Genomic DNA, 141,855 nt, shown 5'->3' on the forward strand with positions numbered 1-141,855 from the left:
GGCCCTTTTGCTGACTATCTACCTCAGTTTGCCGAGAGGTGAACTCTGAACGACGACTGCTTTACCTCATTTGTGTTCTAGTTGGTTTCAGCTATGGAACTGATGATACTTCCTAGTAGTGTTGTTTTATTTTGGGGTTTTTTGTTTTCATTTCCCCACCCCAAGTGGTGTGTAGAGAGAAGAGAGTGTGTGTGTGTGTATGTGTGTGATTGTACTCAGTGATCAGGGAGTTGTATAGGTTGGTGGACAAGATTGTTTAGCTGAAGCTCTGTCTTTAAAAAGAAGGAAACCTCAGAGTATAAAATGTTATGATTTCATGTGGTTGACACAGAGTATGTAAAAACTCGGAGAACTGGGACTTCCACATGAAATCTTATGTACCTCTTGATTTCTTAGACCCTCAGTAAGCCTAGGACAGTGCCTTTCCTCAGAACCCTGTGCCAGCAGCTGCTGACAGCATATATGCTGTATCCCTGGGGCTCTGGGACATGCTGGATTCCCCAGTGTGACAAATACTGCCCCTGTATTCACAGTTAAGGCTAAAAATAATAGCAAAATGAAGAAGTACTCAGCATTTTCAAACAGCTTGGCTTTGCCTGAGAGTTATGGAATAGATAACAACATTGAGTATTCCAATATCACAGTACTTCTTAGCAGTGGTGCCTTGCATTATATATTATGAAATTACTGATTTGCCTTATTCCTTTTTAGCATTCATAAAGTTCCTTTGGAGTACAGAAAGATGCCTTAAATGCTTCTTAGATATTTTGAATAAGCTGTAACATGAGTTTATAGTTCATTTTTGCCCATCTTTGAGTGCTGATAAGCAGTGCTAGCATTGTAGTATGTCTCAGAACTGTTGTTAGGATGCAAACCTGCTCCTTGCCTTCACCTAGTGTGCTATTAGCCAGGAATTTTAGCTCAGGGAGTGACTTTACCTACATGCCAATCTAAAACTCTGATTAGGCTACCATGAGAAATAAAAAAGCCAGAGCTTTAGTTGAAGAGTCTGTTGAAAGAGGTGAGTACTGCTACTGCCTCGAACCCATGCAATTCCTGTTTTATACTACCTCCTTTAAAAATGATTCTAGTGTTTTTTTGGATTTTGTTGTTGTTGTTTTTTCCTGTACTCAGGGAACAGTTTGTTACTTTTAAGCTGCCTCATGGAAACGTGAAGCAAACTGACAGGGTATCATTTTGTGTTTTAATAGGAGAGAGCGAGAGACAGGGGGGAGGCTGGAATCATCCAATGTTATAAACTTGCCTGTATCTATATCCAGTCCTCTTCTCACTCCTCCTCTTTCCCTATTCTACTTTAAAAAAAGTAAGAAAGAAAGGAAAAGAAAAAAAAATTAGGCATATGTTTTTACTTAAAAAATTGTTTAAAATATAATGTTGTGAGACATCAACCATCGGAACTCCTGGCTCTATTTAAGTCTGTCAGAACTCCCACTGACGTTACTGGGGCTGAGATGTCACCTCCAGGTGTGCCAGGCTGATGTCACCTCCTGTGTTGCTCCTCAGTATCAGCAGGTGGTCAGAAGTTGTGGGTAAGCCCTACTCTCATGGTTGGATTGTGCTGAGGGATTGGGCTCTGGTTCCTGGAGTTCTTTGCCCTGGAGCTGTTGCCAGTCCTGAAGCACACAGTACACACTCACCAGTGGCCATTCAAATGCTTGAAGAATGGTCTTGTACCAAAGACTTTTCTGTGGAGGAGAAGGAAGCCACATATTATCCAAAAGGAAATGAACTAGTTAAAAAGCTATAAGTTTGAAGAGCTGAATACATTTTATTGTATAAGTAGTTACTAACAAAAACCAATAGGACTTCTTGATTGTAGTAGCCAATTGCATAGGTGAGTTGTATTCAACAATTTTAACTACCTTGTTGTTACAAGAGCCTTTAAAGAAAGTTAAAATGCCAGCAGATATCTCCAAAGAATTCCAAGTGTAATTTTTTTCTCCAGCTTGTAGTTGATGAACAGTACAGTATTAAGAAAAATATTTTTAAACAGTTTTTTTACTACTTGCTGAAGAAAAAGAAAACTTTTCACCAAAGATTTATTTTCGGTCTTGTCAGGCAGAATGTGTAGTGTACAGCAGAGTACTGTTTTTAGTTAGGTAGAGTGTGAATTAATCAAAACTAGAGTAAGAATGTGTAACTGTAGCATGAAGTTTCACACTTCATCTTTCAGAGTAGCCTCTTGTGTTAGTTGCATTCAGAAAGAGCTGATATGCAGATGGTAACTGCTTCTCCAAAGACTTGTTTGCTGTAAGTACTGGCAGTGGGGTATAATGGAATGATCCTCGTTACAGGTAAATACTGTAAATCCTAAACTCTTCCTTCCAAAGACTCATTCTGTAGTTTGACCTATGGATAATCTGAGAGAAACAGGCTTCAAATAAAATCTGCCAATCTGATACAGATGCTTGAAGTTCAATAGCCAAAGAGTTGAAAATACTCAGTGTATTAGAGAGCAGCACGTCCAGAGCTGGATTCATCGCTTAATGTTTTATCAAGGTACTTCTTATCAGCAAATAAATAAAACCAAAGATATTTAAGGTTACCTCAGCGTATAGGAAAGCTTAGTTAGGCATTAATTATTCTGTCTTTTTCTTTATTTTTATGTTAACCAAATATAAAACATTTCTCCAGAACCCAGTCTACATTCATGTGCTTCCCTTTGGCACAGTCATGATTTCTACAGAACAAAAATCCTTTCCTTAAAATTCATGGCCTAGTACTAATATATCACAAGATTTTGTGAGAGAAAAATTGTCTTATGATTGAAAACACCAATAAGGTAAGCAAAGGAATATCCAGAAAAATTGTAGAAATTTATAATGTCTCTGTTGAATTTAATAGCAGAATCAGTCCTTCATAATTGTAACAGTACAAAATTTAAAAAGTTTAAATGCTTCATAGCCTTGAAGGCAATGCATGTAATTATAAATATGATCTTACAGATGATAATTTTTTTCAAAATCTATACCCATGGCTGTCTAAGGGAATGAGTTTTCCCCTTTGTTCATTCCATTTGCCTAGAAAGAGCTGGCAGAACACAGCAGGCAGACTGGTTTCAGGATTTCCAGGTTTTTCTTCTAGGTTATGTCTGTAGAAACTGGGTCCTGGAGAAAAAAAATATAATTTCTTAATTATGAATTTTGCTAAATATGTTCTGGAAGATGAACATAAATGTGGAATTTAGTGTTACACTATGTGAATTGATTTTGTTTGAGTGTTGTAAGAACTAAGGGGCCATGGCAGGTGCAATGAGTGTATGTGCAACCCTTGCGTTTAAAAAAAAAAGGCAAAAATGTTACTGTTGATGTGACTTGAAAAGCATCAAAACTTACAGAGAGAATCTGAAAACTGACTTACCATGGTGACAGTGTTTGTAAGAGAGAGTCTGCCCATCAGTGCCACAGCAAGGCCTGGAGTCAAAACTAAATGCTCAGTCTGCCCCCAGCTACACTTGTGCGCTTCCTTCCTTCATGTTTAACAAATACAAAGCACGGCCATCTCTCAGGAGCCAGCAGGGCTGGGGATGTGTGGGCTGTGCAGGACAGGGCACAGCACTTGGTTACTTGTTAATGGCTCTGCTATTGTAAGAGAAACCTGACAAATCTACATATCACTTTCAGTAATTTCCTTTATTGGCTCTCCATTTTTTGGATAACTGAAGAGATTTTTAACAGAAAAGAGTATCAAGAGATTGCTTTGCCTGTTTTTAATTATTCTTATAGTTCATTCCTTCTCTGGGTTTAATCCCAAGCTTTTGATATGAGCTTCATCTTGTTTGTCTTACTCAAATCAGGGTACTCATCCTGTTTCTTTTTAAGCCAATGGGAGAATTAATTTGTATTTCAGTTTACATAGTCTGGACAAACAAAATAAGCTTCTGTTTGTTTTTTAAATTTTCACAGTACTATTATTTTAAAAGGACAGAAGTCTTAGAGAACTCTCCATGAATCTGGTATTAGCCTGTAGTAAACACTGAATATTTCAAATCAGTTTACCTCTTTTTCATTGCTAATCAAGTCACCTTGAATGACTTCTCATTTGCTGCAGCCTGGGTGTACACAAGCAGAGCTACTGCTGGCTCTCAGTAAAATGTTACTCTGAGCAAACTCTGACCTTTTGTTCATTTTCTGAATTTTTGCTCATTTAATGAAGTTCATGCAGGGAAAATTCCATCTCCTAACATGGGGACCATTGGTAGGTTTTGCAGGGCACTCCATGTTTAGCCCAAAATCCCATTCATGGCAACCAGAGAGAGCTGCCCAGGTGTAATGCTGGTGGTATTTCACAGAAATCAATTAACTGACATGATTCCCATAAAATTGAAAGCAGAATTACACTTAGTAATTGGCTAAAGTGGTAGTTTTTAGCTTGAGCAATTGTTACACCCTTGCTAGTTGCTGCAGCTCTGCTAATGGCAGGCAACCTCTAGAGCAGAGGGATTCCTGCCTGCAGGAAATACTGAGCACCCTCCTACAATAACACTATGTAGCATTTTGGTACATGTGTTTCAGAAACCACAGTTCTTCAATACAAGTCCAGATCACTTTCTGTTGACAGAGAAAAGAACACAAAATCAGCTTGGCTAAAATGTAAGTTCATTTCTTTGAAATTCCTCTAGATTTATGCTGAGCCCACTCCTGACTGACTCAAAAGGGATATAAAAACATGCTTAAGGCTTTGCTGTGTTGGGCCCTCTGGTTCCATAGGGCTCCTTCAAAAAAAAGAAGTTTTCAGCTTTTCATGGTTGCATATACTCACATTGCATCTGCCTGGTGTGTTTTCAGTGAAGACTAACTGTATATGAAAAACTGATTTATACAAATGTTGCTTTTTGATTTTTGATTGTTTGGCTTCTTTTTTTTTTTTTTTTTTTAAGTTGTGAATGCCTTGCCAGTGTAGGAGCCAGGTGTGTATCTGACATTGTGGTGGTCTGGATCCTTTCACTCTGTGTGCCATTTTCTTCTAAGGGCAGCAATGGCTGACTGGCTAATGGAGGATGGAGCTGAATTGTATTAATTTTATATTTGTCTCAGGGGATCAGCTCCATGAATTCCATTGCGTGAGGGAAGCTAATGTTTGCCCTGATTTGAATGTAACTTTTTAATGTCTTTTAAAAACTATTTTGTTTAATAATGTGGATTTGTTTTTCTTTTTCTAGCATTCTAGTAAATGTTACCTAGTGTGTTGGTTCATTTTTCCCCTCCAGGGTTGTTTATATACTACTCCAAGGTCATGCCAAAAAATAATAGAAGTTTAAATGCCAAATGTTTATGAAACTGCTGTCTAAATACTGATTGATTGCACAGTTGAAATAAAAGTTTTCCTTAGTAAAGGTGTTACTTGATATTTTATTTTCAGTGTCTCTGAGGAGTGGCTCAAAACAAGGAAGATAAAAACTGCAGGCTGAGCAGATAGGGATATTGCTGGCACTTCAAGTCATAAAAAGAGGTAGACAGTAAACTGAACTTATAATTGAATTTCATAGAACTTGCCCAACCATGTATTCATTTATCACTTATGTACCTGGAATTGTTTCCCACCTAAATCTCTGTGTCCCACTGCTGAACACCCATGCAAGGTCTCTGCTCTGCTTTATTTTCATGGGGTGTGAAACACGTGGTTCTCAGTGCAGTTGCTCTCCAAAGCCTGGAAAGCTGCTGACAAAGCTGCACTGCTGAGTTTCCCCAGCACATTTACACCTGTGGAGCCCCATGTTCAATGTATGACAAGACTGAAAATGCAGCTGCTGTTGGTCAGGAGGCAAACTGCTGCTCTTACAAAGGACTGCATGCTAGATGGAAATCAGTCAAGTTCAGTTAGTGAGGAAGTTGTGTTCTGGAGGGATTAAATGGTTTCTGTTCTGGCAGGTTGATCACTGATTGCCTCCTGAGAGCAACAACAACTTGGCTGGGCAGTTCAGAGCTGGATTTAGAGTAGTGGTGCCCATGCAAACTACTGGAAATGAAACTACAGAAATTACTGCTGTCATTTACAGGGTCTCTAGGGAGACTAAATCAAAACATCAATGGAAGTGGAATCTGGCAGTACTTGGTAGGTTTGACTTCAGTTTTTGTCTATGTTGTTCCCTAAAAGATATGAATTCTTTACTGGCACTGGATACTTAATGGAGAAGAGAAGATATTCACAGGTATTTCAAAGTTTTAAATCACAGTATTGGGAATTGAAGATTCGACATAAATGTCTGCTAACTTTTTTCCATGTCCAGGAAATGACTGTTTCTGAATACATTTACTTCTTACTCTGAGCATCTGTAAGAGCATGGGCCCTGTCACTTCTGGGTGCCCCCAAGAGAGAGCACACTGAACACCCCTGGCAGTCAGAGCTTCTCTGCTTTGTCAGTGTCTCCTGCTGATCACTTGGGATGCCTGAATTCTGCAGTAGAACCATGAAGTCTCTTTCCTTTTGAATTCTCAGAAGACAAATGAAATCCCAAAAGCCTCATCATGCTTCTTTATGAATCACAGCTGTTCCTACCTGCAGAGTCTGCTTATAGACCAGTTCTTCCTAGCTTATATGACATTTATCCCTGGGAGTTTTAGAGCACCAGCTGTGGAGATTATTTATAAAACCAACTCTAATCCAAAAGTCTTTACTCCTTATGTTCAAATATAGGAGCACTGAAATATAGTTATTGAGAGATAATTGAGAAAATCAGACCAATGCTGAAAATATGATCAAGTATTTTAAGAGAGTATTTGTAGAAAATGAATAAATCCTAAATAGAGTAAAGAAATTACATTTTAAAAGTTAACAATTTCAAATAACTAGGGAACAGTCAGTTGTGCAGTGATGAAAATGCTCTACCAGTGCAATCCAGCAGAGATGTTGCTCTTTCTCTAGGTAAGAACCAACTGCAGTTTCCAGTTATGTTCCAGATTCATTTTACAGTCCAGAATTCTTGTTCTTAGTGGCAACAACTAAATAGTAAAGCTCCATCTTCCAAGGAGTTGCTATTGCAAAGAAAAGCTTAGAAGCAGCCCTGGTTTGGGGTCTGATGCTGTGCTACCTGCCTGGAGTCTGCCACCAACCTGAATGTCTGGGCTACAGACAGGTGAGTGCTGGGGGCCCCCTGCACTGAATGGCCACATTCCTTGAGGTGACAGCATTGCTATTGCTTTGTTTAGTTTATCAGTGACAACAAGCTACAGTCTAAGCTTGTCTGTTTTTTGGATAAAGGGATCAATACCTTGGAGTATGAAGGCCTGGGCTATGAATCTCCTTTGCACCTGAAGCCAGACTTCACATCTTGTTATATATGAAAAAAGACCTCTGCTTTCCTTTCATTTATTGAAGTTACTTCTCTGAATATATACGAGTAAATGCAGTTGGGTTTTCTGTTTGGGGATGCATAAACATTTGTTACCTGTAGGATTAAACTGTGCCTTATTTCTAATACATGTTGGCACTGTGCAGCCCATCCTGTTTCTCCTGCCTGTCCTGGTGGCTCTGAGGCCCCTGCAAGAACCAGCTGAGATGGTTTTCTGGCAGTGCTGCCAAGTGGCCCAAGTTCCTCAGGGTTTCTCTGGAGAGATGACTCCAGCATCACTGGAAGCTGACCAAAATTCCAGGTGGGTTCAGGGGGTGCTGGATACTGTAATTATCCACAGTTTTGAAGGGTGAAAGTAAATTTTTATGGGCAATGGAAGATAATGTTTCCTATTATACTCTGTGGGACATTTTAAATCACTGCCTAAAACACTGGATTCTACTTTAGCTGGAAATAAAATGGGGACTCCCCAGAGCTCCTGTTAATAGAATGGTTTTGAATTTCCTTTTATCTGCATAGCAATACACTGGGAAAAAAAGATTTTCATGAGTAAAGCTGCAGATTTCTGGCTGGGCTGCCAGGCTATTGCACCACATGAAAGCAGGAAAAGTGTTGCATACACTGCAGCTCACTACAGCCTTTTAACAATTTGCAGTTTGGTGTGCTGGTCTAGGAGATTAACTCCCCTGGTTTGCTGAAAACTATCACCAGGAGGTGGGTGACAGACCTCAGTCTGTGCTGCCTCCTCACTTCTTGCAGTTTACAGACACAATAGCATAAAACAATCCCACTGAACTACTTGCTCATAGCCTTCCTTATGATAGGTTATACAACTGAAGTTGGAAGTAAGATAGTTTACAGCACAGACTGTAAAATAATAATAGTAATAAAAAAATTCCATTAAAATTATTCATGTTAGCAACCATCCTGCTTTGGAATAGGTCCTGAATATTTAAAAGTCAGTAACAGCTTGCTTGGGCTCTACCAAATAAAACAATCTGGCTTTGCTTTACACAAAACCCACAGTCAAGGCAGAATGAATCCCTTGAGATTGAGATTTCCAGCTTCAAAGGATAAGTAAACCCCAGGCTTGAGTTTCTAAGTATTCCAATTAAAATTCTTCTGATAAATCAAAAGCAAGACAACCCCTAGTTCATAATAAGAAGAATTCTGGCTTTTAAAACACTTTACAGAAAAATGGCTATATTAAAGAGGAAAGCACTCTCATTTTTTATAAACTGCTTCTCCGTCTCTGTGGTGTAAGCAGGATAGGATAGAATCATTGGGGAAGGTCAGTGTGTTAGAAGCCATTGCAGCACAGCTGACAATCCCAGGAGTTCACCTCAGCTGGGAAGGCTCAGAGGTCACCTCCACGCTGGGCTGTTGGGCACAGGCCAGGGTGGGACCCTGGCACCCAGCAGTGCTGGCTGCTGCCACAGCCTGGGATTCAGAGGTCTCAGCCCAAGTGGGGATGACCGGAACAGCCTTTTAATAGGAGCACTCTGCAACTTGCTTTAGCATTCAACGAGGTTTTATGAGTTTGTGATGATGTTTCTTTTATGTAGCTCAAGTGGGCCAAAACGTGGAGCCCTGCCCTGCAGTTGCAGATAAGAAAATGACAGGATCCCCAGAGGAACAGCTGTATAGCATCCTAAAACCTCTGCCTCTAAATTTCTGACTTAAAATTGTCCCCACTAAACATAATACATGCCAAGTAATTTAATCCAGTTTGGTGTTTGCAGACAGATAGTGCATATCTTTTAAATAATTCTACATTCTTTCCTTGAAATCCTGGATTTCATGTGAATTTTAGCCTGGGGATTAGGGAGGCTCCTCTCAGATGCAATGGGTGAGTGCAGCATCTATGTAACTAGGTCACGGTGTACTTAGGAATATTTAGTTATCTGTTCTTGTGTTCTTCCCTACTTTAGTGGCACAATAAACAAAAGAGGGAATGAAGATGGATTTGTTATCTCCTCTCCTAGGATGGCAGAAGAGATTTCATTGTGGAGTTTTTTTGCTACATTTTCTAACAATGTTTGTGATTTTTCTTTTTTTTTTTCATTTTGCATTTTGTAAGCAATGAAGTGCGGGAATTAAATGCTTCTCTTCTTTTCATCAGACCACGATAAACAGGAATATGCAAAGGATTCAAGATGATGATCCAGAAAGAGCAAGAAATTGCATTTCTTTCCTTTCCCCACAGAGTGTCCCCATTTCACTGTTCGTTGCTCAACAGGCGACCACCTCTGACTAGGCAGAAGTCCATTTTGCAGAGAAGCCTACAAAGGTTACCCAAGCATGTGTTTGTCCCTTTCCAAAAGGTATTGTATTGCAGTGGACAAGGCAAACTGAAAGTTCCCTTTTACTTATCAGAGAGATTTTATCTGTCTTGGTGACTTGAAGATCAAATGAGGTTTTTTAATGCATATACACACATACTGGATTGCCTGTCAAAACTTTTGTTCTTTGGTGTATATATAGCTGTAAATACAATAATTAAACTTAAGTTCCTACATAATCAATATCATCTTTATATTTTAATTCTTTAGGTACTAATTAATTTTGATATATTGGATATAAAACTTTATAATTTAAAAGTAATGGAAAATTGTAGGTTTTAACTTCATAAGTCTTCTGTTGTCGGCAGGAGTAACTGAGTGCATGAAAGCTGCTTTTTTTGAGATACTTCAGCATATACATGTTTCAGATGTAAGCTGAAAAAATAAATATGCACCCCAAAAAAATCGATTAGTCTCACTAGGTTTCATAATTAAGAGCTTGCTTTGAACTTTAAAAATTTTGTTTGAGTGTAGATATGACACTAGAGTGGCCTTTGTACAGCTGAGACATTTTTTGATCAGTTCACTAATAACTTGTCTTGCAAAGCTTAGAAAAATGTGTTTCATCAACCAGTGATTTGCAATGTGACTAGACAAAGGCATGATCATTGTCAGACTTGTGTCATATGGAAGAAAACTAATGTAATGGGCTACAGATAGAATCTTACATTCTTTCATGGATCAATTAATAAGCCAATGTATTTTGCGCTTTTTTCCTACAAACAGTTTTGTATTCATTTCAGATTGAAGTTAAAACATGAATAAACAATTAATTAGATTCTGTTTTGTATTTTGTACTTTATATTATGTGGCTAAGTGGCTAGTGCAGAAGTTTAGACAGTCCTAATTTTTGCTGATTAAAAGCAGAAACAAAACAGATGTGTGCTGGTGGGGCCTGGTTTGCATCACCAGAACAGATGCAGCATTCACCAGCAGGCAGAGCAGTTTGCACTGAAATGGCTTCAGTGACTCATGCTCGAAGAGTTTCAGTTACAGCTACAGCCCAGTCAGGTCGGCAGAGATGCTCTGCTCCTGACAGACCCAGACCTGCTTAACACATTTTGCCAGAGTAGTATCAGCTGCATAGCCAGCCAGGCTAAAAAAGCATAAAAAGCACATCTCAGTGTAACTTATAAACATGCACGTGTTCAGTTCTACTACCAACAAAGGGAGGTGTGGAGGAGGAGAGCAAATGTGTCTGGAGCAGGGGTGTAACTCCAGCAAAACAGCAAACCCAGATTTTTGGTATTGTCTCAGACCTGACAGAAACCCCCTCCAGCCTTGATAAACAGTCCTGTTTATCACACTGGTGCTGTGAAACATATACAAGGTTGTAGAATTAGCACTTAAATTTGTTTAACATGAAAAGAGACCTTTTAGAAAAATGAATTATTGTATTTTTTCCCTCATAGCAAGTGGGGGAATAGACTCTACTGATGCTGGAATACTGCTACAAGCTAAGACTATTGAAATCTAAATTTCCTTAAATGTGTCCCTTTTTTCCAGAAAAAAATTATTTCAGAATGACAACATCCTAACAGTTCAAAAGGACTTTGGAAGTCTTGCCTTTGAGTCCAGCATCTTGCATAAAGCAAGTCTAATGCTGAACTTGGACCAGGTAATTCTGGGGTTTGCCCCGTTGGAAGCTCTTTTCAGATTATGAGTCTAATTTTTTTGTCACACTTTTCTGTGAACAGCTTTGTCTCTCTTTTCTTGGTAACTTCCACTTAGGTGTTGGAAAGTTGCTAACTAGCTACCCCTAAGTCTTCTTAATTAATGCCAGCTTTTGAGAGGAAGAAATGTTGGAGTAATTTTAAGGCCAACCAATGAGCAGTGAGGCTTATCAGGTGGTGAATTGTGTGTCATAATGAGAACTTCTGTAGATTTTGGGGAAATATTTGGGATGCTGGTGTAGCAGGCACCTGAGCCAGTGAATTAGTTCCTTTCAGACACCACATCAGCTATTTCCAGTGCGAGTTAGAAGTGAGTCCAACAGGATTCCCACAGATTGCTCACAAAAGACCTGAGCCAGTTAAAAGCTGAATTTGGATGAACAGCAAAACAGACATAATTTTTTGCAAGTAGAGCACTGGGTTAAATCTGAATTCCCAGCTCCCATTTCTGATGCAGACAATGTCCCCGTAGGAATCTTCACAGACTCGGTGACATCAATCTGCGCATCCATAATTACAGTCTACATGCCATTACACGGCAGCCGTGCACAAAGCTCCTGCAGCCCTGGGAGAATCAGCTGGGCCTGCAGCAAGCTCTGTCACAGAAAATGCAAATCTTTTCACAGATAAGGCACATCTTCCTCCAAATATAGACAAGCTCACACCCACCTTGCTAATATTCTGTTCAGGAAGATTACACAGAATCAAGCAGCACATCCCATGAGAATACTGGCGGTGTGCTGTACTTTGAGGTACGTGCATCTGGGATCGCTGCAAAGTAAGAGACTGTGGACAAATAAAAATGATGTCTAGGGAAGGACAGAAATCAACATAAATTGAATTACTTTCTCCACTTTACTTTTGCATTTTGTATAACTAAGTAATAGCCATACCAATATCTTAAGATTACATTCTTACATGAATGTAACCTTTTCCCCTCAGAAAAAGTGTTTCAAATACTGGAAAAGTATCAACTATCCATCTAACAAGAAGGTACATAAAGAAATAGCACTGACAAGTATTTCGAAGTCAGGCATGTAAGCAAACCCCTTACTGTACAGCTGGGCATTTTTTATCCTTATAGGGAGAATAAATCTTTATTCAAATAGTACTTTTAATGCAGTTGATTAACAATTTTGATCTAGATCAAGAACTGCATACCTAACACCTCTAAAATGCAGCCACTTCAGAAGATGGGAAACTGAGGCAGAATGTGTTTGCACAAGATTACACCGACACCGACAGCGATTTATCTGTCCCGTGTGTTTTTAAGGGTTCGGCAGAGTTTACCGACGCCACGAGGGCACCGGCTGGGCCCAGTGGTTTGTGCGGTACCCCCAGGCCAGTGACCCGGCCGGCGGGTGACACCCGGTGTGGGGAGCCCCTCTGTCCGGAAGGTCCCCCCGCCTGCCCGGGAGCCGCCGGAGCGCGGTGCTCCAGCGCTTCAACACCCCCCCAGCGTGGGCAGGAGAACGGGAGCCGCAGCCCGGAGGCGGGAAGCAGGCGTGAGGCACGTGCCGCACCGGAGCCGCACCGTGGAGCCCCTGACGGCCCCGGAGGCGGTCCCGGCCAGCGTCTCCCCCCGCACGGCGGCCGAGGCGGCCTCTGCCCCCTCCTGCCGCGGCTCCCGCGCTCACGGGCGCTGCCAGCCCCGGCCCGCCCCGCGGCTGTCCCGCGGCCGGACCGAGTCCCGGCGGTGCCCGAGCGGAGGGTGGAGGCGCCGGCGGAGCCGCCCCAGCGCGGCGCCTTTGTTCCGAGCGGCGGCGCGGCCGGGCCCCAGAGTCCCGCCGCGCTCATGGCGGGAGCAGGGCGAGCCCCGCGGAGCGCCCCGCGGGCGCTGCCGCCCCTGCGCGCCCGGGAGCCGGCGGGCAGCGGGGGCTCGGCGCGCTGAGCGGCGCCGTGTCCGGCGGGGGCGCTGCGCGGGGCCCGGCAGCCCCGGCGGCGGGGGCCGGGCGAGGCGGGCGCCTGCAGCCTGCGGGGGCCCTGGCCGGCGCGGCTCGGCGCTCCGCGGACCCCCGGGCGGCCTCCGCGCAGCGGCGCTCCGCTCGCCGGACCCCGCCTGGCCTGGCCCCCGCCGCGGGCTGTAGCGGAGCCCTCCCGCGCCCAAACTTTGCAAAGTCTCGTAGCTCCGCTGCTGGGGCGGCGGCGGCGAGGGCAGCGGCGGGCGGGGGCGGCGGCGGAGGAGGCGGGGGCGGAGGGGGCGGGGTGCGGGCCGGCGGCGGCGGCGGCAGCAGCATCAAAGAGCCCCGATTCTTGCCGCCCTGGGAGCCATGCGCTGCTGTCTGTAATGTCAGCGGAACAGGAGAAGGACCCCATCGCGCTGAAGAGATCCCGAGGTACGGCGAGGGCTGGGCCGGGCTCGGGGGCGGCCGCCGCTGGGGCCTGGCTCCCGTGCGGAGCGCCGGCGGAGCCGCGGGATGCGCGCACCGCCCGCGCCGCCGCTGCCCGCCGGGCTCCCCGCGCAGCGCAGCGCGGGCCGGGCCGCCCCCGCCGCGGTCCCTCCCTGCGGCTGCGGCGGGGCCGGCGGTGCGGGGGCCGCTCGAAGTTTGGTCGGTGGGGCCCGGCCGGGCCCCGCGGGCTCCCGCAGCCTGCGGGCCCTGAAAAGCAGCCCCGGGGCTCGCCGTGCGCGCAGGTGTGCCCCGCGGGGGAGGGCGGCGTGCGGTCCTGTCTCTTGTGTGTCTGGGGATGTGCAGCGCATTAGTATGCAGCGAGCATACTGCTGGTGCAAGGGAATACGGCGGCAGTGCCACATGTCCGAGTTCGTGCTGATGCAGAGCCCATAAATTACACTTGAGTGTTCGCTCTTCTGCCCCCAGTCCTGGCTCCTGTGCTTGAGTGTAGTTGGGGTTTTGTGTTTCCCTTTTCGGGAAATGAAAAAAGAAAAAAATCGAAATACTATTTCTTTACTAATAGCACTGGTGTATGGCTCTGGTGAGGTTTGAGGTATGCGTTTCTTTCAAAGGAGTAGGGAGAAGGGCAGAAATGCAGGGTCTCCTCCGACTTCGGCAGTGCAGCTGACTTTAATGGCAGTGGCACATCAGCCTTCGTAGCGATTGTTGTGTCCTTATAGTCCTTAGACACAGAAATGCCTCTCTGAATGAAATAATCAAAGACAGCAGGATGGGTGACTGACTTGGGTGAAAATCATGGCAAAATTATAAAATTTGCAATTTAGTGCTTCCTGTTTTCTTGCCTCCTGTTTTGCCTCTGGAATTCTATTGTTCTTGGTGTTTTAAGCTTTTTTTTCTGGTTGGATAAGTGGGAAAAGGTGTGGATTCCACGGTGCATATTGTCATTGATTTACAGTTTGCTTTTCTAAAACTGCTATAGTAACAGCTGGATTGCAAGCTTGAAAATGAGAGAATGAAGACACACAGCAGTGTTACAAAGGAGACTGGGATTCATTAGACTCCTCCACTCTCAAGCCCTGATTCTGCAAATATTAAAGCATATATGGTTTCACATGCTGGAGTTACCCACCGAGTTCCACCTGATTACAGCTTATTATCAAAACTGTTTACAGTCTCAGGGCCACAGAACAGGCTCACCAAATTTGGTTGAAATGAGACTATTTTTAGTTTTCTGCCTCTAATGAAAAGTTTATTCAGCCATTTATGTTTCTTGGGAAAATGTTCTTACTGAGATAAAGTAGTAAAAACCTAGACTGAGATTTGTCAGTGAATATGAAAATATTCCATGCTGTATTTGCAGTATGTTAAGTATGGCATAAATTACATGCAAAGTAAAAATCCCTTAATGTGTAAACCAAACTACAACTTGCAATTCTCCTAACCAACACTGAAAATGCCCATCTTAGGTATGTACGAAGTAAAAGAGAATATGAGGCTTATCTCTTCTCCTTTGCACAAGTGTGAATGGCTGAAATTATTTTTATCTGTAGTTTAATAGGGGAATAGTTATCAGATATGTATTTGTATCTTTAGATCCATGAGATAGGTGATGTCCCAGTCAAAAGGATTGTATTTCTGCCCAAAAAATTAGGCTTAGACAATGAATAATTTTTCATTAGTTCAGCATTCCAAAATGCTTGGTAGTCCTTTAATGAAAGTCTGTGTGGTAGGTACCAAAAGTGACTTTGTGGAAAGTTTATTTTGGCTTCATGAAAATGAGCCTTATTCACTCTTTTTTTTGGAGGTATGCTAGGACTAACATTCTGTTTCCTTTCATGTATAAATTAAATCATTATAGAGCCCACAGGGAAAATATAAATTCTTAGGGCTGAATGAAATCATTGGCCTCACACAGTGAGAAGTGAAAATACAAAAGCTTTGTGCCTTTCCAGACACAGGACTCCCTTCTGTAAACCAAGGCATGTGAATGGCTTTGCTGATGAAAGTAATTCAGGTAGAAATTGATGGAACTTGTCACTGGAATTCTCATGTTCATATGCTGATGCTTTTGAAGAATGATGTCCCAGAGAGGGAATTTATATGTAGTTTTGTAAAGTCTTAACTTCAGCTACTGTAAACCAGCACTTGTGTATGACCCTAAGTATTCTACTTGATCACAAATTTACTGATGTCTGTGCTGCTATTGTTGAATTTATTAAAAGAAATCTGGATATTTGGAATATTTTGCTATCAATAGTTAACATCAATTATTTTTTAAGAGTACAAGGACATGAAAAGGAGTGTCATTTATGCAGTTGTGAGGATTACTGTTCACAGTGCAATCTTACACTAAATTTAGTATATACTTATAGGAATGCTGGAGAAGAAGCTTATAGAAAGTACAGGAACAGTTTTGAGGAAATAGATTATAAAGAAGATGATTTATAGATTTGAAATTGAGGGAAAATTTGCCATCATTCTTTATGTAAAACATTATGCTGTAGTCATTTAGTATCTACAGGTAAGGTAGTGGCAATGCTTCATAGCACACTTAGTACGTGCAGGATTTTATCTTCTAAATCAAGGCTAAAAGGTCTCTTTTTAAAGAGTAATCCCTAGTTTCTCTGATTGTACCTTAGACCACAATATGCTATGTGCAAGCCTGAATTTATTTTGAGACCTTGATTGTGACATCATGCCTTTGTCTTTGAAATTCAGACTTAAAATTTGATAGGTGTTGATCTGGGATGTCCATGTATCTTCTTTATGTGTAATGAAAAATAAAATCAAATTTTAACAGTGACAGCTAGAGCCAAAAGGAACTTATTAAAGCAGAGGCAGAACTGGATTCTTACTTGAAGTAGGACTGGTAAATTCCCTGAAACCTCCAAAAAAAAAGAAAAAAAAAAGGAGGCCTGGAGGAAGTGCTGGGAGTGAAAATTTGTCAGGCCTCCTTGATCAGGAGTATTTCAAATAACTTGGATATTTTGGTCTGTGTACAATAGGGCTGCTGCTTCCCTGTGAGAAGAGATTTTGTGTTATGTTGCTGAATATTCCTAAAGCTGGCTTACCTGTCTGCTGGGAACACTTGTCTAACAGAGCAGTGTAATGTCATACATTGTGCTGCTTTGCATAACACTGTTGATAATTCACAGTTATCTCCAGGTTGTCTTTGGTAATGAGGACCTGTGTGTTCAGCTGGATGCTTGCATCTTGATAAAGTTTGACTCATATTCGGAATATAAATTTTAAACAAACAACAGTAAAATTTTTAGGTTGGATTGCCTGCTTACTGTTCTGTGCTGTTACCATATATTTATATAAAAGAGCAAATAAGCTATTATCCTAATGGGCCTGGGGAAAAAAAGAATTAATATGGTTTCTTAATATAATGATGTTAGTACTTTAACATGTGTACATGTTTTGCTCTGGTATCACCTGAAAATGCTTCTCATACTTCAGCTCAGGGTTTTCTTTGCATTCCCATATTGCAATTTCACTTGAGCCTGTGAAGACAGACTGATTGGGATAATAATGAGATTGCCATTTTTATTTTTCACTGATGGTCTTGCTAGGGTTTTAAAATGGAAGCCACGATTTATACAAATTTGAGAGCTTGTCCCACTGTTGTGAAAGGTGGAGAATCCCAGGGGAAGTACAGATATCTCTTTGTATTGCTCAGGATGAAATCTGATTGAGCAACCAATGAAATGAACATTCCTTACCTTTTTTTGTGCCAGGATAGACTTGCTCAGTTATTTTATAACATTTCTACAGAGGTGAGCAGGTTCACTTATTATTGGCAGGCGTCTTTTTGTTTGATCAAGTCTTGCATTTAGTGAAATTTAGATTTGATGCACTGGAGATTAGTCTAAACAACATGGCAAGTTTTCAATGGTTTTTGTTCATGGATCTACTACTGTTTGCTTTTCTTTTCCTTCATGGTGGATTGTAACAATCTGTTGTATATTGTTACACTGATGCAGTGTCTATGTGAGTTAAGAGGCGAGTCTTAGCCATGGCTTTTTGCAGTTCTTTTGAAAGTTTTATGATTTATGCAAACAAGAAATACTTCTAACTGGTGATGTGGAGATGTTAAGAATCAAGGGGTAGATAAAAATAAAATAAATGGAAATGTCTATTTCAATAAGAATGAGCATGAATGGGACATGAAAGTGGTAGCAGACAGGTATAGGAGGGATGTTAGCTTACCTCCAGATGTGTGCTCCTTTAGCACTTGCAACACAAGGCACCAGAGTCAATGCAAATTCAGTATTTGTAACAGGTATCTGAGGCTATGGTAGTTAAAGGCAAACTTTCAATACAGTCTGCAATATAATTAATGTACTACTACACTGATTGGTATCTTGTAGGTGGTGACAGTGGATTGGATGGGTTAGGAGGACCAGGAGTTCAGCTTGGGAGCCCTGACAAGAAAAAGCGCAAAGCGAATACACAGGTAAATTCCCTTTGCTTCTTTTGAATTCTTAATAAACTCAAATGTTGTTTGCTGGTATGAGTAGCTCTCATTGTTCAGAATATCAATTTCTTGTCACAAATAGTAGCTACATACCAAGTATTTCAGTTTTACTTTGAAGTTGAAATCTTCCTGAATACTAGTAGTTGTACTGAAGTTATTTTAATCCCTGTAAGTTGCCAAAAACATATAAAGAGAGAAGCACAGTGAGAGTGCAACAACTGGGATTTTCCCCATAGGGATTTGATTCTGAGGCAGACTTTTTTTTAATGACTTTGTAGCCATTGGTAGAAATCCATACAGTGTGAATAGTTGCCATGAGACTACTTCTTACCTTACTTTCATTCCTGTATGTGTAGGTTTGTGGGCTAATGAATCAGTACAGTTTGTTAATGCTTTGACCAAGCTCTTGGCATACTCCCCAGGTGATTTCCAAGCAAAAGCTAAATCAGGCAGAGCTCCTTTCCAGTGAATCCTTGCAATGTAATGTTTCTATGCAGTTGTTCTTTCCAGAAAAGAAAGCCTCAATACAAAATATCTTAAGCAGTTGGGTATCTATAGTGCCGAGTTTTCCTTTGTGTGTTCATTCAGCTTTGAGTGAGAGTATCTGTTAATTTGGCACTGCCCAGTGGGAATACCTTTATTTATGTAGGTAAAACAATCACTTTCTGTTAGGCCTATGCAGAGTCCATTGAGATATGGATCTGTTTTCTTCATTTTTGTTTTGTTTTAAAGTAGTCACACTGAACCTTGCTCTGAGAAATATTCCATTACTTTACAAGGCTTCACACCTCTTTTTTTACTGGAGTTTCCTTGTGTTCTGGAATGGTAATAATTAGAGGACATGCAGATTAGCTTGTGTTCCTTCTGACCAGGTTAAAATTTGCAATGCAGCATTTTTTTTTTAAATAAATTTTCAGTCTTAGTTCATTAGTACTTAGAAGGAAGTGCTTTCTGTGAGCACAGTTAGTGTGAGGGTGAACCCAGCAGGTGTTCCCTACAGGCTAGTCTAGAATGAATTTCAATTGTATGACTGCACTGGTGACATTTAAACAGACTCTGGGCTCCATTAAACACTTGATTATGCACTGTAACCAGAGCATAATCCTCGTGTTTCATACCTACTGCCTATGCTTTGCAGACTGTCCACAATCACTGAGTGCTGTTTGGTATAGAAATGTACAGCACAGAATATTCCACAGGCTATAGAGAATACCAGTCTGCTGACTCCTATATTCTGAATGCCTTTTTTACGGTTACAGTAGTACCATTAGGTTTGTATATCCTCATGGAAGTGGGGTGTCTTATGAGATGTATATTCAGTAACATGAACCCAAAATGAAGTTAGGGAAATGCTTCAAATGTGCTCTTCAACATTTGGAAATACTTTCTGTATGTGTTTGTGACAGTTGGATTTCTATATTGTTGCTTGTCTTTTGTAAAAGATTATGAAATAGAAGTCACATATCAAGTAGTATTTTCAACTGCAAACTTTTTAAAACTCTGAAACTACTATAAATCACTACATTATCTGGAGCTCAAGCTCCTCTCCTGCCTCTGAAATTTCAGACAGCCTGGCAGGGTACAGTGGGTGAATTTTACACAACAGCTGAACAGTTCTTTCAGCAGTTGTGTTGCTAATCCAGAGCCTTTGTGGTTGGTCTGTCTTGCAGGGAAATACTAAAACTAATTCAAGTGTTGTATTTAAAATATTTGTAGGGGTCGTCATTTCCTCCTCCATCTGAATATGCTCCACCACCGAACCCAAGCTCTGACCACCTTGTAGCTGCAAATCCATTTGATGACAACTATAATACTGTGTCTTATAAACCACTTCCTTCAGGAAATCCATATTTTAGTAATCCTGGTTATCCTGGCTTTGGAGGCTATAACACTTTCAGAATGCCACCTCACATGCTGCCCAGAGTGTCCTCACCATATGGTGGTTCTTACTCCCTCAGAAACCAGCCACATCCTCTTCCTCAAAACCCTGTTGGCATGGGTTTTAGTAGACCCCACTCTTTCAGCTTTGGTCCTCATGATAACCCAGGTTTTGGGAATCAACCACCTTATGGCAGTGGTCAGATAAATCAAAATGTCAATATGTCTGCTCAGCATTTCAGACCAAATCCTGGGGAGAACTTTGGCCATTCTGGTCAGATACCTCACCCTGATGTGCCAACTAACTTTGGTCCTGGAAACAATCCAAATTTTCCAAATTCTCAGCTAGAGTCAAACCATTCTTTTGTTCCTCCACCAAACACGTACAACCAGACAAAATCATCAGCACAAAAGCAAGACTTTAGTCAAGGTGCAAGCAAAGCATCCAGCCAGAGCACTGCTGCTCATCAGCATCATCACAGGACAGAGGACGTTGTGAGTCAAGGTAACAGCGACCTGAAAAACGTTACTCGAAACAATGTGGTGAACCAGGATAGCAGCCATTCTAACAGTGCTGAGAGCACCAATGCTGGCCACTCAAATGGGACCCAGAGCAAGTCCCGCCAGCCTCGAGGTACTGCTGAAGGGTGCAACTCTGAAAAGAGCAGCAAAACCCCCCTCCATCCCAGTCGTCACGGCCACTCGTCCTCTGAACCCGTGTACCCGTGTGGGATTTGTACACATGAAGTCAATGATGACCAGGATGCCATCCTGTGTGAAGCCTCTTGTCAGAAATGGTTCCACCGGATCTGTACAGGCATGACAGAGTCAGCCTATGGGCTCCTCACGGCAGAGGCATCGGCAGTGTGGGGCTGTGACACTTGCATGGCTGACAAGGATGTGCAGTTAATGCGCACCAGAGACACTGCAGGGCCACCTGCACTGAACACAGAGGGCTGACAGCCTGAATGGCTGCTAGTGGAGCAAATACTTGCTAGGAAAATTCGGTTACAAATTGGGTACTTCACTTTCTGCAGACAATCAGTTGTGTTTGATTGCTGTCATCTTTTTTCCCCCTAATCTGTATTCATTCATAAACTTCCATCTCAGCTTTTGTACTCTTAGTTTTATGCGTGCAAATGTTTTACAGGATGGAATATTTTTTGTTTCTGATAAAACTGTAACTGACAATTGATCGGAAGTAGGATGAGCATTGACAATATTATTGAAGGAAAAAATGTGCCTGTATGAATAGCCCTAATTTGCTAGTGTATATTAATGTGTTAACTAACACTAGCATTTAGTGCTTGGTTTTAATGGTACTATATTTGCAAGTACTCATTATTTTGTTTTTTTCTTTTGGCGTGAATGTCTGTTATTGATGTTCTTGCTAGCCTTTCTTTGAATATTGTAGAGATGACATGGAGGAATGTGCAGTACTAATAGTTGTTATTTTAGGGTAAATACAGAGAATTTTGTATGTGCTTTTTCCTATTTTTGAAGTAAAGCATTAATGTGCTATTCAAAAATCATGAATTCATGCTTAGTAACACAATGAAACCCTCTAACTATTACACATTTCTGTTTCCTTGAAAAGGCAATAATCTCTTGACTTCTCAGCAATTACATGCTGAAGGCTCTTGCTAGGCCTTGCATTATTTGGAAATTGTTGTCAAATAAGATTAAATTGGAAGAAGAACACATTGAGTTTATGAAGTCCACTGCTTTAAATCTAGAGAATGCCAGAAGTAGAGTTGCGCATGTAACCTTAATTCATCTATCTTGAGGACATACCTTGGGATGCAGTCTTTGCTCTGTCACGGTTCTGCAGTCATGCACCTCTCTCTCATTCTTTCTCACTGATGGTTCCAGTCTGCTGCCTCAGTGCTGCCTGAGGACTGGGGATGAAGTAGTGCACAGAAAATCCTGCCCAGCTCCTAGGGCTGTCAGCTCCAGCCTGCTCAGTCACCCTGAGCTTACACAGCCCACTTGGCATGAAGGAGGGGGCAAGGCAATGGAGTGTGCTCTCTGAATTGCTTGATAATTTGGCTAGCAAAGTCTTAAATCTAAATTCCCACCACTGCCTCAGCCTGTCTTGCAGTGAGGGAGTAGGAAATCTAAGGTGAAGAAAGAAAATACAGCTGTCATATCAGGTGAGTTTAGTTCACATCAGAACTAAGTAATCAGAAGTTTAGCTCCTTTGCTAAACCTGATATCCTACTGACAAGTATGCATGGCACTAGAGCTTCATGTGTGATGCTAACAAATTCTCTTTTAATAAGGGTGATTTGATCCTATTCTTGATCTCAAAAATAACTCCCCTTCTTTTTTTGAATGTTGGGAAGCATCTAGCCTTGAACAGTTCAGCCTTAGCAGTGTGATGAAGTTGCACATGCAACTGAAAACGTTTCTTTTGAAAGAAATATTGTTTGGAATTAATAAAAGGAGGCACTGTGATAACAGATTCTGCTTGGAATATGTACCACTGTACTGGAAACAGTCTTTAAGCAGCAATTAAATCATATGCCAAGCTCACAGGTACTAGTCATGTTCCTTAATGTGATAAATTTTTCAGGTCTGTGAGTGATGAGTGATATAGGAGTTTATAGAGAATTCAGTCATCTAATAAAGAGGTAGTTTTCATGGTAAGCCATGCTAATGAGTGAAAGTAAGGCCTGTTTGATAGTTCACCATTGTGTTTGATTTTAAATGGGCTCTACTGTGTACATTCCTGGAAGATCCTGTGCAGATCTACACAACTTGTTTAATTTTAAAAGTGAAAAGTTTTGCTGTGTAAGTGCAGTATTACCCTGCTGGTTTTTTTGGTGGGGTGGTTTTGTTTGGTTGGTTTTTGTTTTGTTTGTTTGTTTTGGTTGGGTTGTGGGTTTTTGTTTCTGGTTTTGGTTTTTGGTCTTTTTTTTTGTTTTTTGTGTTCCTCTCATCAGGAAAAAGAAAATTATATCTAGAGTGTAAGTGACATATTTAATATCTTGAGAATTTTCCTGTATGGAGATGTAAAGTGTAAGATAGATCCAGAGCTGCTGTTTTCATCAGTAGTTGCTTTAATTTAGTACATTAACTAGACTTAATCTTGTTTTGTTAGAGGTGTGATTTTAAAACCACCAAGAAAAAACCAAACAAGCAACAACATCTGTTGAAGAGATTTATTCTTCAGTAGTGCTCCTAATGACTGACAGACTGTTTGAATTTGCTTTTGCTGCCTGAAGTAGCAGTTAAACCAAACCTTGTTCAGATAGATTTGTTCCTCTAGGAATCAGTTTAATCTCTGCAACAATTAGCACTGTGAACATAATGGAGCTGGTTCACACCTACAGTAATGTAAGTGAAATCAGAATTTTGCTCAGTGAAAATTCAACCAAAGCTCCAGTGATGATATTATTACCTTTCCCACTCCCACACCCCATGCTTCTTGTGAGAAGATTTTGGGGCATTTCTTCTCAGAAATCTAATTCATGTTTTGACAGTTGGAGCAGACATGTATTTAAAATAACCATGTATTTCTTAATCTTTTCCTCAACCCAACATGAATTTAGGCAACTATTTTCTAGATTAGCTGTCAGGACATTAGTATTTAAACATAGTGTTCTTAAATACTTAAAATAATCTGGAATATCATTTTATAAGGCCTTAAATTGTGGATTTATGAAACTTATTCTAACCATTTATTTTAGATTTTTTCTAAACTGGTATTCTATTGGGTTTGTAACCCAGTAAATTTTCCTCATTTATTAACTTGTAAGTTCAAGGCATTAGCAAATGTCAATGATGTGAAATAAAAACAAATGAACGACCAACTCCACACTTGTTAGGACAGTCATGTTAGAGATAGGACTGACAAGGATCTCCAGAAGTCATCCAGCCAATATGCTTGCCCTACTGATATGCTCTTGGCATACTTGAACTCTTTGTCTAGAGAGCAGTTATATTTTGGTTTTCTCTGCATGTGTTGACTAAGTAGTAGTTCAAGTATGCACAGGAGAAACAGCAATCATGTTTAATTAGTGAGGTACTAGGAAAATGTCAGCTGATTAGCATTAGAAGTTAGTTCTAGAATGATGGGTGGGAGGGAGGGAGGGCTGGCTAGAATAGGTGAGGTTTTTGTAATACATGAAACAATTTGTATTGAACTCTCATGTGCTTCTTTCATTACTGCTGATTTAGATTGTACTGGTGCTGCACACCAAAAATATTGCAAAGATTTTGTAAATCTTGCAAACCTTAACATTTTTGTGGGAAATGCCTGTGTCCTTTTACATGGTTTCTGGTCATGATCAGAAATGCAGCCTTATATTGCTCCCAAATTTTTTTTCCGCTCAGGCTGAAATAGACAGGTATAAAGTGGATTGTGCTGTCCTTAATACTTTTTTGCTAGTGACCAATTTTAAATGAGAAAACATGGAAGGGACAGTGCTGGATACAGACCAGAGGGCAGGTAGCAAAAATCCTGTTTCTTCCTGTTTTACTCATTCCCTCTACAACTTGAAACTAGCAGGTTTGTGCTTGTCTCTTCTGAAAGAAGATGGGAGTGATGCTTACTTCCAAAGGTTGTTTAGAGGCCTAGTTTTTATTTGAGATCTTCTGATGAAAGAAGCTAGAGAAAAGTAATGAAGTTTGCTCTACTTAAAAGAAAACTATAATTTTGGGGGCTGCTCAAAGAAGATTGTACTTTGTGACCTCTGCAGTTTTTAATCTAAGAACCAGTTTTGTAATCACATTTTTCAGGCTTTATTTCAAGCATGTGACAATTAATGAAGTCGGTGAAACTGCATGCACACAGTCAAGAATGTTTTAAAGCGTTTGCAGTTTGGGGCCTGTGATATTTGCAAGTGAAATGCTTATATGGTTTGAGATTTTTACAAAATCAGTGGTGTTAAAATGTAGCACCTTTTTAACATTTGTCTTTATTCCAGCTTAATACAGTAACACATCTGCATTAAATATATCCCTCTCATTTTATAAATAAGCATTGCCTGTCAGTAAAAGTATTGGTGTAACATTTTTAAGAAAAGGAAGTCATGCTTCTTATCATGTTGTATGTGACTTAAATGACTGTTTCATATTAAAACTAATCTTTCCTTATGTACTGCTTAAATATACCTGTTTTGGGATATCAGTTCAGTACTTTTTATACAATCTTGAATGTGTTCCACATTGGTGACATGTATTTTTGCAACAACTTTTTTGTTTTGATTTTAAATTAGAGCATGTCTGATGTAATACATGCATTAGTGCTGTGGTGTGTGACAAAGTTAATGTATGTAATTCAAATTGGAAAAGTTTCCAGACTTTGTCCAACATTAACCCTGTGGCCAGGGATTAAATTACTATGTAATACAAATTATTTCATACCATGATGTGTTTTAAGCTACTCTATGAAGTATGTGAAACATTATTGTTTATGGATTGGTAGCTGGTGAGGTGTCTTGCATAGAATGAGGTATGATAGATGGTAGCAGTTAATAATTAAAACTGAGTACCTTTCAGAACACACAGCACTGATATGCATTATCATCTTGTTGCCATTACTTAATATGAATTTCTTAATATTATCCACTGATAAATAGGTGAACATTTGGTAATCAGCTCTTGTGTGTGAAAATTCTATTCTAACACTCTTTACTTGTTTCACAAAACATATAATTTTTTGTTTGTTTAGAAGGCATATAATTTTTTTGTCTATTGGATGTGATTAGATATATGCAGGAGGATGTAGAACTGGATGTATTTTAAAGTTATTCTGCAGTTGCTAAGTTTTGGCAGAAGCTTTCTATATTAGAATAGACTCTTCCCTAAAATTGGAAACTAAGTGTACTTAGCAGAACTCTTTAAGGCAATATAAATATCCTACACTACATCTTGAGTTATGCACATTCACTTCTTTATGTGGAAGTGATAACTTCTGCTTTCTATAGAAGAAAAGAAAGGTCCCTTTAGTGGCCTAGTGCTGTGTGTCATCAGTTCTGGGGTAATTAGTTCTGAGTGGTGTTCAGGCCCTCAGAGGTGCTGCCTCTAGCTTGAAGTTTTCAGTGTTACCCTTTGTCTCCTGGTTTAGAAATGGCTTATCCCAGCACCATGGGGAATAACTATTTCTGCATTGTTTACCATACATAATTTTCCTTTTCATGTTCAAAGAAACTGTTTCAAAATAATTTTTTGATCCAACCCCACCTTTTTCCTTGGAGATTTGTGCACTGTATTTCAGGAATTGCTGTACTGGAGACATTTTGGGATTGGAGTTATGAGAGTTGTCTGTTTCTGGACACTCATCTTTTCCTCTACAGAATGGTCTAAATCTGAGCTTCCTTACAACTTAAGGAGGGCAAGCTCTTAATATATCATTTTTTCTTTTTGTTTTTCTTTCTTGATAGTTTCTTTTCTTTCTGAAATGTGAAATTATACAAAGTTGTTAGGGATTTTTATTCAAAACTTGGTCTTTCCTCTAAGCTTGTGTTTGTGGCCTTTAGAGCAGGCACTGTGGTCTTTAGGGCCTTCTGACTTGGAATGTTTTGTCCACCTTCTCCTTTTAGAATTAAAAGTGAGTAGAAAAAGGCAAGTTACCAATCTACTGCCATCCAAACAATGCAAAATATAAGCTGATTAAGATTGTTGACATTTAATTTTTTTTTTTTTGTTAATAATGATGTGATATTTTTACCTTTTAGAAGAACATATATCAGAATCTGATTCAAGTGTTCTTGGAAAATGTATATGGTAGGCTTTGTCCAGCACTGTATGTAACTTTGTTGCTTTCTGTTGTCTAGTTTCAGTTTCTTTTAAAATAAAGATAATTTTTGTGGGGAAGTTGCCTGTGGACTTTCTGCAGATGAAGTAATGCCTAGATGGATGCTTCTCATATTCTGCCTGCGAGAAGGCATTTGGATTAGGTGTAATCCTGCAAGAAGCAGCATGAGGTCATATGGATCAGAAAATACAGCTCCTGCCTTTCTTGGAGAGCTCCACTGTTCTGTAAAGGTGTTCATCTGCAGTGACTTCAAAGCAGATGGGAAAAGATCTTGTACCTTCAGCCCTATTTCTCACAGGATGGGAAGGAAGGCTCAAGCACCATTTGTCCAAATAGATTTTTTAAATAACTTTCTGCACTTGGAAAGTGATTATACAAAGAATTATTCATTCCAGTTTATAAAATTATTACAAAGCTCTTCCTTTAGTTAAAATGCCAGAACTAACACATACCAAATCACTGCTTCACCAATAATTTTTAAAAGTAACTGATATAGGTCCCAAGCTACATATGCAAAACAGTTTGTTGTAATAAACAGAATCTCATAAAATGTTTTTGCTTTTTGTTAAAAATATGGAGAGATGAGAGAAATGAGAGAGAACTTAGAAAGGATGTGAGAAAATAAGGTTAATAATTAAAGGTAAGAAAATGTAAACTATCTAAATGATTTTTTCCCCTATATTAAAACTTCTGAAGCCCTTAGAAGTGAAATAACCCCAGAAAAGATATATGTATGTATAGGCAGCTAGAAGGTGCAGAATATTAATAATATTATTAAGCTTTGTCTGGAACATAAATCTGCATCCTTCATGGCACAGGTGATGGGAATTTAGGAATCAGCTTTTCAATGGAAAAATTTCTCTTCTTACACTGCAAACTTTGCACTGCAGACTTTTGACTGATAAAGTTAGTGCCAGCAGAAGAACCACTCTGCATGGGTGTCTCTTGTTTATTTTTCAAGTGTGCCACAGTGAGAGCACAGCAGCTTGTCCAGGTAAGGCTGTGGGGCGGGTGGGACAGAGGTGGTGGTTCTGCACATACACATCACTTCAAAACCTTTAAGGCTGATCCAAGACCTTGCTGAATCCCTTTTGTGTCCTTTAGCAGCTAAATCTGCTACTTTGACATAAGAACTTGTCAGTGATATTTACTGTTTCTCCTACAAGCCTTGCTTTGCAGATCTAGGCTTTAAGTAAATAGACATTTTGGTTGATGTATGGGAGCTCTTTTGTGTAATTTGAGAAGACTAAATATTGGTAACCATAACTGTGTCTTGTAAAGCATGTATGCATAATATACTTCTTCTAGCAGGAATAAATAATACGCTGCTTCATTTCGGTATATTCTCTGTGATTAAACTAAAAATGACACCTGGGTGACCAAGGCAGAAGACCTGCACTCAAAACCTTCGACTTTCTGGATGACTACAGCTGGAGTGGTAGGAGATTTTGAGTTACTACATTATAGTCATTCTTGTCACTGTTGTATTTTCTGAAAAATCCCTTTGCCAGGATTTCTTCTCCTGGGAAAATGAGAAGCCTCAGAGAAAAAACAATATTATCTCATTTACTTCTCCCTGTTTTGCTGCTTTGGAAAGTGGCTGGAGATTGCTTACCAACATGTGCATGTTTGAGTGCTTTCATGTGAATTGTTTTTACTTAATGACCAATCACCATCAGCTGTGTCAGACTCTGAGGAGTCAGTCACGAGGTTTTCATCATCATTCTTATTAAGCCTTCTGTCTGTATCCTTTCTTTAGTATAGTTTTAGTATAGCATTCTTTTAATATAATATAAGTACATAAAATAATAAATCAGCCTTCTGAGAACATGGATTCAGATTCCTCATCTCTCACCTCATCCTGGGGACCCCAGCAAACTCAACACATTCTAGCTGCTGCTGCTATGTGCTTTGAATGTTCTTGGAAAGAGGAATTTAATTCAATTTACAGATTCCAGTCCATGCAAAGATTGTTCCAGATGATACTGATGTGGGTGAGTGAGAGTGGAGAATAACCCAGAAGTAATATGAGTTATGATGGATTTCTTGCTGTTATATATAAAAAAAAAAGTTATAAATCTCTGCAATACCTACTTTTATATATAAACAGCACTTAAAAGTAACCTCTACTATTTGAATATTGCTGTGTATTATACGTAATAGAACATAAAAATTAAATCTTCAGTGATACACATTAGAAATACTAACTAATGTGAGCCATGTTAAACTCCATTACTCTTGGTCTCATTTGAAAAGAAAGAGGGAAAACTTGACTTTTTGTTTATGGATTTTACTAATATTTCTAGGTAATTGCGTACTTTTGAGGAACTTAAACATACCTGAATTTTTATCCAGCTGTGTTTGGCTCATCTTTCAGGCTGTTGTCTTCAGAAGCAGTTGCTTTCAATATACTAGACTTTATTTTGGCAGATACAGTGTTACAGTTTGTTTGAGAAACACGGAGTGGTAATGTGCAAATTACCTCCTGAGTTTTTGGCAGAGAGCGCAGCAGACAATATTGCTCAGAAATAGCATGGGGCTGCCTGTATGACCCAGTTATTTTTAGGGGACATGTGGAAGTTTCAGTGCCAGCATTGCCAGAGTAGGTCAAGGAAGGTGATCCTGCCCTCTACTGAGCCGTGGAGAGGCCACTCTTGGAGTGTTGCAGTTCTTGGCTCCTCAGTACTGGAGACATGGGAGATCCTGGAGCCGGTCCAGCACAGAGCTACCAAGTCCTTTCAAGGGTCTGGAGAATCTCTCTTACAAGGACGGGCTGAGGGAGCTGGGCCCGTGTAGCCCCCAGGAAAGGTGGCTGGGAGGGGACCTCAGCAATGTGTAAATGTCTGAAGGGAGGTGCCAGGGCATGGAGCCAGGCTCTTTCTCAGCGGTTCTGAGCAATTCAACAAGAGGCAACAGGCAGAAACTGATGCTCAAGAAGTTCTGCCTGAGCTGAGGGAGAACTTCTCTGTGGGTACAGGCTGCCCACAGAGCCTGTGGAGTCTTCCTCAGTGGAGATATTCCAGAACTGTCTGGACACAATTCTGTGCTATGTGCTCTGGGATGACCCTACTTGAACAGGGAGGCTGGACCAGATTTTTTTTTTGATAAAAACTAACTCCTGATAGTTTTTGTCAGCAGTTTGTCTCTTTCTAGAAATGTACGTGGATGACACGAGCTGCGTTCCTTCCCGCTCTGCGGAGCCGGAGCGGTGCCCGCGGCCCTCAGGCCCCTGGGGACTACAGCTCCCGGCGTGCGCCGCGGGGCCGAGGCCGGGAGCGGCCCGGAGCTGCTCCGGCCGCGGCGATGCCGGTGTGGCTGCGGGAGCACAGCTGGCGCCAGAGCCTCAGCGCCGTGTACCTCTCGCTGCCCTTGCGCGGCGCCCGGGCCACCGCCGCCAACATCTTCTGCAGCGAGCAGTACCTGAAGGTGGGAGCCGCTCGCCTCACGGGCCTCCTGCCGCGCCCGGCCGCGGGGTGACTCCGGAGCCCTGCTCAGAAGCACGCGTGCCGTGCACCATGGCAACTCTTCAGATTCAGAACCCTTTATCTTTTATCATCTCTTTATGGCAGAACCCTTTATCTTTTATCATCTCCCTCTGTCTGCTGCGGGCTGTTAAACGCCCGTCCTGCGGCAGATCATGGCTTTAGCACTGCTCATTCCCTACTAATGCTCTTACCACTCAACAGGTGCCACTGCCTTTACTCTCATACATGGACTGAATTTATACATTTGCTTATACTGTGGATAATCCTAAATTTGAAATCCATGGCTTCTGTTGCAGTGCTGAAGAACAGACTTTTAAAATCTTTACCTTGTGACAACCCACCCTTAACGGGAAGGAAGCACCTTCTCTGGGCTTCTACAAACCTCCACAGTGGATACAAGGCAAATTACTTCTGTCAATAGTATCTGTTTCTTGAGGTTTACTGTATGCTTGTGCTCTGCTTTGAATATGTGAGAGTTAATTGAAAACAGTAAATATTAGCATAAATTATGTTTTTGTAGGTAAGCATCCCTCCGTTTTTGTTTGAAGCTGTTTTATATGCTCCTATTGATGACACAAACAGCACAGCAAAGATTGGAAATGGAAACATTTCCTTCACTTTGTATAAAAAAGAACCAGCCATGTGGGATTCCCTAACTCTAGCTAATGGTAAGTTTTCTACTCAGAAAACTAGATTCTGTGTAAGGTAACCATACTGAGATACTTCTGCTAGTAGATATCTGCTCAGTTCAGCCTTGTTCATTATTAAAAATAGAAAGTATGTGAGAACAAAGAATATCTACTAGTTCTAGTGTGTGTGAAATAAAACAATATTTCTTGTGCAACTGTTTTGTGTTTAAAACATTTTGTGTTTAAGTAAATCTTAATTTTTCTCTTTTAGAGATGGGCTTGGTAGACCCTGGTTTGTTGAATTGCAATTGTGTTGTATTTTGCCAAAGTAGCAGAAGAAATCATTTTCATTAACATGTTATATACCAATAGAACATCAGGCCTCAATGACTAAGATAGTTTATTTTTTTAAGCTGACAAGGAGAAACTACAACATCTGAGAGAGAATGCTGTTCTAAAAGCCCAAGAAAAGGCAAAAGAGGAGACAGAAGCAAAAAAAATTACAAAACAGGAAAACAAAAAATATGCTTTGGAGGCCACAATGAAGGTAGGTTCAGAAGAAGCTCTGCAAGACATTCATGTAAACAGCTACCAACTAATCTGGCAGATGCTTTGTTAAATGTATGTTAAAGAATATGAAAAGTTCCAATTTTTATTTTAGTGGTGGTGAACTTTATTATTATTTCTCTGCATTTAAACCTATTTATTACCAAATATGAAAATGTTACTGACAAAATGCTTACAAGATGCCACTTTCTGTGAGTAATAAAAGCTTTTGGTGACAAGCTCAGATTTATGTCTGTTCAAAGGAGACTACAGTCATGCAGCAAAACTGTAGTCTTTTGTGGCCTTTGCAGATGTTTAGTCCTTTAGCACTGTGAAAAAATACTGATTTTAAAAATTCTCACTCTTTGTTGTATTTTATATCAGACTTGGGGTTTTTTTTGTCTTTTTTGTGTTTGTGTCTTTGTTATTCTGCTTTTTATGTATATTTTAAGATATGTTCTTAAAATTTGTATGTATATAAAAAGTCTGGTCCCTTCATTTGTGTTCAAAGGATTTTTTTTGGAGCATGCAATGAAATTTTAAGAGTGCATATGCAATATTGACCAGAAAGAGCTACAGTTAGTGACTTAGCAGAAATGTTGTACCTTTTCTAGATATGTAATAATCTCAAAGAGGAGAAATAAGAAAAAGTGTGTTCAGATCATCACATATATTTTACATTTCTGTATTTTCCAGAGATCTACATTGGAACATGGCTAGGATTTTCACTGTTTAAAACTTATTTCTGAATGTTTCTGGATTGTACCTTAGGGTTATTAGTAAAATAGTTAAAGATGAGACCTCTAAAAGCTGATCAGAAATCTTTACTCTCCCAGGCATTTTCAAGCATCTTAATTAATTCTGCTAGTGTGGTCACATTATTGGTTACACTATGCTTGGGATATGGAACTGAGAAAATAATGGTATCTTTAACTTAGTCAAGTCAGTATTATCAGATGTTCTGTATCTCATAGGGTTTTTTTTTTTGTTCAAATAGCTAGAGGAAGCAGAAAGAAAAAGAATTGAAGATCTAAAAGAAAAGGAGCGGCAGAAGGTCACTAAAGAGTTGGAGTTATGGAAAAACCAGCAAAAAGATGGTGATAAATACAAGAGCATACAAGCAAGAGAGGAATTACATCAAGAAAAAGAGCCATTAAAAGAGAGAAAAAATGAAAAAATGAACAAATCTCAGATTCCTAATGAAGGAAGTTCTAAGACAAGACTCAGATCCACAAGAGGTTGTATAATTGAACTGTACTTTGTAATTCTTTAAAGTGTGGATATAACTTTATTCCCAGATGTTTCTAATTCTTCACTTATCTTTGTCTCCACCATACTGAACCAGTTCTTTTAGCTCATGTTTATTTTAAAATTGTTGTTTTCAGACAATTTATTGAGCTAAAGCGCATGAGTTCTTAGCTCTAGATGAAGTCTTTGGAAATACAAGGGTGGGTTTTGTTCTAAGCTTTAGAAAAGTAAATCAGAGAGCCTTTCTGGCAGTGTAATGCACACTTCCTGGGGGTGGGGATTCTGTTGCCCAAAGTTACCCAACTACTGGATTTCATGGAATATTCAATCTCCTTTTGTGCTCTCTGTCCTGTGTCTTGGTTCCATGGAGAGCCAATTCAGGGAGCTAAACCAGCAGAAGACATTTAACTGTTGTTTGATTTGATAGGTTAGTTTTAGCTCTTATTGTTGCCCTGTCACAGCATCATACAAGCAACAAAGAGAGAGGTGTAAGAGGAGTTTAAGTTCAATTGTGACAGATGCTGTATAATTCCATTTATTTACTTGCTACATTAGGAAGAAGAAGAAAAATTGTTTGAATGTTCCCTTCAGAAGATCAAGTCTAAGCTTTTCTCAAGCAATTAGAGGTTTAATTCTAGTGTGTCACATTTCTAAGGCAGGTGTACTTTGGACTTCAGTTGAAAACTAGAAAAATCTCTTACTTCATTTTTCATTTCCAGTGTTCTAACTCTTTTCATAGGTCATGGTTCCTGTAGTATATTTTCACAGGATTTAAAGGAAGAACAGTTACCAGCTCCCCGAGCTGCTGCTACAATTAAAGTCAACTTTACACCACGAGTTTTTCCCACAGCTCTGCGAGAATCTCGTGTTGCAGAGGAGGAGGAGGTAAGGTGGGGAATTAATTATTGTGTATTCAGTCAATACAAAAATAGTGTCTGTGCCAAGGGATGTTACCTGTGCAATTATCCTCATCTTCTAAGGAAGGCAGTCTTATTTAAATTAAGAGATAAAAAAACCAATTTTATACAAAAATTCTTTTCACCCTGTTGTGCAGATTAATAAATAACATGTTCCTTTTTAAATTTTAATTCCTTCAAGTACAAAATTTGAAGTGTTCTGACTCTTATATTTAAGATTCTTTCAGTTCTGTCTCAAAAGAAGCTCATGCCTCTTTTGAGCTTGATTCAATGAACACAAAGTAATTTTGAAAGATCAAAACAGACAAGTAAACAAAAAATGTATTAGAGATGTGGTAACCTGACTTCTCATGGTAATAAAATATTTGGGAAAACTTTGAAGTTTTTCATATTGGACACTATCAAATATTTTCCTGTGTCTGAAATACGTGGTCAATAGAATTCTTTTGATAAGTATGAGTGAAGAGATGAAAATAAAATCCTTTTTTGGATTTGAATTTTTGCTTCAGAAACAATACTAGCACATTTTTTGTCTACAGTGGCTGCATAAACAAGCAGAAGCTCGAAGAATAATAAATTCCGATTTATCTGAGCTGGAAGATTTAAAGGAAGAGGAGAAGAATCCAGATTGGTTAAAGGACAAAGGAAAGTAAGTTACATTCTACTTGAAAATGTATTAAAAATGAAATAGTTCTATGGTGTTTGTCTACTGTTCAGTTTTGGCACATTTTATTTATTCTAGACAGAGTTGCTGAATGTCTAGAGTAGTCATGGTAGTCGTACTAGCGATTTTATTGACAGCTTAAGGGGTTAGAATCTGATAGAATGAGATGCAATTGTTGAAGCTCAATAATTGTAAACACATTATGTATATCCTTCTTTGAAGAAAGTTGAGGCAGTGCACTATTATACCTAAGTGAATTTAATTTCATTTGTACTTTTTTAGTGAGATGTTAAACATCTATGTAAAATAAACTAGGGACTTTATACAAATACTGGTTTATTTATATAGGTGTGTTATACAGAAAGCTTTGATTAGGCAATCATAATCAGATATACAAAGCTTTCAAAATGAGTCCTGTGTCTACATAAATGTGTCCACTATTACAATCCTTCATTGCTTGTAAGCAGTGACTATTTTTGTTGTGTATCTCTAAGCTATATTGTCAGCAGCAAGGTGCACTGAACTTCAGCTATGTTGTTCTCAGAAAAGACTATAAAGGGACATTTCAAAGGAGAAGATGCTAAAACCTCAATTTTTGAAAATTAGTTAACAATAAGTAGGTGTTTATTTTTTATTGATCCCCTTCTTTAAACTGCATGTTTCACTTTTTTAACACTTAGCAAAATGTTTGCAATGGGAGACTACCTTGGGGCTGTAAACGCCTATAACCTTGCAGTGAGGCTGAACAATAAACTCCCCCTGCTGTACCTGAACCGTGCTGCTTGCCACCTTAAACTGAGAAATTTGCACAAAGCTATTGAAGATTCCTCCAAGGTATAAAAATCCAGGAGCTCAGGCTCTTTTGCATTAGTGTGATTTGTTACTGTGATGGTTCTGTTTTAAGCAGATCTGTAAATACATGTTAGTGCAATTCAAAGTTTTAGAATTAAAAATTGATATAATAAAGCCATGGTGAAATATTAAAATTTGATACTGATGAATGAACTTTCAGAAATTTAAAACAAAACAACAATAAAATAAACCCTAAACCAGGCTTCCACACATTTGTGACAAATGGCATATATTGGCCAGTATGTTTCATTACAGATAAAAATATTGTAGCAATATGTACACTTGAAAAAGCCCATGACTTGGAGCAGAGGAAAACAAAACCAAAGTAAACTCATAGTTTCTATTATGTTGTGATGTGCTTCATTTGGTTGGAAAGAAAAAAAAAATGGTGGTGATGAGCAGGATACCTTAATTAACTTCTAACAAACCAAACATTTTTAAACAAGGGCTGTATTGTCCTGATGTTTTAGCAGCTGTTATTTGTGCCACAAGAGGAATGATATCAAATGGCACCTGAATAATGTGGGAAAATTTTCCAAGAATTATTATTTTTTGAACTAATAAGTACTTGAGTCTTGAAACTTGGCGGTTTTTGGTCTTGCTTTTTCTAGTAACTGCTGCTAAAACACATGTGCTTTTATAGTGCTACTTTTTTTCTTTTTCTTTTGATAGCATGATAGGCTATATGATCTATGAAAACAGAACACATTATTTAACTGCAATAAACATTTAACATGGCATTTGTCAGTTTTTGGCCATGGTAATGTAACTGTAGGTGGCAAACTGGGGGTGATGGATACAAATCTTAATGACTAGAGTCACAAGCCATTTATATTAAATTTGAATAGCTGTTTTCTATTTCTGTTTGAATAGTTCTTATGTTACTGTATAATAATAGTAATTAGGTGAGAGAAGTGTTCATAAATTTAAAAAAAACCCCAAATTATGGAAAACCTACTTATAACTACTGTGGGTGTTGTCATTTGTGAAGGCTCTGGAACTGTTGACACCACCTGTTCCTGATAATGAGAACGCTCGATTGAAAGCCCACGTGAGACGTGGAACAGCGTTTTGTCAGCTGGAATTGTACACTGAAGGTGAGGCCTTGGCTTTATGGAAACATGCACAGGAATTTATAGTGACATGCAAGTAACTCTGTTTAGCTCACACCTTCATGTTTTGAGAAGTGATTTGAAGGAGGTCTGTATAAGCTATGTCTATTTGTTATGAACCTTTATACCACATTTTTTAATTTTTTAAAAATTTACTGGATACTTGAAAAATCTTTCCAAGTTTGAGTAAATGGATTGTGTTCCTAATTTAAGGAGTTTTTCCATTGACGATATTAAAATAACCTGAAATATTTCTAGAATACTTGTGAAGTGCTTAGTAACATCTTTGTAAAATGAGGTAGGAAGCCCATATTAATGAGTGAAATGATTCATCAAGTACATGTGATTTGTGTGAAAATAACTGAATTTGCAGTGTCCCTATTCAGTTCCTCAAGAGTATCAGATCAGTTTTGTAAAGCAGTTTTACAAGTGAAAGCTGATAATAGAAATTGAAGAATATTCAAAATGTCAATGTTGAAGTACTAAGCTTTGGCCATTGTTTACCTTTTTCTGCAGGCCTCACTTGATTATTCCCTTACAGCTTCATTTGCACTTTGAAACCTTATAAAAAAGACTAATGTGGGCAAGATTTTACTTTCTGTACTCAGGATTTTTTTTTTCCCCACAAGCTCTAGTTTTCACAGTTCATGTCTTTTTGTTCATATTTTCACAAAGGATCATTTCCTCTCTTCTGCAGAACACTTTAGAACAGTCCCTTCATGCACACACACATATATAGGTGTATATGTACATGAATGAAGAGGCTCTATTTTCATGTTTCAAAACCTGAAAATATTTATGTGGTAGAGTGTTTCCACTAAAATTATTTTGTAAAATAAGATAAACAAAATATAAGTACTGATGGAAGCTAAACTAATGTCATTCTGATGCCATCTTACTTAAGGACAAACCTCAAGATCAATACTTTATGCATATGACTGGGGAGTAGTTATTTCCAGTTAGTTGCTAAAGAGGATGCTCTTGCATTATTGATTGATATTATTAATGTGTCTATATTAGGCCTCCAGGATTATGAAGCAGTTCTCAAGATTGATCCTAAAAATAAAATTATAGAAAAAGATGCTGAGAAGATTCGACAACTAATTCAAGGAACAATGCAAAGTTCTTAATTAAAAAAAGTATAAAAAAGAAACTTTGATGCCTTTGAGGACATCAGAAGGAATCTTATTTCTCTTCAGTGTGTGTTACCTAGACATTTTTCTGCTTCACCTGGAACACTTACAAATTTGGTAAAAGATTGGATATATTATTGGAAAGTATAGTATTTTAAACATGATTGGATACATTTTATATAATTTTGATACAAAGTTGTTGTAATTTTGCTTTTTGTCATCATTCTGTATTACTCTGACAATTTGAAACCCTGGACTTGAAGTGGTTCCTTTTTGTTAAGTGTTCTTTCCAGACTGGGGCCATTTCAACTACACTCCTTTCACTTAGCAGTTTTAGCAGACTTCTGAATTTTCTGCATCAGTCTCTTTCCTGAATACCATTTATGACTGATTTCTGTCTTTATAATAAAGTATTTATCATGCAGATATATATTATTGTGTGCAAATTTTACAGTGTTGTATCAGGGAGAAGGTGGCAGGTATTGTTCCCAGCTGTTTTACTTAGAGCCTTGAGAGGAGTGCTGAGGTGAGTCAGAAATATCTGGTAGGAAAGCTGCTGCCTCTGCTTTCCTACAGAAAACTGCTGCATTGCACTGCAAGGGGCCAAAACCACTTTCAGAACAGCTGGAAGGAGGGCAGTGCAGCAGTTTGAGTGTCTCTATTGACTGTAATGCTACACTTACAGATATTGCTGTTTTCTTTTTATAATTACTGAGGGGAAGTGAGGGCTAAGGAGCAGAGACAGGAGAACAACAGGAGAAAGATCAACTTAGCCCTTCAGCTAACAGGGCAAAGCATTTCAAATTTGTCAACTGTTTTTGGTCAGAGCAAACGTTGCTCAAGATGTGTATTGAAATAGATGCATGGTGGAGAGTGAGGAACTTAACATTTTGACCTTATTTAGTATACTGTGGACAGTGGTAATTTGACTCATAATGACTATGGGAGATAGTAATATTTGAGATTGATGTAAATTTCTGCATTAGTGATAATCTTGAGCATAGAAAATATCTTAATATGTGTGGCAGAAATAGTATGGATAATAAAAATATGAATGGGAGTAAGAATAGAGTGAGACTGAGGGTAATATAATTTAGTTCTGACCTTTTTTTCTATAAGATACAGGAATATGGAGAAATTTACAAGTGATTGTGCTTCCTCACTCATGTTCACAGGCCAGTATTTTTAATATTTGTATTTTTTCCCCCAGTAGGGAGTGAGTTATTATATGACAAATACTTTTTCGTCTGTTTATGGAAACTGCTGTAGTGCTGTATTGATGAGCCTGCCACAAAACTTCTCTGAGTGAGGTACCTCCCTTAGTGCTGCTGAGCAAGCCAGTTACAACCTGCTGCTTCTCGGAGGGGCAGGGAAAGCTTTTACTTTGTCTCTCAGTCATGTAAGACATGAAGCTGACACTGAACTTGCTTTCATAGATAAGCAAGATTAAGATTAATATCTTGATTAAGATTAATATCTTGATTAAGATTAATGTCATGATTAAGACATCACCTTTATTAATGAGGCCTGTGGTTGTCAATCTCCCATTTATTTTTTCTTCCAGGATCAGAGCACTGTTGAGGTCTAAACCTCTGGGATTTTGGATGATCTGCTCTGTTTGTACAGTGCCTGTTGATGAGATGTGCTCTAGGAACATGGGTGGGAGTTAAGAACTGCCTTATCCCCAGTCTGAGTGGCTCTTGGGACAGTTTCTCCTGAAGCAGCAGGGCCTGTGCTTCGAGGAATCTTTCCAAATTAGTTAATTCCCAGCCACCAGAATTATTCCACCTGAGGCTAGAAGAATCAAAGATTTGTTGTCCATATACAGCACCTTTGGGTTTTGGTGGGTTTTTTTTAGTTGCTGTGTGGTGTGGTGGTTTTTTTTTTTGTTTTTTTTGTGTTTTTTGGTTTTTGTTTGTTTGGTTGGTTTGTTTTCCGGGGGGGGGGGGAGTGGCATGTTCTGGGGTGTTCGTTTGGTTGGTTTTTTGGGGGGCGAGGGTGTGGGTGGTTGTTTGTTTTTTCCTTTCCCTCAGTACGAGCGTTCCTGGCATGTACCGGAGCGCGTCTCCTCAGAGCTGGCTGTCCCTGAGCCCGGCTCTCCCGTGATCCCCCCGGCACAACGCTCCCCGCGCTGAAGGGGCCTCCGAGCAGCCCCGGCCCGGCACAAACGGCGCCGGGGCCGCGGGGCCCGCGCTCGGCGGCGCGGCGTTGCCATGGCGGTGCCCGGCTCGGGCCGCGGGGCGGGCCGGGCGCTGCGGTGCCGCTCTGGACGCTGCGGTGCCCGGGCCGCTCTGGGCGCTGCGGCCGCCGGGCCGCGGCGGGGCGCGGACTACGCTCGCCAGGGTGCTGCGGGCGCCGCCCCGCGCGCAGGCGCCGGCCCGGGCGGGCCGGGTTGTTTGTGACGGCGTCACCGGCGGCTGCGGCCGCGGCCCCTCGTCCGTGCCGGGCCCCGCGAGGGCCGCGCTCAGGTAGGCGGCGGGACCGGCCCGCGGGGGCGGCCGCCCTGCCCCGGCCCGGCCGCGTGGAGCTCCGTGGGGCGCGGCGGCTGCCGCGGGGAGGGGCCGCCCGGAGCGGGGCAGAGTCCGGGGCGCCGGGGCCGGGCGGCCGTTCCGGCTGCGGGGAGCGGGTGAGCGAGGGCCGTGCGGGGCCGCGGCGCTGCTCGGGGGGCGAGCGGGCCCCGGGCAGCGGTCACCGCCGTGCCGGCCCCGGCCCCGGGCGCTGGCGTTTGCCAACTTCCTTCTCTGCCATCGTCTGCCGCTGCCTCGGCGGCTGATGCAAGGTGCTCTGTTTCATAAACACTGTGCTTTAACTGCGCTGGCGCCGAGCCGCGCTCCGCTTCAGGTGCGCTCCAGGAACACCTGCGCCGTACTGGGGGTAGAGACTGAGCCGGGAATGCCCAGCCTTGCGGGAGTCTGGCTTTCCTTCATAACAAGGAAATATTCTATATTCGGTATGGGTTGCTAAATATATTCTAAGAGAAGAATGTTACTTATGGGAAGAAATTACCGCTTAGTAGAAATAATGAACTTCCATGAGAACCCTGAAGTTTAATAGCACTGAACCTGTTTTTATTTCTGTTGTGCAACAAAGAATCGACTGTAGAAGAGAACTGAGAGTTTTTACTTGGAATGATAGCACAGCAAACTCTGTAGAACACATTCATATTCCTCTTGGTGCCCATTACTCATCTTTGTCAATGCTTATTGAAGGTTATTTTTTAGTCTAGGAAATCCTTTTTTTAGATGATTGAGCTTAAGGGTTTATTTAGACTGGAGTGGTCCTGTTTAAGGCTGGTATTTATTTTGCTTTACAGTAAATAAATAGGATGTGGTATCTCAGATTAATTTTTATATACATATCTGGGATAACTTGGTATTGTGTTATCAACAGTACATATGGTTGTAAGTTTTTCCACCTTATACTTCTGGTTTATATTTCACTAAGGATAGGAAAATAGTTAATGCTTCTGAGTTCCTGCCCCCATTCACCTAATACATACAAATTGCACTCTGAGCATAATGGATATTTAATTTGTCCAGACAGAAATTAAGAAGGTGATGCCAAAAGTGGCAATGAAGATACACAGTGAGCATACAAAACCAGGGCACCACGGGATTGGCTTTGGTTGGGTTTTTTCCCCAGTCTTTCCTTCTGGCTTGGCCTGGCATACAAGAGACCTGTACCACCCTAGTGTATCCTCCAGTTATCCCTGGTGTCCTGGACTAGTACCCATTAGTGTCATCTTGATTCAATGGGAAGTTTGAAGGCTTTATGTCTTTTTAATTCCTGCTCAAAGCTATTTTTTTTAAAGTTGCTTTCAGGAAGACAGTGGTAGCATTTCCAGCCCATTTAGGCTGGTTGGAGAAGCATATTGGTTCTTAGTGGGTCTTTGTCGTTTGCTGGAGAATCAAACTGGAGAAGATTTTGTGAGTGGGCCAATTTAGCCATTGTGTTCAAATTAGTCTTCTGTTTTTCAGTGTACTTAAGGGATTGAATTTGACCTTGAATTATCATGTACATTTTATTAATCTGTTACAGAAATAAGCTGTTTAGCTGATGATTGAAGTTTAGGAACACTGTACTAAGGTAATTTTTTTATTAAAGCTTGTAGATCTTTTAGATCTGAGTAATAAAGTGTTTTAATTTTGGTAACCGTATGTATGTTTGCTGAATATACCTGTAGGAAAGCATTTACCCTAGAGATGCTCTTCAGTCTGATACCAAGCTATCTATCTATTATAATTTGGCTAAATTTAGCAGTTCTAACCATAACCTTAGTGTTCTTCTGATTAGTCTTTTTTCAAAACTCCATTATTTTTCTTAATATTAAAATATTTAATATTTAAAATATTAATTAAAATACTAATATAAAAATTTTCTGTTTTGGTGGTTTGTCACCTGTGTGCAGGCAAACATGCACTATTAGTGTAGTGTTCTGGTTAAATACTAATAAATAACTTCTAATTCAAGGCCATTTATCAAGACAAGCGAGCAATAGGAAATGATGATTGTTTGCTTATTTCTCTGTTTGTTTATTTAATATATTTTGATGATGTTGGTACCCAGGGAGGTCCTGAAACTTTTGTTTGGGATGGGAAGATAGGTGTTTATGTGGAGCCCAAAGCCATGGTTGTATGTTGAGAAGAGAAGATAGCTTTGTGTTTCTGCAGTTACCTGTCAGTGTGTTTTTGGCAGGACAGGGAGAGCAGGATGGTGTCTGTGTTGTGTTCACCAGGCCCAGGGTGAAATGCTGGGTTAGCTGGAGGAAGAGAGATGTTGCAATGTCCAGCACAGAGTCTGCTGTGACAATCTGGGATTTCAAAATCTGTAGATGCACTGGTATCAAACTGTCCTGGTGCCCTGAGGTTGTCTTTTAAGAATTCAGATTTTGCAAGGCAGCCAGTGATATTTCTGCCAGGTGACGAGTTCTGGTGCTGGGAGTTCCCTTCCTGTGAAAGGAATGCTGCTGCTGCTGCTGGACACCCAGTCAAATTTAGAGTAATTAATGACAGCAAGCAGATGTCGTTGTCACATGTCACATGTCAACTCCAGAACTTAGTCTTTGCCATTTGGGCATTTGTTATTTTGATGATTGAAGAAGTATGATTTAAAAATAAATCACAATTAAAAAAAAAAATTATCCTTTTATGCAGTGTGATTTAAAAAAAACCCAAACAACTCAAACCAAAATAGATTTCTTCCCACCCCCTCCCAACCTGACATACCCTGGTTGAGATTCCAGGAAAAACACTAATGGAGGAAGAAAAATAGCTACAGGAAAATGACAACCATATTCAAAGTAGGGCTTTATAAAAAACCAGAAATTCAGTTTCTCTCTAAGTTTCATACCTAAGTTAATTGTTAGTGAATATTTTTGCTTAAATTGTTGTGATTGTCACCATTGCCTTTTTTTTTTTTTACAGAGGAACTGTAAATATATTAGTAGAAGTTGATGAGAAAATAGTTTTATCTTAAAAAAACATGCGGTAACTACCATAATGCAGAGATATGAGACACATGTTTACTGTGTTTTGAGAGAAACCTAAATGGAATTGGAGGTTTTATATTTTGTTGTGCCAATTTCTAGCCACACTGCTGTACTTAGATGTTCTCATTCCAAGTTTTATGTATAATCTCTGTGTTGAGAAACCAGGAGTGAAGACAGGATTGATAATAAAGTAGAGAGCAAATAAATTTAAGCACATAGATGCTTTCCTCTGTGTTCTTACTGGAATTAACTCAGAGTGGGAAATAAAGCAGGTGTCTGAAATTCTGTGAACAAAGCTTTATTGAACCATGACTTCATTGGCTGCTTTATTATGTTGATGCATAATATAACAGGCAATCGATTGGAAATTGTTCAATTTTGGGAATATTTTTCCCACCAAGATGAATCCATAGTAAATTTTATATAACAATTCAATATATTTTTTTTCAAGGAACAAAAACTGTTTTCAACTTCTTTTTAAAGCCTTTTTGCTAGTTAAGGACTTGAAAAAGTGATTGAATATGATGTTAATGAATACTCTGTATTCCTGGTAAATTCCTGTTAAAAAGGAGAAAAGATATCCAGGCAGCTGCAGCTGGACAGTTCTCTTCTGAAAGTGGCTACCAGTCATCTGGTAATATTATTAAAAAAAATAAATTGTACTTTGGGTTATTTTTATTTTGTTTTTGTAGTTGCCAGGTACTCTTAATTTTCCTCAGAATCAGTGTGAAGGAGAGAAAGAAACAGGAAACATTGATTTTGCCCAGTAGTTGAAGAAAATTAGTTCCAAAAAATCCTAATGTGTTTCTTCTCAAAAAAAACCTCACACTGTTTTTCTTGAATAACCTGTAGTTTCTGTGCATGTAACAAAGCAGAAATTATTTCATGTCTTAAAACTTGTCTATAGCATCATTGTTTACTTAATTATTAATTTATTGACTAGCTTTGTGTGTGTGTTTCTGGTCTGAGGGCTTTTTGGTTGGCTGAAATAAGTATGTGCCTAGCAAAACTATATTTGCTCCAAGTATAAAGAAGATAATAGGAAATAAGTACAAAAGAATATATTTTCTTTCTCAACTTTTATTTTGTTTTTTTTTTTCTCAATTCCAGAATAACAATTTGTGTGTTGGTATATTCTTCTGTAACATCATGATTTCCATTCTTCTGTTTATTTATTTTTCAATAGAGCAGTGAAATTGTGTGTTTTGCATATTAAAAGAGTTTACTTTTACCTGCAGTGTGCTTTGAAAATGTCTGAAAATTCCAGTGACAGTGATTCGTCTTGCGGCTGGACTGTCATCAATCACGAGGTACCCAGTTTCACATTGGTACAGTTCTGTCATTTCAGGCTATCTATAAGCAGTAAAATACTATTTCAGCTTAGTAATTCTTGTTTTGTGTGGATATTGCCTACTAACAGAGAATATAGAAGAGCAATTTAGAAGTAAATAATGAAACTACTATTTAAAAAATGTATACTTTTACTATAGTTGATACAAATTTTCATATTTAAAAGAATTTTGTTTTTCTGCAAAGGTTTTACTTTGAAGAGCTGGTAGAATTTTAGTGGCATGCATTCTTCTGTTCCACCCTGCCTGAAAACATTAGCATGCTATGTAACTTATCTGTTGTTGCTAATATATTTCTTGTCCTCTTGATACATCTGTACCCTCACCAAAACAAAGAAATTTGGGAATACTGGGCAGGAAAATATCTTGTGCAGAAGGGAATGATTCCATGATTTCCCCAAGTTTTTTCTACCACTAAGGTATCTGATCCTAGTTTTGGCAGTGGCTGTTCAGGGACAGCCCTCTGTCCTTACAGAAAATTAGAATAGGGACAAGTGTATATTCCAGCACTGTCTTGGGACAGGTGTCTGGATCTGCTGTTGGTTTCAAAGTTTGCATTGTGTGGATGAAATCAGTGCTGTCAGTGGAGTCTGGGGAGCAGGAGTCCATGGCAAGGTCAGCCCTTAGGTTTGGTCAAATGACTGCCCTGACTGTGCTGGTTGACACGGGGCCTTCAGCACCTGCTAAGGTACAGCAGACACCTGAGAATAGATAAGAAGAGTGTTTTATGTTCTCTTCCCACTGTGGACAAGGCAGGCCTGGTTGCTCAGAACCTCTGAGAAGCTCTTCCTGGTAGTGTGGGTATCCAGTATCCTCTCCTCCTTTAGTCCTGAGGATTTCTGTATCTCTGCAGATCTTGGCTGATGTGTGAGTGTAGGATGGGTGGGTTGGTTTCCTTGTTTGGTTTGGTTCTTATGTATTTAGCATTGTCTTGTAAACTGAGGAGGCCATCGAGCCAGAATCCTCAGGACAGATGGGTTGACAGTTTTGCTGGAATGACACTTAGTATTGCCTGCATCTACTTGTTGCCTGCCCCAGAAAAGAATTCAAGGACCAGTACTTGAGCTGTTTCATTCAGAGGAGGAAAGCAGGAAAAAATGACTGAAAATCATGCATAGTGTTCATCTGTTCTTCATTGCACACTCCCCTGTTTTGCAGATTATAATGAAAATGGGAAATTTGGAACCAAGCTATTACAAACCTGTGATTGCACTCATGTTTTGACAGTTCCTTGTCACAAGTGATACAGTTTGAAGTTTATAAATATTGGGCCATGCTTTCATTTCTGTTGTCAGCAAAGTGGTATTTAAGAGATGGTTAAAACTTCTTTTCCTTGTTTTGGGCTGGATGACAGGTTGGGAATCTTGTCACCAAAAGAAACAGAAAACTCATTCCTTAAGTCCAAGTGGGCTACAGTAGTTTTAACAGGCTGCTGGACTCACAGAGTTCAGATAAAAGTAAAAGGATTTGGTGGTTGAGTTCAGCTATTGAGTTACTCACTGTGAAGTGCAGACTTTATTTTCATTCTTGGGATGGTTATTTTACACTGTAACTGCAAATGAATTATGCTGTCTAAATAAGTTAACATAACACAAGATTGTAGGATGGCTGGGATTTGTCTAGTCAAAGCAGAACAGATTTCTGTGACATGGAGATTTTGTGTTCCCAGTTATTCATCCCTGATTCAGTGAAATAAAAATGAGGCAACACTGGTGTTTGAGAGCTGCCATTATTAGCATTCTTCTGGTAGGACAGCTTTGAATCTGAGCATAAAGAAAGCAGAATGGATGGGATACCCTTCACACAGCTATTACCCATGGAGGGGGGATGTGGACTTCTGTACACGGCAGTGAATTGATCTGGATATTTAGGGCAGGGGTAGAACTGTGGGTTAGACAAATTTGGAGTACTGAAGTATGATTTTCTCACATGCTGTTGTGACCTGTATTGGTGATGACACAGTGGAATCTGTTTGTGGACACGTTTTGCAGTGGCTTGAGGGGCAGGAAGTGGCTGTTGTCCAGGCTGTGGCTGCAGGGAGCTGGCAGCTGTGGGTGCTGCACTGAGTGTGGGCTTTGGACAGAGTCAGAGTGCTCTGCATTGCTGGGTTGCTCCTGAGAAAGGACTTGCTAATTTTGTGTAGGAGGGTAGGGAGGTGACAATATCTTTTCTTGACCTCTTGCTATTGCTGAGATGGAAGGTCCAGCATCAGATGAAGTGGATCAGAGAGTTCATGCATTCCCACCTGTGTGTTTTACCATGTACTCAGCTAGCCCATTATCTTGGGTTTTTAGCTAAAATTGTAATCTGTCTTAAGCAATACTCCTGATGTTTTTCTTCTTGTGGAGCCTGGGCAAACTGAAATGTTGTTATTCTTCTTCTTCACAAATTAAGAAATGAGAGTAGTGGTTCTATCACGCCGGAGAAAATTGTCACATAATAAACCTGTATATCTATCTGTAAAACCCAACCAACCCAAAAACCCCAAATAACTTTGTATTTTCTTTCCTGGGATTTCACTCAGGTTATAATAAATTACTTGTAAATGAGAGGTGAATTTCTGCAAAACACATCAAATCAAAGTTGTGATATTTACGTAGTCAGAAGGAAAAAAGATACAATGTGTTTAAAAAAAGAAAAAAATATACACAGTGTTTAACAGTTTACCAAAGGAGTTAGTTTTTGAAGCCTTTTCAAAAGAAACATGCATTCTATAATCATGTTACAAAGTTATCTTATGCAGTTCTTTTTGAGGTATCTTCCTGAAGTACAGTCTCCCTAAAAACAAAAGCATACATGTTTGCCTGAGTCCTGAAACGAGACATCCAGGGAAACTGATCTGGAAGTATTGCTGCTACTGTAATTTCACACCTGCTGTTGCAAAAATAACTACCTCTGTTTACAAAAACAGCTCAACTTATTTATGGATCAGAGTGACTTAGGATTTTTTCAGTTATGTTTCTAGTTTGCTAGTAGCCTTACTGGTGTCTCATCAGTATTTTTAAATCAAAATTACAATATAAAGATTAAATATTTGGAATTGTCAAGCATATTGCTTGACTTTAGTACCCTGCAATCTCCTGATGTTGTTTATTTGCAGTTCCTGTTGTGCTCTGGTGTTGTTGCTGCCTGGCAGCTGACCAGTAACGAAGGCTCCTTTCTGGATTAAAGACAGAAATCCAATCTAGAGTTTGTATAAATATTTGTTTTTGAGGTGTCAGAGATGTACTATATAAGCAGCCTTTCAAAATTTCTCACAGGAATTGCGATGGAATGAAGTTATACATAGTTTTTCCTGGTAGTAGTATTTATTGGAGCTCATGTTGATATGCTTGAAAGTTCTATTTTTGGGAGGGTGTGTGTATTTGCATAAAATAGATGGGAGCAAGAATTAGATCCCATATTCAAAACCTCCTCTGTTTCTCTAAATTCCATTTAATAAACAGATCTAATAAAGACAATAAAATAGTTATTTAAAATACTCAGTGTAGTTGTTAATTAATGCCTAAATTGCTGTCATTTTTCCCCCTTAGAATTGTCCTTGTCTAACATTTTTTAAGCTCGGTCATGAGTATTACACACCAACACTTGTTTCACTCTAGTTAGTTGGTATTTCACTTGCTTTTCTTTGCTCAAAGTTGTCTTCAGTTTTAAAGGCTCAGTTTTTCTGTTTCTGTTTTTAATACTAATATTCTGTTTTCTTTGTGACCCTTTCTTCCTACTTTACTATTGGAAACTCCAGTAACTGTAATGTCCATTTAAACTTTTCACCTTCAGGGTTCTGACATAGAGACAGTGACCTCGGAAAATGGAAGCACAAATGACAACCATGAGTTTGGTTCAGAAGAATATGTTTCCTTGCAAGAAGAGGAGCAGGCAATTGATGTACAAAGTAAGATATTAAAAGAGGAGCAGTTACATAAAATAGGTCAATATTTGTTGTAGCAATATTGTTTGGCACAAAATTAGTATTTTCAATAGATTTTTATGTGCTTTGTGGACCTCTGTCAGGGTATTTGCTTCACCAGTGTTGTGGAAAATAATGAGTCATTAACTTTATAAAAATATTTTTTCCTGAAATGTGTGAAATTAGTAGAATGTCTTTTATTTTGTCCATACTTTAGATGTGTTATAGAAAGTGTGCACTGGTGTTGCTGGAAGATAATTTTAAGAAGTGTTATTGATTAAAGAAGTATTCCCTAGTAAAGTCATAGATCAAATTAGAATACTTTGGAAGGAAGCATCAATGCTTGTACTCCTGAAAAATGACATAATGACACAGAATTTTAGTATTATATGTGTGTGGGCATAATTCGTGGTTGCTGCTTTTAATCTTATGTTTGTTTGCTTGTTTATTTCCTCTTTTTATTCATATAGCTCAGTGCAGCAATGATGAAGAGATCCCAGCAGTAGATAATACTCTGTCTGGTTTTGAGGAAGCTCAGACAGTTCCAGAGGTAAATTACACTAACAGACTACATTATTCAGAAGCTTCTCTAAGCCCCATCTGTCAATGGCAAGAAAATTTTTGAAGGCATTAAAATAGTCACAATTTTTTTCTTTTCTGAAGTTCCAACAATTTTTGGTTATTTGTTTAATTATGTCATGGTTTTTGTGTCTGAATAATTCTCACACTGTCCCTTTCCCTAGGAAAATAAAGAAAAAGTTCCTGATGATGGGTCCTGCATTGGAACTATTAGTGATGATTCTGACATTGTTACACTTGAAGCTCCAAAACCAGAAGAAACTCAGAGTCAGGAGGAAGCTCCTGCTGATGGTGAAGAAGCTCAGAGTTCAGAGGATTTTAACATGGGTTCCTCCTCTAGCAGTCAATATGCATTTTCCCATGTAGAAACTGGTAAGAGCAATGCAGCCCTAAGCAACTGTGCGCAAAAATGTCACCAGGGAAAAAACCCAAAGCAGTCTTTGGTTAGGGAGCCTTCTTTTTATGGAGAGAGGAAAAAAATAATGGTTTTGTTGAGTGCATATCCAAGTATTAGAGTTTTTCTAAACTCTAGGTGCCCTCTACAATTTTGTCTAAATGTATGTCTGCAATTTTTTAATTGAAAGCAATCTTTTTCATTAATTGTTCACTGTTTTAAATGGAAAGTTAATTTGTAGCACATCTTGGAGAATTAAAATTACTTTTAGTTCATAGAATAATTGAAGGTTTTCTCTTGGCAATATTTTGGGCTTTATATAAGAGTTGGCATAAATGACTAGCAAGTGGGAGGGGATTTTTGGTGCCATGAGGACTAGACAGTATGACTACAAAAACTTTCTACCACCCTCATAGCTATGTAGTGTATATTTATATATTTAAGATACTCCCAGTGCTTGACTGAAATAAGCAGTGCATTATAATCAGGAGGAAGAGGATGGATATTTGTCCAATAAAGAACCACAAACAAAACCCCAACAAATCCAAACCAAAAACTTCCTGTTTTGTTGCTGTTCTCTAGTTATCTAGTCTTCCTCTATAATTCTTTTTGGCTGCTTGTTTGTAATCTCTTCTGTTCTCTTTGTTCTCTATGACACCTTTGTATTGCTGATTTTTATCTTTCAAATTAAGTTTATTATAAAGCAGAATTATACATAAAATACTGTTTTATCTTAGAGTAGGATACAGCATTATTAAATGGTCATGTATCTGCATAGTATCCACTGGAAACAGAAAGCAACAGCTTAGCATCTAATTACAATAAGTGAAGATTTGTAACAGAACTGTCACCTTCTTTAAGTCTTCTGGGGAATCTGACTTAATTTTTAAATTAAGATTTAGTTGACTTTGTTTTTTCTTTTAGGGATGAGTTCTAAAAGTGTCTTTTTTTTCCCCCTGTGTTTTTGTACACAAAAGTCAGTTGGCTGGAGAAGCTGTGGAAGATTCCTGGTTGTGTAAAGGGATGGGGAAATGAGGTGAAAGAGCATGTATCTCGCAGTCTTCCTTTTCAAGGTGGTGTGATTACATTTGATCAGCTTGTGCAAAGCTGATTGCTTAAGGCTTGCATGGAGTGTTCTTACAATTTTTGATAGCAATCTGACTCGGTTTTGTCATAGTCATATTCTAGACAGATGCTGAAAGCCAATCCTCACTGAAGAACTTGGCTAAGCTCTCGGTGTCTTATGTGCTTCTTTAAAAAGATGTTAACCTTGCATGTAGGTTTGGAGCAGACATCAGTAAGGTTTGTAATACATTTGAGTGTGTGTGCTTGATTGTTTCAATGGATAGTTCTTGTTGGATTCCAAACCTATGTGTGACTGGCAAAAAGAATTTCTGCCATCTAACATAAGCTGATTTCAGCATGGCCTTTAGTGCTGGGCATTCAGCTGATCAAGTATTGCAGAAAATGGCAGGAGTACTTTTGCAAGTGTTTTAAATGCTGAAGTTTTAGAGGTGACAAAAAGTGGCAATAGAAATCTTTGCCATCCACATCTTGTTGAGTGTTCTTTTGTGGAAAAGGATGAGCCTCAGATTCTTCCTAATGTAGATACTAAAGGATTTTCTGCCACTTCTTTTTGCAAACCAGTTCCTGTTGAGATTGCCTTCATCATGCATACAGAAATGTTTTAATATTGCTTCATGAGTGAAGTTCAGACAGCAGAAGTACCCATATGCTACAGTGAACTGTATCTGAGCTGTGTCTGTGCAGAAATGTCAGCTGACTTAATCTGATTGCTGGTATAGATCTGACACTTCAAAATCACAGCAGAAACAGGATTTTGGGCTGCTATTGTGGTCACACTTGGTTTCATTTGTAGTCCTTTCCATCCTGGTACTATTAGAGCACAGCTTTGTACTGAATTCTTACAGCAGCTGTAAGGCAGTGTCATTCTTGCCTGAAAGTGTAATTGCTGTTGACAACTTGGCTGCAAGTGCTTATGAATGGCTTTAAGTATCTTACAGCATTTTTCTTTCTGATTGTATTTTTTCCCTCCTTTCCTATTCTTGGCTGTCCAGTGTGTATCAAAGAATTTTCCCATTTGGCTAGAAGCAGCTCTTGTTCCTTAACCACTCTGGTATTCCATGTGTGTAAGCTTCTTTGGTTGTTGAAAAACCCTAAAAAAACCCCACAGATGAGCAAGAAAAACACCTCTTACTAAGTTTGTCCTGTATATTTCTCTATAATGTCTGACCTCTGCATTCTAGGAATGCATATTGAATGTTTGCCTTTGTTTTCCAGGATTGGGAAGTATGCATCTGCTTAAATGACTGGGTCTAAAATGGTGTCCTTCTCTACTAAGCTATAGAAATTCATTTAAGTGTCTGCATGTCAAAATCACTGTTTAAGTCTGGTTTGACTGATTTACTAACATGGAGTTTTTTGTTAAGGGAGGAAGTTGTCTTTCATAATCTGTCATGTTGCTTGTCCATGGACTTGGAAATTAGAAGTGTTCCAGATACTAACTGATAATCTTTTCTGGGCTTTTCTGATGCAATCACTTCTATCAAGTTGTAATTTATTTTAAGTGAAGAATTTTAAGTGCTAATGCATTTTATAGATAATAGCTAGCACTGCTTGGCATTCTTGTCTGTTCAGTGATGTATGCATGGCTTTGCTCAAACAAATGACTTTTCAGTTGTGAATTGTTCAAGGACAGACTTTTTATATTTGTATTTTTACATTCTGAGTAATGACGTCTGCTAAGAGAATGAATAACCATATTTTAGGAGGGGCATTAGCATTGTGTGGCTGTGAGCAGCAAAATTAGTGTCCAAACAGGAGCACTTTGTCTAGAGAATTCACTGATCCCATTAAATTTATTCCAGACCTATGAATTAGGTACAGAATGTAGATACTTGAAAGCTAGTTTTCCACCTACTACGGCTTCCCTTTGAGATTTACCTTGCACTTGAAAGTTACACTTTTAAGGAGAGATTAAATAATAATTACTTATATACTGGATTATATAAATCTATTTACAGTATATGCAGCAAACATTTGTACAAATGGGAACAAGCAATTACAGCTCTGTTATTTTTCTGGTTAGAATATGTGGCTTTTGGGCCATTAGAACATGAACATACAAATGGTATAATAAATACAATCTTGCAAAAATTCTATAAAAGGTATTTTTTTAAGGTTAGAATTTGTTATTATTGCAAATCTTGCACAATTTACCAAAACTTCAGTCAGGTAATAGAAGAGTGTTGGGAAAGAACAAACAGAAAAGCACTTGGGTGCATTTTTTCCTGTGCAGTAGTGGTTGAAAATGGCTTTTTTGAAAGGTGGGTAAAGATGGTAACAGGTAGTATATGATAGATATTAAAAGTAAACAAAATTGCATATTTAAATAAATTTATATCTTGATTTTGAATATTTCTAATAGCTACATTAATGGAACTGTAATGGAATTTTTTCTGCAGTTGCATGCAGATCACAGAATGAAATTTTTTGGGGATATGTAACAAAACCATATCTGTCTTCTCGGAGGCCTTCTTTTAGCAAGCCTTTGTATTGCTCTTTCGTTATTAGGTATTTCAGTTTCAATAGCTGCAAGAGAAGGAAAACTGAATTCTTTGTCTTTCCACCTCACAAGAATTTGCAGGGCCAGTACATGTATATGCTTTAGAAGGCAGGGTTGACTGAAACACTTTGTAGTGAGTGAATGGTAAGGTATGGGGAAGTGCCATACAGCTTTTTAGTGATGATTTCTTGATTCTCTATCATTTAGTTTTAAAAAATTAATTTTTAACTTTGAAGAGCACACATTGTTTGCATAATTTCCAGCACAAACTATATAATTAGAATTTTAATTTTGTTTTGTTCTCAAAGGTAAACGCCAGATCTATTCTGCACAAATATTATGGATCTTGATAGTCATTTTGCTCTTTATCACAGTACTCAATGCATTTTAACCGCCGCCGTATGTTGCTTTTCAGTGTTCTCCTCCCAGGCCAGCCCCGAGGAGTCGAGCAGCGATGAAAGCAGCAGCCAGGGCAGCCCGGCCGTGCGCAAGCGGCGCCCGCGGCGGCGGGGGGTGTCGGGCTCCGAGCCCGAGGGGGCGGCCCCGGCAGAGCCCGAGGCGGAGCCGCCCCGGGACGAGCAGCAGCAGCGGCAGTTCGGCAGCGGCCTCAACAGGTGCATCGTCCTGGCGCTGGTGATCGCCATCAGCATGGGCTTCGGACACTTCTACGGTGAGTTCAGGGGCACAGAGCGCACAGAGTCCACATCTTATGCAGCAAATGCTGTTTTATTGCGACTCCCATGTTTATTCTTGTTCTCTGCTAACCCAAACCTAAAGATGAGAGAAAGCCACTGCAGCTGTAATGATAATACAGAGAGGTCCTTTAGCAGTGCAACTGTATGTAATATACACTACTTCATACAGTAATGGGGTAAATAGTGATTTTTCCTGAGTAGCTCTAGTTTTATATGAAAATAAGCCTTTCTAAAAACACACGTGATTCATTGGAGGTGGGGATATCATTCTCTTTGGATTTTGTGTTGACCGATTGTTAGGGATTTCAATCTTGGCACTTCTTTTGAGATTTATATTAATTTTCACTTGATCCCAATTTTTTTTTATTTTTAGGTAAACCTGAAGGTAAGAACCTTGAATGATGTACTGTGTATGCTGTGCTTGCACTCAGATTTACTTCTTAAACCATGCGTGTGTATGTGTGCACACACATCCATATATGTATGCATACTTACATTGGGAAAATAAAACAATGAATCAAGTCTCAGGAATTGCTAATGTATGTGGGATTACAGGAGCAACTAAGCCAATCATACAAACTCATTTTATGTAGCAGTAACTGGTGTGAAAGCTGTTTGATGAGCACTGGTGTGCTAGAGGCATAGAGGAGCACAGTGACCACAGCAGTCTGTGATAGTGCTTGTGGGGGAACATGAGATCTCAGTTGATAATCACTTCACTGTATTTAGTTTGGTGTTAATAATAAATACTATCTTTTTAAAGAATTTGGAGATGAAAGATACACTTTGAATGTGGACTCAAGTTAATACATTTATTAAGGAATTCACTTGTTCATTCATTGAATCTGTACTTCTAAATAAAAATTGTCATCATTGATGACAGTGATGGCAGCATTTTTCAGCAGAAGGAAGGCAGCTCTGTGTGGCTTCAGTTTTTGCTTCTTCAGGTGAAAGTTCTTCATGGTTATGGGATAACTTATCTTTCTACCACTAGAAAGGAAGTGAAGTTCTGCTTCCATCTTCCTGTTGTTAGGTTTGTTTTTTTTTTCCAACACAAACTTGCAGGGAGAATCCATCTCCCTAGATGACTGCTTTGTAATTTTGTGGTTCAGCTTGGAATGAATGTTTCCCACAGCACTCTTCTACTGTTAGGCTAATTGTCATGTAAGAGGATTGGAAGTGTAACTTTTTTTAAAATTACTTTCCTTTTTTTGGGTCAATATCAGGATAGTGTTTTCCTTTTAGCTAGAGCTCTAGGACCCCCTTAAGACTTTCAGAGATGTAGAAAGCAACTAGATTAGATTAATGAGATTAATTAATAGATTTTAATCAACAACTGTATCCCAATCAATACTAAACTGAGTTAACTGGTTTTATGATGCTCTAAGAAGGAGAACTGAAAGAAGGCAAACTTTTCAGGTGAAGCTTAAATTAGGTAGAGGGTCCTTGCCAGAAAAATGTCTCCTTATGGACATTCAGATATTTAATTTTTTTCTTTGACCAGAAACTGCAAGGGGGACTATAGCTATAATGCTAGGGATTTGGATTGGCTGCTTAAAGAATCTGAAGGAAACTGTGACTTAGAGTACCAGCTGGAAACACAAACCCATTACTGAGAAGTGGCACCTCAATATGTTAATTTTTAGTGTTGCTAAATGTCATTTTTCCTTACTGTACTTAAATTAGGATTTTTGATAAGGAGAAAAAGAGGGCTTTAAGTGTTTTTTCTGTAATTCAGGTTCTACCTAACATCAACCCTTTATGCTAAATGATGATTTTTCAGATGCAGGCTTTAGATTGTTAGGATTGATGGACTTCCTCAAAAGTGTCTATAAAAGATAAATATTAAAATCAAATTTACTGTCACTATACTTAAATTTATTTATGAAAGGATCTGTGCTATCAAGAAGTGTTTACTAGGACTCTGCAGACTTAAAATCATTGCTGTAAAAATGTTGCCTTTGCTTAGGTGAATTGAACTATTATAGTTCAGCTTGGTTTAATAGAACAGTCTTTTTTTAAGGTCACACTTGACAATAGATAAAAAAGAAGAGAGCACAAAACATTCATCAGTGTAAGTGTACTTAGAGTATTTCTTCTGTTTAACAATATGTCTCCCACTGCCTTTAAATACAGAAATAGAGCTCTGAATATGCTGCATTGGTTTTGAAAGAAATACCTAAAAATTGCTGTTGTCTTTTCTCTAGAGTCAATTCAAGAGAATCTTAAAAGCAAATATATAAAAACTACATCAGTGTTGGGATTTAGAACACATGTCTTAGGTGAGGAAGTACCAGTCAAGAAGCTGTTCTTGACAAAAAAAATTGGTGGCTAGTACAGCAAAGATACTTTTTCTGAAAGCCAGGGTGTCTCAGCCTTTGTCTGACAATTGAAATTCAGACAGGACACTTGCTTACTCTGCAGCCTTTGCTTATGGATAGGGACAAGACACAGCCTGCAATACTTGCTGCTTTGTGAGCAGTGTGTAATAATTGTATTTCTGCATGAAAATTTAAACACTGTGCTATAATACCCTCTTATTCATGTAATTCAATTAACAGTCAAGGTTGGAGTTCTGAAGTGGATAATGCATGGACCAGTAGTCTCTCTTTTATCCTGGTTGACTTGCATGTTACTAAAAAACTTACAGAGAAGTCACAAATATTTTTTCTTGCATAACTTGTTGGTTTGGATCTAATTTATTTCTATGTAATGTTCCAAAATTCCTTTATTTGTTATTAATGAAAAAACAGTGTAGAAGCAAATTTTTGGGTCTGAGAAATGGATTATCATTAAAGGAAACGATTTTGCTACAGCTAAACAGTTACTGGTAAGGACAGGGCTGAAATGGCAAGGTAAAAATGTTTTTCAATTTGCAGAGAGAATGAAGATAATGCTTAGGTTCCTCTGTTCCTCTAACTGCTTACTCTAAGTCAGTCTATCAAAAGAAACTTTTTAATCTTTGTAGGTACAGTGCAGATCCAGAAACGGCAGCAGCTGGTGACAAAGACACGTGAATTAAAAGATCTGAAAGATGACCTTTACCAGTGCCAACAAGAGCAAGGAGATCAAGTGCACCACAAAAGGGGGGTAGGTGTGAGCTTAGCTGGAAGTCATTGCACAGTTCTGTCATTATGTGTGTGTTTTACACAAAGTGAAATGAATTTCTCACACAAATCCATTTAATTGTTGTCTTTAGCAAGTTCTTTCAGAGAACTTTCCCCTGAATTCTTGACAAATGTTTATGTTGATTGAATTTGCTCTCGGAATGTGGTTAAACATACTGGGTTCTATGTCTGTAGTCTAGCAGTTATCTGGACACAGAGACTGTTTCCCTATGACACAGTGCCAGGTTGTCATCAATGAGGACAACTGAAGCAGAAAATGCTTGTAAAAACATGTTGAACATACAAGTTTTGTGATTTTGCTTTCTAAATTATCAATAGTTATTAATTTTTTGAATACTTAAACCATACTTCTGTTTTTTTGCTATTGCATCATCCAGAGAGAAGATTAGGGAGTGGGTATTTTTTTAGATTTTCTTTTATGTGTCTGTTAGCAGCATTTGTACGTAATTCAGTATGTTCTAGAGCTTGTCAATGATGCCAACAGACTGGGGAGCTCTTTTTTGTGTTAGTATATAGTTACACAAACAGATATTTTCAGATTTGATTAAAAATCAGTTTGTGAACTTCTGCCCCAACAGCTAAATGCCTTTGCTTCTTCTAATTTTTTTGGTAATCTGTAAATCCAGTTTGCTGAACATAAATCAACAGCAAAGATGCACATTTTGATTTCCTTTGAAGATGTTATGAGTTAGAGTTCATGTACCAATGACTATTCTTTAGCCAGTTAAACCAGTACAAGTGAGGGGTGATGACCTCTGGCTGGCTGGGAGAGTTTCTCACATGGTCTTTGTTGCCAAGAAAGTGTGTGATAAACAAACCCAACTGAGATAAACAAACCAGGTCTATTTTTGCATCTTGGCTGTGCATGTTTCATTGCATCCAAAATGACAAGTAAGCTCTGTTTGGGCTACCTTGGTTTTTCATCTTTCTAGCTAAAATTGTAACCATTCTCATTGTAGTATTTCTGCTTGTTTTCTTTTTGTTTCTTTTAGTCACTCAAGGGAGATCTTGACACGTGTTTGACCTTTACTGAGGTGGAGAAGAAATCCTTTGATTCTCAAAAAAAAAGTCTTGCTGCAGAAAATCAACACCTAAGAGAATCTCTAGAGAAAGAAGAAAAAGCTTTGGCCTCACTTCAAGAAGAATTAAGGAAGCTAAGACAACAAATTAGAAACTTAGAAGATAAAGGTAGTAGCACTGAATCTATTGTACTAGAAAATCAGAAACTAAGGGAGCATTTGGAAGAGGAAAAGCAAAGGAACAGCAATTTTCTCAGGCAAAAGGAAACACTCTTTGCAGAGGCACAGATGCTAAGGCGAGAACTGGACAAAGAACGTCATGTTACAGAAGCTCTGAAGAAAGAACTGGAACAGTTAAGCTCTCGTCAAACACCTGAGAGTGCTGCTGATGATGATGAGACATTTAGAGAAAATCAAGAAATAGAAACTCTGCGAGGAAGACTGGCAGAACTAGAAAAGAAGCTGAACTTTGAGCAACAGCGCTCTGACTTATGGGAGAAGCTGTATGTTGAAGCAAAAGACCAATCTGAAAAACAAGAAATTTATGAAAGTGGACAGAAGAAAGGTGCTAAAGGGCAAAGTAAGAGTAGAAAGAAATCAAAGGAGACATTTTTTGGTTCAGTTAAAGAAACTTTTGATGCTATGAAAAATTCCACAAAGGAGTTTGTAAGACACCATAAAGAAAAGATTAAGCAGGCTAAAGAAGCAGTGAAAGAAAACTTGAAAAAATTCTCTGATTCTGTAAAGTCTACATTCAGACACTTCAAAGACACCACAAAAAACATCTTTGATGAAAAAGAGAAGTCATCAAGTGACAAAAGATATGAGGCAAACAAGAAAGCTCGAACTTTTTACCGAGACCATAACTCCTACGAGAATCTGAAGCACATGCATTACAGGGGACCTCACATGCCCAAAGAATCCAGAAATGGAAGGAAACATCATTTTACAACATATGAAAAAGATTCAGATTCCCAGAAATGTCCCAATGATCATTTGTGTAATAGAAAACATCAGTTTGCCCTAAAGGGCTGCTCTGGTATTTTTGAATGTGCTCATCAAGAATTCCTTAGTCTCTTTAACAGAGTTTCAGATCCCATCAGGGTGGATGAATTTAATCGGCTAATGAGAAAGTATTTGCAGCAAGTTGTACATAACTTCCATCACTGGAGAGAACTAGAAAATTTCATCAATAAGTTTTTTCATAATGGATTGTTTATACACGACCAGATGCTGTTCACTGATTTTGTTAACGATGTCAAGGATTACCTGGAAGATATGAAGGAATACCAAAGTAATAATGAGAAGGTTTTTGAGGATTTGGACAAATACGTCTACAGATACTACTTCCATTATGATAATTCACCCCAGTATGGACCCAGGTTTGTTTCCATGTTTCCTGTACTTGATAACACAAAGAAGTGTTCTTTATAAAGACAACCAATGTCCTTGTTGTAATGGATGGTCTTTGAGCAGGTATGTGTATGTATGTGTGTGTGTGTATACATATACACACACACATGCTAGAAGACTTTCTGAAGGGCTTAGTGGAAATATTAGATTATGTTATGTAAAGTGGATCTGTAGAACCTTTATATAAATTTTGTGTGTGCATAGCACCATCTGATGTTTCTGCTGGGTTCTTTAGAAAACTGGAACTACCAGTAGGATTTTTTTAGACCAAGCAGCTCTGATTGCCTGTCTGATGGAATGAGGAACTGTCTTGGAGCATTAACTGAGGCTTCCTTTTTGTCCTGTGCTGAATGAGGTTTTTGAGTGTATTTAAGGTGTGTCTGATTCCTGTTCTGGCAGATACGTGTCGCTACTCTCCTGTAGATTAGTGTAATACTGGGTTAGTCTGTATGCCCAGAGCAGAGCTCATCACACAGCAGGCTTTAGTTCAGATCCTGACCCTGACTAAGCTTTGTTCAGACTTGCCCTTTGTGTCAATTATTTCCTACATTCCTTTCCTGGATCTAAAGGTGTTCTCAGAGCTTTACAAATTTACACTTGTATTATTTATCATTTCACGTACTTGACTGCAGCTCAAGTCTGAACTATTAACTACTTTGGGGTTACTAAGTATTATGTAACATAGCACTTTCTCCTATAGAAAGGTGAACCGTGAGGGTGATAGTCCTATTATCAGCTACCCAGTTAATGTGGTTTTGGCAAACACATAAGTTTATGATTTTATTTATAGTCCATCTTCCTAATTTATTATCAAATGAGCTTTATTTTAAATTAAATACCTAATTTGTGAGAATTTCAGTTTGCAGAAAATCAGTTCCAAATTATTTTACTGATACTGTTATACAGAAGCTTGTGATACCAGCTACATTTTTATTTTTAGAAAGCATTTCTTTTGTATATACCATCTTATTGATGATTTAAACAAACAAATGCCTCTCCCATTTTTCTTACAAGCTAAAGGACTACTTACTACTAATTTTGTTTTCAATGAGCCTCAGCATGTTAAAAGCTGTACTTGAAAATGTAATTGTGTTACAAAATGCTTTTAGTAGTAATAAGCTTTTGTTTACTCCTTGCAGTCGACCTAAAAGACCTTTTACACAAACTGAAAATTCCAGACATGAAAAACAAGCTCAGAAGTACCAACACCGTAATAAAAGAGAAGGTAAATGGCATAAACATGGTCGCACTAATGGAAGACACATGGCAAATCTTGAAATAGAATTGGGGCAACTACCCTTCGATCCAAAATACTGAGTAATTTATTGTAAAAATTAAGATTAAAATTCACATGCTCTCTGGAAACTAATTGTTTTTCAACAAAGCAGCAAAATGCAAATTTTTTTTCTGAATAATTTGATTTTTACACATTTTTGTTAACCGGCAGAAGTCAGGCTTTCTGATTTGCATATTCTGTACCGTTGCTTTAACTGTTCTTTGGAAGTAAAGATAGTTTGGGTGCCAGCAGTATTGTTGCAGAAACTAGGCATGCCATGACCTGTGTATGAAAAAATGCTTTATTGCATTCCATTAGTGTAGTTAAAGCTTGAGCCATGCATAATGTACCAACTACTAACTCCAATGTTTGATATACTAACTTCATCTCATCCTTCAAAAAATAGATCAACATTGTGATAATGTATTTGTTAGTGTTCTGTAACCTTGTATTTGCTTCCTGTCTTTGGGGGGGTTCAAGAGCCTCTTGAATTGTGAAGAATTTGCTGTGCTGCATTCTAATCAGCGTGCTGATTTAAACACTTGAAATGTCTTGCATATCTGCATATTGTAGAAGAAAAATAAAAGAGACATTGTGGGTAAAAGTCTTTTATTATAAAAGAAACTCAGCATAGCTGTACAGTTCTATAACAACAGTCCAGTCTTGTCTGTATTTTATTGCTTAAGTATTCATATGGTAATTTTGGTCTTCCCAATGATTTCTAGTGTTGTAAGGTAGGTCAGGAACCCCACCCTACCCTACTGCTACTGAAGCTGCCTTCAGGAGGAGGTTTATGTGTTGGCAGGCACTGGCTGCCCCATGGGACTGCCCCCGTTTCAGACTCAGTGCTTTCTCCTTTCTGCAGTAGGAGGTGTAAGCATAGTGACTGCTATGCAAAACTGATCTCATTGGGTCTGAGCTCTAGCCTGATCTTCAGGGATAATTCATTTCAGTTTTCCTCCTGTAGATGGAGATATGGCTTCCAACTCGTCCTTGAGGTACATGAGTATGAAAGACAGTGGCTGTTTTCTCATAGCCCCTTAAAGCTAGAAATGATGATATTTCCTGCAAATGAACATACATTAATTTCCACAGTAAGAAAACACAGCTGGGAGCATAAGAATAGTGTTCCAAAGTCTCTTGACAACCATCAGTTCAACTGTCCCTGGGAAGCTTTATCCTTTATTTTAGGAAAGCCTGCTAGAAAAAGAAGCACTTATCCTGTTTGATCCTGTCTGGAGCAGATATTCACCAGCCACCATTGTTTGAGTTCATGGACTTCATTAAAGATTTGAGGGGTTAAAAGGTACTGTGACTGCAGGTGTTTTTAGTTTTCATTGTTGCTTACTTAAAAGTGCAGTTTCTGGGAATAGATGGCACATTTGTTTTAACATTACTCTGTGTCCTGTAGAATTTGCACAGAGGAAAGGGCATACATGAACATTAAATATAGCAGTGGAATGACATCAATAATCTTATTATGGGCCATAGGGGTCAATTTTAATATAAGCTATACTTTAAAAGTTGTTAACAACAATTTTCAAATATTTTAACTATAACTCTTCCCTAATTTATTTTGTAACTTATCCTCAGATAAGTTATCACTTTGTTTCATCTTGGTGTTCCCATACCTGTTCTAGCACATTGAAGAGGATCAAGTGACTGGGTAATAATGTGTCATTGTAAAACTCCTTGTTCAGCCAGCCAAGTGGGTTAGAGTAAAACACATCTGCTTCATCAACGTAGCTCACATTGCCAGTTAGGTCTGGGGGACACTGAAGGAATCTCATTTTTAGAGGACAATGAACGTGACTAGGGAGAAAAAGAAAAACACATTTCATGATAAACTGACCAGAATCAGAGGTTTGAAATGACTCACCACTTCAAATGACACCTCAGTCAAAACAAATATCAGTTAATTTTTTTCTTCAAAGTAGTATTTTTTTCCCTTCAATAGTTCATATGAAAGCAAAGCAAGCAGACTCAGCTCCAACTGCTGGGACTGTGCTGTTAGCAGTTAACAGAAAACACATTTATCTTAATAAAAATACCATTTGCACAACATCAGTTTCTTAAAAAGGTACTTTTCCATATCAGCTTTACTGTTTATATCTGCTTTAACATTTTGTTTACTTGCCAGGATCTACTGAAAACCTTTTGCAGTGACTTAAGTCACTGTTGTAATGACACTTTACTGCCTAGCAGCAGAAGTAAAATTAATACATTTTGATTGTAACAATTAGTGTTTAATTTTGCTAAAAATGTTATCATAATGAAGAAGTGTGACATACTTAGTGAAGTCATTAGACTTACTGCATATCCTCATACAAAGCTATTTCACAAAAATGAGTAAAGCTTATGATGCTGAATTTTATTCTGTGGTATAAGCATTTGGCTTATGTCCTCTATTCACTCTGTATTAACTGTATGAAAAATCAAAACTCTTCCTTGTATATATTTATATATCTCAATTTATTAAGCCTTGGAGAAAGGAAATCTTGATTTCTGATTAAGAGTTTGGATTTTAATGTAGTGCACTGTTGACACTTTTAATACCTGTAAAATGGGGTAGAGTGGCATGGCATCAGGATGAAAACAAAAGCTTGTGACTGCTGAGGGTGATTGCAGAGCTGCTGGATGTGACTCATAACATCCAGAGTGCCTCGCTGGTGAACCAAGCCTGTGTACAGGGCTGGGACTAAATTGGATAACAGCAGGAAACTTGCTGCAGTTTTCCTCCATGCTTTCAGGTATCTCAAAGAATATCCTATAGAAACATTGGAGTAAGTTTGGGAGATAAACAATTCATGCATTTTTGAAAGTAGCCTAATACAGTGGCAATACAATTTCAAAACCAGTGCTTTGTCTCTTTAAATTTAATTTCTTGTTGTGAAAATCAGTTCATTCAGTAGTTTGGATGAATGATATATGGCAACTTACTGATGTGTTCTGATTCATGCAAGTCCACATAGAGCCAGAATAAATGGTAACTACATCTGCATGGCTGTGGTATTCTTTTTCTCCAAACTGCTGAAAACTACAGCATTCCTTTATTGTTATTAAATTTTGAGCTTCTGGCCTTGAAAAAGCATACTCCATTTTTTTCCCCATCTCCAATCAATGCCCCTTTTCCCCACTTTGCTTGAAGGAGCTAATAATGGGAAAAATTGTCAGGTTTTTGCAGGAATACTTTAATCCATGCTAAGGATTCTCTATCTGTGCTACAGTCGCTTGCTCTCCCTCATCTTTTTTCTTTCTCTTTTTAACTAGCTGTAAGAAAATGTTAGACTAATTCTAAGAATCCTTTATCAAATACCTACATTGACCATTAACAGTCATTATCTCCTGGGATAAAAATTATATCCAGGTAAGGTTGGAAGACATTTGAAACCAATGCTTACCACAAAAAATCATGCAGAATGGCAGTACTGGATAGATGAACCTGAATTCCTTATGGCTCAGTGTGCTGTAATAAAACATACAGTAGTATAGCAATAAAGTTAAATCCTTCAGTTCTGTTGACAAAATGTGTTTTAGAGCACAGAGGACTGGAAGAGCATGTGCATGTATTAAGAAGCTTTTGGTACTGAAGCAGTTAAGAGTAAAAATACAAATTGTCACTTCTGAAGAACTTAAGTACATTCAAATTAAGACTATTTGGTCAGTTTAAACCAAGCACTGTTAAAAATTCCTGGGTACTACAATTAACTTTGACAGCTAGATGTAACTTAGCCAGTACTTCACCAATCTGTTTTCTGTAATAAGACACAATAAATAGTGTGGATGAAAAGCTAAGATTCAAGTGCCCATTTGTACCTAGCAAATTAACTGTCACCCCTGCTAATACAAAAATACACAATTTCCCATGACAACTTTTTGGGGGATTACTGCAACTCTCATGTCTTGGGAATCAAAGGAGTTCTTACAAAACTAAGGAAGGTAAAAAAGTCCTAAAGCCAATAAAGCTACTTCCAGTTTTGAGCTGGAAAGAAGAAATTGCATTTCTGGTCTTGCTACTGTTTTGCTGTAGTCTATTACTATGATAGTATAAAAGTATTTATTGCTTAGTATTTATTTACTTGCTCTATTTTTTCATGTCTGAAAGTGTCTCTCCTGTTTAATCTACAGTTAATTCTGATGCTTTAGGAGAAAACCTTTTCTAATACTTCTGAACTTACAGTGAAAAATACAGCCTTATGGTAGTTAAGAGTTGTGTATAAACTTGGGAATGGAGTAAGTTTTAGAGGTCTAAGAATCTCTCATCTTACTGGGGATGTATTAAAGTCCAAAGGAAATGGTGTTTTCATTAACAGGAATCTAGTGAACTCAGTTTTCTAACTCGTTCTGTTTTTGTTTAAACACCTGCTGAGTGATTGAGTGCTGGTTTTGGGATTTTTTAAATTTCATTTCACGATGAATTATTTTATTCTTTAGAGGTCTAATCAATTCTAAAGATACATGTTGGTGACAATACAAGAAGCAGTGTTACACAGAATTCTAGAACCAGTTTTATAACTGATGGCGTTTCTTGGGGTGTTTGAACAGTTTCTATAAGTTTTCTATCACTTATCTAAATCCAATGCTGCTTTGTTCTGGAGAGGACAGGAGCTTTGCCAAGAACACAAGCAGTGAGAGGCAGCAGTTCCCCTCAGCAGAGATTACCTGTACACCAGCAGTGTCCAGATCAGTGCCAGCAGAAGGATGCGGAGCCTCCTTGGTGCCAGCGCACAGCCGTGAATAAAGAACGGCAGATGGGGACCCAGCACAACTGGCAGTCCCTGAGTCAAGTACCAGTGCCAGGGGTGAGAGCCATAAAATGTTCCCAAATTCTGCAGCACGTTGAATTTCAAGAAGTTCAGCTGAACCAGTACCCACTGGGAGATATGGGGGAAGTTAAACAAATCCAAAGTCAAACCCAACAGCTCCATTGAATGACACAGTCATCACTGGCCCTATATAATACATTTTCACTCCTACTTCAGGTTGGTTCTTTTACTTAGACTCAGCATGGACTTCCTATATTTAGCAATTAAACACAGAAGTGTGAAAGTTTGTAGTTTTTTGATAACTGTTGAGGACTGAGCATTCTGCTTTTATGTAGCAGTCCATCATTTGAAATACCTGAGAAGTCAGTGTTCAAGGGTTTGTGGCTTAGGATATATTTAGAGATCATAGGCCAGACACTGTCACAGAAACAAGGGAAGTCAGAGAAATCTCAAATATACATCAGTGCTAAAATACTAAACCCCAACCTTCTTCTTATAAGTTAAGTTTAAAACAGCTTACCTCACCAAAAAACACACGGTCAATTATTAAAGAGGTTCCTACTGTGACCAATCTGCAAAAATGGAAAGTTTGTTGCACTGATATTGCCTGAATTGCTTTTGTATCTTCTCCAGCTGTCAAAACTCTGATTCCTAGTATTTTTGAGATTATCCAGACTCATGACCCTTTTAGAGTGGCCATTTGCCATCATCTGGTATCCTTGGCACAATCCCAGATTAAGCTGGAATGCTGCTCATGTCTCACCATCATGAAATCTTTCCTTGTGCTTTTTGCAGCATGTACGACAGTTTGACGGAAACGTGCCCCTTCCTTAAACTTGCAACAGGACTCTATTTGTTTTCTTTTTTATTTACATGATATCAGGTTTTTTGGCTTGTCTGCCTTTGCAGTGGTAAAACCAATCTTAAGATGTAGCTGTGCACAGTCCCAGTTTAAATTGAGAAAGGACTTACCCAACTGGAATGCAGTTGTATAGGATAAGGTCAGCTTTCCTCTGTTCTTGCAAAAAATGGCTGAAGACCAAAGGCATCCACGGGATAACAGCAGTGGGACGAATAATAATTGCAAGTGCAACCAAAGCTAAATACTTACAACTAAAAGGAAGAAACATAAAAATCCAGCAGCTTATCAAAAGGTCTGGTCAATTCTTTTGCAGACAGTGACATTTCAACAACTGTCCTGTCTCTGGCCAGAAGTTTTCTATACTGCAGGTAACTTTGTTTCTCTGAGTGCAGATACTTTCTCTTGCTTAGAAGGCTGCAACTCTAGAATTGCTTTGTTACAATGGAGTTGCTAGTAGAGGTACCTACTTTAAAATAGGGAGTAAAAAAGAAAATTGTGACCACAAATTCACCTATATCTGACCCCAAAAAGCTTTAGTTATCTTTTCCCAAGTTACTCTATATTGCAGTGTTTTAAAGTTTAAAATAAAAGCTTCCCATGAAGTCACACTTTGCAAAGGAAAGAGGGGAATAGATAATTTTACATCTACCTATAACATAATCTTAAAAAATATTTAGAGGAAATACTAGAGTGTTCCTTCCATAAGACAGAACTCTTGCTACGTGAATGAGGGGGCTTTGGTTGCCTTAGATATTAAGAAAAAAGTTAGCATTTTAAACAATATCAGTAGATTGGTGTCATCCCAAACCAAAAATTATCAGTATTGTTAGGGGAAAGTTTCTCACCTGTTCGCCATCTTGGAGCCTTTTATCGGATAGTAGGAAAGAGCAAAAATGGTAAGAATAGTCTCCATGGTGTTTGTTAGAGTTCTGGTACAGGAATACCATGTAAACCAGGAACAGAGTTGGCAGAAGAACTGAAAATAATTATGAACACATTAAAACATGTTCACCTAAATGAAGGTGGTAATTCTTCAAGGTGTGACGTATCATTTTGCATTTATTTACACTCACTTATTTTACAATGCAAAACCAGTGTTTATTAACATGCATAATTTTTTAAAGGCTGTGACTCACCACAAACTTTGCTGTTTCTGAATTTTCAAGGTGTTGCACTAATGAGTAAAGCTTCACATCAGCAAAAGCAGCCAGCACTGCCTGTGCAAGCCTAGGGACCCAGATCTGTGTGAGCAGAGAGAAAACTGTACTTACAACAAACCAAGTTAAATTCCAAGTTTTAAGAGAGGACTGAATTAGTGAATGACTGTTCAAGTATGAAAATAGTGAATTGGTGAGTATTTATGATTTTATGATTTTAAAAATTAAATAGTAAGGGCCTTAGGTAAGGATAGTATTTCTGCCAAAACAGAGAATGTCTGAAGTTCAGCTGATGGAATGTAGAATTATCTGCTTTACATCTCCAATAGAAATCAAAAGGGGCTGTTGTTTGTTAGTTCTTGTGGGTTGAATGCAAATATACATTGCTAAACACTTTGGAAAACTGAACTACTGTGCAATTATGATGAAGTGGCAAACAATCAGTATGAAAATCCAAGAGATTGACAGAGACCTCTGCACTTGCAGGCATCAGTCTTGTGACTGGAAATCTATTGAGTTCTGCTCCCATGGGAAGTCAGTGGGATCTCTGTGTTCACACATCTCTCAATTGCCAGACTCAAGGCTTTGCATTTTACTTGGACAGTGATAAAAATACGCTGATACAATACTTTAAAATTTAATTTTAGTAGCAGATGCACATTTTTTGATTATACTCACCAGCAGCTGAACATTATCCTTAGCCAGCAGTTGTAATGCTTTGTACATGCTTGCAAAGATCAGTGGGTAAGAGTAGCCCCTTAAGTTACTTGTCCATTCCCAAGTCAGGTAACCATAATTATGAATATTAAGGACAGATAATGACCAACTGAAAGGAAAAGCTTCACCCGAGCCATTCGGATCGAGACCTTCTGTCCCTTGGGCCAGGGTGGTGGGGTGTATGTTGCTGGTCAAGCCAACACCTTATTGCCGGGGAGAGCCGTGCCCGAGCGTTCACCCGCCCAGGGCACCGCGGGGAGCGACGAGAGGGCGGGGGGGCCGCGGCAGGCGAAGGATATTTGAAGACCATGCGATGGGCCACCTCCAGCGACTGCCAGTACTCGTCCGGGACGAAGCTGGTCTGGACGAGGAAGCAATTGAGGGTCCGCAGCGCCAGGGTGAGCGCCAGCAGCGACGCGGGCGCGGCCGCACCTGCGGGGGCGAGGCTGGTCCGTCACGGGCCCCTCGGGGGCCGCCCCCCAGCCCTGCCCCTGCCCCGCCCGGCCCGGCCCGGCCCGGCCCGGCCCCGCTTACCGGCACCTCGCTGCGCGGCGGCCCCCCCGGCCGAGCTGTACAGCACCGACCGCCGCTTGCGGAGCCGCACCGCCTCCGGCATCCGCGCCCGCAGCTCCCCGGCCGCCTCCTCCGCCGGGGCATGCGCGACCGCGGGAGGCGGGACAGCGCCGGTACTTCCGTCCGGTGCCTGCAGCTAGCGGGAAGCCGGGGCTCTGCCGTGTCCCGCGTTCAGGTGAGGGCGCCGGGGCCGCGGGCTGAAGCCGAGCCGGGGCCACGCCGCAGTGCGCGCCCGCCCGCCCCACGCGTGTCCGTGAGCGCGGCAGCAGCGCCTGCCGGCATGAGGGGGCGGCTGCCGCTGCAGCACGTGGCCGTGGCCGTGGCGCTCGGCGTGGCCAGCGGGCTCTACATCTACGGGCCGCTCTTCCAGCCGCCCGCGGCCCCACACGGCCCCGCCGCGCCGCCGCCGGACGCCGCGCCCGACAAGAGGCCCTGAGGAAGGCGTGCGGCGCCGTTCCCGGGCACCGCCTCGCAGCCCGGCCCTCGCACGCCCCGTCCGTCGGGGGCAATGGAGCCGCTCGGAGCCGGCGCGACTGTCACCTGCCGGGGCCGTCACCTGCCGGGGCCGTCACCTGCCGGGGCCGTCCTGCCCGAGCCGCCTCCGCAGCCCGGCCCCGCGCTGGAGCCGCCCTCCTGCTGCAGCTGCCTGCCTGCGTGTTTGGTACCAGACTCCGGGACGTCAGTGTTGAATCATGGATGACATGCTGAATGTCTGAAGGGCTGTTTCACCTCTAAATTTAAATGACGTCAGGAAACTCGAAAAAGAAAGCTGCTGCTGTGTGGTTATGCTCCATGGATTTTATTGTATTGCCTCTGATCTGATCCTCCAAGTGATAAATACCATTTTTCTCTGCTTCTCATGGTGTCAGTTCTTAATACGTCAGTTCAGTTGGGAAAGCCGTTGTGTAAATGGCTGAGAAGGAAACTACACCTAACACTGGTAGCTTATAATCAGACCTGGCCACATGTACATAAACACACGTACCCCATGTGCTTATACACAGGTGTCATTCTTGACAGAGTGAGGCTACAGTAGACATTGAATACATAAATCTGCCTGGAAAATGGGTTGTCCTTAAGAAGAGCCTCAGTGTGTAGCTCAGGAAGGAAGCATGGCTCTTGGAGTAGGTGTGGATTAGTCTGACAGAATAGAATCTGAGACCTGGGGAAACCAAATCTGTAGATACTTCAAGACTTCAGTAAATCTAAAAAGAAGCCAAACCCAGGAGATCTTGGGACAAACTTATGCCAGGTTTTGGTTTTAACACAATCTTATTTGGACAGAATGAGGAAAGAAACCAGTTGTGTGTCTATATTTTAAGCCAGGAACAATGTTGTAGGTGGAGGCAGTGGTATAGAAGCTGACATGGGAGGGTAGCAGTAGAAGGTGGGCTGGGAGGTGCAGTGAGTGCAGTAAATGCAGTTTGGACATGACATTACATGGGCAGAGGCTTTAAACTGAAAGAGGGCAGGTTTAGATTAGATATTGGGAAGAAAATTTTACAGTGAGAGTGGTGAGTCACTGGCACAGGTTGCCCAGAGAAGCTGTGGCTGCCCCATCCCTGGAAGTGTCCAAGGCCAGGCTGGATGGGGTTTTGAGCAGCCTGGTCTAGTGGCAGGTGTCCCTGCCAATGGCAGGGAGTTGGAACTACATGGTCTTTAAGGCCCCTTCCAACCTAAACCATTTCGTGATTCTATAAGAAAATGCTACATATTGCCACAGAAGTTCAGTGCCATCACTGAATTACTGAATTACCCCAGCAGCTTCCTTTACAGTATCACTAAGTATTGAAAAGGCTATTTTGAAGAGGTCTACAAGGCAGTTCCTTTGTAAATATCATGACTGGAATTGTCCATAAAAATGGCAGTTGAGTTTGAAAAGCCTCAAGAAACAGGGTGTCTGCACGGATGCAGGTGGAAAGGGTTATTGATGCAACTGAGTTTAAGACTCTGCCTGCTGAATTCTTGAGGCTGCTGGATTTAAAGCGTTTACTGGGGAGCTGCTGAGAGTGAAGAGCACTCTTCCCTCGCGGGTGAGGGCAGGCAGCCAGCAGGCGGCAGGAAGAGCTCATTAAACCACAGTGGTGTGCATTAACCGGGCACCGCGGATTTTCGCTGCAAAACCTGTTTTGCCTCTCATGAATTCTTACTAACCGCGCGAGATCTTTCAGGGAGGTGAGGAGGGAAGGGCTGAGGAGCCAGCCCGGCTAACGCCGCTGAGCGCCGCGCGGTGCTGCCCTCGGGCCGCGCTCAGCCCGCCCAGGTGGCCGCGGCGGGGCCGGGACACGCCGGGGCGGTGCCGCCCGGCCCGCCCCCACCTCGGGCTGTACGGGAAGTGATGTTGCCTTGACGGAAAAGACACGGTCGGAGCCCAAAAAAAGGCAGGTGCGGCGTGACGCGGCTGCGGGAGCTCCGGCGGCCGGGAGGCGAGCAGGTAGGGCGGCAGGGGAGGCGAACGGGGCAGCGAGCAGGGATGGCTCGGCTCGGCCGGGCTGGCAGAGGGCTTGGTCAGAGCCCCGGGACGGTGTTTCGAGCGGGGAACTCTGCGTGCCGGCGCCCCACGGCTCCGGAACAGTGACTCGGGCTTTGACAAAGGGGCCTCGCTGCGGAGAGGAGAGCGAGCCGTCCGTAGCCTCGGCCTTGGGCCGCCCCTCAGGTGCTTCCCCTCACGGCGGCTGCCGGGCGCGCCGGCAAACAGCCCCGCTCGGGCCTTCCTTCCCGCGCTGCTGCTGCGGGAGCTGCCAGCTCCCACCCTCTACACCTGCCTTTCTTTCACAGAGGAGAAGTGGACTGCATGTCTGGTTTAAATTTTTATAAAGGCTTTAAAAATGGTCAGTCGTTGTGAGAGCACTATAATAATGTTGTATCTGCCTAGCCGGGACTCAGATCTTAGGCGTGACTATCAACAGACCTGTTGCTCCTTTCTGAGCACTGTGTGTTTGTGTAAGGGAGGCTTCGTGCTGAGAAGGCCCTTCAGCCTGATTTGTAATGCTTGGGCTGAATTTAGACTTTGGTGATCTTGGATCTAAGGAAATCTAAGTCCATTAGAAACAGCTGTTGATTTTCCTAACTCTGTAAGTAACTAGAATATGTTAATATATAAGTGGTATTTTTGATGGTGCTAGCAAAGTATAAAGGACATGCTTAGAACTGTTGAAACCACTCAATTTTTATGTCTTAGACATGTATCAGGAATTTTGTGAGCTTTCTGACTCTTTTGACTCTTCTAACATTTCCTTCATAGATGGTGCTTAGGGTGTTTCCATCAGGATAACACATACGTGTTTGGAGTTAGTTCTGAAAGGTGATGTGTTGCTGCACTTACAGGTTTTTCTTTGAAACTCTACAAAATCTATACTGCCCTTTCTTGGAAACTTAATCTGACATAGACATCTTCTCTCAGCCCTTCTTTCTTGTCACAGACTTTTACTAATTTTGTGAGTGTTCCAAGTATTTTCCAGCCAGGGAATAGCATATACTGCAACATGCATTTCAAATGTTGATAGATAAATGTAGGAATGGTATTTGTAATGCTAAATGAATGTCTCAAAAGCATGGTTAAAAAGATGGAAAAAAGAACAGCATGTTCCTGTGTTTCTTGTTCAGGGTTCTGATTTTATATCTACTTAATCTCTTGCACAAAGGAGTTTGGGAGAGAGGGTGTGCTACAACTTACGCTGGTTTAATTTCACAGTTAACAAAATTTCCCATGAGCAACCAGATGTCTAAAACCAGACTGTAAGTTTGTTTTATCACTATCGTTAAACATGGGAACACATGAATTTATCACTCGATGACAGATTTCCTTTTCTTTCAAAGAGAAGATAAGGTGAGATAAAAGAATTCTTAAGTAGCATTTGACATTTACAGAAACAAATATTACGTGCAGTAATCCCTCTGTGCCTTTGAATTCTTGGTCTTGTGCTGTTCCTGTCAGGGATCTCTCATATGGTAAATGACCAGAGAGGTCTGTAAGTTTCCAGCATAACCCTGCACTTGCAGATCAACATCATTACTAAGATCAGTCTGTCACAGTCAACAGAGGTGGTTAGAATTTAATTTAATCTGAAAAAAAACAGGCAAAAATGGCACTAGAGGTGGAATATAAAGAATGAGAACTCCTTTTCTCCTGTTGATGTTTCAGCAAGTAATTAAGTTGCATTTATAAATAATTAATCAAATATTCCCATCTGCATTAAAGCTGCATTATTGTGCTCTGCACATGTGGTTGGTCCTGCAGAGAATTATTTAGATACTTATAGGTGAACCTTTCCTGGGCTGGGCATACACAGTGCTCTGCAACTTGCTTTTGCTCCTGTTGCTTTGTAGACACCACTCAGTGCTACAGATACACTCTTTGAGTTTACAGCACTGGTTTCAAACATGCCTAAAAAGTTGTTTAAGTAGAGCATGGATAGATAAATTCTAACCTATAAGGCAGCATTTTAGCAGAAACACTTTTTTTTTTTTTCTATTTATACAAATATATTCCCAATCAGTCTCTCTGGATATAGCATCTGGTTTTGAGGTTTCTTTTCCTCATTTCTTTTCTTCTCTTCTTAGTCAGAACTGCATCCCTGTCAGGAGGCAGGACTAACTTGAACCATGTTAAATCAGCTGAGATCACTTAATGATTGAATGATCCTTTTATCTCCAGAGGAGCTTTGTGAATAAGTCCTAGCCCTGACTTTCTTTTCTGGAACACCCTTACATTGTTGTATTTTCATACATAAAGCATCAGAATTTACTTTTGATTTATAGTAATAAGTAGTCTCAGTGGCTGTGATTTATTTTCTAATCTAATAAGCCTTATGGCATGTAGATTAAAATATGACATATAACCAGCATACTTTTTTCCTGTGGTGTTGGTGTGGCTTCAAAGGGCTGGGGATGCTTTGGGGGGTGTGTGACAGTTTTGCATATCCTGGGTGGTGGAATTCTTTTCACATACTGGCACATTTCAGCACTCTGGAGCTGACCCAACAAGTTCTTCAGTATTTTAGTCTACAGGAGGAAAAAAAAAACCAAACAGGCAAATGTCCTTGCTTCTAAGTCTCTGAGGATAATATCAAAGTGTAAACCAGTGCAGTGATATTTTCCTGAGTTTGCAAACCCATTTCTCATAGCTGTTTTCTTTCCCTATGTCTGATACTTTTACTGATGAGAAATGGGTAAGAATAAAGCATGTCAGAAAAAGGCATTTGTGGAAAACAACATGAAGACTGGTAGTAAGGTAGCAAAGGGGCAGGAAGCAGCAGTGAAGATACAAACTCAGCAGGAGTAGAGCTTTTCTAGAAATCTCTGATTTGCAATGGACAAAAGAAGTTGGTTAATATGTAATCAGTGTTTTAAAATTAAAAGTCAAGTTTGTGGGCAGTTGCAAAAAGTATTTTGAAGATAACTGTACCCTTCTGCAGTAATTCTTTGTGTAAATGTGATATGTGAACGAAAGGACTGTAAGGAATACACCTTGCTGAAATATTTTATGTGCAAATGAAACACTGGATGGATATAAGGACACTGCTACACAAATCAAGTAGCTGAGTCCAAATTAAGTTTGGAGATTGTGATTGCAGTTTTGCAGCTGTGTACTGCTATTGGTTTAAAAGGTGATAACAGGATAAAGGAATAGATAGCAAAATAGATAAAACCTGACTCTTCAGTGATACTGTCAGGTAAGGAAGCTCCATGGGTAGAAGCAATGCCTTTTATTAGGGTAGTGTGTTTAGTTGGAAAGGATAGGCTTTCAGGTATGTAAGCTCCTTTCAGGTTTGAATTAGAAACAGCAGAATGTAAAGCAAAATTGAAAACAATGGATGTACAATTTTTATAATACTTTTATTAAGCTTATGTCATTAGAAGGTGGTGAAGGTTCTCTGGAGCTGTTGTCCAAAGTCAGCCCAGTCTCACTCTTAAACCCTGGCTCATTATTTTCATTACTGTGGGATATTTCATTGGGTTCCCTCATCACTCAAAGACTGTAAGGAAAATGGTTGCTCTGTGAACTGAAAGGAGGAAAACAATTCATTCCAGTAACATCCTTGGGGAAAGGGAATATTTGAACTAGACTGAAGGCTGCTGGTGGTGATAAGGACTAATAAAGCATGTACGGTGGCTAGGGGGGAAAAGAAAACTTCATTCATTTTTCTGAATAAAAATGCAAGTTTTCTGGTTTTCTCCTGTCTCCAGCAGTCTTGCTACTATGGTATTTTATGTTGGTAGTTGCTGAGGGAAATGACCTTTCTCCTGGAGATCCCTGCTGATAATTGTGTGGCTGTCATGGAGTGTGGTGCATTTTGAGAATTCAGGGTATCGCTCAAGGCTCACAGTGGTGGGACTGCTTGTGCTGTGAAATGGTTTTTATGCAAGGTTTGCATGAGATGATTTGCTGCTACAGGTCTTGCCAGTGGCTGATGCTTTCCATGTCTGCTTGGAAACCTAGATAACATTCAGAATGCAGATTATAGCAAAAAACTGGATAATTGGGGTCTTTTTGTTTTGGTTTTTTTTTTTCAATTGCAAAGGCTAATCATAATTCCTCCTCCCCCACCCCCACTTGTTTTGCTTTAACCAAACTTTATGCATGCCTGAATGTGACCCAAAATACAGGTATCAGGGCAGTCCTAGCCCTGCTGGTATTATCCATTTCCAACAGATTTTCTCATGCAGCACTTTCAGATCCTGTGCACGTAACTGCACATGCTCCACTGACTTTCTCCTCTAACACTGATTCAGCTTGACAGGTCTTTTCTGTCAGGGCATGGACTGTCTGACTAATACTTAATTTTTTCATATTTTTTCTTGGAATGGTGTCAGGATAGACATCTCTGTACAGAGATGGTGTTAACCAAGTTTGAAGATAGTACTGTCTGATTTGATGGTGTTTCTTCTGAATTTTGTAGCAAAATTCTTGGAATTTTAGATTGGATAAATATAAGTTGGAGTTATTAAATTAAGTTAGATGTTAAAGTAGTAGTTTTTAAAATGTTCTTTATCTGTGAAATGGAAGAGGTGAATATAACTCTTTATTTGATAGTTTTCTAGAATCATCAGTTTGGATATAGCCCACAGGGCTGGAGATCCTGCTATGAGTCAGGAGGAGCTGCAGAGCAGGCTTTGAAAGGCCTGTGAAAAGAGCTGCTGCAAAAGTGGAATCATGCTTTTTAGTAGGTTTTGAAACAGAAGACAGCTCCTCCTCCCCCAGATCTGAACTGCTGATATGGCAAAACTCCACTGGTTTTATTCCATTCACTTTTTAATAATAGATGTGCTAAAATTTAATTTGCTTATAAAATAGATATAGTGTCTTTTAAATCCAACTTGAAAGTAAATGTAAAATTGAATGACTGTCACAGTATGTGCTGCAGCAGGTACAACCTGGGCAGCTGGTGGGTTTCCCTTGCAGAACTGGAAACTCTGCCAGCTTTCAGAGGAAGCACGCATCCCAGTCTTCCCTTTGTCTAGTCTGCCATTTTTTTGCCATTTTTTCACAAAGTGTTCAGGAAGTTCAGATCTTTGTGGTTTCTTCCCCTCTGTAAAGGAGTGTTAAAGCTGATCAGCAGATCAAATGTTGGGGGAGAAGGCAGAAATAATAGAAATTCAGTGTCTCTGCCCCTCTCTAATGAGCTTTGTTTCCTTAGGAAATCAGGCTAAGAGGTGTGTCCTCATTTCAGCTTTGTTTTTTGCATTGCAAATTTGGAGCTTTGTTCCAAGAAGTCCTTATTGCATTCATAATCTCGAGTGTGGTGTGTTGAGCCTTAGGGAATTTTTCTTCAGCCTAGCATCCTGTGGGAGCATGAAGAATGGGAGCAGTAACGTTTTTAGTAATTGGGAGTCACACAGGGAGTGGAATGGGGCCAATGGAACTGAAAGCCCTACTTTGGTAATGTACTGCAGAATCACCACCTTTCTAAACCCACCCCTTCCTCCTGCACACCCTGAAGGAAGGCAGATCAACCAGTCAGGTTAGTTAACCTGGGGAGTCACTGAATAAATGGGAATATGAAGGAGCTCTCATATTAATGGTGCTCATGCTTTAAGAAATGATAGAAAAAAATAGGCATCACAGGTGTTTAATTTGGTTTCATGTGCTTTATTGCATGGAAGATCAAACAACACACTGAAGAAGCAATACTTTGCTGTAGCTCAGAAGCAGCAGACTTCTCTGTCTGCCACATAGTTCACATAATTAACCTTTCCATTTTTCCTCCTGAGAGCAGAGTTAAAGTGCAAAAGGCACTGTTGACAGCTTGTGAGGACAATGATGAACCACTTGCCCTATTAAGTAGATCAGAAAAGATGTGAACAGAATCTTGTGCTGGAAAGCAAACCCAGCACTGCTGAGATTGGTTTTCAAATAACTCAGATAGTGCCAAGAATAAACACATATCAATGAAGCTGAAGTGTGGAGAAAAATATGACAGAAACTTTCAAAGGTGTATTGATATAGGATTGTAAAACATTGAAAATCCTTTCTTAGGTAGCTGTAGTGCACATGTTCCTTTAAATGGGCACAGCAGCTTCCTGTAAAGAAACTGTTTTTTAATTAAAAAAGCTCACTTAGTCATCAACCCTTTAAAGTAGATAAAGATCATTGATCTAAAATGAGGTTTGTAGCTCTTCAGGCTGAAGATAGAGACATCAGATTATTGGTGTGCTTTTACAGCTCCTCACCCAGTGCAGGGCTGCTGGTGTCTCCTGCAGTGCTGCTCCAGGTGCTCTCTTCATGCACTCAGGCCTGCACTGCGTAGGTCTTACAAAATGTGAACCAACACAGTCTCACAGAAGAACTGTAGCACATCATAATTCATCCATCTTTAGGTTAAATGTTCTTTTGAGCACAGATTATGTAATTTGAGTAGTGTGAATGTTGCCAAAATACAATTTCCTACATACAAAATGATCACATTTGCTCATTTCACTCAAAACAAATAATAATGTTTATTCATACACTTTTTATTGCTATTTTAAATAAACCTGGTTTGACCATTTCTTGGTGTTGTACCATCTTATACAGGGACATGTACAACAGTATTTTTTAATACTGTTTGCTTTCTGATATTTCAGAACTGTAATAAGAGAGAACCTGATTCAAATATTAAAGGGTTCTTTCCTTCCCCTTTTGATTCAGATCTGGAATAGGCATCTCCACTTGGCTTTGCCTTGGGACAGACTGCATAATACAAAGTGGCGTGGAGGCAGAGGATTGCAGTTTTGACAGAATTGACAGATCAATTAGAATCACTTGTTTGGGATAATTTTACTAATCTTTTCTGAGGTCAAATATAACCATATATAAATCTCATTTGGGAAGCAGTCTTTTGATGTTTTTTTCGATGACAGAGTTTGGTCTAAAGTTTTTTGAAGTGCTGAGTACCCAGAAGCTGCAAAGGATTCCTGTCTTTAGGCAGTATGGTGTTCCATGAAAGCAAAATTGATGCTTTTCATTTGTTGATTATTTTACTGTTAACTTTTTATTGTTGAAGAGACCCTGGTAATTCTTGCAAGTTAGTTATCTGGAGACTCTCTTGGAGTGGATTGTTTTTAAGAACCTCCTTTTTATGTAAAATGCTACAGATCTTAAATATGCCAATGCTTTATCACATGCAATGCTAGAAGAAAGCTCTGTCACCATTACTAGAAATTGCCTAGATTGGCTTACAGTTGAAAGAACATAATGAAAGTTTTACTTTACTCTATAATATTGCTAAATATTTAGCAGTTGTGCCTATGGGTAGCAGGAAGACCTGCCTGACCTACTTTTATTTTAATCACTCAAGGGATATTTCATGATTTGGTCCTGGCAAAGTTCATCTATAACAGTTCTGATGTGAAAGCTGATTTTGTTAGTGTGGGTTGTCTTTTTTTTTTAATTTTTAAAGGATATTGGTGAGAGGAAAGCAAAAGAAAAAAGTCTTTTATATGGAATTTATCTTGTCCTTTCAGTTGTGCCCTGAAGTACTGGCATGCTACTGCAGAGCAGGGGCAGATGACACTGATGTTAGGCACTGCTCTTGGCTTTGGAAACAGGGATGTGTTCTGTAGCATTATCTGAAATGGGCTGTTACTAGATCCAGTTCTTCTCTTATTCCTGTCTCCAGTGGCAGATGTCTTTATTTCTGGGGGCAGGTAACAATCCAGCATTTTTCTTACAGGAGAAACATCTGCTACAGGACAGTTTGGACACCTGCAACTTTTCTCAAGGAGTGTGTGAAGGCAAATATTCTGATGCTTACACTGAAGAATGCTCCACACTGTTCACTGTGTTTAACTCCTCAAATTTTCTCCTAAATTCCTAGGCCTGTAAAGCATAGAAAAGTTTTACAAGTAAAGCATAAATTCCATGCATCCAGATAATCTTGTTCATAAAACTTGTAAAAACGTTGGGAATATTGAGTAACTGAGCAGATAGGTATTCCTTTGTAGGGCTGGAGCTTTAAAACTACATTTCACAGTTTCAGTAATTTTGATGCCCTACATAAAGTAAGAAATTGTCCAAGCTCCTTCAGCCCCCTAGGACTGGGGTAGCAGTGGGAGGAAGGCTCACCTTGGGCTGCCTGCAGTGGTTCCTGTTCCAGCTGTTGCTGCTTGGTTCGTGTTTGCTTCCTGCCACCACAGCAGGGCTGCCTCAGCTGCCTGTGCAGCACTTGCTGAGAGGCTGCAAATGTGTTTGTTTAAAAACAGAGATTATAAATAACCAAATATTGATGTCCTTCCAGTTTATAACTCCTAGTTTGAAATCAGCATAACTTCACCCTCACAAAGAAAGCTTTATTTTAGCTGTACCTTTCTGGCAAAGTCTTACTGTTGTGGATAAAACTCTTGCCTGGAAGGAAGGAAGAATTAGTTGGTGTCCTTCACACCAAGTTGGTAAGAGACAAGTTGAGCAGCCTCATTTCATCCTGAAATAAAACACTGAAGTCTGGGGATTATTTATGAATTGTTTTCCCATTAAAGATGGCAAACATCTGACTATATGGAAGAGTTTGAGCTCCATTTACATTGAGAGAGATTGAAGTTGAGGCTTCCAGACAATTTGTGCTTAGTGTGTGTGCAGTTACCCCCCAGGGCTGCTTGCAACATGGCAGGAGAACTGCTGCTTTGTCTGTCAACACTTCTTATCCTGTTCCTCCTTCTGCACTCTGGAGCAGTTACCAGACATTCTAGTGTGCTTGTGGTCTGAATATTTCTTCACAGTTAAGCAAATGTACTGGTATTGATCAGGGAAGCAAGCAGTTAAAGATTAAAAATGTGCATGTTGCTGAAAATTGAACACAATTCTGTTTTTTAATTGCATGTGAGAGCAAAAAAGGGCCTTTTCCTCTAAAACTGGTGAAATTTTCAGAAGATTGGATTGAGCCAAGAATGGATAGAGTTTTAAAAAATTACAACCTGTAAGCAAATGTCAAAGAAATGGATTTTAGTTAATGCTGGAAAAATGCTAAGGCAGGGCATGAAAAAGTGTTCCAGCTCTGTATTATACAACTTAGATATTCACCAGGGCAAGGAAAAAAAATTGCCTTGATTCACATGAAAAGAGTCAAGATAGTTGAGCACTGAAACAAGTGAGAGTTAAGAAGCTTGTGGAGTTGTCTTTGTTACTGGTAGATGAATCCATATATTAAATATTTGTAGCAGCCTGTCTGCAGCACTTCTTAAATTATAAGATTGGAGACTAGCTGGAGACACCACCTTAATTTCCTTTCTTTGCTGCTCTTGAAGCAGCTTGAGGAAAGAAACTGAGACAAGAAAGGATGTGCAAGGACACTTGTCTGCAAAAGCTCACATCAGCTAAATCTTACACGGTGAGTGCCAAAGTTGCTTTGTCCACAGCTTTCAGTGCTCTCCTGTGAGCATCTCTAATGTTGGGGTGCCTGAGAGGGGACCCCCTCGTGGGGCTGTGAAGGTCCTGTCTCATCCCAGTGCAGGGCTCTCCATGCAGTGAGTGCCTGGTGCAGACACTGGTGCTGAAACTGGGGCAGACCTGTGGATTCTGACTCTTGTGAACTGACTCATTGAAGAGCTGGTTTACATGTTAAAGCAGTAGCTTTATTTCCATTTTAAACATTTATTTAAATGTTTAAAATGTCTGCATGTGTCTCTTAGGACCGTGCAGGGACAGGAGCTTGTAGGTTTAGTGTCTGTGTTTCAGAAAGTTTCTGGCAACATCCTCACTCTGATCTCTTCTTGGAGCTTGTTGCCAACAGAAGTGGTTCAGCAGAAAGCACTGGATACAGATGCCTACAAAGCCCAATGGTACAGCTGCCACTGTCCTCCCAAATCCTTCCAGATTCTGCTCACATGGTCTCTCTCTGTGGTGTCTTTGCCAGTTTTGTAATCAGTAGCTTTTTCTGCTGTCTGTAAAGGTGAGAAGTAAAACCAGTTTGGGGAACTTTGGTGCTCTCTGTATTTCAATATAAGAGACTACTGTGTTTGCTGTATTTTATTTTTTTGGTATACTTAGAAAAAGTTGTGCTCACACATTGCAACTTGCTCTCCCTAAGACAAGGAGGAGGGTCAGTAGTTTATGCAGAGGTTCGAGGTGTATTACCTGGTTTAGGGAGATCTGGTTAGCTGCTTTGCTAACTTTAAAAGGGGGAAAAGAGATCACTTGATCAGTCAGCAAGACCACATGACAAGCAGCTGAATGTAATTAGGTGGGGAGGGTGCTTGTGTGGGGCTGGCAGCTTCCCATGCCCTGTGAATGTTAGAACTATTAGTCTGAACTACACTATTTTGGTTTTATTTCTTTCTCTGCTGATGCTTCCTGTAGATGAGAAATGGCTCTTTTTGCATGACTATGGTATTCAAGAGATCTGACCTGTGTCAGGAAACTTGTCAGTGAAGCACATTTGGAAAACTACAGATCCATTCACAGCTGTTAAACCTAGGTATGTAAACACTTTCTCTTCTCTGTTTATTTTCAGAAGATTTATCACATTGTTTTCCTTGAGCTGACTGTGCCAGCTGTTCTGTTCAGAGTTTTGAAACACTGTTGCTGCACTTTAACAAGCTGCCTGGAATATTCTGATTTTGAGAGTTCAGCATTGCTGCATCCTCCTGTTCTAGAGGGAAAAGTAAAGCTGGGGAGTACACTTGGGTTATGTAACACAGACTTTGGGGTTAAATGACAAAACTGCAGCTCTTTTGTATGCATTTATCATTGCTTTTCATAAATAAATCAGACTTAAATACAAACCAGGGGAAGTTTATTAATAAAATAAATAAATGACTGCAGTGAGCTATGTCTCGATCCAGGAGCCATAAGATGCCTGTTCCGGTCCCAAATCATCAGCCTACGTTGTCTTCTGTGGCAAACTTGTTCTGCAGGGAAGGTACAATTAGACCCCTGATAGTAGAGTGTGCTGTGCAAAAAACATTCAAAATACTGAACAAAATAACTCAGTATTTTCAAATATTGCACTGCTTGAATTTTTCCCCCCTCTGTTTCTTCCTGTGTTCCTATTAGCATTTAAAGATAAATTATACTGAATAAAACAGTCCTTTAGAATGACAGGGTTTTTAACTGCCCTGTGCACCAACGTGTTTGTTACCATGTTTGCTAAAGGGATGATAAAATGCATGAACGTGGTGTGTTGCACAGGCTGTTATTTTTAATTATAAAAAAAGATTGACTAGCAAGGAACCATGAGAGCTCATCTAGTTCACATTCCTTGTTCAATCATATAGTAACAACTTGAATCTTAAAATTAATTATCATAAAAGCAATAGGAAGGTGGGCTGTTATTCCTGTGTTTTGTTTCTCCTTTGGAAGAAACTCAGAATATATGTACCCACCTGACTAAGTCATGCCATGCCACCCCAAGCATGATTTTGTAATCAAGCATCCTTTCTAGCCATGTGTTTACCAGCATTTTTCTAATCATGAATCAAGACTCCAGTTTTATAAACTGCAAATAAGAGAACAGAAAACAGTATTCTTCTCCACTTCTCTGGAGGTCACAAGGCTTTCCCAGGGTTTTATTTGATGTCTAGCATTGAATGTCTTAAGATGACTTTTCTCCTCCAGATCAACAGATGACTTATGTTTATGACAGAGAAGTGAGACATTAATAAATGTAGTTCAATAAACATATTTTCTTACTGTTTCCTTATAGTCATCCCCAGTGTATGAAAAGTTTATATAAAATGAATGGGAAAAAGGATTTTGTAAACAGTGATGCTTGGCTTTCTGTTTTTGTTTTTCCTGTGCTGTTTGGATGGCTTGGTTGTTGTAGCTGCTTCACTGTAATTTACTGTTACATAATACTTTCATTTATTGCATTACATGTGCATTTTGAATGTGTTACAGAAACTATTTCTAGCACATTTTAGTGCAGTGTTTTCTAATAGCATAAGTTATTTGAGGATTAAATTTTGATCATGTTGGAACATTCTTTTTTACACTGCAAAACAATATGCTAGCATTTGGTGCTGCTACCCTTTCCTTCACCATAGTCTTCCTGGATTTCAGTATAATTGCATGTTTCTCACATCTTTCATTTATAACAGTCTTAAACAAAGTAGCCTTAGTAATTAAGCCTGGTAAAAACAAGCTGGGAATCTAATTCAGCTAGGCTTCTTTAAGCATGTCACTAACAATGGCATTAAAGAGAAATAGTAACTTTTTCTCCTTAAGAAAAAAAAGCTAAAAAAAAGAAGACAAACAAAAATTCTGAATCTATAGAAAACTTAGAATGACCTCAAAAATCTTAAAAGCAGTTAATGGAAAAAGATCTGGAAGTATCTTAGTAGGAGGAGAAAAATAAGCTCTAGACAATGGGAAGGAGCAAAAGGAGTAACTTTTATTTGGTCTTCTAAAATGTTTTACTTCATAACTAAGAAACAGTGTAGTTCCTGCTTCTGAATTTGTTTAAATACTGTGACATAGGGATAAAATTTATTTTAAAAAATATGTTTTGATACATTGTGATACAACTGTTGTTATAAATAGAAAAACTGAGATCTTGGTGAGGCAATTCTCTAGGAGGGAGTGGGTTGGTTAGCTCAGCTCCACTATAGGCACTCCAGCTGTACTGATTAGTGCTGAGATTTTCTTTTTTCACAAACTTAATTTATTTTTGAGACTGAAATATCATTCTTGGATTCTTAGTTTCTTCTGTAGCAAATCACATGCACTGATTTAAAATCAAACCAAATGCTGCAGTCTTTTAGCAGAAGATGAAACACCAGCACCTACTTTAATGAGACTTTTCATATAGAAACTCTTGTGGGACAGTACCATTGCATACTCCCATTTTGTTGTGACTTGTTCCTATTACTTACCTTTCTATTCTGTTCTTCATTTCAGAGGTTTGATGCCTCTCTCAGTTATGGTGTACAATTGTTCTGTGAAGTTGGTTTGGCAGTTTGTGTGAGATTTTTGAGTTCCTCACAAGCATACAACATTTCTATTTGGTGTCTCACCAAGCCAGCACAGTCTGTATGCACTGTATGGTGTAATAATTGCATACACATTTCCCTGACACAGTTTTCAACAGGAAACCTGCACTGCTTGGATCAATTAGAGCATTCTGACTGGCAATTTATTTTCATAGAAAAGCTTTGTGTATTTTTTCTGGAACTTAGGTTATAGAGGTGCTTGTTCTGTAAGCTCACTGCTGCCTAAGCCATTTATTAGCTATAGACAGAACCATTCTGAATTTTAATTGAAGGCTTCTAAGGGTAGAGGTAGGGAATTGCCTGTTACTGTAGGTCACTTCAAGTGAAACTTGAGGATGCTTTGTGTGCATAAAATGTTGTGAAAGAATTCTTTAGGAAGGCACCTACAGCATGAAAAGCTGGCAACAGCTGCCAGGTTTCAGATGAGGCTTTACTCTACAGCCATCTTGGGGCCCTCTCTCCATCTGGGAATACCTAAAAGGAAAGGTATGGGCAAACTGTGGCATTAGACTTGTGCTGCTTTTTGCTTTCTTTGCTCATATATTCCTATATAACACCAATTAGTGTAAGAAATTCTGGTTTGCTGTGCTGTTTATCTCAGGAGTCTTTGCTGTGTATCAGGATTTAACTATAATTCATGCTGTATTACAGGATTCTGATCTGAGCAGTGAGATAAATATTGTTGGCAACTCAGGCTGAAAAACAGCAGGCTTTTTGAATGGAAACTTTGTGTTGAGGAGATCAGGCTGCTAATCTGTGCTTCTTTTGAATTATGCCTTCCTGAGGCTCTAGAAAGCTGTGCTAGGACAGGAATTGAAGCCAGCATTTTGCCAAAGCACTGTCTGAGGAGTTTGGCAGACAGCAGGGCCTCAGGAGAAGGCTTGGGCAGTGGTAATTTGTGCTGCAGTTCCAGAGCTGTTCAAGGGAGGATAGAGTGGAAGCAGGGGCTTGGCTTTCAATTCCTGAAAGAAAAGCCCACTCAAACACTGTAGTTTTAGCTTTGCTTTAGTTTGAGTCACACTTTTGAGCCACAAGCATGCTCCAAAGTGGCTGTGTCTTGCTGTCACACAAAGATTCCTGTGAAGATTTCTGCTTTGCTATTAGTGACTTCCTGAAGAGAACAGGGTGTGGCCTATTGAATACAGCCTATTTCAGACAGAAGTGGTGTTTTATTATGTAATGGGCATGTTAAGTTATGGCCAGTGTCTTATCAGCAAGTTATTTCTAATCTTTTCATAGCATTTATGAGACATGGAAGCATCACATACACTCACTATCTCCAAACATATTTACTGAACAAGTCCTGCTCAGTACTGGCTGAAAAATCTCTTTCTCAGACCGTAGCTATTACAGACTCTGAAATTAAAGGCTCAGTTTCTTTTTGAGACCTCTTAGAAGCAGATTATTCACAGCTGCCACTCACCTGTCAAACTCTTTGAAGTGTCTTGCTGCCAGCCTGCACTGCTCTCACTGCCTCCCCATGGCAGCATGACCTCAGGTAGGTCCAGTGAGCTCTGCACCTGCAAGGATGCTTCTGACAAGATTTTCTGATCTTTAAAACATTGGGAGAACTGAATGCTAGCTGTGAGCCTCAGTTTTATCAGTCTAGATCTATCCTTCCATCTCTGTCCATCGTGTACCCTTCCTAGCTTGGCATCTCTGACTGTCCTGTGATGCTGGATTTGAGGAGTAGAAGAATGACCTTTTCTAGTTGCTGGACAGGGTTTTAACTGACAGTTTCCCATGCTTTCCCACAGACAACTATGAACTTATTTTGTCCTTTTTGTTACATTAATTTAAGAAATCCCACTGATTAAATATTTTCACCAGTAACTTATTATTCCTAATGTTGTGCCTGGTATTCATAGATAATAGAGTTTTCCATCTCACTAGAAATGGATATGGCTTAGTTGTTCAGTAACTTTGATAACCAGTAAATGTTCTGGGGAGCAGGATGTTTTCACTGGTTGCTGGAAGAATGATGACATTAGTCCTGCTCCAAAAGGCCACGATGCCTTGTGATTAGCTGCTTTCAGAAAACTTCTGATGGACTGAAAAACTTTTTGGGTATTTCAATGGCACCTAAATAATGAGAAAGCATTTAACTTGCTGAGAAGTAACTAGAAGAACAGAATGTTAGAAATCCTCTATACTGTGACCCCTGTTAGTTTAGATCTCAATATTACAGAAAAGCAATAATGCTAAAGAATGGCAGTGGCTGCTGAAAATAATGTTGTTGAATCTTCCAATTAACTACCAGATTAGCAAGGAAAAGTGTTTACTTCCTGTGAAAAACAAAACCCCCATGTATTTCCCAATCCAAAGGATGAAAAGGTGGATTAAATTCTGCACTGCAGTTCTTTCCTGCCTCACCCTTTTGTTTTCCCACATCATGTTAGATGAATGATGTGGTTTTATAGTCCCATTTGTATCATATTTGTGTGGTCTTCACTTTTATCTAACAATGATTAGGAAGTATCTTCAGGTGTCTGGTAGCTGAGCTTCTCCATTGACTCCTAATTGTCCTAATCAGGGTAATTTATTTTGCCAGATTATTCCTCTCTAATGCAGGATGTATCTGGTATCATTCATAAGCTTGGCAGTGTAACCTCTTGGAGAATTATTTTCTGTATTCTAGGTTATCTGGCCTATGAAACAAAGTAGAAGATAGCTGAGAACTTTATTGTTCCAAAAGAGAAATATATCTATGTCTATATCAGGTTTTTTTAAGAAGCAGCAAATATTTTCCTCTGGCCATTTACAGTGTGTGCTTTAATGGAATTAAACAAAGAGGATGGGCTGACTGACATGTATTGCAGTCTACTGAATCACCTATATAGGCAGAGCACAACTTAACACTTCCTTTAGCATGAGTACCTGCACATGTTTTCTTTGAGATGCCATTTCATTAATATTCTACCTGCACATATGAAACTGCTTCCTTTTTCAGCTTTTAGATTTTTAGCGTTTTTTTTTAATTATGATTCCTCTTATTCTGCATTTTCATGTGTTTGCTTATCTGCTGGAGATCTTTATCTCCTGGAAAACCAAACAATTTCTTAAAGAAATATGCAATTCTTACTATCCTGTGTGGTTCTTTTCTCCTTTACCCTTTGGTGGTTATTTCTGTGGGCAGAGATAGTGTGCTCTCTTTTCTTGCCCTTCTGAGTTTGAAAGTGCTGCTGAATTGGTGGGTGGTCAGAGTCATGAATATTTCCCACCTGTGAATATGACCAACTTTGTGGGTGAGACCCTTGTGGCTCCTGGTTGTCAGAAACAGTTGGAAAATGTGTGTATCTGTGTAAGACTGTCCTTCATAATTCCTTGATCCTGTGAAGAGTAGGTACAGTGCAATGATATATTCCAGATGTTAAGGTTGGCCTGTGAGGAAGGAGGTGGATCCCCAAGTGGTCAGGATTGTCACATTAGGGAGGTGCTGAGCATTGCTCTGAATTTCCTGTTTAGAAGCTAGTGAAAAAGCACGGAAGCACTTGGAAGCCACTGTGGCTTAATGCATTTATTAGAGGAAGAGGGGAATGGTGAGGATGAGTAAGTACTGTGGAACTGCTTAAAAGAAATTAAAAATGCTTGCTTTACTTTCCCCAGCTACTCTGGAGTTGATTCACTTTATACAGATGTTTCAAAGCAGCTTCTGATGAGAGTGCAAAGAGGCAACTTGTGAGGCAAAAGCTCTTGTTCCCAGGAGGGGGACAGATCAACTGTTTTCATCAAATAGCATTGCAAATCTTCCTTTATCTACAGTATTTCCTTACCATGGAGCATGAACATGTTAGGAAGTGATGAGGGAACAGAGATGGTGCTGTGCTTTTTGCACAGAAGTTGAAGCTGCATGAAGATCCTCCTGTATGGGGAGTGTTGAATAACCAACTGCAACATTCCTGCCTTTATTCTTTATTTTTTTCCAGTTCCATGCTGCTTTTCATTCATTTGTGTAACTGAGATAACCTTTGAAATCCAGCTGCCTGATTGTTGGTTTGGTGATGCTGAAATGCGAATGCAATTGCAAAACTAACTGTTGTTTCATTTCCTGGCTTCTCCATTCCTAGTGTCTCCTGATTTTCTGGAAACATAGTCCAGAATCTGCTGTTTCCTTGCCTGGCCGGTTGTGCAAGGTTCTCACCACATCAGACCTGCTGCTCCCCTTTTGTGCCCCCTTTCTGGGTGGGATCATCATTTTCTGTATCTCCTGTAGTAACTCATTCTCACAGTGCTTTGTGTGCCCATCAGTTCATGCTCTCAAAATGCTGCAGTTGCAGCAATAGTGAAGAATGGTTGTACAGCACCTTCAGCCAAGTAAAAGTGACATCAGTGTTTGGAGGCTAAACCTTCCTAGCTGTGTTTTTGTACCTAGTTTTGCAAGTTCTTATGTATTTTGAGCACCCTTAAAATTATTTAGATCTTTCCAAGAAAGAGGCACTCCTTGGACAGTGATCCTGCAATTCCTTAGAATTCGTCTACAGTTGAAACTAAAAACATTGTGACAGTAAAATGTCAGGCAGAACAATTGAAAGCAACCGAGGATTTTTTTTTTTCATGTTGTTTATGTTACAGAAAAGGCCCAGAAGTCACAGAAAGTGTCATTTTGACCAAAACTAAAGTAAGCCAGGTCACACATTTTCCTAAGAAAAACAATAGTGCAGTTCAGAACATTTTGGTGAAGTGCATACTCATTAGTTCTCTTCCCCCAGCACAACAGGTACTTGAGTTTATGAACAGTTGTCATGATGTGCTTATATTCCACTTGTATGGATCTGGCAGGTTTTAACAAAGCACATCTAAGCAAGTGCTGACTAAGCAGGAACATTATTTAGGTGTCTGTCCCTTGTTTGGACAGAGCTGGCTGGTGTCTGACTGACCAGTTCTCCAAGCACTCGGCTGCTGCTGGAGCCCAGAGCAGGGTGAGGCTGAGCAGGAATGTGGTTATTGCCTCGCTGCAGTGTGGTGGCAGTGCTGCTGTGACAGGACTACTGACTTACTCCTCTGCACTCTGCATCACTTTCTCAGTTTTTCTGCTGGAACAGATGGAGTGACACATAAAACACTCTAAGTGTAATTTTGTGTAGTGTCTTGGTGAAAAAAAAATTGTATGAATTGATGTTCACTTGCAGAAGAATCAAATCTGTACAAATCCCACCGAGAGACCTGTAGTGTCTTCATTTTCTGTCTTTGGGGGATTTTGGTTTCATTCTCCCCATTGCCCATGTCAACTCTAATCACCAACACGGAGCCTCAACAGAAAGGAAACAGTTTGCATTAAAGACTGCTCTATTCTCACACCAGAGGTAAAAAATGTAAAGCTATAACTGAGCAGGTGTGATCCATCATTATTGCATTTTTGAATGAAAACCCCTGCTGGGAACAATGTAATTGTTTAAAGATGTGTGGGTGATTTTGCAGCAACTTTAGATCTGTTCCAAGGCAGGTCTTGCACAAATCTCTTTTGAAATGCTGTTTGCCTCTAGGAATAAAAGGGACATGTGAGCTGTGTAATTGCTTGCCAGCCATGCAGTGAGGCAGCACCCTCCTAGACACAGACACGGGCACACCTCTTTATCTCTGAGCACCCATCAACGTGGATGCAAACAGCTGACACGTAAGCCTCTTGGCTGTGTGCTGAAGAGGTGGTGCTGGAAAAGTACTCCTGCTGGAAGTACTATCTCCAGTGTGCCCTAACTGTTCCTTTTGCAGAGTTTGGGGTAAGTGGTATGCCTTACTTTAAACTGATGTGCTTGAGGATTGTCTGATTAGGGGCATGTTCAGATTTCCTGAATTTTACACTGTGTATGTGTGCATGTTTTTATTTGCAGATCAATGCTTTTTGGTTTTGTTTTTGGTTTTGTTGGGGTTTTTTGCTTGTTTCCATGTCTTCATCTCTTTTGCCTTCTTCCTTTTTCCTTCTTTCCATCAGCTCAGTAGCAGCACAAGAGTTGCATGTTTTGTGTAAGGCCAGTTCAGGAAGCATATTCCCTATTCCCATACTGCACGGGGGAAATCCTGCATGCCAAGCCAATTTCTTTAATTTATACAGGAGCAAATCTGCCAGTCTGGAATGTTTTATCACACAATAGTGCTGTCATATCTGTGTCCCAGAGGCAAAAAGATTAACCCATTAACACTGATGTCTGTAATGTGAAAGTACCTCAGACTAGGAAATGCAGGGAACAAGAAGAGCACTTGATTTGGAGAGAGTCCCTTCTTGATAAGGCCTGATCTGTGTGTGTGGAGGCTCCAGAGCAGCAGCTGTACAGGCACAGCTCAAATGCTGGCTGTGGGGGTCCTGTCAGCCATGGAAAAGGCCAGTGGAGCTTTTCCAGCACTTGTTCATAGCTCTTGTCCCTCTGCATACCAGGCAAAGTGCAAAGCCAGAGCTGAATGGGATTTCAGGAGGGATTTACAACAGGCAAAACTGTGGAGGGCTTGATGTGGAGCTTAAAACTGTGTCCATTGGTGATTTTTTTTTTTTTTTAACCAAGGAGTTCTTACTCTTAGAAGTAAGATTTGGGAACAATTTTGTTTTGGTGACCTGGTGAATTCTAATTGTATCATTAGTTTTTTTCAGAATCTTCGTTTTCTACCTACTACTCTCCTGTTATATGAGGTATGGAAAAGTGGAAGGAAAGACTGGAAAGTGTGAAGCAATAAAGCCTAATTAAAAAAAAAAAAGCAAAATTGGAAGGAAAAAATGGGATGGGTTTTAGTAACAGGGCTTTGATTTTTAAAAGCTTCACAGCAGTTTCTGCTGTGAATATACTTTCCAGTGAATCTATTCTTATTTCTGTTATGTGAAACTGAATGTGTCTGGACACTAGGACTGCAGGTCTCGGAAGTGGAGGGTGGAGATCACTTTTTAAATATTTGTACAGGGAGGAGGACAAGGCTTGAAACTGCTATGAAAATAGCTCTTTACATGTCTCCGAGGATAGGTTAACTCTGCAGGGTTTCACAAGAACCACTCCCTGGAGATATTTGAATAATAGATTGACTTTGTGGGGTGCAATGAGAGGTGTGTGCATTTCAAAACCAGAGGAGAAAATTTCCTTCTCAAGCAAACCTTTTAGAAGACATTTTTAGAACCCTTCCTGTGAAGGGTTCCTCACCCTCTGTCAGTCCTTTGGAAATTGTATTTTCTACCAAGCACAGGGAGAATTGAGTGGACCAAATAATGAGGCGTGTTTGTCCTGACAGACACTTTACAAATCAGATATGACACTAGTAATACCTTTTTTTGCCTAGTCTTGACCTTTCTGTTTTGGCCAGAGCTTTCACACAGCCCTGTCCAGTGGAAGGTGCAGCTGAACTGTAACAGTTCCCTACAGCTCCGTGGCAGAGCTGCAGTGCCCTTCCTTCCTCTGTGTGGTCTTGCTGATGGTAAATCAGCAGTGATCAGCTGCACTGTCATTGGTACTTGTTAATAAAAGTGTGTTCTGTACACCTATAGCCACCCAACAGAAAACCTCTGTGCAGGTGGCATAGCACAGCAAAAGGCATGAAGCAAGCCTGTCATCATGTAATATACTGGCCCTAAGATTTACATCTAAGTTTTTAAAAGCAACAATTAATTTAGGGATCTTGAGACTGAAAGAACATGTGCTTGAGTGGAGGATGAGCTTACACAGCTCTTAGCCCTTTGAGAACCTGAGGGCAAAGGAAACACCATGTGTGAGACGGAAGTCTAAATAAAATGCAGTCTTTAAAAAAATCCATCTCAGTTTTTTAAAATACTTTTCCTTTTCTTCTGGTACATTTCAATGAAAAGACTTTGGCAGAGCTACAAGATACCTGATCTGGTTTTACATTTTTTTCCCTTCGCCAACAGGAGAGAGGATTTAAAAAATGAAACAAGTGCCCCAAAATTATTCTTGCTGATACATGTGAGTGTGTCTAATGGATCAGGGTTCTTAATTTCTTCTGAAAATGTTCTTATGTCAGTGTTTGTGCTGCCTGTTCATCTTGCTTACTTGAATATACTGCTCCCTCAGACCTATGATGTGGTTGCAGTCCTGCAGTTGTGGTGCATTTTTGTAAAATGCTCACTGATAATTTTTGCTGCAGGGCTCTCCCTTTCAGCCTTCTACTCTATTGCAAAACTTGGTTAAAACACAGCAGTAGGATGTGAATTAGCCAGCTGTGGGGTAGTGGTGAGTGTGAACTCTGTCACCTAAACCCCCTTCCTGCAAGCTTTTACTGGCATTGATGGCATAATGTGAAATACACGTGAGCTGGGAAAGGGAGACTTCAGTGCTTTTCAAAAATGGAAAAACGTGTTAGCTGCTTTCCACTGACTCTTCAGCTGGGGAATATCTGGGGTAAATCTGACCAGTCTCTGCTTTTTAGTAAGCTGCTTATGGCCACATCAAGCAGACACAGTTCTGACTTGTAACCAAGAGCGGGACCATTATAAAGGTGTGAAGCTTTTAAATGGTTATGGTTTTAGCTGAATGGTGGTGATTGACGCCCACATGCTGGAGACACAGTTTGTTCCAGACCTCAAGCTGTGAGTTGATATTCAAGAAATTAATTGGTGTTTTGCCATTGATGTAAACTACTGCAGTGTTTGACTTGAAATTAATATCTTTATCTAGTTCAAGCTACAAGTAGTTTCAAAAATACTTACAGTTGAAACAGCAGATATTACTCTTTCAAAATTTTGTTTCATAGTCTATTTTTTTTTGTATTTTTGGCATCTTCTTCCGTCCTTCATAAGAGGCAATTTTATGCCGGTTTTCTGTTGCTTTTAGAGTGGTTATTTTGGGCTTATCTTTTCATGTTCATGTCTTTGAATACAGCACAAGGCAGCTCTCTACTGTTTGTTTTGGGGGAGGGAGGCTCGGTAGCTACTCAACAGGAAAGTGCCAGTGCACTTACATCAGCTTTTCTAGTACACATGAGATAGTCCAGTGATTTTTGTTACACATTTTAGTTGTTCCTGCACTTAGATCAGACTATAGAGAATATGGTTATTTTTAAAAAGGCAGAAAAAAGAGAGAAATTTCTTAAATGTGTAATGAGCCATGGAAAAAAATGTGTGTGTTTGTTTAATGTCAATTCAGGATCAACATTTAGTTTGAGTGGCTAGTTCGCATCACAACACAAACTTTAAAAATTGAGAATTCTTCTTCAAAACAAAAACCTCAAGGTTTTTTTTTTCAAGACTAAAAAAATAGCTATTAATAGAAAATTACTTTAAAATTTGTTTAAATATAGTGGACAGTGCAGGAAAAAAATTCTTTTTTTTGGTAAAAAATCTTTTTTTTCATTTGTTACTAATTCCATAGTGAGTATGAAAATTGCATTGCTAGTACAATTAAGAAGCTTTTGCCAGCTTCCAGAGGATTAAAAACAGTTCTGCAGTTTCTGTTCCAGATACCTTGAATAGTTTGACCTTGATTTTCAGTCTTGCCTGAAGAAGTCAGAATTGTGTTGTTGCCTTCCCTTTCCAGTAAGAGGAATGCAATAAAACTAAAGATGCACTTTTTTCAGACACAGCTGCATTTGATATTGGTAATTTGTGCAATTGAGAGTTTAAGTGAAGTTGGTGTAAAGGAGCACAGAACTGGCCCCACCACTTGCTGCTTTGTAGTTCAGGGAGTGATTTGTGTTTTAAACATTTGTCAGTCGTCCTGGCAGAGCTCTGGACTAACTGTTCCTTTTTGCTTTGCTTTTTAAGGTGCCGCCTGAATTCTCACTATGTCTGATGGGGACTACGATTACCTCATAAAATTCCTAGCACTTGGTGATTCTGGAGTAGGAAAGACCAGCCTTCTTTACCAATATACAGATGGCAAATTTAATTCCAAATTCATCACAACGGTGGGCATTGACTTTCGGGAAAAGAGAGTGGTGAGTTTGTATGAAATGTGCTACTTGAAAATGGTGTCTGTCTGTGTGCAGGCCTGCAATCAGTGTTATTGTGTGCTTCATTCTGTGACAGGAAAGGCCTCATCTGACCTGGCTGTATTTGTCATTGCTGTGTACAGACTCATTTCCCCAGAAGTTAAAGAGCTGACTTTAAGAAACCATTTCTTTCTGCTCAGCAGGTGTTGATGAGTGTGTCAACTCTGTGACGAGTGCACACAGGACCTGGAGTAGCACTTGTACTGTTGAACTCTTTTCACCAGGAAGGACTGAACTGTAGTAAAATGTTTTTGCTGGGTATGAACTGAAATGGCTACTGAACAATGGTGCAGTAAATTTTTTAAACATGCAAATGAAATGCAAATTTTTTAAACATGCAGCTGATCTGGCTTCCTAAGCAGTCACCACTAGCAGAGAAAAATTATGAAATATAAGGTTGCTTTTTTCAACCCCTGAATTGTTATTAAACTAAGCAAATGTACTTCTCATATGAAACTGAGCACTAGAATGCCATAACCAATTGGATGCTGGTCCTTACTGCTCTGAGAAATGGAGTTGGCACAAGCTTTTTGTTGTTATGTACAGCTATTAAATGTCTTTCATTGTAGCCTGGTGATTTCCTTTGTCCAGAAATCTGGATGGGGTAATGGGCATTGTGCAGACTGGTTTTTGGTGCATGACATGCACCACAGTAGTTCAAGGACTAGATACCTTAGTTCAATGCCAAACTGGTCCCTTGAATAAGTCAATCTCCCTTTAGTGGGATCGTAAACATGGTGGTTTACTTGATTAGCATATTTGATAACTCAAGATAAGGTTTAGGCTTCAGAGCTTGAATCTTATAATACATAAACTTGCTGAATTTGTGGAATTCTGAAGATCTGTTTGTAGCTCTTGTAAGCTTAGATACAATGACATTTGAAGGTAACGAAGATGACTTAACTTGAAGCATTCTAAACAAGAAATGAATCTATTTTTATCTGATCCTTCCAAGACTAATAAATGCCCTTATTTATTTTTTCATGCTGAGCAAACTCTTCAGCCTTTATTTTTATCATCCAATTTCTGCTTTATAAGCTGTGATCTGATAAGATCTACCCTCAGCAATTTTTCAGCAGCATTTTGGCAGCTAAGTAGAGATGTCATTATCTCTTGAGTATATCCTGTTTGCAAATGAGGTTCTGCTACTACTACAAATACATTGCCAGATGGCATTGTTGCTTTCTTATATTTTATTTTGAACATGATGTAAGGTAGTAAAAAACCCAGAAAATCAAAATATGAAAATTGTCTCGTGGCTCTAAATATCTATCTGTAGTCCCTAGTCTATTGGGCCCTGGATTTGCAGTTTCCCTTTTACCCTTATTTTTAAATATTTAATTGGATGCAATATTAAAATGTATCTCATACTACTTTTGCCTTACAAAGCAGAGGATTGAGTTGTAGTTGGCATCTGTGCATCAGCAGTGCTAATTTTGCTGCATTTAATGACTTCAAATGTCAGTTCTTTTGTGTTCTGTAGCAGCTGGACTGGTAACAGTCCTGCAAATTTACCTCTTCCAGGTGTACAGACCCAATGGGCCTGATGGTGTTGGTGGCAGAGGACAGAGGATCCATCTTCAGCTCTGGGACACTGCAGGGCAGGAAAGGTATGGCCCAAGATTGCAATGAGAGCTTACTGTAACAGCAACGGAAAGCTATCTATGGGTACCCAGTAAATTCTAACTGTAATTTACAACTGTAGAACACAAAACCTGTAATTCTTGCTTTTTAGTCTTTTTTTTTTTTCATAGCCAGCACATATAGATACTTTTAAAGCTTGTCTTTTTAAAGTTCTCTGAAATTTCTGTAAATATTTTCATGTCTTGGGAAAGTCAGACAGGCAAAAGCATCTCAAAGGATTCTTTTCTATTGGCCTATCAAAAGACTAGCATTCTTGTAGTTGTTTATCTTACATTCAAGGACTGACGTGTACAGGGGATAAAATTTTGTTCAAAGTTAGAGTTTAATTATTGTTTTAATTTTTGAATCTTGATCAAGGCATGCTTTATAGTGGAAGACTGTTTAAAGCTCTCACACTCAAGTCTCCTTGATTCCTTAGGCCTTGATCAGGCCACAGCAATGTTAGCAATTTTTCTTACACAGCCTCTGCCTCAGCAAAACAACTATGAATATTTCCTTCTGGTTCATTCAGTCTTAAGTTACCTCACTTCTTCTTTGATTGTAAGCAATTATGTTTTCCAAGTAACTTGTCAGATGAGCAAATTAATTTCTCTTTGCTGGTCTAGGTTTCGTAGCTTGACTACAGCTTTCTTCAGAGATGCCATGGGGTTTCTTCTGCTCTTTGATCTGACAAATGAGCAAAGCTTTCTGAATGTCAGGAACTGGATAAGTATGGCTCTTTTTTTTTTCTTTCTTTCTTTCTTTCTTTCTTTGCATGGGTGAAATGGGGTGTGGGGGTTATGTTTGTAAATATGGAGTCTCACTGAGAATTAGAGCTTAAAATACTGTTTTTTTTGGCTTTCTCGGTAAAATAATGTAAATGTTGTATTATAATTCTAATAGCTGCTAGTGATGGCTTCTAGGGCTTGCCTGAAATTCAGCTTTGCCTACTGAACTTGGATTTTAACCTATATAAAAGAAAGCTGAGACCATATCCTATCCCTGGCTCTGGTGCTGTTCAGTAATTTAAGTGTGTGGGAAGCCTATGCTAAAATATTTTGGCTCACCTGAAGCTTTGTCAGCAAAACATAATGGAAGGCAAATCTTACTTAGCCTGGTATATCCAGGCAAAGGAGTTCCCAAACTGCATCATCCATCTGTAGAGGGAAGCAGATCCTTTCCTGGCACTCACTGTAGGTGCTTAGTGAGTGTAACTCCTTCAGCTGCAAATGCTCAAGTTTCTGTGCTAACTCTGCCCAGGCTCTGTTTGCCTGGGTTTTTCCCTGGGTATGTGACAGTGGAAGCCCACCTGTTCTGTGGCTCCTCAGGCCAGTGGAGCAGGGCTGTGAGCCAGCAGAGCAGGCTTGGTGTGTGGTAGTGTTCCTAGGGGAGTGTGTGTGAGAGTGACTCGTGACCCTCTTCATGTTGGTGCTGCAGGTCAGCTACAAATGCATGCCTACTGTGAAAACCCAGACATTGTGTTATGTGGAAACAAGAGTGACCTGGAGGACCAAAGGATGGTGAAGGAAGAAGATGCTAAGGAACTTGCAGAAAAATATGGGTAAGTAACTTTATTGCAATTATTGCTGTGTTTAGAGCAGAATGAGATATTTTCTGTAATACTTTTTTTCTGTATAGCGAAAGGTTATTGTGAGAATAAGCATTTTAGAATGCTTAACTGCCTGGTATGATATCTTTTTTTTCTGTATGCAATTATTATTTTCTTCATTGCTCAAAAATAAGTACTTAGTATTGCAGTAATCTTGCACAGGAGATTGGGTCATCTTCTTTGCTTGGCAGTAAACAGTGTAAATTTTCACAAACTTTCTGGAAAAGAGAGAGAATTTAGAGAGGCAGGTGAATAATGGGGTCTCTTTGCTCTTACCTGTGCTGAGGCATCTGCACTCTCATAGACTCCCAGGGAGTCTGAAAATTGAGTCAGCCCAGTAGGAAGGCAGGGTAGCCTTGCCCTTCCCCTTCCTGCCAGGCACAGGTCATGTGCCTCTGAAGGAAGTGTGTGAAGTCTTTGTTCCTATCAGATATTAATTTGTACTTTTATACTCCCTTAACTCTTTCATGGGGCTTATCTTTGGATTACCTTTGCTTTTCACTGAGAATCAAAAACACATTTCTGAAGGAAATCATCTGATGCATTTGTTGTGTTTTAATTCACATAGTGGAGCAATTTTCTAGCACATGAACTGGACTTCTCAAATGAAAGCTCAGTTAAATGATGTGCTCCAACCACTAATCCACCTTTGTCTGGAGGGATAGAGTAGAACTGCTCCAAAGTAAAGCCCACAGGGCGGGCAATAGTGGGAACACTGGCTCCTCAGTGCAAGCTGCCTTGTTCTGCAGGTCTTCTGCTGTGTCATGATGTTTACTGGGCAAAATTAGTTTGCCTTGGCCATTAAGAATCATTGGAGGCAAATCAGAAGCCATCTGTCTATGAGAAAGAAATGGTTTAGTGCAGTAATACTTCCTTACTTTTTACTTCTGTGAAAATGCTTGTTTGAAGTCAAGTCCATGTCACACAGACAACAGCAAGTACATGTGGTACTTTAACCAGCTCCTTGTGAAGGAGCAAGAAGTTTTAAACAGCAGCTGATAGCATGTGACCATATCTTAAATCACTTTGCATGTGACTTCTGAAAATGATTTATGAGGTATTTATCTTTGTGGTGAAAATGCAACTTAATTTAGGAATAGTGAACTAAAAAAGCCAAGGTTGTGGGTCACATCCAATCTGTAGGCAGTTATGAAGTTCTCTGCCCTGTAGAGGTGAGACAGGATGGCTGCTATGAGTCACTTTCTTGTGAGGGAAGGAAAGATAAATCCTGCTGCAGTGAACAGTCTTCTGGTAACTAAAGTGTGAGATAGTCAATGTCCCCTTCTGTGGAAGGGCCTCAAATGGAAATGTGGTGTATTTGAAACAGATTGCAAGAGACCTGCACAGACACAGCAAGAGACTTTTGGCCACTCATTGTGTCTTGCAAGTTAAGTAAGAAATACTTAAAATTCTGAAGTGATGGTATCAGTTTCCTGGGCAGTAACACAGATGCAGCCACTGTAGCACCACACTGTGGGGAGCACTCTGTGCAGAAAGCAATAGCTGCAGATCCACAGTGGAACATCCTGACCCACAACAGTGAAGAAACAAGCAATGTACTTTAGAAACCAAGGTGCCAGAAACTTTTCTTAACAAAGACATAGATGCTCTGAGCACTGAGATTTCTTCTTTTATGTAAGAAAGTTTAGAGTTGTGGTGTCAATAGAAGAAAGTCACCTTCTGTAGTGATGAGTACCACCACACTGTGAGTCTTTAGTGCCTTACCCACAGAGGAATGGCTGTAGCAGCTTTCCTTCTCCTGTAATTACTTTATATGTCCTTGTGTGCACAAATGTTCTCCTCACTGATTTCTATGCATATCAGCTCTGGAGTAACTGCATCTCTTGCAGGGAATGGAGTTAAAAAAAACAGACCTCAGGAGGACAACTTTGGGAAATCATGCTGACAAGTGTCCCTGTAAATTGTGGTCTCCATTAATGTTTGCCCTTCTGCCCTACCTCCAGTCAGCCATTTCATTAATTCCTTTTGCATTTCACTGAGCACTTAGTGTCTCTCTGCTATGGAGTAGCAGTGACAGTCTTAGTGTGCAGTAATACTGTATTTTTTTTTTTCTTCTGTGAGTGTCAACTGTATGATGTAAGGTTATATTTTTTGTCTCCTGCAGAATCCCATATTTTGAAACCAGTGCAGCAAATGGGAATAATGTAAGCAAAGCCATTGAAACTCTGCTTGACCTCATAATGAAGCGCATGGAACGATGTGTGGATAAATCCTGGATCCCTGAAGGGGTGGTGCGCTCCAATGGGCACAGCTCTACAGAACAACTGAATGAGGAGCAAGAAAAAGGCAGATGTGGCTGTTAGCCCAGTTACAATTAACTTTCATGTGTATGATTCAGTACAGTTGCAGCTTACCTGTTTAACTTTGGGACAAATTGCTTTGTGTAGTTATTTAATGAGCTATATTAATTCTTTGTAAGAATTTTTGTTTGCTTTCTCTCAAACAATGTTGATCTTCATTTGTAAGGTATGCAGTTTATTAGCTTTGGGACAGAGGTTCAATTTGGTTTAGCACTGAATGTTCCTCTAATTCTCTGCTTGGGAGGAAAGGGGAAGAAAGGAATTTTCATTACCAAATTCAGAAACATGTCTCTGTGGGCAGCCAGAAAGGGTAGGCTTGAGTTGAAGGATTTGCAGTTGCCCTTGGCAGTCTCCATTAACTACACAGAGTAGGCATTTAGATTAGATATTGTGACAGCTCTTGGTGTCTCCTAACAACAAGATAACCAACTTGCTTCTTGGTTTTAAAAAGAAACATTTAATCATTTCACCATTTAATAACAATCCTAAAGAGCACATCCTGAGTTTTCCACAAAAGCCTGAGAGTAGTTTTTTCTTGCTCTCCTAATCCATCAGTTTTCAGTGATGAAAACCAAAGGGAAGCACTTCAGTACAGAATAAAAAGCTCTAGAAAAGCACAGGGGTGTGCACACCGAGCACTTGGGGCATGTCATATAATTGAACATGTAAACTACAACTGTACTATATGAAATACATCCAATGCAGCCTATGAGATCTCCTGACATCATTTGAATTTCTAGAACATGCATGTATGTAAATTTATAAGCAAATGGCATAACTGTGCATCTGTTATGTTTCTTTCATATTGCTACTCATGTTTTAACAGGAATGTAGGGCAACCTAGATGTCAGGAAAATTTCATCAGAGTTGGTGCTTCGCACTGAATTTGTTTTACCAAACACAGATTGAGAATGTTTCTTCAAATTTGGATTGAGAAATGAATGATTATTGTCTTCTGGTGAGATGCAGCTAAGATACTAGACCTGTAGATCAGTATTTCTATGACTTTATAATGCTCATGTTATTCTGCCAACCTTTGTGTCCTGAACATCTTGGTTACCATATAGTAATTTATGGCTTGTTCATTTCCTTTAGATTGTATTTTAAAAAGAATATAGTTATTTTTCTCTCCCCCCAGCTATGGATCACATAAATGTAATTTTTGGTTTCAGTGGATCATGTTACTCTAACCATTTTTATTTATTCACGTGACCTAGGAAACAATCAGTATTTTTTGGGCTTTTGCCCAGACTGATTCATAAGATGTGCCTACCAAACTGTTTTCTACCCTGGCAGAGGTTGTATAATTGTAAGGTATTGCCAATTAAAATCATAACATGCCAAATTGAGTCTTGTTACAGACCTTCCAGAGCAGCTTGTTTACAGAACTCCAAAGCTATTGCTTCTTTAGAAATTATGTATTTATTTATTTAAATATTCTAACTACTGCAATTTCAGACAAGTATTGATACCAGTTATGAACATGAATTGCAGCATTACAAAATTTTTGAAGGAAGGACCAAAAACGTTTCTAGAATAGGCTCAAAGGAAAAATATTTGATGTAGCTTCTGGTTATATTAATTAATACAAGAGTAAGTATTTAAACTTGGTTCTTAAAATATTTTACACAGTAATGCATTGTTCTTTAACAAACACAATGTGTAAATATTAGATTTTTATCACAGCCTACACAGAATATTTTAAAAGTGCAATATAATTTGACTGCTCTGGGGCTAGGACAGAGGTAAAAGAAATTTATATGAGTATAGGGTTTTGGTTTTTTTCTACTCCACTTCTAAAATGCTTGTAGACCGGAGTTACTGTAGTTTAATTCAGAGTGCCTTTTGAAGTTACCATCATGTTTCTGACCAGTAGAGTAAGAAACTCTAGTGTAAGACACAATACATTTCAATGTACTTCAGTGTCTGAATTTCTTTTAATGTAACTCTTTGGTTTTCAGAGGGTTGCAGTGGAACTTTGTCATGCATTAACTTAAAATGGGAGTTTTTGTGCTTATAGCTCCATCCAGTTCCTGAAAACTTTAAGGATTATTGCAACCAGCTATTGAGCTAAGTGACTACTGAAATAGTGTAAAAATATTTCCTTTTGAATACTTATGTTTAAATTGGATATTAAATATTAAATACTGAAACTGTCATATTTGTGTCATGCCTATTATTTGTAACTATTTGCAAAGAGGATCTACATAAAATTGCTTTGATGTCAGCCTTTGAAATGTGCCATAAGACTTATCTGTTTGAGTTATTGTGTGACAAAACTTTTGTTCCCTTTTAAACTCTCAGGAGAAATCACAGTAAATGTTTCTTGACAGTAAATTACACTGCTCTTACTAGACTAGTACTGGTTTTAAGAAACAAAGAAACAAGAATTCTTAGGTGATGTGAAACTGTTATTTCAAGAAAAGTTGTTTCCATTCAGTGTCAGATGGAGACGTTTATCTGTAATTGAACAAAGTTTTGGAAAGTGTTTCCATTAAGATGGATTGTCGCAGGATTTCTTAGAATAATATAAAATAGTTATACATTCCTGACATGAACTTTGCCAGCACTGTTGAACTGAACTGTAACATCTCCTGTTGTTCAATGTCAGTCCGTGTCCTGCGCTGTCCCTGGGTGTTGTGAGACTTCTTTGTTCAGATGTGTCAAGGTCTGTGCTGTGGTTGAGGTACTTGGTGACCCTCTCTTCCACTGGGCAAACCAGTCAGACAGGAGCCTGGTGAATGCTGGGTGATGCCAGGAGGAGCCCAGACCCAGAGAGGACAATGGAGACATCAGTTCTGTGTTCATGAGACGTTCAGAATGCCGCTCATCTGAGCGTGTCGTGTGCTCGGAGCAAAGGGAATCAAGCAATGCATTTTGTCAACTTTATTGCTTCTACAAAGGTAAGGAGCCTGATTTTTCAGAGTAACTGCTTCCATCAAGAGCAGTGTCTATTACCAGGTAGGTTATAATGTGCTGGAGGGCAGTGCTGCTATTCAGAGGTTCCTTGACAGGCAAGAGAATGAGCTGAACTAAACCTCATTCATTTTAAAAAGGGAAAGTGTCAAGTGTCACTGGCTAGTCCTCCTGGGCTGCAATAACCCTATGCACTAGTGCTAGCTGAAAAAATATTTTCAGATAAGGGGATGAGCATCCTGTTCCAAAGGAGGCTGACCAAAACACAAAAGTGTGCTACTGTGGCAGAGAAGGCCAGCTGTATCCAGGGCTGCACTGGTAAAATGAAGGTGACAGGTTGGGAAAGTCAGTCTTTCCTTATCTTCAGTAATTGTAAGATTGACTGGAGTTCTGTGCCCTCTTTTGGACACCTCAGTAGAAGAAAGACATTAACACGTGGAGTGGGTCCAGCAGATGCCACCAAGATCAGAAGGCTGGAACACAAGGGGTAGGAAGAGACAGAACAGAGTTTGCTTGGCTTTAAGCTAAGGGAGACCTTTCTGCTGTCTTGAACTCTAATGGGTGGAGCCAGACCCATCTCAGAGGGCACAGGGATAGGAAAGAGGCAAGAGAGAAATGTTCTCTAGGAAATTAAGATTAAATAGTAGGAAAAGATTGCCCCCATAGAAGTGGTCAGAAATTGGAACGGGAGCTCAGGAAGATTATGGAGTCTGTCCTTGAAGACACTAAAAACTAAACTGGATGTGGCCTTGAGCCTGGTATTCATTTGTTCTGCTTTGAGCAGGGCTTTGCTCTAGATGACCCCCAGAAGTGTCTTCTACCCAACATGATCATATGTCTCTGAAAATGATCCTACAGGTGCATTTGCCTGACAGTTGTTTATTCTTTCACATGACTGTAAAACAGTTCTTTTACTTCTATTAGGAAACTTTTACAAGTATGTAAATACTTGCAGATCAGAGCTTTGCTATGAGTTTAAGGTGAGTTGAGATGTTTGGTGAAACAGTTCTTGCTGTAGTAGTCTGTGTCAAAAACAAATGAGCCACTTGGTTTGCTGTAAAATCTCTTCTTCCAGTGAGGCTGTTTTTCACCTGGATACCTAATTCTATCTGTGAATAACTATTAATGGAGTAGAAGTACATATTTGTTTTCTATAATTAATCTGGATTCTGTCACCAGCAACCTTCAACCTATATTGCCTTTTAGTCAGGAACAAGCACTTCAAATCTACAGCATAATGGCTTGTGGAGAAGATTAGTGCTTTGATGTGAAAAAAAGAGCTGGGAGTGATAATTTAATGTTAAATGCTGGTATTATCACTGTGCACTCACATCCTGTCTGCTGGATGTATTGGTGACAGTCTGTAATTCAAAGTGTTTAAACTGTAGAAGTCACCAAACACTTCACCACACAGTGCTCTGCCAGGAAAAGTGAAATAAATACAGCCCACGGGGGAAAAAATGGCATAGGCAGGAAACCAAAGTAATCAAACTGAAAAAGGAGAGCAGCCTGGGACCTAATCAAACTTGTTTACTATTTGTTTTTTCCTGTAGCTGTAAACTTGTCTTCATAGCTTCCCTGATAAAATTGGATTGTGTGTGTATCTTTAACATCTCTTCTCGCCTGGGTTGCCATCCTCAGTCCCACCTCAGAGCCCTCGCTGGCTGCGGTGTGAGAGCCATTGACAGCCTGGCCACCCCTGTGCTCCAGCCCCGCTCCCTGCAGCAGACGGGGCTGAAAGATTGGAGGCAGCCTCCGCGCAGATAAGGTGACTCCACTGTGCTAAAGCAAGTTTTCTTTCTTCCTCTGATATTTCTTAATACAGCACCAAGCTGACTGCCTTTCTTTTCTTGTTCTAGAAACCAGAAAGCAAAAAATGCTTTAGAAGCACATGCAATTCAACACATGGATTTTTCACCAGATAACCAGATGCTCATTTAAATTTCTTTTAAATGGAGAGGCAGGAATTGTGGTGGTAAACACTCTTGTGGTGAGGAGGATTTCAGACTCAGAGCTGGGACAGCATCCTACAATTGAAGAATAGAGAGAAGATCTCCAATTCCACACAATTTGGATGGTACAGGGCCTAGTATTTAGGTCCTTTCACAATAAACAGATAACTCTAGGAGAGGGAACAGAAGGAGTAACAGGTACCTACCTATATGATATTCAGAACCATTGGTTTTAGGACTTCAAATTTTGGTGAGATTTTGGATTTTACAGATATGAAAACAGCACAGAAAGTGTTGTCTGAACTTTACAGTAAATTAACTGTAGATTTAAAAATCTATGTCTAACTCCCTTTCTTTTCCTTGGGTTACTCTGTCTATCCTTATATCCGTATGGATTCGTTAATTTCTTGCCCTTGGAACACAATTTTTCCTTTATAAACCGAAGCCAGGGTCGTGCCCGTGTGGGCCGGCGGCGGGGCCGGCAGGGGGCGCTGCGGCGGCGCTGCGGGAGCCGGGCCCGCCCCGCGCCGCCGCCTCCGGTCAGCTGGGCCGCGCTTCCGCCCGCGCCGCCGCCGCCGCCGCCATGCGCATCGAGAAGTGCTACTTCTGTTCGGGGCCCATCTACCCGGGACACGGCGTCATGTTCGTGCGCAACGACTGCAAGGTACCGCCCGACCGGCACCGCCCTCCCCGCAGTGCTCGCGGCCGCTCCCTGCGCCGGCCCGGCCCGTGCGGGCGGGCCCCGGCGGGGCTCGGTGTCACCGGCCGCGCCTCACGCGGGGCGCTCACGGCCGGAGCCCCTGTCCCGGGCCGGGGCCGCTGCTGGCGCTCGGCACCGGGCCCTGCCGGGGTACAGAGCGCGGTGCTGAGAACACCGAGGCTGTGGTGTGGGTTCGATCCCTGTGCGGGCCACTTGCTTAAGAGCTGGAGTCAGTAATCCTCTTGTCTGTGGGTCCGTTCCAACTCTGACTATTCTGTCAATCTGTGAAATTCGTGTCTTACTGATATTTAAATATTAGAACCGGGAGCGATGTAGTAATTTGGCAGGTGCTGTGGCCGTCGGCAAGAGTGGTGGGTGAACGATTTGTTTTCAGTTTTTAGTAAGAAATAATACACTTCGCTGAGCAGCACAGAATGCTCACCCTTTAATTCTTAGACTTTGGCTCCAGGTGGCAGCAAGCTCGGCTCGGGGCAGTGCGGGGTGCAGAGTGCGGGGCGGGCGCTGCGGGACGAGCGGTGGCTGCGGGATCCGCTGTGGCCCCCCCGGCTGAGGCTGTCGGGGCTCTGCCGGCCTGACAGCTCCGTACACACAATGCTGGGTATGGCCTCCCAGCCTCTGCCGCGCTCCGTGCCGGTGCTGCGGGGCGTGCGGCGAAGCTTGCGCACCTCGCTTCCCTCCCGGGCCCGGGCGGCCGGAGGGATCGCGGGCTGAGGCACAGCGCCGGGCTGGCAGCGCGCTGCCACGGGCGGTGCGCGCACTGCGGCCGCGAGGGGCGCTCTCAAACGCATCACTTGTGAACGGATCGTCCCTGAAAAGGCAAAACGCCGTGGCAGGTGTGCCTGAGCCGAGGTGAAAAAACGTGGTAGAAGAGTGTAAAAAAAAAAAAAAAAAAAAGCTATTCGAAGATGATTGCTGTAATTAAGAGTTTCATATTCTCTATTAAATTTATTTAGACTTTCTATTAAATTGTAGAATTTAGAATTTCTATTATTTTTAAATTTAATTTTTAATTTTAATTTAATTTTAAATTGCTATTAGATTTTAGAATTTAGAAGTTCTATTACATTTTTTAGAATTGACTATTAGATGGAAAGGAGGATATGGCTGTAGAAAAATAGGGGAAAAAGAACAAGGTCAATTAAAAGGTTTTGTCATATGCTTTAACAGCTTTCAGTAATTTCAGTCCAGGACTTAACTAATGTGCTTAGGACTCCTGCAGGGTAATCTTTGGGGCTTAAGGCTGCATCCCAGAAAACAGACGTTTTTGTGTATGTGTTGCATTCATTATGAGAGGTGTGAGGATTTTTTGTTGTTCTCAGGATGGTACTGTATCTAAGAAGTGCTGGCAGCTGTGGAAAATTGTTTATTCATACTGCAGGTTTGGCTTTATGGTTATTTTTGCAGATGATAATTCTCAAAACTCAGGTGTATTTTATGTATAATCAGCTTAATTGTAAGTACTTGTGCTTAACCCTGGCAGCTGTGAAATTGACTTTATAGTGAAAAAAACAATATTAGTGCTTGAATTTGTTTTTGTTAATAGCTGTATTTCCTATAAAATTACTGGCATTTGGAACCTGAATATAATTTCTAATGAGGAGTATTGTTAGAGTAACCTCAGTGTTTGATATCACACTTGCAGTGGGGCACGAATAACATGATTTAACTAAGATTTTTCTTCTTTTTCACCCCCTTTTTTAAGATATTTAGATTCTGCAAATCAAAATGCCACAGAAACTTTAAAAAGAAGCGAAATCCCAGAAAGATGAGATGGACTAAAGCGTTCCGTAAAGCAGCTGGCAAGGAACTGACAGTGGTGAGAAGCTGAACTGGTTCCCACTTTACATCAGCACACTCAAATGGCTCTTCCTGGGGCTGGGCTGGGTGCCTTAAAGCATTGTCATTTAATGAAAGGAGCTGGGGACAAGAGGGATTGTGGAAGAGACTGTGAGAGTTTCTTGAGAGTGAGCTGTTCATTCAGCTTGATTAAAACCTGGATCTTCCACCTTCAGGATGAAAGCCAGTGTATCAGGTGTCTGTTCTGGGAACACGTGGTGGCTCCCAAGTCCAAGGCATTTCTTCCCACCCATAAATCCTCTAGTCTGTATGTATACAATTGGTAGTTGTGTTTCTGCACGAATAATCTGAGTTACCAGGTACCTGAGGAAGTCTCTCTATGTAGACCCTTAAAATATTTACCTGTGAAGCCTCTTTAAAGCTCACAGTGTGTAGAAAAAGTCTTTGCATAGAAAGGAATGTTTGAAAAACAGCATGAGACCTCAAATGCAATTTCAAAACAAAGTTGCTTCAGTGGTAAAAGTATTAAACATTCATAGTTGGTGGGACAGTCCTTAAATAATTCAAGAATTATTGTGACTTAATTACCTATTTTTTTACAGAATATTAAAAATTTAGTAAGCATTTTGATACAGTGATTTCCTGCTTTTTGTGGATCTTTTAAGGGAAAGAATGTGGTTTTATTTTTTAATGTGACTCTGAAAAGCTATGGTTAATTAGCATCTTCAGTAATTGCGTTTCTTGCTTTTGAGTTATTTCTGGCTATGTTGAATTACATTTTTGAAAATAACTGAATTTAAAATTACTTTATACATGTCTAAATAGATGACAATATGTTACAATTTTGAGATACATAATGTATTTTAAGAATAAAGCCAATATATGCACTTAGTGCTGTGTAACTCAGCTCTACCACAACAAAAGCAACCTTTGGGCGGGGAGAAGTCCTTGGATAAAACTGATATAAAGCTAAGTGTGCCTGGCAAAAAAAAGACCAGGAAACTGTTTTTAATCTTCAGTGCATGGGAGTGAGGGGGCATGGTTAAGAGCATGGCAGCTGTCCCAAGTGCCAGAGGTATCAACTAAAATATTTCACAATTTCAAATTAGACTGTTTCAGTATTCTTAAAATGAAATGGCTGGTTGGGGTATTTTTTTAAAACCATTTCAAAATTACAAGCTGTTGAGTAGAGCTTATTTGTCCTGCAATAAATGCTTTCAAATCTACAGGTTTTCAATTTCGCCTTCCACCTGTCTAATCTGCTCTGTATTTCCTATTCCACATGGGTTTTCTCTGTTCCTTTAGTCTTGCTAAATAGAAAATAGTTGAGGGTGATGTTGTGGTAAATAGTCCTCTTCAGACAAATCACTGTGGCTCCTGACACTTTGAGGTCAAACACTCGACTCCATTTCCTTCTCATATTTCTCTCTAATGATTGTTCAAGTCTAGGAACTGAGCTTCTGAAAGGGGGAAAAGAATCCCATAAAATATTCAGTTCTGTGAGTGACTGCTACAGTATGAATGTATTGATCTAAAAAAGCTTCTGCATAAGTCTCTATTTACTTTTTCTTGATACAGGATAATTCATTTGAATTTGAAAAACGTAGGAACGAACCAGTGAAATACCAGAGAGAGTTGTGGAACAAGACTGGTGAGTCATTATAGGAGAAAACCAAAAAATTAATTTTTTACTTATGAATGTGTTTTCAAAAGACTTTTTAGAGTATTGACAGCTTGTAGTGATTGTGCTTGAAAATACTGAAATCGTGACCAAATTCTGAGTATGTGGAGGAGGTTTGAGTTGTAAACAGGTGTGGAGTTTCACTTGATGTTTTTTTTCTGAAACTGGTTTGAAAATGAGGATCAGAAGTCCTTTATTTTGTCTTCAAAACCCCTAAGTGGTTTTCCAGCTTTTTAGGAGGCTCCCAATGTAAGCCTTTTACAGGATGCAATTGTTTCTGTGTTTGTCTCATGCCACTTCAGTTTGCTTCATAGAATCAATTGTCATAAAATAGGAGAAGTGCTTATATTCATGTGGATGAATGCCACAAAGGCGAAGGTGGTAACTTGCATCTTTTTCAAGTAGAGTCTTTTGCAGTGATGGTTAACTATAGACATTCTGTGTAGGCACAAAAATAGAAGCATAAATAAGTTTTAGAATACAAGTTATCAGAGTTGCTACACAGAATATTCCCTTATCCTGCTCTTGGAAGAAGGAATAGTTTCCTCTACATAGTGTAAGAATTGCCTCTGGTATTTAGGTATTCTGGGAGTGCTGGTAAGAGCTGCTTTACAAAAATAGCATGGATTTTCTGCTGCAGGGATTTAAGCACATTTAAAACAACTTCTGCTTTATTTCAGTGGATGCAATGAAGAGAGTGGAGGAAATAAAGCAAAAACGCCAAGCCAGATTTATTATGAACAGGTGAGAATTATCTGTGTGATGGGAATCCCTTGCCCGTGTGTGTTAGACAACCTTTCCAGAAATTGAATGATCCAGTTTTAAAGAGTAATTTGCTTTTTATATACACAGTCATCCAAGTGATGGGGTAAAATACACTGGGTGGGCTCTACCCTGTGTTATTGGCTGTCCAAGGAAATGCAGCTTTTGGACACTCAAGGATTTAACAGCTGTAATGTAGTACTTGTGTATACAGAGTCTTAAAATTTAACAAAATTCTGATAGAAGTTGGTACAGTGCTGCATTTTTTGTGGCTTAATATCCAGTATTTTTTTAATTGGTTTTCAAATACTTTTTACCTTGATTTCCTCATAATCATAGTTATTTACAGCCTGTACATACCTTTAGCGAGAGATATCATGCATTAAAATGAAAGTCTGTATCTCCTCTTTGAAGGTGATTAAATCTAATTTCCCCTTTCCCAGATTAAAGAAGAGCAAAGAGTTGCAGAAGGCAGAAGACATCAAAGAAGTCAAACAGAATATCCACCTTCTTCGTGCTCCCCATGCAGGTAAGAACTTGAGTTACTGGTTTGCCTACACAGTTTTAGGATGAGTGACTCATTCTACAGATCAATAATCCTGTACATTTGTCTTACAATTAATTTGTCTGTTGAATATGAGTAATAGTTCTTGCCAGTAAATGTAAGTAGTGTCTTAGTTCTGAATCAAATTTACCTTTTTATTTGTCTAGTCCTGCATTCATCCCATCTAGTCCTTTCTCTTCATTATTTTTGTGGTTTAAATTGCACTCAATACCTGGTGCTGCATGAACTGCATGTTTGTTATCTGATGCCTTTATCTAAGTGTTCCCTTTGACCTGGTTAGTTGAACTCCACAGACTCTACCACTGAATGATATAAAACACAGTAGTTCAACTTTGCTGCTTGAATTTGTCAGTCAGTTGTGTAGAAATTACATGAAAATACTGTTCCTTCAGTGAAGTCACATTTAAAATAAATTATTTACTTTTAAAAATACACTTAATGAAGTAGAGTAATGAAGACAAGTTAAAAACATTTCCATGAGCTCTTGTTTTATAAAAATTACCAGTGATTTTGTTTCTTCATTATGAGATATTAATTAGAAGTCTGTTCTATGGTTTTTCTTAGATTTTTGGATTTTTGTCAGGATATATTCACACTTTGGTTTAAGGTTAAATGTGTCATGTACCCCCGCCTTTTTTTTTGAGGAAAGGAAAAAGATCTGAATTCAAAATTATAAATTAAAGTGATTATTTCTGTGTTTGTCTTTGCTTTTACTAAATGAATGATGCACAGCACTGTGTGGTCCATCTGTTGGTCCAACACCAGCTGCCTTCTTGGTATTCTGCAGTTCTGACTGGGCAGGGAGCAGAATCAAATTTAAGTCTTGGATTTTTCTTTTCCCTTGTTTTTCTTTTTGGTCATCTTATTGAGAGTTAGCATTCTTGCTGAACAACACAGCATTCAGGCATTCAGGAGGGCTTTAAATGTTTATTTAAAAACAAGTGGGAGAAGGCCATTGATCTCTAATAAGTAATGAATTTTTGTAGTCCTTTGCTAGGTTCTGCCAGGTATTGGCAGCTGTATCAGTTTGTCATAGCAGATGAAAACACAGGTTTGACTGCATTTTAGATTTTGCATAAAAACAGCATCAGCTTTTTTGCTGAAACAAGTTTAAGAGGTGATGGAGGTTAGCAGTAAATACCTTTGAGCTTGATGGATTTGCCCATAAACAACTCTTCAAGCAATATATTTAGGCTGTTTCACCTGGAATAGAGATGTTTATTGTTCAAAGAAAAACAGTTACTTGGGTTTAGAGAAACATGTTGAATTTGATTTGTTCTTTTTGAAGGTACACCAAAACAGCTGGAGGACAAAATGGTGCAGAAGCTACAAGAGGATGTGCCTATGGAAGAAGACTCTTAAAGAGCTTTTATTTGCTATTTATGTCTCTTCAGCAGTTAACAGTTCCTTACTGCCTTGCCTGACGTCATTCAGAAATGTGCTTACAGTTGAAGAAAAGTACATTTTAATGAACAGTGGTCATTTACAATTTGAATTATTTTTTAAATTAAAAATAATAGGATAGATACTACTTTGGGCAGTACTTAAAATTCTGCAATTTGAGAAAACCTTGTCAGCAGGATGAAGAATGAGACTTTATTGTTTGAGATACCATGTGCTCCTTGGAAAGTTACACTTTTTTTTGGTAACTTTTCCAAGTTCATGCAAATAATTAAATAATAAAAGATGCTGGCCCTGAGCTTTTTAAACTTTGTCTGTTGTTCTTCATAGTGGTAAAAACAGATAAAAATCTATTTTAATGATTACAGTGTGGGGGAGGATGTATTAATTTTCATCAGTCCAGTGTGGTCCAGACTTACTTTCATTCTTGTCTTGGGGAAAATTTTTCAATTTGAAGAATATAGTGTTTGTTATATCTCCTTTCCACATCAGCCACCCCAGGACTCCATTGCAATTGACACCTGCCAAAGCTAACGCTGATGCAGGACTTAGGTTTGGAAAATAGTAATGGTGATATCACCTAGCTTGGAGTTGGCCCTGCTATCATCCTCACCCACCAAAATTCAAATCTAATGTCTAATCAGGCAGATGGAAATGCACAATAAGTCACACTAGAGACTGTTTTTACCTGACTTTTTACCTGCTTGCAGCACCTGGTGAGAAGGTGCCCTTGTGATTTTTTTTTTAATTTAATTGCTGCGGTGTCCTGTTCTCTTGTCTGTCTACTGGAGCACAAGGTGAGGGGGGAAGCTGAACAACATGGGGCTGGTGATCATTCTGCACATCTCTGCACAACCCACTGCATGCAGAGACCTTCATGGGGAGCTGCTGAGCTGCAGAGGAGCCGTGCTTTTCTTTTAGGAGGCTCGCTGTCCAACCACATTTCTAATAGAAATTGTTATTTTTCAAGACATTTTGGTGAAAATCTATTTTCTTTGCTTGCTTAAGATAAAAATTTCTTTAGATTTTGCATTTTGTTTACAAGACTTAAAGAGAAAATGTCCAACTGAGCAGTATCCTGGTGGTCATGGATAAATACTGCCAAATAGGAGGAAGGAAATGCATTCCCCTTTCCACTTGAACAGCTCTAGATCAGACAGTGGCTTGTCAGAGGAGCTTGGGGATAGGCAAACAGAGAGCCCTCATCTGCAGCCTGTGTGTGGGGCTGAGCTGTGCCCAGTCCCTGGGGAGGCAGGAGCTGCCACTGCTCCCCCAGAGCAGGCTGGAGAGAGAGAAAGGGCATTTTATGAGCAGCACATTGTTATTCAGAAGAGATCCTGGTTTAGTGTCATACATCCAAATCACGGTCCTGTCTGTGCTGAGATCCAGTAGGAGCAGAGCACAGGGTGCCTATGAGAACAGACAAGACAAATGATGATGATGGTGTGTGAATATTTAATCAGAAGAATTATTTATGAATAACTGCTAGTGCTAAATTCCATGATACTGTCTGTCTTTTTGGCATTTCCCAGGTCTAACAAACGATTGCTGTTTTGTTTTTGTACCTTATGCAGTCAGCAGCCTTTCTTCAAAACAAGCTGATAGGCTCGATCAGAACAAATGTGCTAGTCAAAACCAATTTTTAACAAATGCTTTTTAGTTTCAGTTGCTGTCATCTTTCCTTACAAAACAACGCCAGATGTATAGTTGTTTTCTTTCTTTTCTCAGACTACAAAAGTTAGAAATGTGTATTTTAATAGTGATTTAGTAAGCATCTTTTTCTCCTATTTCCTCTTTTCCATTTTTAATCCAGCTCTTAGTGATTTTGAGTTAAACGCTCGTTTTTCTTTGAGGGGGTGGTCAGCCTCAGGCTAACACGTTTGGGCTGCTCCCTCAGTTCTTGTGCCCAGGGCCTGAGCAGGGGTTTCAGCCCTGCCCTGAGTCCCCAGAGTGCCCTTTATGTCCCTCACCAAGTCCCCCTGTGGTCTCGGTGTGTGACTGTCCCTGTCCATGTCCTTGTCCCAGCCCGGCTGCTGGGGCAGGTGTGTGGGGAACCGTCAGTGCCGCGGAGCCGCGGCCCGCTCCGAGCGTGGGTTCTCTGGGGTGCCGAGCTCCTGAGGGAGGAGTGCGGTGCCATTCCTGCCCTATGTGCTGTGACTCTGCCGTGGCCCCAAGACGGCGGAGGAGCCGCGATGGGGCAGCCCGGGCCGGCCCCGGCCCCACAGACGGCGGAGGAGCCGCGATGGGGCAGCCCGGGCCGGCCCCGGCAGGCGGGCAGGGGGCGGCTGAGCCGAAAGCCCTCACGGCTGCCCCTCAACAGCCCCCTGCCTCACTCCCTGCAGGCCTGGCCTTTTCCACATCTTCATGCAGAGTAAGGCCTGGAGATATTTTTGGGTTTTTTTTTGCGTTTGGTGAGGGGTTGGGTTTTTGCCACTGTTTTTTTGCCTTTGTTGAGGGGTTGGGTTTGCAATCAGTCCTTCTCACTTTGGATGTCTGTGGAGGTTTTCTGCTCAGTTTGGTCCTGAGGGAGTGACCAAAAGAATGGCGGGTGATGGTGGGGCTGTGGTTTTGCTTGTCTGTTTGGCCTTTAAGAAAAAAATGCAAATTCTTTCTTTCAGGCTTCACTTTCGGTCTTTCCAAGTGCTAATACAGTGTAGAAAAAATGTAAAATACAACTTTCTGTATTATCAAATTGTGCTGAGCTGATGCAGACTTTCTTCATAGGAAATTGGGCTTTCCCATAGTTTTGAGATTTTTTTAGTCAGAGATTTTCCTGAGATACTCTTGCATCAGAGTAACAGCACAGTGGAGCCCAGGACATGTCTGTGTGTGCCACAAAGAACCTTAAATCAGTTCTTGTGTTGACGTGGTCATAGGTGTCCATGGCTGGAAAAGCAATAGACAGCTGCTAATAGGTCCATAGGCTTATATCCCAGGGGATATTTCAACCTCCAGGCTGTTCAATTCCTCAATTACTGTTCTGGCCTCAAAAATTCAATCTCCTTTACCAGCCTAACTTATTTATGGGTTGCACTGAATTGTGACCAGAGAGAGCAGAAAGCTGAAATAAATCAAGCACTGATAAAATTGTTTAAGCCTTCTTGATGGCTGTCTATTTTTAGCTCTCAATTTGAAGAGACCATATGGAGAGAAATTTATTTTGTTTTATTCATGTTGAACAAGCAGTATAACTTGAGATTGGTTAGGAACAGGGAGGAATAAGGATTTGTGGAGGTAGCTGTGTTGGAAGACATTCTTTGCTGGTTTTGGGTTTGTTTGTGTGTTATTCTCCTCCCTCCTCCTATCCTTAGATTTTTTCATATTATATTTAGTTTGGTGTCATCACTCTTGCTTCTTAAACAGCAGTTTTTTGACCTTTAAAAAGTAATTGATAACATTGTCTTACACATGTGTATGGCAGTAAAGGTATATTCTGAATAAGGGGGGATGTCAGCTCTAGCCCTACAAACTGTGAGATTTATTAGTGACATTGTTTCAGTGTGGGGAACAGACTCCTCAGTGGAAATATATGTGTTATTTATAAGGCAACAATACTGTGCATCCACAAATTATCACTGGGAATCAAGGCAGACATCTCTGCATAACTGAAAAAAAAAAATCTTGTTTGCAGGTATTTGAGCTGTTTTCTGTAGGCTCTGCTCTGTACTAAACTTGCAAATTAAGAGAATTACTTTGGTAATCAACTTGACTGAAGTGATTCCTGAGTGGAGAATTTGAAAGATTTCTTATTACTTGATAAAATGAGAAGCTGCCAGAGATTCTCCCTTGTGTTGAGGTGAGGTTGGTTGCAGTATCTCTGTTTACACAAGCTCCTGCAGGAGGAAGTGTTTTCATTCAGCTCGCTGCAGAAATTGATGCTGCAGAAATTGACTCTGCAGAGCTGCTTGGGATGAGCAGTGAAATAACCAAATGGTTTTCTCTCATTTCCTGCCATTCCCACTGCTGGGCAAATTGAGATTGCATTTCAAATCCCTGTGTTTCCCAGCTTTTTGTACTCCCTGACACAAAACTTGGGGACACAGTGGTACAGGCCCTACAGGTTTAGCTTGAAACATAAAGGTGGCAGACCTGAACCCAGCATTCTTCAGGCCTACCTGTACAGCTTTTTCTTCTAACAAGCCAAACAAACTGTTGGTGGGTTTGGAAGTCAGGAAGAACCAGCCAGGCTGCTCCCCCAGGCTGCTCCTGCCTCCTCTGTTTGGTTAGTTGTGCTGGGCACAGCTGGAAAGTCATTCAAGGTTAATTTGATTAGCTGTACCCAGCTTCTGGGGATCTCTGTGGAAAATTTTTTTCTTTGAAATAGAAGATACAGATATCATAATGTGATCTTAATTCGTGGTTGATATTTAGAAAGAAACAGTATTTAACCTTGAGCTAGGAATACATTTAGAATATTCTATGCACAAAGCATACTTTAATCCAGATTTCTTTAGGGCATGGCCTTGCTGCTGCTTGGGATTCCTCATATAGATTATCCCCAGGATATCTGGGGAATACTGGGATGCTGCATTTAACGAACTGTTGCCTTTTCTCTGTGGATGGTATTAATCTGGGAGAAGATTGTGTGCCAGATTTTGTCACTGACGCTGTCAGAAGCTGTGATACAAAGGTGACAGGAAGCATTCTTCACTATTCACAGCTGCTGTGGATTCAATTGTTTTGAAGAGGAAGGAGATGGCTTTCTGAAAATTGCTTTTACTGGCTCTTGAAGAATTTCTACAGCAGATAGGCAGAATTCAGGTTCTGCTTTAAAAGATCCAGCTGTGAACACAGGAGGCATTCTTAGGTCAAACTAAAGGTGGTTAGCAGGATAAAGACCTGTAGTTCTCTAGTAACAAATTTATCTGCTTCCTTGTGTGTTGATAGAAAAAGGAATTAACAATATTACAAGCTGTTCTAGTGATCGTTATGGTCTGCACACAGTTCAGTTTATTTTCTTATTGTATCATATATAATGATCTACTTCAACCTGGTCACATGAGGAGCAGGTACTCTCCCAGTTTTTTAAGGAAATGCCAACTTCTGTTAAACTGCTTCTGCCAGACTGTGTAGATTTTTTGGCAGTCATTTAAATCTATTTCATTACCTGAGTTTCATCTGCTTGTCCAAAGTCAATAGCTTTAATAGTTTTTGACTTTTCAGGACAATCCTGTTCATTCCAGTTCTGGTAATATTTAAGGCCTTTAGACTGAAAACAGAGGGACTTTAATGCTGGTTTGTATCTGAAGTCCATTTAAACTTGTAGTACCTGCGATGGCCAGTATAGCAGAGCTTTCAGAGAGGAATCACAAAGCATCATCTGAGTGCCCTTTTCCGTGGTTTATTTTCCTAAACTCAGTTGGTAATTTAGGGATTTCTTTGGAAATTTCTGGTGAAGCAGTCTTTTATGACTGTATCAAGTCTAGATTTGAACCCCTTTTACTTTCTCAATGATCCTGTGATAAAGACTTCACACTTCTGATTATTGTGAGAAAGAACTTTGTGATTTGCATTTTACACTGTTGGGTTTTCTGTTGTTCTGGAATTGTGGGAAGCTGAATTACTAATTCTCTTCGCAGTGTTGTGAACCTCTAGTTACATCTTTTCTAAACCAGAGTCCTGATCTCTTACCCTGTTCTGTAGGAAGGCCTCTGAGCATCTTTCTTGCTCCTTATGTCTGTTCTTGTCTGGTTTGTGGGATAAAACGATGACAAATTCCTGCAGTATTCACTATATAGATGGGTGTACCCTTTATGTCTGCACTGTTTCTCCTTTGTTCTTTGTTTCTTTTGTAACTGTGTTTTTCAATATCCCCAGCTTTTTTCCTGCATGCTTTGTAGAAAGAAAATAACCTTCTCTGTTCACATTTGTTTAGATTTAGAATTTGCCAGTTCATTCTCTGTGTTTTCTCTTTCAAAATCTTTAGTGAGCAGACAAGTCTATGCCTACCTGAATGCATCATGATTAGGACTGTGCTTTTAAGAGAAGTGAGATAGACAACATCATAAAAAAGATAAACACAAAAAATAAAACGAATAAACCTGCAGGAATTAAATTCTGTCAAAATAGATCTCAACAGATGGGCATCAGCTGCTCTTAGCAAGCAGAGAAAATCACCTTGAATGTTCTTCATTCTTGAGAACTGTGACTTGGAAGAGAGTGGTGCCATTGTCTTAAATGTTTAAACACAGTTGATTGTAGATGCAGGGAAGTGTGTGCTGGTACAGAGTTTTATGAATCATTCACCTTTGTAGGAGTACATTCTGACATCCTAAATGCAAGGTGCCATTTCCCTTCCCACACAGTACATGCAATAGCTAAGTGGTGAGTAGACAGCTACAAGTCAGCAGAGCTGAGTTTTATTCCTGGCTCTGTTTCCCTTGGCAATTCTACTCAAGTTGTTCAGCTTTTCTGAGTCCTCTCTAAAATGGTCTACCTGAATCACAAGGAGTATGTTCTGTCTCTTCCAACTTTTCCATGCATGGTAAGGCACTGAAGTGAGACTTACTGCAGCAATTAATGTTATCTTAGATTTCAATGGGACATTTTTAATGTAATTTTAATCTTACTTTCCCAGCTCTGAAACAAAAAGAGTTCCTTTCAAATGGAGTTTCTTTCATTCATCCTTTCCATCACTTTTTTTGGATAGGTTTTTGTCACTGACTAAGGCCTGTAGGGGCAGGTTCAGTCATGAGACAATTTCCTGGTAGCTCTGAAAGTCAGAGGGAATTGTTCATGTGTGTGCCCAGTAGAAATCAGTATGACACCAGTCTGACTTGGTGCCATTCAGTAGTGACTGGCTCGGTTGGTCTGACCCCAAACACCTGACTGGGACTAAAGCAGCTCCATGCAAATGAGAAGTTGTCTGTTGTTTTACCAGGAGATTGCCAAGGGTGTTGGACATCTTACTTATTTCTGCTTCTTCTGCTGAAGTTAAATAGCTGGTAATTCTTTAGTTCTTAAATCTAGTACACTTTGTAGCTGTGATTTTTCCCTGAAGCCATGTTTCAGAAACTCTCTCTGCTTATGTAATTTGGAAATCCTAACAGAGCAGTTTAAGTCTAGCAAGCAACCAAATTTAGCACTGGAAACTTTATATTTTTTATCACTAGGGACAGAAGACAAAAGAGCTGAAATGTTCCCAAGCTATTCACTGAGGATATAGCACAGATACTTTGTGATTCCAAGCTTGCAGATTTTATGATTTGTAGGATGAAACATAATCTGGTATTTTAAAATGTAAATGGCAACTTTTTTCCTTAGCCCTCAAGCTTATGAAGAATGTATCTCAGCCAAGTATAAATGCCTGAAAGAAGTGATGTCTCATTTGGTCTGCAGACAAGCAAAACAGGTAAGAAGACTTTCACTATTCTAAACTCATTTTTAATTCTGAAACTTGAGTTTATCAAAATCAGAACTGTCAACTCTCCACCTTGTTGATCACAGTACAGTTAGGGTTAGGGTTTGGCCTAGGGTTAGGGTTAGGGTTTTTAAACCAGTAAGCCCAGAGCTCCAGGCTCACTGCAGCTGCAAAAGGCATCCCGAGGGGAACACAAAAGTGCCACAACATGCCTTCCTCCACAGCTTTTCCTTGGAACCATCTTGTGGCCCAGGGTGGCCGGCGGGATCCTGAAATTCCGCATTGTGCAGGATGCCTCCCAGACCCAAGCTGGCACCAGTGCCAACCCGGGCTGGTTTGACAGTGCCAAGTGGCTCCTGCAATCTGCCATCAGGGACCTGGGATGGTGAGTTTTGTTTGCCAGGGAAAAGGCCCGTGTTGGTGCTCAGAGTGGCTGTTGGAAAATCACTCTTACTACCTGACAACCCTGAAGGTTTTGATGTTAATTTGTTGCTGATCAAAGCCATTTTTTTGCATATTGAAGATTCAGAGGAAGAACAATTCAGCATTCAAATAAAAAATATATGGCGTGCAATTCTATCTCACATATTTTCATTAAAAATTCTTAAAATTCCTCATTTTCTTACTTGTTTTAATGGAAGAAGTCCCTGTTAACTGGTGTCAGAATACACTGGAAAATTATGAGGGAGATTAAAGCCCTTGGCTGAAATCAGATTGCTATGACCTGTGTTTTAGAAACTTTATTTGCTTGAGCCATTGCAGCCTGAAAGAAACTAGTATCTTTCTTGAAAACTTGATGATGAGATCCCAGATAATCAGTAACCTGGGGCATACTCCTACGGATGGAGGAAGCGCAGTCAGAAAAGCTTTCCTTGGATGATAAAAACTTGAAATGAGTCTCAACATCCAGTCATTAGCATTCAGAGCCCTATCCAGTCACAGAAATGTCTTTTTGCTCTTTCCCCCTCAGAGCTATATTTACTAGGAGGTAAGAATGTGATACAGAAGCCAGAACCCAAAGGTGTAAAGTGTGCTGTGATTCAGCTGCCTGGCAAAAGATCTCACTTTGGCAGTCCCCAGACTGGTCTTGTGAATTATTCCTCAGGGAGGGAGATTTCTTTCCAGAACTGTCCTCCTTTGGTGTGACCATCTGCCTCTATATAGTCATTTGGGCAAAAATAGATATTACAAACAGAAAACTGCTCTGCTGCCAGATTAGCTGCAGAATACACACTGATGCTTTACTCACTCAGGGGGATTTAGTGCCTGGGCTCTTTGCTGGGGATAAAACACTGTATCATATTTTCCCTTCCTGTCGGTGTTGGATTAAAAACTAAATCCTGCTCATTTTACTTTCAGAAGTAGTCCCAAAGGATTTTGGTAGGATTAATTGCATATGAAGAGCAAGTAGGATTTGGCATTCTGTGCACATTGAAAATTAAACAGAGGTAAACATTATCAAAAGTTTTTACTTACTGATGTTATTTCAGCTTGTTTTATGATCTGAGTATTTTCTGCTGAATACTTCAAGATGCTCATGGAACTTCAGAAAAGTCACATCTCTGAAAGGAAGAGGAAAGAAATCTCATTGAAGACTTGAAATGGCTACTCAAGTCCTTCTCCCTTCCTGAAGTTAGGCACATACGTAGGTTGTTGAACTTGGGACTGAACAAGGAGATCTACTATTTTTTTTCAATCACATGGACTTTTATTTTTTTTCTGTAGTTTTTCTCTATAATATTCTAAGGCTTCTGCTGGGGAGAGGATGCAAAACACCTTTATGATACATTGGGAATAATGCCCTGAAGAATCCTTTTGTTTTATGGATTCAGAGTTTGCAGCACAAATTTTAGTTCTGTGTGTAGTGTGGGTAGATGTAGGGATGAAGAGCTCCAGAAAGTAAAAGTCAATACCTGATAAACTTGGAAAGTTACAGCATCAGCTGTTCCACAATTTTTTTGTGATTAGGGAGTGGAAGAAGTTCTATCAAAACAGACCTCAACAATTTTTTAACCCTCTAATCTTTTGTAATCTGTTCTGTCTGGGTTTTCTGTGAGATTATTTCCCCTGCCCCAGTCTTTGACCTTTTTGATATTACCCCAATTTGTAGTTAAGGGTTGATTTTTTAATGTTGTGTGGGATCTGTCTCAATTACTTGCTCTCATGCAGTTTGACTGAGTTTACAATACTCTAGAAGGATCTTTTGGGGAAGATTGTCTTTCTTAGGGAGGGAATGGAGGGAGTCTGGGTGTCCAGGTGCCCTGGGAGCACATGTGGGCAGGGAGATAATTTAAAAGACAATGTAATTTACCCAAATCCTGCTGAGTGCATGGCCCTAAATAGGGATGCCATTAGTTTCCAGAAACGAGTTTCAAGATCCAGAAGATCAGCAGTAATCTTGGATGGAGCCAGTGGGCCTGTGTGAAGGAGTGGGGAGGAAATGCTGTTTGATACCTTTAGCTGCAGGGTTTCTGTGTAATGTTCTGACTCCTTGTTGCTGTTGTTCTTCTGTTTTAAAATTAAGGCTAAATATTTCACAGGGGTAACATCCAGTCTGTCTTGAATGAGTTGTGCCTTGGTCTAAAAAGAAGCAAACTGCATCTGAGGCCATCCCTCATTCAAGGGAGACTTTGTCTGCAACAGCTTTTGTGCAAGTTGTGTAACAGCTTGAGCAACAGCTTTCAATAAATAAGAAGTTTCCCTTGGACATTCTGCTGCCCTGCAGCTCTTTGCTCCATCCATCACCACTGTCCTCCATAGTTTCTCCAGCAGGTCCCTCCATACCTGCCCTCTGGCTCTTTGCATGGTGGAGTGTGATCCTTGCCTAGTCTGTGGGTGTTGCTGTGATAAACACTCTTGGGAAGGAGTAACACAGGATCAATGCTTCAGCTGCATTTTGAAAGGTCCCTATAAAATGAGTTTAAGTGAAATTCAAGTCCATGGTTCTTGGCCTGAATCTTTTGTTCTAAGGAAACATACTGAGTTCCTGAATAAACTAAAATGACCTAAAATGACATAATGTGGCTTTCCCTTGGTACAAGGGTACAGTCCTCTACTTGTCTGTCTCTATGTTTGCCATCTTTTTCAGTTACCTCATGTATAGCCCAGAAGGTTTTATGGGAGCATAGGCAATAAATCCTATGTGATAACTTACTGCTGTTGCATCATCTGGGGTGATTCAGTGTCACTCTCAGATGGTGACAGACAGCAGAGCAAGCAGCAGAACTGGATGTGAAATAATCACGGTGGTACTCTTTGTCTCCAATTGCAGACAGAGAGGAGACCTGAGAAACACAGGTTTAAATGCTGCAATATGTAATGCGTTTTTAGTGTTTTCTATGGGAATCCTCACATTGTGCTCAGGTACTTGTCCATCATGTGGTATATCAGTCAGTTATCAAAAAGTTCAAGAACCAAAGGCATAATTTCATGTGGATTGATATGAAGGAGGCACAGTGTTTGTGATATGCTAGTATTTTAAACACTTTTGAGTTAACAAACTCCTAAAAGGGGAAGAAATCTTGATATAGTTTCTCAAATTAATTTTTGAGCTTTTCTTTTGAGTTATCCTGATTTGATCTCAGAAATTCCCTAGTCTTTTGTTTCAGCCTGTCTTCTCTGGATATGGACAGTGATAGATGATTCAATTACTTAATCCTTTCATGCATGCTTTCACTTTCAGCAAAGCAGCAAGGTGCAAAATCAGAGTGTGTTTAAGACAGTTTTAGTCCTCATTTTAAGCTATGCTACATTACCTCTACAAGAAACAGCTGATTGTATGTGAAGCATAACTACTTGAATGAAATCTATCTACTACATCTTTTAATTCTCAGTGCTTGGTGTGTTGCATGCAGAGCTATTTACTGATTAATATTGCTTTGCAATTAGCACGAAATGGGAAACATGAAGAAGTCCTACAGGAACTGCAACATTCTGGAGAAGTAAGCCTGTTATTTCATCCTTCAACAAAGTACATCCACTCCCCACTGTATAAGGGTACATTTAATTTATTTTTTCAGCTATGCCTTATTGATTCCACAGTTGTAATGTTTTCTATTGAGTTTGTTACCAAATCTGCACTGCTCTGATCTTGTGGCATCACATTTAGATTTTGAACTGCGTCATTGTCTTGCCATCTGTCAAAGCCCTGTGTCTGCTAAGCACTATCCTGAGAGAGGGCCAGTTGCTGGCCAAGTCAGAGAAGGTGACAAATTTTTAATTTTGCAGACAGGATGGGAGTGGTGGGGGACTGAACAGTGAGTGGTGATTGCTCAGACAGTGGTTGTGTCTCTCAAGCAGCCTGCTAACAGCCCTGCAGTCCTACCAGGGGTGGCTCAGGCAGTGCACAGGGAATGGCTCTTTGGGGATGAGCTGAGGGAAGTGGGCTCCTCGGGAAGAAGCTGAAGAAGTGATTGATGGATGCCTGGTGGGTCAGAAGTCAGAAGCTTCTTTGTTTGATACCTGAGAAGGCCCATATGAATAACTCCTTCCTGTGCTTTCCATTGATTGTACTCAGAATAGGCCACTTAGGAACTGATGATAAAGAGATTAGGAGTACACAACCCCTGCCTCTTCGATGCACATGATCTTCAGACCATTTTGCACCAGCAGGTTGCTGGGTGCTCCCTTGGCCAGTCTCCACATGTGGATTTCCATTTCATCAAAGGAGACAGGAGGGAAGAGCCCCAGCAGCTCAAAGCAGGTCTGATGTTTGGTGGGTCAAAAATCCCCCAAGCTTTAATTGGAACTTGTTCTGCTTTATTCTTTCCATGCCTTGATGAGAGCACATGGAAGGAAAAAGGGATTAGAAACTTCTGTAACAGCCCTAAAGAGCAGAGCCTTGCAGAGATTGTGACTCTGTAATTAAAAGCCAGTCTGGGGATGGACTATGAGGGTTTATTGTTCCCCTGGAACTACTGTGGGCAGATAGGGCATAGAATGGATTTATTTAGGATATAAGAAGGAGGGGATGCCATCTCTAGGCAACAAGGCTGCCTGCAAGCTGTCACACTGAGTCTGGGTCCTCTGAGAATGCTGCTAGCATTGCAGGGCCTGAGGGCTGGGACAAGAGCAGAGGCTGGATACTGCAGGAATGTGATTGATACATCACCACCACCATGTGTGGAGGGCTGGGGAAGAGGAATTGTTCTGATTCTGCCTTTTGAAGCATGACTATGACTCAGTTGGGGCACATTACAGGAAGAGATTAGATTTATGGGCTGGAGCCTTTCACAAGTCCTAAGCTCTCCTGGCAAATGTTTTGAATTTCAGTACTGGCTCCCCTTACTGGAGTGTTTTTAATCTTTTGCTAAAGAACTTGTACATTTACCTGACACAATGGAAAGAAATGACAAGAAAACCTGAGTTTTTGTTTTCTTATCATCTCTGCCATTCTGCCACCTTGGGACTGAATGAAGCTGTAGATTAATTTCTTCACTGCCTGGGCTGTGGAATGGCTGCAGGAGCTCTCTGCCTACCTGGTGGGTGCTGCATGCCTTGGGAGGAGGGAGAAGCCTGGTTTCTCAGACACTCAGCCAGCTGCTGGAGGTCTGGGGATAGGAGGGCCCCAAAGCCCTGCGTTTCTGCATTGTGGGACTTGCTGTGCACCCGCTGCAAAATGTTCAACCCCAGAAGTTTTTGCCAAGAATGCTGTTGACTTGCTGGTTAATGCATTAACTGGTTAAAATAAGGGAAATAGAAGGTAAGTTGTTGACTTGATTTCCCCTCTGTTGTGTGCCTCATTAGACTGCACTAATCCATGTTATGACTTCTGAGATTTTCTCATCTGTTGATGTAAATATAGTCAATGAAATAAAATCCTTATGGAGATTTAATTTGCTGAGTCATCACATCTCTCATCTTGCTTGATTATAGCCTTGTTGTCAGAGCCAGGCTTAATGTGCTTTAAATTCCTGGCTTGTTACTGACTTGTTTAGCGTGGAGCTCAGGCATTTTCACAATGTTACGGAGATTGGAATTTACTTTGTAATTCTCAGAGACAGAACTGTTCCTGGTTGAGGCAAGGGTAGCTTACTGGAGAAATTTCAATAAAATTAGGGGGATTGATTGTTTTGCAGCTTGTTTTGTTTTGTTTTGGTTTTTTTTTGATACAGGAAAGATATATTTTCAGCATGGGATCAGTTGGAAAGGCATTGCAAATGCAAGCTTCTGAGTCAGCAAAGAGCTGTCCAGGTTAGGAACTGAAATGAATGGTACAAACTTTTTTGACAAAAACAAATGAGTCTATAAATGTACCTGTTTAGGCTAATAAATGTTTTCATAAGTGTTTGTGCCATGTCCTGGTTTGACTAGCAAAAACCTTTGCTGTTGGAGAAAAAATAGAGGAGAATTTGAGCAATTTAGGTGAAATAAGGGCAGGAAAGGAGAATTTAATGGTGTCTTGAAATGGTACTTCCAATTAATTGTGACTTGTAGCCAAAAAAACTGGTGCAGTTCTATGAATGGGGAGGCATATTTTAGGGGATAATATGCCAGGTATCATTGACAGTTTTAGCTGTACTTTCATCTCTGTTGCTACTGTGAATAAGTTTTAAATGAGCTGTCTTCAGGAGATTTCACTCTCTTGTACAGTGGCCTGTGCAAGATGATATCGGGCTTAGACATTTGTGTCTTCATAACTAATTGTAACCTTCTCAATGTGGGCTCTGGTGGACAATAAATCCAATTATCTCTTCAGATCCCCAGGCCACTACTGGAGGCCTGTGTGCAAAGCAGAAAATGGTACTTATTATTTGCTAGAACCTGTTACAAATGTAACTGGGTTATTTTAACATAATACTGTTACAGTCCCCTCTATATAAATGATCAGCATATAGGAAGGGTTTCTTTGCCAGGAATATCTGATTTGAAAACTGAAGAAAAGTATTCACTCCAGTCTCTAGATTTATCCAGTATTAATATTGCTGGCTCAGCATACTCATCCAGACTATGACACAGTAAATAAAGTGGCTTTCCCTGGAAGATCAGAGCCTCTGTGCATCAAGAGTGTGTAGCTGCTGGGTTGGTCTCACCTCCCAGGACATCCCAGTGTGGGGTTGTTTCTCCTGCCATGGTGCCTGGTAGGCTGGCTCAGTAAAGCCTCCTCCAGAAGGTAAAATGCTGAAGTGCAGGGTTTACTAAAGGACAGGCAAACAAAGCAAGTGTGGAGAGTGGGCATTGATGGATGGTGCTGGTGGATGGAGAGAAGTGATGCATTTCTTCTGGCTGACACAGCAGAGACAACTGGGATGGAAGTCATCAACACTGAAAGTTGTGAGGGGACTTCTTTGTGTTTGTTTGGAACCATCTATATCCCCATGATAGTGACAGAAAGAAGATAATGAAATCTTTATCATTAAGAGATTCTTCCAGGATAAAAAAAAATTACAGTTTTTTTATAAATTGTAATGATATTTAGTCAAGGGGATTAACAACCTTTAAAAAAAGTTGTGAACACATTTCTAGTGCTAGTCGAGGATTAATTTTTTTTTTTAATTTTTAATTTGTTGAGCAGCCAAAAGCCATTTTGGAGATAAACTAAGGAGATAAACCTTCTGCAATAGGTAAGTCAGAGGTTACAAAACATCAGCATTCTAGTGACTGCAAAAATATCATTACTATTGAATTATTTCACAGGGTCATAAAGGAGGTATTTTAAAAAAGATTTTGAACCTAGATGCTCTCTCAGTGCTTACAATTTGAAATTTAAATTTAAAGCATTTTAATACACCGTTGTAGGGATAATGACTATTCTTGTCCTCATTAAGGTCCTTACTTGGAAAAGTGAGAGTGGATAATATGTGTGAGTAGGTATCTAGACAGCAGGGTCAGTAATAAGAGCACAGCTGCTGTCAGGTAATGACTGGGAGCTTTGTTACAGAAAGAGAAATTAAACAGAGAAACAAGGGCACCTAATTACACAGCTAGAAAAAGCCCTGGCTGCTTGTTTACAATACACAGCTGAAAGTATATTGCAGTGAGGGCAGGAGGAGAGATAACCAGTCCTCTGATAAATGGGAACTGGGAATGGGTAATTAAGAAGTACCACTCATATTGATGTTTTGTCTCTAGTGTTGCCTGGTTTCACATGCTCTGTAAAATTTCCATTGACCCCAGGAATTCTGCACAAGTTAGGAGTGATCTTGCCTGCCAAGGAGGCTCGGAGGTAGAGAAAAAAGAGATTTCTCCTGAGTCTTCAAAGAGAATATTGATGTAACCTGATGGTAAATATGGAAAACATGCTTTAGTAATCTTTGGAAGCTTGATCCTGCTGGCCAAAACTGTCCAGCGTTATCCTCTCATGACTATACTGGTGTGTGATTTGCCTGCCTTCAGGTAAGGCTTAGCAAAGCTCCTTTAGTTTTAATATTGCTGCAGCTGCAAGTCAGGTCTAAAAGTCTTGAGACCATTTCTCTGAGTTCTGAGATGGGAAAAAGAACACTTTTAGCATTACATTTCTAAGGGTTAGGGAGTAGACTGTATCATTAATATTCAGAAAAGGTCCTGACTTGTGTCAAGTTGTCAATTACAAATGTATCAGCCAAAATCAGCAGCAGGGAAAACCTTGATAAAACTAATAGAGAGTGGTTTATCAAAGAAAGGTGAAATTTCATTGGAAACACATTTTGGTTGACTGGTGATTTTGATTAAAAAGATAGTGTGATTGCTGGTGGACCTTGTCTAGGACAGAGCAATCATACTTATTTATCTTGCCTTAGAAAAAGATGCTGATAATCTTGTTGAAGGGAACAGTAACATTAAAAGTGTGAGCAGAAGAATACAAAAGGAGAGGAATGAGGATTTCCATGGAGAGGAGGTTGAAAGTGATGGAAGCTGCAGTTCTGTGGGAGTTTTCACATATGGTCTTATTCTCATATATAGCTAAAATACAGTTTTAAAGGGAATATGATTGCAGAGCAATCAGAACTTAGTGTTGTGATATATTCAGGAAGATGTTTGCATCTTTTGTGCAGTGAGGCAGTTGTGCTGAGGCAAATATATACTTCAGCACATGATTTTGTTTTGAATGGCCCTTGGTTAAAGTTAAGATACTTCACAGTAGAATTCCTTTTGTGATTTGCAAATCTTGTTAGAGCAAGGGGATAAATGTCAGCAGTAGGAAAGAATGAAAAGATTGGCCTTTATATCTAGAGACAGCCTCTTGTCTGCACTCAACTTGTTTGTGACAGAAAAAGTCAGACAGGTAAAACCTCCAGTGAAGCACTTACATCTCACTTCACAAATCAATTCCCAGATATCCCCAGAGCGTTTGCACTCTAGTCCTACACAGACACCCCAAGAGGAGGGAAAAAATGCACTAGACTTAATTCCACTGTCTGCAGTCTGTACTTATAGACTCATACCATGGCATGGGTCTCATGTAGACTACTACAAGCTGCATGTTCCCTCTATTTTTCAGGTTCTCAGCAGTTATCAGAACAAGTGGCTTATGGGTTAGTGTGTCTGTCACGAGCCCTCTGATGGATCATGCCTGGTGTTATGTTAGCACATGTTTGGTGGTGTCACTTGCAAGAGTTAACTAATGTAAACTGCACCTGAAACAAAGGGAACCATAGGAATTTCCACTAGGAAAGATATGTCCCACTATCTCTGCTATCTGCTAATTGGTTCATAATATATGCTATTAGCAGATGGTAATTTGGACCAAAAATAACTTGTTTTTCAAGTGAGTGAAAATAGCTGCCTCTGTTTTGAAAATGACTTCTGGTGTTTCCCACGTTCCCATGTTATCCACCCCACTGACAAGCATTCTGTTATTGCACCTTGTTATTACATCTTGGTCCAACTTGCATGTCTGGTATCTCAGCTGAAACCAGCAAATTCTTCTCAGCCAGCAATGCAATAAGAGAACAAGGGTCCTGATCTGGAAAATCTTTTTTCCAAGTGTGTGCACTACTCTTGCAGGGCATGCAGCTCTCATTCCTCTTTAGGATGTTCCCTACTATTGAACACTCAGCACTTCTGCTTTTTTCAGTCTTCTGTCTTCTCTTTCCTCTCTTTCTCAGCACAGTCTTCCTCCCTAACAAAATTAAAAATCTCTCTTTTCTGTGTGCTTGGCAGTTGGATTTTTCTGTTCCTAGAATTTTTCCTTCTTTTATTTGGAAGCTTGGTGTGTTTGTTTCTGGCTGCCATGATTAGAGTGGAAATGTCTCAAACAATCTTGGATGGATTCTTTCAAATCTTGGGGTGTGCAGATGATGAAATGAGACACAGAGGCAAGTGACAAGGCTGCAGAGGATTCATTGGCAGAACTGGGAACTGAGTTGTGTTTTGGTCATGAGGCCATTTTGCTCACTGCATCAAGGAATAAATTCTAAGTTTTCATAGTAACCCTTTAAAAAATTGTCTTGGATAATTTTTGGCTTTGAAGTGAATTCAAAAGTACATGTCCATTTTTTTACAGAAGTCTTGGTTTTGAGGGCAAGTTTCTGTTCTAGACCTGTTTCACAACATGGCTTTTGTTGATCACTGTCCCAAAAGACCAGGAGAGGGAGACTGGGATGGGGTGAGTGGCAGGCACAATGGGAATGGTCTCCATCCTTGCTTTCTGTGTTGGTTTTTTTTTTTCCTACTCTTCTATTCCTTTGCTCCCCCTCATTTTCCCCCTTTGTTATTTGCCAGTAATGAGTCCCACTTCTCCTGTTTCCTTTCTGCATTCTTCTCCTATTTATCCTGCTCTTTCCTGCATCACTGGAGTGCTGTCTCCTTCCTATATCCAGGACAGTTTATTGACCTGTCCCTGGAGTGAAGCTGACTCTATTTGTGACTCCAGTTAAGGTCAGGAACTACATGTGGCATGTGGCTGGTCTCAGCTGCTTCCTTTTGGCTCTCATGATTTAGCTCCTGTGTTTTATGGGCCACAATGGGACTGAGAAGATGACTTTTCTCCTGGACTGAAAGGTACAGAAAGCAAATGTCACACCAGGTGGGTGTTGTCAGAGGGACACAAAGGTACTCACCACTGTTTGAAGACCTTGATGAGTTTTGGCATTATTGTCCATGGGGACAGCTACTAAAGGATTTCAGAATCTGGCATGCAGACTCTATAATGTATCATCTGTATTTCTGAAAGAGCAAATGGCAGACAGTGATGCATAGAGTATCACAACATAACTGAAATAACCATATTAGACTTTCAGGGTCTAGCAGAACTGGATTGCAGTGTTGGTACAAGTGCTGTTACACTGGAATGAGGCATTTTCTGTTTTCCAAATAATAGGAAAAATAAATGTATACAGGGATGTTTCAGGAGGGGCAGGCAGCTGACCCTCTCTGATTTGTGGGTACATAACCTCAGCTGCTGGTAAATGGGGGTCACACAGTCAGGGATATCTGGTTTGAAACTGCATGGCTCCAGCCTGGCTGTGGTTCTAGCAGGCTAAGGGAACCAGTCAGGTGTGAGTGATTCAGCTTTGTGCTTGGTGTCAGCCCTGCTGGGTGCAGGCTGGCTCAGTGCCCAGCTGCTGCTGCTGCTGCTGGAGGGTTTGTGTGGGTGGGATGCTCTGACAGCACTGAGAGCCAGCAGGACCCTGTTAGTGCTGAGGGGAGCCCTGGGGCTGTGCCCTGCTGGGGCTGCAGAGCTCTGGGGTCCCTGCTGTAGGTCCCTGTGAGCTGCCCAGCGCCTGCAGGCTGGATCGCTCTGCTGCTGCTCCTCTCACCCTGCCTGAGGGCAAGTGGCTCCAGGGGCCATTGCTGCAAGGGATAACCCTTAACAGTGCAGATATGTACAGCTCTTTGGACTGGAACGGTGCAGAAGGAATTGCAGGGCTTGTTAGGGAGCAGACAATACATATTCTTGGGAAGGTTTCTTTGGCTCAGGAAAGTAAAGCCTGGGAATGGATGTGTTACCTTAGAAATAAGCCTAAAGAACCAACTCCAGGGAAAGTTGTGCAAGATAGATGTTGGCAGAAGTAATAGGCATGAATTGGCAATGAATAAATTTGGATTGGAAGTCAAGTTCCTAACTGTCAGAAGAATTAAACTTTTGCAGAAGCAAGAGAAGAATTCAAGAGCAATTCTTTTAAGAAATTATCTGAAATAGACCTGGTAGCAAGTGGCTTCAGTCTGTATCAGGAAGCATCTTAGTCCCGTATGCTTCATTTGCAAACTATTCAGCTATTTAAAATTTAGAATAATTTATGTGAGCTCAGACTGGAAGAATGCAATACTAGAGAGAGAAGGAATCAAGAAGTAATCATGAAACAATTTTTGTTGTTAGTGCAATGTTTTTTGATGATGTAGTGAACACAGAAGTTTTCTCATGACTGAACATCAAGCAGGTGAAGTTACTGAAGATTAGTATCTTAGATTAGAATCAAGCAGGTGAGGTTACTGAAGATTAGTACCTAATTCTTCACTTGTGTCACTCCTGGGTTTAATCATTTGATGGAGTCTCTTGCAGATTTTCTTTTTCTCACTTGTATTCTTGTCAAATCAGGAGTTTATTGTCCTCCACAAATTTCTTGCTGATATTTACTGAATGCTCAGTGGATACCAGAGATCAAGCTACCTACTTTAGGCTGACATTCAGAAACTCAAGTTTCCTTTAATTTCTGGTAATTTTTAATAACCTGTGAAAATGATTACATATGAAACCACTAAAGTAACAGGAAAAACACAGGAACTACAGCCTTTTTCAACAGAATACTGAATAAAATATGTAAAAGGCCTATCAAATTCTGACTTGTCACCATAAAAGTCAAGATTATGATGCAAGACTTAGGCTTTTCAAGATTTAAGATCTCTTATTTTGTGAAATGGAAATGTTAAGGTTATTGTTGTATGGAAGCCACTAGCAATTAATATATGTCTATCCCTTCTTGCTGGGTAGTACACTAGAACTCTAGGACTCTGCAAAGGAAATTATTTGCCTGAATAAAATACCTTGCTCTCCCTCTTTTTTTTTTTTTTATTTTGGAAGAGGAATATGCGATTTTTATTTGCCCTTTTCCACTGGCTGGTGAGATACCAATTTATTAATCTGTTGTAAATTCTTGAGGATTAGCAGTGGCATTAAAATTAAATGAAAAAATTAAAATTAATTTACTTAGATGTAAAGTCTTGATCTAGACCTAGGTATTGGATTTGTGGTCTGTCTTCTCATTCAAAGACCTAAGAGTCTGCACAATCGCTGAGGTCTGGTTTTGTTGCTTTTTTCTCTTTGGTATTAGAGCAGAGTTTTGTCCATGATACTCTAAAGAATGATTTATTTAATTTCTAAATGCTGTTCTCATTAAAACAGGATTCTATGTTAATTGATACACATTACACTAAAAATTGAGAGTTTCTGAAATAACGATTTGTAAGCAGAATATAAATTATGTTCAATTGCCTGGGGAAGAAAAGTGAGCGGCTCTTCTATGTGCTATTGATCTCAGCCTTAGAAATAGAATTGCCTTTACTTACAGCTTGGGTTTCATTTGCAATTAAAGCTGTAGAAAGAAATCTGGTTTTTCAGATCAAATGAAGGTTTTTATGTGAGAAAAATATTATGAGTTTCTGAAGAAAAGATATTTAAATAAAGTTCTTGTGGGTCACTCTATGGACCTTATGTCCTCAGGTAGGATAAGATTTGAGTATAAACCATTCCTGATCCTCTAAAGCATCTCTAAATCTATACTTAGTGTGAAATGGCTGCATTTACTAACATAATTGGAGTAAATTATTGCTCAAAGTGTGGCCTTCATAGACCTACCTATATATATGTACACTTGCTGTATTTCATCTGTTCTTTGTTTGAACATACTGAACTTTGTTCAGTAGTCTCATTTTCAGTTTAGTATCAGCTTATTCCTGACTGACTTCTAAAACCAAATCGCATCTGAGTAAAACTCAACTCCATGTAGCTTTCCATACAGAAGTAATTAGCTTGATTTAAAATAATTACACTTTCTTTAGAATAATGTGACTCATTTTGTGGACAAGGCATTGGCCTCAATAATTAGGCTCAGAGATAGTTTCTGGTAAAGAGTACATGCAAAATACCACTCTGTGCCAGGGCAAAACAGGTTCTCATCAATAACTACAAAAATGATTCTTCTCAAGAGGGCACTTGGATTTGCTTTCCAGTCAGTGGATGCCATCAGCATCCAACTAAGAAGTCAGGTTTTAAAATCTGGTGTTTAGAGGACCCAAAGGAAAGCATAAACATAGACTGAGGGGGATTCCACTGGTTTGGCTGGATACTGCAGCAGTTGCTTTGAGCTGGGATTTGTGGGATTCCTGTATTTCAAGTACTGAGGCACAGAAGTGTTATGAATAATTGTGGCATATGAGAGCCCAGAATGGCAAGATAGGATTCTGGCAGAGTTATGTATTTTCTGTCTCCTTAGAGCCATAGACACAAGCAAGCTGTCTTTTATTTCATCTTAGTTTTCTCAGCTGCTGTGATTTGCTTTTGATATTTGCATGCTGGCTGCTGTCTGACTGCCCGTTGCATTCTGATATGGAGAAGAAACTGTGATTCAGTTACCAAAAGTGTAATTTCAGAGACCAGCTGCTTATGGCTGTCCCTACCCACATCCAGATTCCACAAGCACATGTGAGGTAGCAGATCTGCATAACAGCAGGATTTCGAAAGTTCCAGACCACTGTGGCTTTTCTTTCACTTGGGAGATTGTAGAATTCAGTTCCAGCTCTGCCTTAGAGTAGATTTTAGGGTCATTGTTCCTGTAAATATTGAACTTAACTAACATTCCATAATGTCCATAGTCACTAGTGAGTCAGAGGCAATGAACATCCTTTGCTGCTATATGGCTTTGTGCTCATTAGTTTGCTCTTTTTTACCAGCTGTGGTGTAGTTTGTGCATGCCTGTGGTATCCTTGGAGAGGCTGCTCAGCAAAGCTCACTGTGCTCAAGCATATTGCAGGAAGCTTCTCCCTCTCCTTACCTACATTTCTAACAAACTGCAGATGAGTGTCCATACTGCCCTTTCCTCTGATGCCATAATTTCCTTTTCCCTTCTTGGTTTCATCTCCTTGTAGTAACTACTCATTCCAGGCATGCCCCTCACTCTATTCAGTCAATCTGGCCATATTTGCTCCTTTCAGCATTGCACTGATTTCACTTATTAGCTGATTTACTACAAGAATCCTCTTCTCCCCTTTCTTTTTAGTGTAAACCATGTGGGGTTGTCATAATATGAGTATTGCTTAGGCAAGAAGCATCTCTCAAATATACTTGGATTTGTAATTATGTCAGTTATACTTCCAATATCTCTGTGCTGTGTGTATCTCTGTGTGTGTGTTTGTGTGTTTGAAATCAGCTTTTTTCCTGAGTTAAAATATGTTTATAGCTGTGAAAGCTGCAGAGTATCTATTGAAGCAGCCTTGCTGTTATGATTAGGTGAAGTTTAAAGCCTGCTGTCTTTGCTCTTCTCAAGGCCATTTGAACAAACATCTGAACTCTAGTGGAGTCCTAATGACTTCACTGAGACCTTATGTGTGCTCAGAGGACAGTGAATGGATCAGGAAATAGTTTAAAATCAGCCACAAAATTCCATGTAGAATTGTCATTTATTTCCAGGTACTTTGCATATTTTCTAGTTCTGTGACTTTTTCATAATTTACAATATTCTTTTTTTTTTACTTGAAATTTGTTTGTAGTGATGGGGGAGAGTATCTCTGAAAATAACTGAGCATGTCATGGAAAAGATAAAATAAGCTTTATAAAAATACTTGTGATTGCACAAAACTTCCAAGTGAAAATGTGGAGAACTTTTTTTCATTTCGAAGTTTGAGATGCTCATTGAGTTACAGCAACACTGGAGTAAAAAATAACTTGATTATGATTCAGATATGCAGGTCTCATTATCATCAAGATTTAATGACTGGCTTCTCCAGTCCTATATAACATCTTCATTCAAGTCTTTATCTAGTTTATTGTGCAACAAGTTTTGCTTGGTACACAGCTGGATCATGTCTGTGTGTCTGTAAAGTCAAAGGATGGTGCCCTAAACAAAAGACTTCCAGCAACTTGCTGGTGTGTAATTGGCTTAAATTACAAACACAGTAAGGAGAATACAACAGCTGTATCTGTAGCATTTTTAAATCTGCCTCCTTAATCTTCATTAAAAAAATTACATCAGGTAAATCTACACAGAAAAAGAGATCAGCTCATTATATTATCTCTGAAAGCTGGTCTTAAATTTGCAATCCTATCCTTGGCATGACTTATTATATACTTAATGCTGTGGGGCACTGCAGAATCATAGCAACAGGCCATTTGGCTTTTCTAAGAGCACTTTTTTCATCCTAAATTCTGGGAAATCGATGTCATCTGTGTGCTTACATTTGGTGTGTTTGGCTAAGAGTCATGGGGGGATTGTGGAGGTAAATGGAACGGACAAAACTTGAAAATAGAATAAAGAACAGAAATAAAGAGAGCATTAGGAAGGCTTTGAACAGAACTGTGGTGTTGTGAGTGGTGAACAGACTGAATTAGGGACAGGACCATTGTCTCTCTGCCCAGCAGGTTTTCAGCAACTGTAGAGCAAGGCTTGGGATCTCTTCCTGGTATGCTGCCTTGCACTGAGCTCTCAGTGCTGGTGGGAAGTCATCTTCTCTTTACCTGTAGGTAAAATGGGAATGAAGCACTCATCTTGCTCTCAAGGAGATGAAAGTATTTTTGGTTTTGTTTTTAGGCATGTCAGGTTGCCTCAGGCAAACTGGCCTTACTGTGATGAGAGTTTCTGTTAAATGTGTGACATTGCTGTGTGAACACTGGCTGTTCTGTTCCTCTCTCTCAGGACCCCCTTGCTTTGGGAGTTGTCTGTTGTGAGAGGAAAGAGGAGGAGGACCATTCTGGGGGAGGCCCTCAAAGTCAGTGCTGAGACAAACAGACAAACACCTTGCAGACCAAGGTGCTCTGCAACTCACCTGGTTTCACCCAGGGGCTGTGGAGAGTGTGGGCACAGGTAATGTCACATCTCTGGTGTATCTGTACCAGCTGCACTGAGGTTGTGCATCTCTGTGCTCAAGTAACAATGCAGAGATCCTCAAAGATGCATACAAAAGAAGTCAAAATCCACCAGAATGCTGGATATTTCACTGATTATTGAGAGTGAAAGTATGCATGTAGTTTCCATATGGATTTGTGTCTGTTTTCTAACACATGGCTAATTCCTGATGAACTTATCTACTTGGAACCCAGCTAATTGCAATTTTTTGGCTACTGCCTGATCACCCATTTTGGAATTCCTCCTGTGACAAGGGACTTGGCTGGGAATATTTGTTGGCTGCAATGGAAAAATTGACTTTGAGCGGTTCACTTGGTAAATTACAGGCTGTGCTCCTAATTATAAACACACACTTGTGGGAACATAATCATACAATTCCCTGAGGTATATCTGGATTGCTGCATCCAGATTTTGAAAGCTAGAGGGTAAGATAGTGGGTGTTCTTAACATTAAATTATGAAGTGAAAGCCAGGGGCCTGATGTCACACAGATCAATTCATGCTGTGCTAGCAAAGTAATAAAAGCTTGCTTTGAAGAAACACAGGAAAATCTGCCTTCCCTATAAATATCAACCTGACCATCAGAGCAGTTGTTTAATTCTTGAATCCTTACTCCTTGTCACAGGACAAGAGCCCCTGGAGGATGTCAACCCTGCAGTAAACTGTAATCACAGAAGACAGCCACAACCCTGCAATAACCTGGCGAAGGCTCCGAGGCCAGGCAGCAGCAATGGCAGCACAGAGGGAAGGCTGAGGTGTGCCAGAGTTTCATGTCTGTAAGGGATGACCTCCTGCTTAACCAACAGCTGAAATCAGAGAGCACCATTTTATACTGGGGGGTTTGAGTGAAACATCTCTCACTCTTCTACCATAGGGCAGTGTGCAAGCTGTCCCTCAGCAGCAGCACTGCAGGCATGGCACTGTAACCTGTGTTTATTTTGCTCTTTATAAATCCTCTTAGAGCTGCAGTCAAGGAGCCACTCTGTGCTGCAGCCCATTCTCAGGGGGACACACCACGAGACCAGTGTATTCTCTCACATGAACTAACGATTTGCTTCTCATTCCTCACTTCCTGAAATAATTTTATCAAGTGGGACAATGAGGCTGATTCTAATTTTTTTCCCCCAAAAAATATTTTTTGTTTTTTCCCAACAAATCTTTTTTTCCCCCTAGCTTTGCTCAGCAGAGTGCTGTTGCCTCTCTTAGTTTTTAGTCCTTCAGCTGACACTGACTGTGTGAGGACAGCTATCAGAACAGTGTTACAGGTGTCATAATGCAGTTTTGCATGGTTGTCTGTCTCTTAAAAGACTACCAGTAGTCAGATTTCAGCTTCCCAACAGGGAACCTCAGGGGTTAGTAATAACCTTCTGGTGTATCCTGGAGTCTTGGGTCATTGACATCTGCATTGACTTCCATGGTCAGAGCAGTTTGCAGCACCCAGCTGGTGATGAGACCTGCTGGGATAACACCATGTATCCAGTCTCTTGCCTTTAAGATTTGTGGCTTGTTCTCCCGTCACATTAGCAAAGACATTGTGGAGAAAAAATGGATTGCTAGAAACCTAGGATTGCTGGAAGCATTAAGCATTTTGTGTAAAGGCAGCAAAATCAGGTATTTTCTCTTGGGAGGAAATACTGTTGCATAGTAGGAAAAAAATCTAGGTGGCTAAAATATTAATGGAATGTTGCTCCCATTAATGTTGAAATTGTTAAAAGCCTGCATATTCATAAGGACAGTATTTCCTTTAATCTTGTCTGCAAAGTCAGGGTCTGCTGGTTTTCCTGGGTGGTTCTAAACAGATTCACCAGGTTTGCTTTTGGAGCCCTGCCACTTTGGTTATTAACTCCATTTTGCTCTGTGACTTGTCAGTGTCTTTGTTTTGTTCGTGTTTACATCTGATGAACTAGCAGACGTTTGTTGTGCTCTTCCTGGCTGTGAAATTCTACTGAAATGTTTTGTTTATCTTTCCAGAACTTTCCTTTTCACAGAAAGAGTTACCATAAAGCAAACTGGGCATCATCTTTGTTTATTAGACATGCATGCACATGTGTATAAAATCCATGTATCTATTTGCCATGCAATATTTTTCTTTGCTTCCTCAGAAAAAAAAATTGGTTTTTTCTGTCTGGATTTTACACATACAAAAAAACCCCTAACTCCTGTAACTCATCAGTCTGTTTGCTGGCAAAACTCGCTGTGATGTATTAATGCAGCACAGCTCAATTATGTACAAGTTCTGAAGTTCAGTAAGTGTTACCATGCCCTGAATAGAATTTCATGTACTTCGGAAAACCCCTTAAAAATCCTGAGGTAGTTTATAATGAATACTTAATTTTTTAAAATGAAGCTAATTTGAAATAAATTATATCTCTGTCTTCTCTATTATATGAAAAAGTAGGCCAAGGAACAAGTTTTGTCATGCTTCACTTGTTACCAGCTCCGAGTTTCTGGCTGTGTGTTTAAGTGTTCTGCCCAAAACAGCTATGGTTTAAAGTCTTGAGCTTGTCCAGGTGCTAGGGAAGCAAAACCTCTGTATCAATTGGTATGATGGGATTTAATCTCCTTTCTGATTTTTTAAGTGCTAATCGAGTTTGCAATGGTACTTGCTCCTGCTAGAGTTAATGATCAAACCAAGTGAAATTCCTGTAAAAACTATTAGCAGGCTCTTCTGGAGAACACTGCTTAGGTAGTAGTTATGTGTTTGCTTTTGTGTCATTCCATCACCTAAGCAGTGAATAATTTCACAGAATGACAGAATGGCTTGGGTTAGGAGGGACTACAGGTATCATCCTGTTCCAGCTCTTTGCCATGGGCAGGGACACCTTTCATCAGATCAGGTTGCTCAGAGCCCCATCCAGCCTGGCCTTGCACACCTCCAGAGGTGGGGCAGCCACAGCTTCTCTGGGTGACTGTGCCAGTGCCCAGCCACCCTCTCAGCAAAGAATTTCTTACTAACATCTAAACCTACTTTCTTTCGGTTTAAAGTCGTTATCCCTCATCCTATCACTACACTCTGATCGAGAGCACCTCTCCAGCTCCAGCTCTCTCAGAGCCCTTTGGCCACGGACTCTAAAATCTCCCTGGAGCTTCTCTTCTCCAGGCTGAGATAACCTGAATAACCCCAGCTCTGTCAGCCAATCTTCATAGGCGACTTTATAAACTGCATATCTATTGTAATTCCAAGGTCTTTAGATAAATTAACAGCATTATTATTACTTTTAAAAAAAGACTATTTCTATTTAGTTTATGTCTTCCTTTCATCCCACAGCACTTACAGTGTAATGACGAAGATTAGCAGAGAGAATTTCGCGATACTCCAAGGCATCTACTTCCTGTGATTGTAATAGGAGAGGAGAACCCGCAGAGGGCACTGTGTTGTCTCAGATGAGACATCCTCCACAATCAAGGAGGATGTAGGATTTTTTAAATTTCTGCATTTTCGTAAAATTGCAGTCAGAAAATATTTTTTTTTCATGTATATAGCAATAAGCAGAGTTAGAGATTGGACATAAGATTGACAGTCTCTGTTTCTTATATCTTTGAGATGAAAAGGTATAATCCAGAACTATCATGCCGTGTTTTCAATGCAATCCTTGTCCTCACCTTCCTTCCTTCACTCATGCTTGTCTGAACATTTCAGCTGTGCAAGCACTCGGAAATGAATGTCGTAACTTAATAGGGTAAATTCTAAACCTGCCATGTGTCAGAACAGGCAATTTGAAAAGCACTGATACAAAGTGTGCAAAATTTACTGCCATCCATCTAAAGCAGGGCTCAGATTTCAGGTCTGAGCCTTATCAGGAGGAGAGTACAATACAGCTCTTCTGCAGAAAGGGATTCACAAATGGAAATTTCTGTTTGTGGTCTTCCAGAGATTAAAATTTGCTCAACTCTGTTTTGTATTTGAAAAATACAAAGCATTTTTCATGGTTTCATAGAAAAGTGATGAAAAAGTTGTGTTCCACTGTGTGCTGGCTGTGGATTTAAATTAAGCTTTAGGGATTTTAAAATGCAGCCCACAAGTTATTGTGTATTTCTTCAAGTCTTCTTGACATCTTTGTTTAGACTGAGGATTTCCCTGACCTAGCTGGTGCCCCAGAATTGCTACAGTCTGCCTTATTTTTTTCTGCAGATGATTATAGTAGAATTTGCTTTCTAGTTCTGTTTTCACTAAAGTATAGATTTGTGTCTGAAATACAGTTATGTCTTTAAGTTATTATTGCATGCTCAATCTAGTTGTGGTCCCTTCTAATGCAACACTTACAAAACAGGCCTCAAGATCTGTCCTTGTTACAAAGAGATCCTTTACAGAGCAGTGAGCAATGACAAAGACTTCTACAGGTTGTGAAGTGCTCAGCTAACAAATACAGAGAATAATGTACCTTGATTTTTATCTTGGGTCTTCTAGTTCTTTTGTATTTTGAGCAATCTCTCTTCTAGTTCTTTAATCGGGGGATATTGTGTGATAATGACAGATGTTTCAGAAGCTCTGTGTCTGGTCACCTCGTACTTCCACTGCAGTGTTGCAGTTTATTCTTCCAGTTAAATTGTGCAGAGGCAGTACCCAAGGGAAACAAAGAGTAGCAGAACTAGAAAAGCTAAGAAGTATTGATCAGATTTTGCTTTAGAAGGGGTTAGGAATGATCTTCACCCTTCAGACTAGTGGCCAAACTTTCATCCTTTGCTTCTTAGCCCCAAGCTGACAACCCCTCCTGGTGTGCAGGAGAAAAGCTGATAATTGCCACATGATCAGACCTTCCTGCAACTCAGCATTTAAAAAACGCTATTGTCCTTTATGCATTTCTGTCAAGGGGACTCAAGTCAGGTGAACAGACTCCTGTTCTCTCCCCTTCTCTTCCAGGAGAATTATTCACCTGTCAAGGAAATTTATTTGGCAGAGGATAGTTCCTGTTCAAGTCTTCTAAGGTTCATTGGCCTGGCACTCCTGATGAAGGGGATTTTGCTTTCTGGCTGGACCTGCAAGCTGACACCTGAAAATTGTATTAGAAAACATGTTAATCATTGTATGGCTGGAGATGGCGGCCACCTCTACTGGAATGCTTTTGCTGAACAAAAAGGAGACTCGGCACCAAGTCTGTAGTTTGATTCTCTGATTCCACGCCCACTGGGACCTGTATGGGGGCTTTATGGTTTCCTTAGTACCATGTGGACAGACATCTCAGAACAGGGGTGAATTGTCACAAAAATCAAATTTTTAAAAATGAAAAATTAATTTTTGCCTATGAGTCAAAATGTTAACTATCTCTTTATCTTGATTTGTAGAATTAAGTTGGAGCAGGGTGAGCTGTAAAGTCATGGAAAAGGCTAAAAGTCTTGACAGTACCAAAAGTCCTTTTGACACTTTAGAAATAACAAGTATGACAGCAAAGAAAATGCAAAAAGTCCTGACTTTGTCCCTGCTGTGGAACCTGTCTCCTTGATTCCTGCCTTGTCTCTGGGTTCCTGCTAGTCATCATGAAAGGGAGGGGTGTCAGCAGCTCTGCAGAATGGTGGCTGAGACCTGCAGAGCTTTGTATTTCCTCTGCAAAAGAGCACATTTAACTCACATCCCATAGAAAGCAAAGCAATACTAAAGCACTTGGACAAGGTAGATTTGTTCAGATCACTCAGAAGATGTCCCAGAGCTTTCAGTACCCCTTTCTTGAAAATCCCTGCTGACTACTGACTGAAAGTAATTATTCTGTGAGAACTGAGTGGCAGTGATGTGTATTTGGTTTTGCTTTGTGTAAAGTGTGGAGAGCACATCAACCCTCATTTTGGGGTGAGTGGGAAAAAATATGTATCAGACAGTAGATGTGGTTTGCTATGTTGGCTGACAAAGGCTGCACAGGCATTAAAGATTAAATTAACTGGACGCCGTACTGGACCTCTCAAGTAAAGATTTAAGCATATCTTTGAACATTCTTCTTCTTGAACTGGGAATTCTGGATACAAACTGTAAAGTGGAGATAGATATGCAGTTTTAAGAGCATCAGACTCACTTGAAAAGAAAGTACTGGCATTTCTTCTAAAACTTCTCTTACAAAGTTTCCAGTTAAACTTTCCTACACCAAATAAATAGGGATATAGATAGCCTATACCAGTGGCCCAGATCTAGCAGCACTTGAAAACTCCTGTCTCTGTGTGCCTACCCTTTCCCTGATGCGTTATCCAGGTACCAGGCAGTCAACTTGTGTGGTATGGACAGCCTCTGTTTTTATCTGACTGTGGAAACAGAAAAGGATAGAGCCATTTACTATAGGTCTTTCCAAAAATAATCACATGGAAAAATAATTTAGCTTGCTAATGAGCAGCTGTCTCTGGAATGCTCCACTGTGGCTTATTAATAAAGTCTACAATACTTACTACAATATAGATTGGATTACAGCAAGGAAGAGCTTTCTGCCAAAATGTAGCTGTCCAGAAAGATTGTAGGAGTAGGATATAATCTCTTTCATCAGAACTAGGACATGTCACTGTCATGAACACCTCTCAACTATAATAAAATATGCCACAGAATCTCTAATGACCACAAATAATCTGGATTACTGATCTTGTCAG

General features: G+C 40.0%; 6 protein-coding genes across 10 annotated transcripts; 5 read left to right on the top strand and 1 right to left on the bottom strand.

Moving 5' to 3' along the window:
• The first annotated feature begins 13,563 nt into the window (after nt 1–13,563).
• On the top strand, nt 13,564–21,737 carry PYGO1 (pygopus family PHD finger 1). The gene is made up of 3 exons (XM_036389719.2): nt 13,564–13,663; nt 18,052–18,137; nt 19,875–21,737. The coding sequence occupies exons 1-3, from the start codon at nt 13,615–13,617 to the stop codon at nt 20,994–20,996; spliced, it is 1,257 nt and encodes a 418-aa protein (XP_036245612.1). The 5' UTR covers nt 13,564–13,614; the 3' UTR covers nt 20,997–21,737.
• Nucleotides 21,738–30,080: 8,343 nt separating this feature from the next.
• DNAAF4 (dynein axonemal assembly factor 4) lies at nt 30,081–37,815 on the top strand. Its single transcript, XM_036390014.1, has 9 exons — nt 30,081–30,225; nt 30,805–30,952; nt 31,327–31,460; nt 32,457–32,697; nt 33,447–33,592; nt 34,164–34,273; nt 34,969–35,122; nt 36,132–36,237; nt 37,273–37,815. Exons 1-9 carry the CDS (start codon nt 30,103–30,105, stop codon nt 37,380–37,382), a joined length of 1,272 nt encoding a protein of 423 aa, XP_036245907.1. The 5' UTR covers nt 30,081–30,102; the 3' UTR covers nt 37,383–37,815.
• A 1,922-nt stretch (nt 37,816–39,737) lies between these two features.
• CCPG1 (cell cycle progression 1) lies at nt 39,738–63,220 on the top strand. Of its 3 annotated transcripts, XM_036389895.2 has the most exons (11): nt 39,819–39,853; nt 41,424–41,471; nt 44,112–44,183; nt 48,000–48,114; nt 48,600–48,679; nt 48,873–49,080; nt 50,080–50,175; nt 53,104–53,358; nt 56,352–56,473; nt 57,504–58,912; nt 60,083–63,220. In XM_036389895.2, the coding sequence occupies exons 3-11, from the start codon at nt 44,124–44,126 to the stop codon at nt 60,258–60,260; spliced, it is 2,523 nt and encodes an 840-aa protein (XP_036245788.1). In that variant the 5' UTR covers nt 39,819–39,853; nt 41,424–41,471; nt 44,112–44,123; the 3' UTR covers nt 60,261–63,220. The 3 variants fall into 3 exon arrangements, with proteins under 3 accessions (XP_036245787.1, XP_036245789.1, XP_036245788.1); XM_036389894.2 differs by lacking the exon at nt 41,424–41,471 and having other exon boundaries at nt 39,738–39,853; XM_036389896.2 differs by lacking the exons at nt 41,424–41,471; nt 50,080–50,175 and having other exon boundaries at nt 39,738–39,853.
• On the bottom strand, nt 60,812–68,576 carry PIGB (phosphatidylinositol glycan anchor biosynthesis class B). Its single transcript, XM_054516256.1, has 13 exons — nt 68,535–68,576; nt 68,256–68,430; nt 68,024–68,153; nt 67,683–67,803; nt 66,984–67,088; nt 66,693–66,823; nt 65,958–66,098; nt 65,506–65,557; nt 64,882–65,093; nt 63,621–63,685; nt 62,776–62,986; nt 61,851–62,031; nt 60,812–61,284 (listed from the first exon to the last, which is right to left on the bottom strand). Exons 1-13 carry the CDS (start codon nt 68,574–68,576, stop codon nt 61,153–61,155), a joined length of 1,698 nt encoding a protein of 565 aa, XP_054372231.1. The 3' UTR covers nt 60,812–61,152.
• A 1,967-nt stretch (nt 68,577–70,543) lies between these two features.
• Nucleotides 70,544–101,323, top strand: RAB27A (RAB27A, member RAS oncogene family). 3 transcript variants are annotated; one of them, XM_036389906.2, is made up of 7 exons: nt 70,544–70,728; nt 81,067–81,184; nt 93,385–93,557; nt 95,136–95,221; nt 95,861–95,964; nt 96,672–96,795; nt 98,969–101,323. In XM_036389906.2, exons 3-7 carry the CDS (start codon nt 93,405–93,407, stop codon nt 99,165–99,167), a joined length of 666 nt encoding a protein of 221 aa, XP_036245799.1. In that variant the 5' UTR covers nt 70,544–70,728; nt 81,067–81,184; nt 93,385–93,404; the 3' UTR covers nt 99,168–101,323. The 3 variants fall into 3 exon arrangements, with proteins under 3 accessions (XP_036245799.1, XP_036245800.1, XP_054372256.1); XM_036389907.2 differs by lacking the exon at nt 81,067–81,184; XM_054516281.1 differs by lacking the exons at nt 70,544–70,728; nt 81,067–81,184 and adding an exon at nt 89,352–89,413.
• A 3,258-nt stretch (nt 101,324–104,581) lies between these two features.
• Nucleotides 104,582–111,257, top strand: RSL24D1 (ribosomal L24 domain containing 1). Its single transcript, XM_036389923.2, has 6 exons — nt 104,582–104,696; nt 106,456–106,569; nt 108,129–108,201; nt 108,912–108,975; nt 109,437–109,522; nt 110,847–111,257. The coding sequence occupies exons 1-6, from the start codon at nt 104,616–104,618 to the stop codon at nt 110,918–110,920; spliced, it is 492 nt and encodes a 163-aa protein (XP_036245816.1). The 5' UTR covers nt 104,582–104,615; the 3' UTR covers nt 110,921–111,257.
• The last annotated feature ends 30,598 nt before the right edge of the window (nt 111,258–141,855 follow it).

The sequence above is a fragment of the Molothrus ater genome, chromosome 13, assembly GCF_012460135.2.
Source record: "Molothrus ater isolate BHLD 08-10-18 breed brown headed cowbird chromosome 13, BPBGC_Mater_1.1, whole genome shotgun sequence".
NCBI lineage: Eukaryota > Metazoa > Chordata > Aves > Passeriformes > Icteridae > Molothrus > Molothrus ater.

Excerpts from the sequence above, each read along its gene's own strand:
- RAB27A (XM_036389906.2), top strand. The coding sequence starts at position 93,405 with ATGTCTGATGGGGACTACGATTACCTCATAAAATTCCTAGCACTTGGT. Across the intron at positions 95,965-96,671 it reads GAATGTCAGGAACTGGATAA|GTCAGCTACAAATGCATGCC; the intron begins GTATGGCTCTTT and ends TTGGTGCTGCAG. Across the intron at positions 96,796-98,968 it reads GAACTTGCAGAAAAATATGG|AATCCCATATTTTGAAACCA; the intron begins GTAAGTAACTTT and ends TGTCTCCTGCAG.
- RSL24D1 (XM_036389923.2), top strand. The coding sequence starts at position 104,616 with ATGCGCATCGAGAAGTGCTACTTCTGTTCGGGGCCCATCTACCCGGGA. Across the intron at positions 108,202-108,911 it reads AGAGTTGTGGAACAAGACTG|TGGATGCAATGAAGAGAGTG; the intron begins GTGAGTCATTAT and ends GCTTTATTTCAG. Across the intron at positions 108,976-109,436 it reads GCCAGATTTATTATGAACAG|ATTAAAGAAGAGCAAAGAGT; the intron begins GTGAGAATTATC and ends CCCCTTTCCCAG.
- CCPG1 (XM_036389894.2), top strand. The coding sequence starts at position 44,124 with ATGTCTGAAAATTCCAGTGACAGTGATTCGTCTTGCGGCTGGACTGTC. Across the intron at positions 56,474-57,503 it reads AAGTGCACCACAAAAGGGGG|TCACTCAAGGGAGATCTTGA; the intron begins GTAGGTGTGAGC and ends TGTTTCTTTTAG. Across the intron at positions 58,913-60,082 it reads TCACCCCAGTATGGACCCAG|TCGACCTAAAAGACCTTTTA; the intron begins GTTTGTTTCCAT and ends TACTCCTTGCAG.
- DNAAF4 (XM_036390014.1), top strand. The coding sequence starts at position 30,103 with ATGCCGGTGTGGCTGCGGGAGCACAGCTGGCGCCAGAGCCTCAGCGCC. Across the intron at positions 30,226-30,804 it reads GCAGCGAGCAGTACCTGAAG|GTAAGCATCCCTCCGTTTTT; the intron begins GTGGGAGCCGCT and ends ATGTTTTTGTAG. Across the intron at positions 33,593-34,163 it reads GTGTTGCAGAGGAGGAGGAG|TGGCTGCATAAACAAGCAGA; the intron begins GTAAGGTGGGGA and ends TTTTGTCTACAG.
- PYGO1 (XM_036389719.2), top strand. The coding sequence starts at position 13,615 with ATGTCAGCGGAACAGGAGAAGGACCCCATCGCGCTGAAGAGATCCCGA. Across the intron at positions 13,664-18,051 it reads CGCGCTGAAGAGATCCCGAG|GTGGTGACAGTGGATTGGAT; the intron begins GTACGGCGAGGG and ends GGTATCTTGTAG. Across the intron at positions 18,138-19,874 it reads AGCGCAAAGCGAATACACAG|GGGTCGTCATTTCCTCCTCC; the intron begins GTAAATTCCCTT and ends AAATATTTGTAG.
- PIGB (XM_054516256.1), bottom strand. The coding sequence starts at position 68,576 with ATGCCGGCAGGCGCTGCTGCCGCGCTCACGGACACGCGTGGG. Across the intron at positions 67,804-68,023 it reads GTGGCCCATCGCATGGTCTT|TAATTATGGTTACCTGACTT; the intron begins CAAATATCCTTC and ends CCTTAATATTCA. Across the intron at positions 62,987-63,620 it reads ATTCTGCATGATTTTTTGTG|GATATTCTTTGAGATACCTG; the intron begins GTAAGCATTGGT and ends ATGTTTCTATAG.